The sequence below is a fragment of the Falco peregrinus genome, chromosome 12 (assembly GCF_023634155.1).
Source record: "Falco peregrinus isolate bFalPer1 chromosome 12, bFalPer1.pri, whole genome shotgun sequence".
Classification (NCBI taxonomy): Eukaryota; Metazoa; Chordata; class Aves; order Falconiformes; family Falconidae; genus Falco; species Falco peregrinus.
Genome location: NC_073732.1, coordinates 28,716,282 through 28,860,460, shown reverse-complemented (window position 1 = coordinate 28,860,460; position 144,179 = coordinate 28,716,282). Strand labels below are relative to the sequence as shown.

The 144,179-nt window shown below is 40.9% G+C and overlaps 3 protein-coding genes across 5 annotated transcripts; 1 reads left to right on the top strand and 2 right to left on the bottom strand.

Annotated features, from left to right (window-relative positions):
- The first annotated feature begins 24,227 nt into the window (after positions 1 to 24,227).
- Positions 24,228 to 82,824, top strand: ARHGEF26 (Rho guanine nucleotide exchange factor 26). The gene is made up of 14 exons (XM_005228905.4): positions 24,228 to 25,443; positions 26,936 to 26,975; positions 28,937 to 29,082; positions 35,292 to 35,348; positions 39,061 to 39,221; positions 55,595 to 55,747; positions 56,245 to 56,374; positions 58,227 to 58,301; positions 59,426 to 59,515; positions 65,827 to 65,981; positions 74,088 to 74,297; positions 79,297 to 79,364; positions 79,626 to 79,730; positions 80,554 to 82,824. Exons 1-14 carry the CDS (start codon positions 24,475 to 24,477, stop codon positions 80,694 to 80,696), a joined length of 2,502 nt encoding a protein of 833 aa, XP_005228962.3. The 5' UTR covers positions 24,228 to 24,474; the 3' UTR covers positions 80,697 to 82,824.
- Positions 82,825 to 89,286: 6,462 nt separating this feature from the next.
- Positions 89,287 to 109,791, bottom strand: DHX36 (DEAH-box helicase 36). The gene is made up of 25 exons (XM_055816820.1): positions 109,525 to 109,791; positions 109,268 to 109,389; positions 108,265 to 108,466; positions 107,515 to 107,553; positions 106,076 to 106,246; positions 105,044 to 105,123; positions 103,978 to 104,052; positions 103,674 to 103,840; positions 103,008 to 103,089; positions 102,377 to 102,517; positions 100,970 to 101,072; positions 99,320 to 99,407; positions 98,383 to 98,438; positions 98,217 to 98,281; positions 97,588 to 97,731; positions 96,808 to 96,925; positions 96,062 to 96,160; positions 95,150 to 95,323; positions 94,762 to 94,848; positions 94,030 to 94,113; positions 93,827 to 93,926; positions 93,650 to 93,740; positions 91,968 to 92,088; positions 91,239 to 91,391; positions 89,287 to 90,240 (listed from the first exon to the last, which is right to left on the bottom strand). The coding sequence occupies exons 1-25, from the start codon at positions 109,750 to 109,752 to the stop codon at positions 90,055 to 90,057; spliced, it is 2,976 nt and encodes a 991-aa protein (XP_055672795.1). The 5' UTR covers positions 109,753 to 109,791; the 3' UTR covers positions 89,287 to 90,054.
- Positions 109,792 to 109,900: 109 nt separating this feature from the next.
- On the bottom strand, positions 109,901 to 143,433 carry GPR149 (G protein-coupled receptor 149). Of its 3 annotated transcripts, none has more exons than XR_008749330.1 (5): positions 141,965 to 143,433; positions 140,729 to 140,921; positions 138,316 to 138,779; positions 111,562 to 116,428; positions 109,901 to 110,138 (listed from the first exon to the last, which is right to left on the bottom strand). XR_008749330.1 is itself a non-coding variant. In XM_005228885.3 (4 exons), the coding sequence occupies exons 1-4, from the start codon at positions 142,931 to 142,933 to the stop codon at positions 115,856 to 115,858; spliced, it is 2,199 nt and encodes a 732-aa protein (XP_005228942.3). In that variant the 5' UTR covers positions 142,934 to 143,433; the 3' UTR covers positions 109,901 to 115,855. The 3 variants fall into 3 exon arrangements, 1 of the variants encoding a protein (XP_005228942.3); XR_008749331.1 differs by having other exon boundaries at positions 109,901 to 111,729; positions 112,046 to 116,428; XM_005228885.3 differs by having other exon boundaries at positions 109,901 to 116,428.
- Positions 143,434 to 144,179: the final 746 nt, after the last annotated feature.

The following is a 144,179-nucleotide window of genomic DNA, read 5'->3' as shown; positions in this document are numbered from 1 at the left end:
ATTATTCTGGACCCAGCCAGAAACTGGGGGTGGGAGATCCCCCACTTGACCAGTGTTAAGCCTGGAAAGGTCCTGTTTCACACCACTTCTGAACAACTCATGTTGGGTTGTCTGTGCACTCACCTAATGCAGAAAGCTTAAGTATTTTTTAGTGATATTAAAATACTGTCACTCTGTTCTCTGTGTGCCATAAGGTCAGGAGGTAAGGCAGCTCTGCTGTTGGGATGTAAGGTCACCTGGTGGGTGGGAGTGCTCCACTGGACCCACCTGCAGCATCTTCAGCTGGTGCCATCTTCTCCCAGTGCAGCAGCAGGCTCAGGGCGACTGGCACCAAGGGGATGCAGGAGTGTGATGGGGAGAGGGTTGCCTTCAGCTCCCTGTGGGTATTGGGGGCAAAAACCCCTCAGATACAAACAGGACATTAATATGCCCCTCTCGGTGGAGATATCTTAGCTAAGAGCACGTATGTTCAGAGATTGTGGCCAAAGAGTAAATAATCTCTGAGCTGTTTGTTTTATATAGTAATACCCATATCTAATGATACTGTGTACTCTTCACGATAGGCCTCTGGATAGCTTGCTACAAGCTGAAGGAAATTCTAAAACACTATAAAAATTCTAAATCACATCTTCTCCAAGATGTTACAAAAAGATGGGTTTTTCCCCTGAAATATCAAAATTCTTTATAAAAATGCTCTTCAAAGAATTCAATTTAACCTCACGATTCTACTACCGTAAAATGTATTATATGGTGTATGGAATGGGAACAAACCCATACAAATCGTCCGGTGGCTATTCTGTTAACATCTATCTCAAAGGATGCTTCCATAAAGTCATAACAAGCTACTGAGACACATCCATAGATACTATTGCTTGTCATCTGTGCTAAATCGCTGTTCTGTTTAAGAACACGGGTCTTATGTGGAAAAAAAAGGCTAAGTGCAAGCAAGTTCAGTTGAACCTTTGCAGAGACATTTGAAGCTGCCAGAGAACTAAGATCATGCCTGTGGCAACTTCAAATGCTAAGAAAAGCAAAAATTCTTTTTCTACAGCTTGCTTATAGAGTATTCTCAGGTTTTCTGTAGCGTGCAAGGCCACCCTTTCTACAGTGCTGATTTAGATTGTGCCTGTGTCTCAATTTTCAACAGATTTAGACCATGCCTCAATTTTCACAGTGGTACATTGTAATAAAACACTTTCAGAGCCCTGCAAGCTTTAGAGAAAAGGTATGTTAATGAATAAAGTCTTACATACAAGTTAGGAAAACAATGATCTTTCTTTGAACAGATCATCTCTGCTAAATGTGAGGTGATTTTTTTCTTCTTGTAGTGATCCATTCCTTCACATGGATGAAATTATGCTGGTATAAATGGGCCTAGACAAACAGAACTTATTCCTCAGTTGGAAGTAATTCAACTGATACAAGCACTTTCATGCCATTAGGTTACAGAAATTGTCCCTGAGCTTTATACTGCATAAAATATTTCAACATAGTCGAAGCAGAGAAACCTTTGAGTGTGGGCATCTGAAAGGTAGCCTCTTCCACTTTGTGCCTCTGGTTTTCTGTGTCGAGGATTTTACCTGAGGTGCTACGATGTGTGGTCATCTTCTCTGGCAACCTGTTAATAACGAGGCTGATTCCAGCACTGTTAGATAACACCTAGGTGATAGCCACAAGGCAGGATGATGGTGATAGCCCACTCTTTCGGTTCAGAGTTTGCACCTCCGGTTTTGTTGAGGCTGGCATAAAGGCAAGTGGCTGGTGTTCCACTTGACAGAAGATGACAGGGGACAGCAGATGCTTACTTTATTTGCAGATGACCTGGAGATCTCAAGTCTTTGTATGCACACACTATTAGCTTGAGTATCTTGAGGTTCAGTTAAAGAAATGTGCTGGACCCAACAGCCGGTTAAAACCCATCTGTGCTGTAATAGAGATGATGTGGACTGTGGCATTTAGCAGTCAGCATAAGTGCTACCTCTGGTGTGGAGTGTATTGTGCAGATACTCCTTGTGCATGGCCCTTAGCAGTTCCCAGGTGCTAAGGTGTTATCTCTGGTCTGTTAAGTTTTAGCAGCCTGACAACCACCTACCCAGTCTTGCTTTTCTTGCTCTGTTATACGGAGCTGTGTGCTCATCAAGATGAGAGGGTTTGGAAACCCAAAGCCACCTGCCCACCTCCACACCCACCCACTCCTTATCTACTTTAATTGATTCTTTGAGAATGACTCAAAGCATACTTGTACTCAAGATGTTGATGGTAAAAAAATACCTTTCTATCAAAAGGGAAAATGGGTGTGAAGGGAGAAGTCAGTGAAATTGCTGGAATTATGAGTTGTATATTTCTGTCGTATATGCTGCCTAGATCTGAGACTACAGCTGCCTGTATTAATTGTGGTAAATCAAAATAAGTGAGCACAAATAATAGAGTGCATAAAGCATTTCAGTGTAAAGATTCAGAATGCTGTCCTGGTCTAATGACTTCAGTGTACAGGACGATCAAAGGTCAGAGCCTAAAAGATGCAAGATGTGCTCACTGGAAGTTGCTCAAGATTTCAGACAAAATGCATAGCCAGCAATGGGGCAGACAACATGTCTCTGCTGCAGTAAGAGATTGAAGCTAAAAAGCAGATGCTGTATAGATTGGACCACAAGTGGCACAATCCTTTTATATTTAAAACTCTCTTGAAACAAGGACTCTGCTTTTTCTAGGCAGGCAAGGCTTTATTTCTTAATCATGACAAGCAGGTAGAGACAGAATTAAAGCTGTGATGAGAATCATGTGCAGCAGAACTTTAGTATGAAGTCTAAACTTACACATTTGTCTGAAATCTCCACTGAAGCCAACAGAATTTTATACAAGGAATGCATTCTTTTAAACGTCTCCTCCCTTGCAACACCTCCACTCAGCAACATAGCCTGCAGCCTTGACTTACTTTTTGTATAAGCAAAGACTGAAGATAAGGAGAGAGAAACAATAATAGAAACCTGCAGTTTGCAAATTGCCCTGCCCGGAAAGAATTCCAGACTTTAATTCTATTGCTTTCTCTAAGTTCTCTGCAAGTGCTTTTACTGTGCCCCATCACTTTGGGTCGTTGCCTTTCTCTGTCATACACCAGATTGGTTCTGGCAACTTAGGTTTTTCTGTTATTTTTGTCCAACATTTTAAAGCTGCAAGTCCTGGATCATGTCTCCTTTTTCTCATTCTCCCCTTGTGCTCGGTTTTCTTTCTTATACCTCCTTTTATAAGTTCTGACTCATTTCACTCTCTCTGTGTGCTCTCATTTGGCATCTCCCATGATGTCTGCCTGCCAATGCCTTGCAATCCCATGTCGTCTTCTGCACTCAGTATGTTTCTTGGCTGCCTGCCAATTCTCAGACTTTAAACTTTATTATTTCTAGAAGCTGCTCTCTTGAGATGTTTTTCCTTTTTTATTTCCTCTCTTTTTTGATACTTCTAATCATTTCTCCTTTGGCCCTGCATTGAACTCTCTCCAGGCACAAGGAAAATAAGAATGTTCTTTCACAACCTGACTTGGAGCATAATGAATTCAGAAGGGTGGTATAGAGATTTGTTTAAATATGCTCCTGGAGGCTTTACTCAAAGTGCAAAGGACTCTCAGCTACCTCTTTACAGAGCAAAGTCTGTAGACAAACCAAAATTCAAAGTTTTAATAGGCTCCAATGATCTATATATGCTAAACAATTAAATTTGTTGATAAACTTGGGGAAGGCAAGAGATGACAGACAGCATTATTCTGGCAGGTTTATTTTACTCTTCCTATTTGCTATAAAGAGTGTTTCCCCCAAACAATCATGTACAACTGAATGTGAGAGGCTCGCTAATTTACAGAGAAGAAATTCTGGGATTTTTTTCCAGGCCAACACTTAGATAAGTACTACAAATTTGAAATGAGTATGTCAATAAAAATGTTCACGTCTGTATCTTTTTACTACTGGCTCTTCTCTTCTCTTTACAAACACATTTCTAAGCCTTCCTTTAAGCTCACTGCTGTTTTGAAATTGTGTTGCTGTTCTAGTGGTTTCAGGTTGTATCAAATGGCCATTTTCCTGCTTTTTTATGTAACAAAAAGTGTGTACGTCAATAACATATAAACCAAAATTGCCTATTTTAACATTAAGTGGTCACAGTCACTCTCATACTTCTCTTTTCCTTTGTCTTTATTTCACCTCTGTGGCAAACAGGGACACAGAAAGATTAAGTCTGTGGGTCTAGAAATACATACTTTTGCTTACAGAGGCGTTTGCCAGTCTGTAAGTGAGAGGTCTGTATCAGACTTAGTAGCTGGAGGAACATTTGTTGCAGGCTTGGTGTTCAACCTGTAATATCAAGGCAGTAATTTCTCATGTCATCTTTGCCAATTATAACTAACATAATAATTGCATACTGGCATATACAAATAGAGAAGGAAACTCTTGTCTCATCCTGAGGCTAGAATATTGTGTTATTCATTAATCTGTTTATACGTTTGTATGAATAGGCCATATGGTCATTAATTAATGAATGTTCTTTGCAAATGTAACCCCTTCTTTCTCCATGTCAGCCTTGACTTCTGCAAAGTATTTGCATGATTGGAATAAATTTATGTGCTGGACTAAAAAAAATTATAAGTCAATGAGAAGCTATAAGTCTTTCCACTAAGTTGAACTAAGTTGTATTCATATACAATATACAATTATAACCAGATCTTTCTGCCTTTGGGGGTTTTGCATAATATTTTTGATCATACTGATCACTCGCAATATATGACTGATCACATAAGGCAACCACCTTTTTTTTACTTCGTTAGCTATTATAACCTCTTTTGTAGTAATGTTACCCTCATCAAATTCCCTGGGTAAGGATGTCTGCTTATAAATATATGCACATACATGTGCGTATGTATATATTTAAAAACACAAATCCCATTCTACACACACTGTTTCTGTGTAGGCAGAAAAGTACAATTCACAGACATTGCTCCCAGAGCTGCTGTTTTTGGAACAGGCAGAAATAGTCTGGTGGTTAGTTGTCCCACACTTAGTGCCTTCAGTAGCTAGTGCACACTGCATTTTAAGCAACCCTTCAGCCATTCTCACTGGAACAGACACCCTTCACGCAGCAGTCGGTGTCCTTCGCTGAGCTGAAACCTGTCCGGTAGCTCAAGTCCCTGCTGGGCAAATGATGGCCCAGTAAGCTGTGCCCACAGCGTGAGCCCACGGCGCAGGCAGAGTAGTTACACTGCCCTGGCTGGTACACGCTCTGTGCATGTGTGATGTGCCACGATTCATACAGGTCATCCAGTTAATAGCAGCTAAGAGGTTTGGTTATCTTTGCCTTAGGGTTCATATAAACTAGACGCATAATGATAAACTGTGCAGATTTCTCTGTTACAGACTCCTGAATACTCTTTTTATGATTTGGTGTTTTTATAAATGTTTTCTATTTACTTTCATGAGTTGCAATTGATAGCAGTGGGACTCTTGTTAAAGTATGTTATGTTTCTTATTAATGCCAGATGTGTTCATCACAGCTGAAATACTGCAGTGAATGCCAAAGGCATTATGCCTTAAGTGGAGTCTGAAATGCAAATCTCAGGGTACTGCTCTCCAGTGATTCATGTAAACTGTCTTTCATTTGCTCCTTAAATTCTTGTATTGAAGATACCCTAATCTGTAAGTATAACTGTCACTTAACAATGCTTATATTTAAAGCACTCTGCTAAGGATCACTGCTCTTCACAGCAGCCAGAGTAAATGGAGAAGCAGAAAGGTCCTAGAACCAAACACTGAATCTTGCTGAAGGGAGAAATCTGAAGACACAGTAGATTTTGTATGAGGGTTTGCCTGCGTATGTTTTTCAAGAGCAGTCAGTAGCAGGGCACCAGAACATGCAGTGAATGGTTGATAATTGCTGCAGTATGCAAAATGAAAATCAGTAAAATCACCATTCCTTCATGTCTGCTCAGTGGTAGGCATTAACCCAGAGAATATCAAGCAGCCATGCAGTATGGAAGGCTGTAACAGATAAGGACAGTGTGCAGTTGGAGGCATCTCAGCAGTCAAAGGCAATGTGAGAAAAAACAGTGTCTGGAACTCACGGTCAGTTGATATGTTTGCAAATAATACATGTGCTGCTTGTTGGATCTGTTTAAATTAGTTTATCTCTTACAGACCACTTTTTTGCAAGTGATTCAATTGCTGGTTGGGTGAATGCTTGTAACTGAATATCAATCACTGTTTAAAGCATTTTTTGCATTTTTCTGCCTCAAATATGTAGCATTAATTCTGGAGTAATATGATTAGTAAGCTAACATGTATATATGAAATGAAAATAACTATTAATTAATGTCCAATAGTGACTATCACACTAGATGTCTTAGCTGCAACTCTATTTTATGTGTGCAGAATTTAAATGGAATTGGGTCAGCAGTAATTTAGCCTGATTAGGAACTGGACTCTTGGATGGACTCTTATTGCTGAGTTGTATGCAGATTTGTGAAGAACAGTGTCAGGGGACTTGTGTGAATGGAAATGAGAACAAAGCTTAATCTGTAACGTTAAGCATCTGCTTCTTTTACGTATGCAAGGGAAAGGGACAGGAAAAGAAATATAAATGCATAATTGTGTGTTCTGTGAATTAATTGCATTGATAGATTTATAACCTCACCCTATGGAGAGAAGTGAACAGAAATGTGTACTGGATAAGTTGCTATGTGGACAAATTTCATAATGCTGTGTGTTATTTTTTTTAGGGAAGGATTTTCTCAAAAACTCAAATTGCTGGCTTAGCTCAATTCTCAGGCAAGGAAGGATACAAATCTTGCCACTCACCTAATGAGAACAAAGGCTAATGATGACAATTGTAGAAAGTTCTAGACCTAATGTGGGTTTTACATAACAGAAAATAATGAGTTGTCTTCCTTTCGTAAAAGCAATTGTGTAGATAATTTTGCATGCAGTAGAATTCACTATATCCTGGCCCTTCACCTGTGTTGCCAAATGGCAGCAGATGCAGGTTTGCCTGGGTGTTACCTTGAGGACTTTTCCTTACTTCCTGCAAAACACGGACCTTCACAGCATTTTGCCAAAACAGCCTGGAGAGGTGGCACAGATGCATTGGCCCTTGTATGGAAACCCCTCTCTGGAAAAGTCTCACAGGAGGGTGACCTACCTCAGCTCGGGCTCTTCTGGATTTACATCAAGCTATAATACTTGGGAGTTGTGAATAATTAGGATGGGGATTGTGCTTCTCGAAGAAATTGGCAAAGAAGAGCAGTAGATTCCTCTCAAATTTTCCTGTACCTTTAATCTTTTACTTTATCATCTGTCTCTAGGTGAGATCAGTCAGTTGTAGAAAAACCTCCATGAGTTCAGCTTCGGCAGTTTTTGGAAGTAGGTGAAAAATGCTGGTAGGAATGAGTCTTAATTTTCAAGGGAGGCTTGGGGAGAAAGGTTCATCAATTTATCAACCAACAATTTAACCAGGGTAACTTTTTTTTTTTTTAATGAATTTTACCTCCTCAAGGACAGGGAAATCTAGCATTTGCCTTTCACATTTCTACTGCTGCTAGGCTCTTTTTTGGACTAAAGGTGAACAAAGAGTGAATCTAGTTCTTCTGTTGCTACTAGGTGAAACAATGGCTGGGGTCAAACACTTCCACATTTTTTCCATCTTCACAGTTTTAGTCATACTACGTTTTCAGCTAGAGGCTTCTAAAGGTTAGTTGGAAGCAAGCTTATCAGTCTAGGAATGCAAGTCATGAACTTCATTAGCTCTTTATCTAACATAAGAATTTGAATGCAGAAGAAACAAAGGGTTAATAGGTCTTGGATTTTTATGTCACAGACGTTATAATGTCTGTTACTGTAGCATACAGTAGAGTGGATCCTCGAGCAGACAGCTAACTGTAAGCCTACGGTTTCTTTGTACATTAAAACTAAACTGGAGTTGTGTATGGTTAGGCACTAACAGGATGGGTGCTGATGAGGGACAGGCGCTGCTGGCTGGACACTGGGCGAGTGAGAGTGTCCTAAAGCAAAGAGAGAATGTTTTTCCTTTTTCCTTTCTAGCAAGGAAAGGGCAATGGTTAAACCATTCTCTGAAGCTTCTCCAGTGAGATTTCAGATGTAGCTTCATAAGCCTTTCTGCACCTGCTCATTTTTCCATGAAGTGAAGGAGCTGCCAGGTACATTAGCCTGTGCTCAGCTCTTCTGCTGTCCACCTGTGTGTTTAGACAACAAACCAGCTCTCTGCAGAGCAGATGTGGACAATGGCTTGGCCGCATCTCCCCAGCAAAAAAGGGCTGTTGGCAGTGTTCAGTTACACCTTTGCCTGCAGATCGGTGAGCCACTGTCTACCAGCAGAAAGCAGATAAGAGGACATTTGTTTCTTAATGGTTCCTGGCTAAAGAGTCTTGTATTCTAGCTTAGGTCCTGGATGGGACTCAGAAGACTTGCTCTAAACACAACTTAGACTTGATTTATGCATGAGCAGCACTTCTTGTAGACTGGGGACAACACTCCCCGGCCCTGGGACCACCATGAGGTTCATGTTACACACAACAGAGAGAAATACATGGTAGCTGCGCTGGGGAGGTGATGGACCATCACAATTCCTTGTAACTGCTGATGGACCTCGTAACTGCTGCCCTAGCAAAGTCCTGTACTGCAGCGAGGCATGGCAGAAGGGAAGAAGCCTGACAGAAATGCTCTCAAACCACAGAAATTAAAACAGAGGCCTTATTTACTAAAGTAAGTCATGTATTCATTTTCACTGACGAGGTTTTTGGCCTGTGGATACAGAATTTGGAACTGTCTGTTCTTCACTTGTTTTTCCACATCTTGGACATTCTCACTCCAGTCATGTTTTGTCCCAGCTACATCTTTTTCCCCATAAGAACACAGTGTCTGCTGATCTGCGGCTTTATAAAAGAAATTGTCCAAGGCAGGACGCTTGTGCTTTTTGCCTTACTTTTAATAGGTGTTGAAATGTATGAAATAATTCATAAGGTTTTTAAGAATCATATCAACAATCCCTCCTTTACCTGTTATTACCCTTTTTAAAAGGACTCCTTTACTAATCTTACTCTTCGTTAAGTGAACGCTCTTTAACAGTGTTTAACACAAATGCACATTTAAATCTATTCTGTTCCATTCTGGGTTTCAGAATAGTCTTTTCACTTTTCCTTCTCCAAAGAAAACAAGAATGGACAAAATATGAAGTGTGTGTAAGTGAAATGATGGTGTACAGCCTGGTGAAGAAAGTGGATCTTTCAAAAAATAAAAATCTTGAAGTTTTCTTCTTAATGGATTTGGAAGTTGCCTGCTTCCTTGCTTGTTAATGTGGGTCTATTATAACTGCTAGCTCAGCTGCCTCTGTTTAGCTTTGTGAAGAGCTTTTCATACTGTATTTTTTAAATACAGAACTAAAACCATGCTGAGCTTTTCTTTTGCCCTGACAAGAGCTTTTCTGTGTGTGCAGTGGCTGTCGCCCATTTGCTATCTTGTTCTTTAGTCCTGGGCAAAGCTCTGTGCATTTTAGAAATAGATAGCCCTACCATCCTGGCATCACCTCTGGTTACTAGGAGCTTCTGAAGGGAGCAACCCATTTTTTGATTCGTTATTTACCTGTCCCCCCTTTACATGAATGAGGGAAATATTTGTTCCCTTTGGGAGGGATAGGGACAATGGAAAACAGTCCCCTTCTTGATAAAGAGACCTCAGACTCTTTGTCAGTGACAAGTCAGCTGTGAATATTTGTGTTTCCCCAAACAAACATGTACTGTACATATATGCTGATAGTCTATGGAATAACCTTAACCTCAGCTGCTCTGCCTAGCAGGTTTGGAGGTATGCAAGGCATGCAGAATACTCTTCTGGCAGGTACTAGTGATGATGGATTGAGAAAAATAATCTATGATTATTTGATTGATTTCTAAGTGAGCTATTTTTTAAAGAAAGGCATATGTCAGTATATGAATATATATAGGTACAAGATTAATGAAAATAAGCATGCTACAAGAACTTGAAAAGTACTTGCTTTAACTATAACTTGCTAAGAAACATGCCTGACATTGTTTTGTACATCTCTCAACAGTCTGAGTAAAGAAATCAAGAGCTGAATGGGCAAAAAGCCAGAGCTCCCCTTTCAGCTCTATTTCCTTTTGGGGCTGCTGTATCATGCAACAGGGGACTTTTCACATGCTTTTATAGCCCTGCCAAGGGCCTCTCGAATCCTTTCTGTATGACTTGCTCACAGCTTCTCCAGCAGTCCCATCCTTGGTATATGGGATGTGGCCATTTGGTCTGCCCTTTCAGCTAAGGGTGCATTTCAGTGAGTGTCAGGAGTGGTGGAGTGGTACCTGTCCTCACCCTGCTCCTGTCTGCGTGCCTTTCTCTGAGCCAGGTCTGTGCTATTTCTGAGCAGCCCTTCACATGAAAGCAAGTCTGGGAAAGACAGGCAGCTGTGGGTGCATTTGGCAGTTGTAGACAGAAGGAAAATAAATCACTGGGTGGGGCACGGAGTACATTTATAGATATAGAATATCTATATAGATGTAGAATCATAGATTCATAGAATGGTTTGGGTTGGACAGGACCTTAAAGATCATCTAGTTCCAACCCTCCTGCCATGGGCAGGGACACCTTCCACTATAATATATATGTATAAAAATACATATACATACATATTTAATAATGTGTCTAAAATGCCCGAATAATTCATTAACAGATGTATGCAGAATAAAAGCAGTGTTTAAGTGTTCATCCCAAAATAATGCATACCTCTTTCCTGTTTCTGTGATGAATGGCAGTGTATAGCACCCTTGGTATGGACTGTGGCCATGTTTCCATTGCACGCTGATAGAATAAGGATAGGAGATCTACCATGTCGCTTGGCTCCTGCCGCCTCTCTTCAGCATGATGAGGGCTGCCAGGAAGATCTCAGAGGCATGTATTACCACATGAATGATATTCCCATTATGAGAATGGAGCCAAAAGCCCGTAATTTAAAAATCTGACTTAGTGTTTTTAATGGATTAAGGCCACACATCTATTGCGCTTTCCTCCAAGGAAAAAAAGAACTACAATTATACTTTATCAGAAAAAGGTGAATGATAAGATTTGAGATAGCTCAGGCTGATCTTTTTAAATAGACATCACCTACTGTAAGGAGCAGAGCAGCTGCTATCTTTTGCCTTATTTTTTTAAAGACTGCGTTATTAATTGAAACATTGTGGGAAAAAAATATTTGTATGGGGTTTATAGAAGCAAGGACTTGCAGGTTTAAGATGCATGAAACTAGAAAGAAAGATTTTCGTTATCGTTACCTTCTCCCTTTCTGTATCAATTTCCTATCTGTATAGAACTTCATGTAACAAACTCAGTTTTTTAAACTAAAGACTTGATTTCCCTGCTGTGCTTGAACAGTGTGTATGGCGACATAAAACAGTGGAGAACTGAGAAACCCTTTTTAAATTTTTTTTTCCCCAGAAAACTTTTTGGTTCAAAATACAAACTGTGTATAATGATAAATATATATGCATTTAAAATCCCTCCCAGTGAAATAATGTAAGGATTTTATTAAAACAGGTATGGACTGTTGTTAAAATACACTTTTCTTTCTGAAATCATAACCATGAATTAAATCAGTTGGGTAATTAAGAATCAGAATTTGACTCTGCAAAGTGCAAAGAAAGGTTTCTAATTACATTGTAATTTAAATAAATCTTTCACTCAAAGTAGGATGCTGTGAGAAAGGCTATTTTTAGACTTAAATTTTAGAGCAGACTTCTTTTGTTGTAATACAATGTACTTCTAATAAATCTCCTGTGTTTCAAAGATAGCTTTCAAAGCTTTTGTGTCATAGAAGCTTGCTCTTTTTTCCCCCCTATTGGAAGCGTCTCCATTTTTATAGCTTTAGTTTTGGATGGCTAGTTACAGTTAGGTAGTTTAGTCCAAGAATATTAGTGTGGTTTTTATCATTGTGATTGGACTGTTCTGTTAATGGTTTACTTAAAACAAAGATATATATTTGCTGTGGCATTTGCTGGCCAGTCATAACTATCTGGAGTATTTCAAGTATTTCTAGGTTTTCACTCACAAGGATAAGAACATCTGTAGCTGCCTGTCCTTTCTAATGTCTCTCACTGCTGGATTAAATATTTCTCTTGGAATTCTCAGGAGATTTGGGAATAGCTTTTTAAACTTTGAGTTACTGATTAGTTGTAGCTCAACACCTAGCAGGCCGTTCTGATGGATATCGTGCAACAAGACTCCATTGCAAAGCCTGTTAACATGAGTGAGGAGGCTGCCGATGCCTGGACTAATCCGTCATCTAAGTGTTCCACCCAGCTCAAGGATGGCAGAGAACAACTTATTTCAACTCCTTGCAAAAGATTTTGCTTATTATTACTAATGTGGCCAAGTTAGAAAAGGACATATACACTTTTTCCCTATACATTTTCATGGACTATTGATACCACTGTCATAAATATCATGAGTACGGCTGACGTTTGCCAAAGGTCTCTTACCGGAGCATGGCTGGATTCTGCCCTCAGTGGGAGCCAGGTACTTGCTGCTGGTGACTGAAGAATTTATGATACAGGGCAGTGGTTAATAACCTACACAGCAGTGATTAGTATTGTGTAGCTGGTCAAATGTTACTGCCTTGTCCTTGCACAGGATCTGAGTATTTCCAGTTCTTGTGACTTCTTCGTGCTGAGGGCTTATAGTAATGCAAAAGATGGCTATTTCAGAATCAGTTTCCTCATGATCTGGGGCACTACAGTGAATATTATCATTAATAGAAATCAAGCTAAACATCATCAGCAAAGAAAAGACAATCAGGGTACAAGAGGAAGGATTATGTGTCTGTTTTGTAAAGGCATATGCATGTCTTTATGTTCGGCAAAAAACTTTCATACATTTATTTAGTGTTTCAATTGTTCCTCGAATCATTAGTTCCTCTGAGAAGTTAGTTTTATACCACTAAAAAAATGAAGTTGAAAAGAAAAAGCTGTCATACTGTTTATAGTGGATGATAGTTGATTTGCACTTTGCTATTTCTCTAGATGGTGTAAATTCAGCATCGAAGCTACTGCAGGACTTCCTCCATATCCCAGTTGTGCATGTTGAGCTATGATCTTTATTGTATTGCCATTGGATGCACTTAGATCTGTTTAAACCTTGCATATATAAACTGAGCTTAAAAATTAATTCTAAATCAGTAAACTCATTTAGGAGTATTTACAAAGGAGTTTGGACAGGCTTAACCGAATGGGTCATAAAGAATTATTAGTTACACAGCTTGAGAGGTGTGGATTGTGCCATGGCTCAGACTGTAATGTAAGACCAAATTCCTTTCCTGTGAGCTTTACTGCATCGTTGTTGCCAAGTCACAAGAGTCCATAAAGGCACACACAAACTAGAGTACACTAAAATCCATAGAAAGTGTCTGGAGGGGAAAAAAAATCTTGCTTTACAAAAATGAACATTCTCTCCCATTCAGCACATGAGAGTTCAACTCTTGCAAGCGTTTGCACCTGATATTTAACATCCCTGAGATAGGTCTTAAAAATAATTGTTCCTATCAAAGAGCCTATGTAGCTCAAAGTGAGATGACCAAGATAATTTATTTTGCTTATTTTTCTACTTGAAGAATGGATTAATTGTGATACAGAGCAAGTAGGTATCAAGCTAAGTAAACTGGTTTGTAATGCACGTTCTTCTTGTTTGTCTTAGAGAGAAAAACGTGTTTTCTGTTTCCTTCTAGCTTCTGGCTTTTATCACTTAAGAAAACAAGAACATAAACCACATCATAACATTGCCTAGGAATGTTACCCATTGCTTCAGTAACCTCTCGTTCAGCCAGTGAACACACTGACACTGCAGTTGGGTAGTTCCAAATGTTGGCCTGACAAATACCAGCTTAATTCAGTACCATTGGACAGAGGATGCTAGCAATTTAGTAACTCTTTTCTTATTAGTCTAATTTTTTTAAGACAGAAGGAACATGCAGGAACAAGAACAGGAAGCACTTCACAGTATCATAGACAAACTGTGGCTTGCAGTTCTTTTTAGGTTTTCCAAGTAATGACACAAAGGTTAATTTTTTTTCTTTCTTTCAGACTGCAGTTTAGAATATTTTCAGCCACTTTGTCTTTCATCTCCTGAGAAACTTTGAATAAAACTGTAAATGAAACACAAGCACTTTGACACTACACACAAATCCAGATGTGTATTTAACAGCACAGAGCTCACTAGGAAAAAGTCAGGCAAAATTTCTGAGAGCTGCAAAGAAACATTCTTGCTGTATGCGTGCGTACCTTCATCCACTCTTACCCTTTCTTCTTCTATACCCCAGAGGAGCATAATTCAACATTAAAAAAAACCCTCCATACAAAATACATATCATCCTGTAAAAATAGAAACCCAAAGCACAGTAAGACCATGCACAAATATGAGCAATGTTGTATCAGTAACCACAACGCACGGAGATCCTTCTAATCATTCAGAAGGCCACAGAGCATTGTCACCTGTGCTGTAAAACCACTGAGAAGTTGCAGTCCGTGTACTAGCTCAAATGACTTTTTTCAGCTCCCTAAAGCTGGCTGAAAGCCAGCACTGCTAGTTGTTGCTGCTCAGCTTAATGGATCATGAAAACATTTGAGGTGATGCCCCAGCACATTCAGGGCAGCTCATGTTTTGTTTCCACAGCCACCAGGCGAGTGCCATGTTCACTTCCAGTTTCAGGTACTTGTAAGGCCTTTACCAAGTCAGTGGAACTCAGCTAAGTGCTCATCCTTTGAAAAAGGCTCTTGCCTACCAAAGCTCTTCCCAACTAGGTAAGGTATGTGGACTTGAAATTGCCCGAGCAGTCTGCTCTTTGTTAGTCCCACGCTCGTGCACACTGGCCAGCTGACCTGCTGGCATAAATAAGTTTGCATGGCTCTCATGCTAAGATTTTTCAGAGTAACTTGGAAGTATTTAAACTCTGTTAACATTTCTAAGACAGCCTATTCTCCACAGCAGCTATGCTGGGCAAGGTTTCTGCTTATTTTGGGTCCAGTATTGCCTCTCTGGAAGAATGCCTTTTTCAAGGTCTTGATCACCTTCAGTTTGAGTTAAGGGATAAAATCAGTCTGTGACTAATTTTGAAACCAACTGAAAAGCAATAAAAATGTTTTGTCTATGAGGACTTGCTTCACAGATAAAATTAATAATTTACTGCTCAGGCAGAGTGCACTAGCTGTTCTCCTTCAGACAGAGGCCTTTGGCAAAACGGTACTTGTGTCTATTCACTTCTTTTTGTTTTTTCTTCCTTTTGAATCCCGAGTTCTTTCTTCTGGGATTCTGTTGTGTTCTTGGCTCAGTAAGTGTCTTTACCCCCATCTTCTCTCTCTTTAGTCTTGTTAAAAGTGTTGTATGAATTCTCAGACTTCTCATTCTGCTTCTAACTGGTTGTTGTTTCAGCTGAAGGTCTTTTCTTTCTTTTCCTGCAATATTCTGTTATACATACCCCCTCTCCTTTTTGTCTTCCCCATAACTGCACCTATCGTTCTAGAATTTCAATTGCCAGAACTACTACTTACAAACCACAAAATAAATGTGCTTTGTAAATTATGCTTCTGTAACACTTTGTGGTACTGAGACCTGTGCAAGCACATCACCATCTCAGTCTGTTGAGACATGCACCCGTGCTTTGCTCCTGCAGGAGGAAGTACTTCCCGAAATCTCTTACAATGGGAGGTGTAGTGCTGGCCAAGCTGTGTTTGAAAATAAACCCAGGTTCTCTGCTATTGCTTTTACTAGCCTGCACCCAGCACAGGCCATTGGAAAGTAGATCCAAAAGGACAGCTGGAGATCTCCTTTGTACAGGAGAGACACTGAGCTATAGAAAGCTCTGGTGTCACCAGTTTTATGTTTCTTACTGCAGCAGAAGTGGGGCTGAAGCACATGACTCTCTGACCAATCCTTCTTTATGTAATGACTCCTGGCTGTCCATGGGCATGTCATTTATGTCTTCATGGCTAGACAATGAACTGGGGAGAACGGTCCTTACCAGCAGAGCCAAGTGCAACAACAGCTCTTAAGCTGACCAGGTACTAAGACAAGTATTTGTAAGAGATGCTTGAGTTGATTGGTTAATGCTTGTGCTTTCAAGAGAGAAGTGCTACATCAAAAGTGCTGAGATGTGCTTTGGAGTTTTCTGTACTTTTTTTATAGAGACATACATACACACATAAAAACATGTATAATTTAAGTATGAGAATTATTTTGTTAGAGCTCTACAGGTTCTTGTGCATTGCATATCTAATTGTGTTCGTTATTAATAGTCTCCTATCTTAATTAACATGAAGTTGAGAGAAGTGAATGATGAAAATTATTTCAGACGGGCTTATTGTCTGAAGAAGAAAGATAATCCATTCTGAAAATGGTGGTGTAGTGGATGAGAAAATGGAAGGTTCAGTATGGGATGTGTCTTTTCGTTCTTAAGAATCTTTTGAGAAGCAGAGAAGTAAATTAACCTTGCAGTTTTGTATGGTAGGCTAGGAAATAAGTGACAACCAAGGTGAAGGATGAAAAAAAGACTTAGATAATATGATATAAATTATTTCCAAATGAGGAGAACACTGAAGTGACTGCTAGAAAAGAAGAGCATGAATCTGACTGGGAGGGAGACAAATTTAGAAAACTTGAGCTTAGAGAAACTATATAGCTGAATTTTGGCACGTACAACAACAGAATATATCCCACTAATTAAAATGTATTTGAGCTAATTAGTGGGTTCAGAGCTGAATTAGGAACAATTCTAAAAGCCTGAAGAGGAAAGATAATAAAAGAAGTGCCAATTTTTCAGAATGTTTAGGAAAGGAACAACCTTACATATACTGCTATTGATGCATTAGTTGCACAATATATTGGGAATTGCACAATGTGGGAATGGCCTCTCACTAAGTAGATCAGGGAATTCTGTCAAACTCATGGTTATTCAGGTCCAATTAGCCCTACTGCAGCCAAAATTATGGTCTTGTTGAAGTCAATAATAAAACTCCCACAGCCTTTCGCAGAACCAGGATCTCACCCGTTACTCACGCATTGATGCATAGTTTCCACTGAAGGAACTTCAGCCAAGAAGCTAAGTGAAGCGTGGAATCTGAATGTAGAGAGTACAAATGGGAAACTTGAACTTAGGGAGGAAATGCACACTTCAGAGTTTCAGCTCATTAGAGAAAAAGAGAGAAGCTTCCATGCCTCACACTCCACATCTCCTAATTTTCTGATTCTGTTGCTATGGCATTCATAAAATTCCAGCATTTTAATGCATCAAAGGGAAATCTGGGATTAACTCTGGGTTAATCAGTTGTCCAGTTTTTTGAAACTAAACCAGGTTCAGTGTTTCTGAAAATCATCCACATTTAGGTAAGCCATTAAATAGGGTTTAGGTATCTACCCTGAGAGATTCAGGTTTGAAAATCTCAGCCTCGATTTACAACAGCTACCCCATCTGTGCAGGCAGCAGCACTGAGTTGCGAGTGGTCCACTGGAGTTATGTGGTATGGAGGTTCAGCAATCTGCAAGTGGAACCACGTCTCACTTGACACTGCAGGGTGGACTGGCCAAGTCCAGTGACACAGAGAGGCTGGATGGTCACAGCCTGAAAGGAGCTACAGAACAGGTGACTCCTGCTCTGACTGCTGAAAATGACAGCAGTGATTCAAACCTATAAATTATTATCTGTCACTAAGGAGGCAGATCAAAAACATAGTGGTTCTCCAATATTTTTTATTTCATTTCTGTATAAGCAGAATGTTCATTCCTTTAAAAAAAACAAACAAAACAAAAAAACAAAAAACAAACCACCACAAAAAAGCTCAACTGAAAAATGAACTTACAGGATAAGAAGCAGCTCTTTGGAGACATACCGACAGTAATGATCCTCTCTTCCTCCTGTCATTTGTTCAGGCATTTTCTGTGCAACATGCAGACAAAGAAAGAATAAAGAAAGAGCAGACACAGAGAAAAGCATCCTTTAGTTGCAAAGACATGTTTTTGCAGGCTCCCAAGCTTTCTTTAGTTTCTAATAGCAACCACAAAATGTCTTCAGCTATGGCAAGCAATGCTTCAATCCTTTTGTTAGGAAATGTTTGAGGTACCTTATCTTCCTACTAAACTGTTTAAATAGCAACATCTTATGAACTACAGTAATCGGTTAAAAGAGTTTATATCCACATTTTTCAGAGACTTTTCCTTAACTGTTCTCCTATAGAAGGGATGTTCTTACAATTATTGAGATGAAGTTCACTGTCAGCATTTCAAACATTGTAAATGGAAACCTAAAACTGGAAAAACAGTGTATATACATAAACTGAAGATGAAGGGACCCAGTTTTCAGTTTCACAACTCTCCTTTAAAATCCAGATTCGTTGCACATTCACTGAACAAAAAACAGAAATAGATGTAACTTTTGGAAAGTTTGATAACCTTTTACAGAAGTTACCTACTTTAACAATAGACAGGCCTAATCCTGCTGGACCTAACTATCTACATTGAAGTCCATGGGAGCTTCACTAGTAAAAGTATTGTAGATACCAACTTTGTATGTCAGCAAAGAAGGACATATAATTCAAGCAAGGCAGGAAATGCTTTTCTCATCAAAATTTGAAATACCACATACACACACAAAATTTGGTTAAGATACTGAAACCTCAGATACTTCCTGTTGGAAAATTCCCAAGTGCCTCCCAAATGATGCAGTTGCCAGGTAGCTTCCTTCTCTCACAGTAGGACATGATCGGTGGACCCACTTCTGATGCAGTAAATGAAAAGACATTATCAGGAAATGTTGCCGTTGAAGTACCTGGGTAACAAGTAATATCATTTTAAGACTTAGTAAACATGAGGTTATTTTTATGATCATGTAGATAAGAAATTTGTAACTTCCATTACTAGAATCAGAGGTAGCAGTACCTCAGTCATTTGTCATGTTTCTCAGGATCCTCATTCTTTCTTACTCTTTTTCTGCTGTTCTATTCCAAGCTACATCCCAGTCTAACAGTAAAAATAGCATCTTATTCCAACATTGATACTCCATGAGCATTAACAGGTCCTTTATTACTGCAGTACAATGGGATTTGGTTTTCCCCTAAAAGCTTTTAGTTAATGCTGGAAGGCTTTATACTATTGCTGATTATTTTAACAGCAAAAACAATTAAGGGGAAAATAGAAATAATGAAACTGTCTTCTGCTGGTTTTGACTTACAGTTAAAATTTAGCTGAGCGTAATTCAGAGTAAAACCTCTCACAGCGTACAGTTGTATAGAAAAGACAGAGGGAGGAAGAGGCTAAGAAGGCTCTGCCCTCTCTACATGGCATGGCTCTGAGCGCGCTGGGATTGCCTGTGTTGCTGAAGTAACAAGTGTCCTTCTCGGTAAAATCCTGCTACTTTCCCTGGCAAGCTCCACTCCCTTGCAGTTCATGGCCCTGCCAGAGCGGAGCAGTGACAGAAATATTTCAGCAGTGGCCTGGCTCCATCACACTTACATCTCATCTTTTTTTCAGTTTGGGGTGACCTCTGTCACTCCTGTTGTTGTGGTCAGGATTTTGTGAGACAGTAAGAGTCTTATTCCTTCATGCATGCTAATTATGAGATAGAGACTTGCACTAATCTTCTGAGAACAGTTGGTTCTTTTTCAGCTGACTGTAAACAGACCAAAGTAATGAAAAGAGAAGAGTTTTAAAATAATGTTATTTATACTAGTATTTCATAGCTGCCAGTTAACACAGGTGGGACATACAGGCGATTTCACTGCAGATTACACAGCAGCTAGTCCCTTCACCTCTGCTTGCAGGCACACAAGAGGACAGGTGTCACTGAAAATGCCGACAGCACGAGGTTGGCTGCAGTGAAAGAGTTGCAGACCCCAAACAGCAGTGAAGATCATCTGCACTATTCTGAAGTTTTAGGGGCATGGCTAGTCTGGGACCTGATTTGCGGAAGGGACAGTTTCCAAAGTAAATGCAACTCACAGCACCTGCATGGGAATTGTTTCTGCTACGGTCCACTGGCACTGGGTCTCGCTTCACACCTCCTTACACCCTAAAACTGCCTGGGAGATAGAGAGGACTGATACAAGGATGGATTAAGAAGCACTCCGTACAGCAAACAAAGTCAGTCAGTTTATTTAAAAACAATGAATTACAGGTGTTTCCTGAACATGTCTAGGTATGTGCAAGGCTGAAGAGCTATAGCCCAGCGCACCCCTGAGAGACAGCCGTGAGCTTGATGATACATTCTAAATGGTTTTGAAATTGAACGTACAAAGTGTTCAAGTATTTTTCTTCCTCTTCTGTTGTTAACCAGAAAGCATAGTCACAACTCTTGAGTTTTTACACATCTCCTGTAAGTTCCTGCATGAACATTTTAATTTGATTACATTAAGATTTTACAAAAATATATATATTGAAACTTGCAACCTTTCCAAAGTTATGTTTAATCTTACCATTACTTGTTGGCTTGTGAACTTGAGAGAATCTCTCGTTCGCATCTGAGTGACAAGATATAATTCTGCTGTACGGAACTGGAGAAGAGAAAATGGTGTATTTAACATACATATACTTATATATGTATATATAATAATATACATACATTAATATAATCTAAAATATGTAGAGTACGATACTGATTACACTGCCATCTATTAAAATTTATCCTACAGGACCCATATAATAAGCACTGCATTTGGGACTGAAGCACAGCCATTCATTTAATAAATGAAGGCAGAGTCTCAGCAATGCTTTCTCTCTTGGATTTCAGAGAGAGGATAAGTATGCTCTTAATTTGGATGTGGGGAAAAGATGAATAATCCTCCATTTCCCTTGGTAGATTTTCAGGGAATAACCGTATTCACCACTGAAAATATCTGCACATGTCTGCTAATCTCTGTCTCATACTGGTTATGATAAACATAGTCTTCTGGCTATCAAGGAATGTTTAGTGGCAAGCAGGTATAGAAACGCTTTCTGGTTTGGTATAGATTTATAACACTAGCTTTTAGGTATGTTGTACTTGCTAGCAAATGGTGGGTTTGCTTAAAATTTTCCCTAGAAAATGTTCAAGGTCACTAACTGGATTAACCCGATGGCTGTGAAGACACGGCTGAGAGCTTTGCTGGCAGATGTCTGCTCTCGACATGACGGGGTGTACAGCGTTCCAGGTTTTACCCTTGGCAAGCAACCGCTCTGTCTGTAACGGGCCCTGTAGAAAGGCACGCTCTCCCTGCCGGTACTTAGCTAATTTAAGGTTTTTTCTTTTCTAAAAAAGTACCTCAGTGATTTTATACTGAGACCTTGCTTTGTATGAGGTGTTAATAACTACATTTAAATTTCTTTTTCTCTCTTAAGTGATATAGTTGATTTTACTTTTCTTATGATGGCAATCTTATTGTAAGGGGTTTATTTCTTTTTTACCGTGTCTGAAATTGAACACTGAGGTGGCTGTCCAGAAACCAAAATTATTTTTGCAATTGCATCATAGTTAATAAGTATGTGTAAGAGAATAATCTTGTAAAAGCTGATTACCTCAGTTATTAATAATTAGGATTTACAAGTTAAGTAATAGGCTGCAACTATATCCAATTCCTTGGCAATTTCATGTGGAAAGCTGAGAGATAATTTTAGGAATAATCCTCTGTGTGAATTTTATTTATAATTAATGCACAAGGCTGTGAAATCCTAAGTGTCAACTGAACTAGCATTTTAGGTTACACCTGTGGCTTCTCCTTCTGTGCTTGTAGTATTTTTACATATATGCAAAATTTAAATAGTATGGTATAATATCTTTAAAAAGGTAATAGAGCACTTATAATCTATTTTTTTCTGATTCAGTGATACATGAACTCTTCCAAGTTTGGAGAGAACAATTAAAAATCTAATAATATTTTTTCCAGCCCTTCTCCTTTCAAGTTTAGCCAGGAGTTTAAGCAGATACCCATCTTTCAATCAGCAAGTTATTTTGTTGAACTCAAGTCAGAACATTAGCACTCTTGAAGTTAGGCATGTGCTGATGCACCAGAGCACATTATAGCCCATGTGAGGCTACCTGGCCCTTTCTCCTCTGCTTCCGTACTCATGGGTATGTTTGGGGGGGGGGGGGGGGGGGGGGGGGGCGGGGCAGGAATCACTTAGCCTTTGCAATAGTTTGCCATCAAGCCTGATGATAGCCCTTCTCTTTGTTACAGTTCTCTTTTCTAATTTAATTCCTTTCTTGTAACAAACATGATCATCACCTTGGCTTTCAAACTTCCTAAGTAGCAGTCCAAGATTTGGCATCTGCCAAGTAGAAACCTGGTGGGGTTTTTGGTTAAACACACGCTCAGGGGGGCGACATCCCTCCCTGCCCCCCTCTTTCTGCCAACCATAGCGACTGGACCAGTTTTCTAAACCTGTGTTTCTAATACCCAGAGGACAGAGCTCTCATCATTCATTCAGGAACACCTGTGTCACAGATGCATAGAGCAGGGCCAGCTCTGCACCCCCCTAGAACCCCCTGACAAACCCCCTAGCTGGTGTCTACAGCCCTGAAGAAAGCCCCTGGAGCGGTTAGTAGCTGGCAGGGCTTCCCCAGCCAGGCACCTGCCATTGCCGGGGTGTTGCTGGCCCAGTCTCTACATCAAAGCTTTTTGTATTACTCTTTTTCAGTTGAAATCTGTGGAGAAATCAAGTTTGCATCTTGCAGGTAATGAAAGCAAAGTGCCCTCTCAGCCAGGTGTGAGGAAACCAGTTCCGCCTAACAAAGCTTTCGCAGCTCCTAGCTGCTTGGCCATTTCCTGATGGTCACTTAGGTGTAAATGACCTGCGTGTTTCAACCACTGATTTCAGTGGCAGAAAACCTGAGAGTGAAGGCCAAGATTAAGGGAAATAGGTATGTGCTTTATCGTCCCATCTCCAAACCTCTGGATTGCAGAGTGCCCCAAGCTGTGAAAGCAGGGCCTGGACTCTTCAACTGTTCCAGGTGTTTCTGTCCTGCCATCTGGACTGGGTACATTGCACAGGAACAGAAACCATACCTAGATTTGATCTTTCATGCATTTGAAGGAAGCCTGACAAATAATGCAGGTTTGCAATTTGATACTAGGGAAGCATTCTAAATTATATTTTACATTCGTATCCAATGTGACATTTAGTAGCAGAGCTAAATAATTACTCATGCTAAATGTTCTACATACTGTCACAAGGTAGCTTTTAAAACATAGGGATCCTTATTTTTTCCCCAACAGAAGCAGAGACAATTTTAACTGCAGAGAAGCAGATAGTGAAGTAAGGGCACGCTGGAATTATTACTAAACGTAATAGAAAAATTATCTGTGCTATTTATGCCGGGGACTCTGCCGCTGAGGCTCTCAGCGCCGGGCCCTGTGGTGTGGGTGGCAGCAGCCTTGGCTAGGCTGCAGGGCTGGCAGCAGGGTGGCACCATGCGCAGGGACCCGTGCAAAAGCATGAAGCATGCTCTTGGCTTTACTTTACTTTTCAAAACCTAGTTGGTTCTCCTTTAATTATGTTCTATGATGTACCAAAGTTACAGTTAAGTTTCTATGTTTTTACCGACACCATTTTTTCAGGGTGGTGTAACCTGTTGGAGTTCCGAGCAGGTTCACGGTTTATGTCCTGTTTTCTTAACAAAAAGCTGCTCCTTTTTCCAGCTTTCTCCCACCACTTGTTTGTTAGGTGCTCCAACGCCTTCTCTAAGGCCGGAGCAGCGCACGGGCCGCGGGCTCGCGCCAGGCCCTGCCCGGGTGGGCGCCGTGGGGGTGGCACAGGGGCATGGCCTGGGGGGGGCACGGCACCGGGGGGGCGTTGGGGCTGCACGGCTCCTGGCGCAGATGCAGCATTTTCCTGGTGTGCCGGCACCACTGCGTCCCCGCAGCCACGGCCCGGGGCTGTCGCTGCTGGGCTGGCCCCAGGCGCCCGCGCACGGCTGTACGCCCCGCGCGCCGCTGTACGCCCCGCGCGCGGCCCGCCCGCCTTGGGCAGCGCTAAGTGAGGTCGGCCGGCGGCGCCCGCTGCTCCCGACCCGCCGCCCGCCACCTGCGTGGCGCTGGCCCGCGCTCGGCCTGGGGAGCAGGGGGGGCAGGGCAAGGCAGGCCCGGGGAGGGGCCCGGCGGCGGGGCCGGGCGCGGCGGGGCCGCGGGGGCTGGCGGAAGGCAGTGGGGGAAGGCGCGCCGCCCTCCGCCGCAGCCGGGCCGCAGGTGGGGCGGGGAGGCGGCCGTGTCCCCCCGCCCCCGGCGGGCGCTGCCGTGAGGTGAGGGCCGGGCCGCTGCCGAGAGCGGGAACGGGCTCGGGCCCCGCGCTCCCCGCGGCCGGGCGGCCCAGGGCGGGCTCCTGGCAGGGGGGAGCAGCCTCTCCCCGAGGGCATTCGCGTCCCTTCTGGCTGGCGGCGGGCAGGGGGAGCTGGCGGCGCCCCGCGGAGCGGGCGATGGATGGGGCGGGCGAGGCGGATCTCTGCGGCGACGAGGCGGCGCCGCGCTGGAGGAGGAGGGCGACCCCCCGGCCGCAGCCCCGCGCCTGGAGCAAAGCCCGGCTGCAGTCGTACCAGAGCCCCAGCGGGGTGCTCTACACCGACTTCCCCGTAGGGGACAGGTGCAGCTGCTTCACCGTGACTCAGCCGGCCGGTACCGTCAGCACCTGCCCGGGCGGCGGAGCGCCGCGGAGGGGCCCCGCCATGGGCTCCGTGTCCAACGGGAAGGTGCGGCCTCCAGCCCGCGAAGCGGTCTCCCCTGAGCCGCCCGCTCCGGCCTCTGACGCTCCGGTCGGCGTTAGCGCCAACGGCGCCGTCACCTCGCCGGGCAGCCCGCCGGGCCATCATCCCCTGAGGGTCCCCGGGCAGCCGGCACTGTCCCCGCAGCGGGAGCAGACCGCTCTCGCGGGCAGCCCGCAGCTCTCGCCCGCTGGCAGCGCAACCTCGCAGTGCAACCGGCTCCCCCGAGCGCCGGGCCGGCCGCCGCCGGGATCCCCCGCGACCTCCCCGCCGCCCGGCGCGGCCGCCGCGGGCCCGCCCGCCGTCCTGAGCACCGACAGTCCGGCCGCCCGCAGGGTGGGCACGCAGCAGATCATCCCCAGGAGCCTGGCCTCCGAGATAAAGGTGACGAGCAAGCACAGCGGCCAGAGCGCGGAGGCAAGCAGGAGGGTGCTGAAGGTGCGCAGCATGGTGGAGAGCCTCAGCGCGCCGTTGGCGGCCGATGCGGAGGAAGAAGCCGAGGGAGACCTGGACAGCCCGGGGACCCTGAGGCGCGGCCTGCGCTCGACGTCCTACCGCAGAGCCGTGGTGAGCGGCGTGGACTTCGACGGCTCTTCCAATTTTAAGAAAAAAAACCGAATGTCCCAGCCCATACTTAAAGCGGTTGTTGAGGATAAAGAGAAATTTTCAAGCCTGGGCAGGATGAAGGTAAGTGGTGATGAACGGAGACACGTTGATTTTGAGTGGTGTAGGCGACACTGGCGGCGATTTGCAGTCTCTAGGTTTTCCATAGATGCTGGAGTCCTTCCAGTCTGCTTCTTGCTACCACAGAACTTCTCATAGTTATTGGTGAGTCTCGCAGATCACTTACAAATGTTGTTTTCAAAGTGAAGTGGTGGAGGCTTCAGGGACAGGGCTCTGTTGAAATCCAGGCAGCTCAAAAATGTGTGATGGCAGCCTCCTGCTTGCGTTTCCTGCAGGATTCCCCAACACATAGAGGTTCTCTTCCACAATCAAGTGATGTTCTAAAACTTTTCCCCAGAAAGTAGTAAACATGGAAAAAAAAGACTTTGACCTAGTAAAGGCTACCTGCGAAGGTAGGCAGACGGACAGAAAAAATGAACTTTCACCCTTGCTCCTCTGGGACGTTAGTATTTTTAAAAATCGGAATGTGTTTTTTAAACTGATAGCAGCCACTTCAGGTATGTTTATTTGTAGCTTGATTTTAATGACTGCAAGTAAAAGCAGAATGCCCGTTTTTAATTCTTGGTTGTAATCTCTTAGGAGTAGTAGATTTATATTGAATGTTAATGTATTAAATTATAAAGACTTACTGAAAATACTTTTACTTGAACATATCTTATTGTAATATTGTATTTCTTTTTTAATATAATCTGGTACTTTTTGAAAAATATATTGGTAGATTTCTGCAGAGTTTGGAATTGTGTAATAAAGTACTCAAGGCTAAGGGTAATGCTCTAGCTATTAGAATAATTATCAGTTTTCAACCAAATTAAAAATCATGGTTATGGCAGCTTTTGTGAAAACGCTATAAGTGGCGAAATAGTAATCAATCAAATTGTAGACTGCTGCAGAGTAGGGAGGTGGTGATGTGATTTGGTTTTGGTAGTAGTCTTTAACAGTATGTTTTGTTTAAAATAGGAGCATGTGATGTTGTCCTGGCTTTACACACAACCCCCTTTTTGCTAGTAGCATTTTTTTAAAACAGACTTCTTAGACCGTATGACCTGTTGCACCAAAACATCTGTTTTGCCTCAAAGTTTTGTTTTGGTCTCAAAACATTAGTTTATAAAATACTTAATGTGGTTGCTCTTTGCAAAGTGTGTGAAAAGAGCCGCTCAGTTGTGTACCTTCTGTCCTCATAGGAAAGTCCAGTGACAGTGGAATGAGTTGCAGATTCACAGAACTCTTGTAAAGCTAGTGTACTACGCTTTTGAAACATAAGAGAAGCATTGGGGACAAGTATGTATAAACAGCATGTGAGAGAAGGAAAGCTAGAGTAGCTTTTCACTTTCTGTGGTGAAACCATTGTTTTCATGAATACTTGTCCAACACCAGAAGTTTATAGATTAGGGCCTGCTAATGTGGTGCCTAAGTATCAAAACAGAAGTTCTTGTTACCATTGATTGTTTTGCATTCTTTTAATGTGTATATATCTCTTTCTTGTTAAAATTATCAGAAGAAAATGCTGAAAGGACAAGGGACATTTGATGGGGAAGGTAAGCCCTTTTCTGTACAGACTTGATAATCTGCTCAATCACAAGAGAGATGAACTCCAAGATTATTTTGCACGCTTCTTTCATATGTAGTCAAAGACTTAAGTGCCTTGTTTTTCAGTACACTGTCTAAACCATGGAACCATAGTTTTGGCACTAGACATACTTCAGGGAATGTTTTAAAGAATACAAAATGGCAGGCTAAAAATGGGGTTTTGTTTGAAGGGCTTCTTTCCAATTTAAATTCCATTCCTTCCTAAAAGATTAATTGATCAATGTTTCTGTCTTGGCCCTAACAGTTCTGTAGAATTACATAATGAGGCTTCTTCCTCCTGTTGGGACTGCCTTCCTGCATATTCCCTGTGACTCCCTAGGTGCAAGATGTAACTTTTGTGGATCAGTTTATGGGTTTGGGGTCATCGCTTGCAAGCAGATGCCCAGGTTGCTGTTCTCAGAGTTTATGGTTCATGTGTTTCTCCCTTTTCCTCATAAGGCAGGGGTGCTGGGGTGTGTTCTGTGAATTCGTAATCCTTTTCTTGCTACCTAGGCTTCAAGTTTTAAGTGTCAGAAAAACACTGTTAATGTTACTCGTTAATTCTGGGCTTTGCCAAGTTTGCTGCTATTTGCAATATTTCAACAAGAAAAAAAATCTTTCCTGGCTATGACTCCATTATTAGTCCATGGAAGTTTAATTCTAGCAACTGCTACTCTCTTGGCTTTTCTCTGCTTAATGCCTCCTTAAGGTCGTATCAGCTGCTGTGTTACCTTCCTTTTCCTCTTACTTCTATTGTCAAGACTTTTCTACTTTGCTCCATTTGCATTGCTCTCTATCTTACTTTCATCTTCTCTCACACTATCTCCTGATGACGTTTTCTAGATTCTCTTTCAATGTCTCCTTTCTATCTTGAACTGATCCCAGCTAGTACCTTTCTCTGTAATGCCTCTCAGAATTCAGTTGCTGTACATATTTCTGGCCTTAAAAGCATATATGCTGTGTAGACCTGTTCCAGAGGGCAAATACAAAAGGCCAGATGTTGTATAATACTCAGGTGAGGGCTGTGTGGTCTGAGAGGTGGAACATACCTACCCAGTCCAGCATCAGACCTCAGGAGTTGCACCTGTGTGTGGAGCATCCAGACTGTTCACTTCTTTCCCTTTTATCTGGTAGGGGAGGACTGGATATTGTCCAAAGCCTGGCCCATCTCTAAAGTACCTTTTAGAGCTTGCTTTCTTAACAGCTTGATCTGCCTGTTAGGTTGTTCTGGTCTTGAATTTCTCTGTCCTTTTCTGGCTGCTTTTGAGAAGAGTGTGTGGTCAAGGAGATTGGGAAATGGAAAGGGTGTGCTCCACACCTGCATTTCGTTGCCATCGATGATACTGAATGAATGCTGGCACTACTGATACAACGAGTGTATTTTGTCTTAAGGTTCATAGGCCTCATGTTTACTCAAGCAACCTTTGAAGTTTCTATTTGGAATAGTTCTGACCTCAAAATTTTGAAATTTGTTTCATTTCCTTAGTGAAGTGCAAAGATGGTACTTAAAGCTGATGGAATGAAAGTTGGCATGGGTAGTGGACTTGTAGATTAAAATAGCTAGACCTCCAGGTTAGTGACTCTGCTCAACATGCTTGTTCAGTTTTTAAATTGCTGGCTAATTTTGAAACATTGTGCAGCAAACCAAGGAAGAAAAAACTGTTTTCTGGTTGTTGTTTTTTTTTTTTTACAAAGAACACATCTGTTATTTAATTCAGTCAGTGTGGATCTTTTGGTAGTGGTACAGTGATCCATTGTTACTGTACTGCACCATTGTCCATCCTAAATAAGATACTATCTTTGTCTCGGAGTTTGTGAACAGCACATTGACATTTGGGGTTTTTGCATTGTTTAAGTGTTACTTACAATTTTATGAAAGCAGCTAAACAAACTTTCTAGCAATTACTGACATACTATTGTTGTTTTATAGAAAATGCTGTATTATATCAGAACTATAAAGAAAAAGCTCTGGACATAGATTCCGATGAAGAGTCTGAGCCCCGAGAGCAGAAGTTGGATGAAAAGATTGTTTTTCACTGTAAGCCCCTGAGATCAACATGGAGTCAGCTGTCTGTTGTGAGTATTTGATCATCATATAGCCAGACAAAGACAGAGTATCTAAGAATGTATTGAAGCAGGTCTTTTTATTTGCTACTGGAATTTTTGGCTGAAGTTTGTCATCTCCTTTTTCCCTTCCAAAATAAAAGATGTCTCAATTTTTTTTTTTACAAGTTTGCAACTATTCAAATATTAATAATACAAATCCAGAGGTCTCAATTTAGCTTTTGTTCAGGTTTCATGTAAAGTAACTCATAACAGCTTAAAGAAAGCATAAATCATGTCTTCTCAGTCAATTTTAGTAGGTATAGACTGATGCTCCTGCCAGAATCCCTGGTTATACCGACACCTTCCTTTTTCTAGTGCAAGTGTGTTTGTAGGCTCGTGTGGCCACACAACAGAGTATGTGATTTGAAATCACCAAAATAATAATAATAATAAAAAAATCAGTGTAGTTTAAGGTGAAATCAAATGCAACTTTGAAATGCAAAGGAATTAATATTTCACAATTTTATGCTTTAAGATACTTTTTTTTCTTTTCTTTTTCAACTATGCTGGAAAAAAAAATAATCAAGCATGTCTCTTTTGTATGTGCATTGAATTTAAGACCCTAACTTTGTGCTTTCCACAATCACTGGAGGTGGTTGCTTAGGCCTTACCTGCACAGGGTGCTGGCAGCTGTGCTGATGGAGGTCCTCAGAAGAGTTACGGTTTACGCCAATGCATGTTACTGTATCTGGCTGTTCTGAATGAGGTAATGCCAGCCTGAAAAGACAGGTTGAAATCCTAACAGTGTGTAAACTCAGAGCGAAAACTGTGCTTTGTGGTACCATTCAATAAATTTGTGTGGACTAAACCTTGAACAGGATTTAGTCCTGTTTGGCTAGTTTGTTTGTTTGCGTTTGGTTGGTTGGGTTTTGCTGTTTTTGCTAAACATTGTTTTTCATTTCATGAGAGGGACATGGAAGTCCTGATCAATTACTGGTCTTTGTTTTGCATAACAATCAATACAATTGAGAAGGTCCAGTTTAGGGTCCTTTATTTGGCAAAGACGGAACTTTACCTTACTCCTTACCTTACTCCTTACCTTACTCCTTACCTTACTCCTTACCTTACTCCTTACCTTACTCCTTACCTTACTCCTTACCTTACTCCTTACCTTACTCCTTACCTTACTCCTTACCTTACTCCTTACCTTACTCCTTACCTTACTCCTTACCTTACTCCTTACCTTACTCCTTACCTTACTCCTTACCTTACTCCTTACCTTACTCCTTACCTTACTCCTTACCTTACTCCTTACCTTACTCCTTACCTTACTCCTTACCTTACTCCTTACCTTACTCCTTACCTTACTCCTTACCTTACTCCTTACCTTACTCCTTACCTTACTCCTTACCTTACTCCTTACCTTACTCCTTACCTTACTCCTTACCTTACTCCTTACCTTACTCCTTACCTTACTCCTTACCTTACTCCTTACCTTACTCCTTACCTTACTCCTTACCTTACTCCTTACCTTACTCCTTACCTTACTCCTTACCTTACTCCTTACCTTACTCCTTACCTTACTCCTTACCTTACTCCTTACCTTACTCCTTACCTTACTCCTTACCTTACTCCTTACCTTACTCCTTACCTTACTCCTTACCTTACTCCTTACCTTACTCCTTACCTTACTCCTTACCTTACTCCTTACCTTACTCCTTACCTTACTCCTTACCTTACTCCTTACCTTACTCCTTACCTTACTCCTTACCTACCTTACTACTCTAGGTTGATTTGACTGCATGTATTAATGGAAACCATTTTTAAAAAGCTGAGTATTCAGATAGTGGTATTCTGCTACCCATAGCACAGTCCGTGAAGCATCCGCAGTGGCTTTTTCTTAGTAGCGTTGTTAAACAAAGTAGAATTCAGCTGTTTTAATCAGTAATGTAATCTTGCTAGCTTCCCTGCTAGTAAATTAATGATACTGGTTGATATTTCAACAGGCTTTCATCATGTGCATGATTTTGAGACTAAAGGAACTGTAAATAAATCTGTGGTTAATTTTGTTATCCTTTGATCATTTCTGTGGCTTCTAGAGGGATATCCCTAAAATGAAGGGTTTGGGGTTTTGTTGGTTTTTGTTTATGTAACTTGCAGAATGTTGCAGAACTTCATCTCTGTATGCAGCATTGGAATGTTACGTGACATCAGCACTGGGTTAATGGTTGGACTCGGATCATCTTAAAGGTCTTTTTCAACCTGAATGATTCAGTGATTCTACGATCACCTAGAATATTCAACAGTTGGGGCCATTGTCTTTGTATATCCTGTATAGATTAGTTATTAAGCCTCAGCAATATCTTCTAAGGCTATTTATGTTGTCTGTTTAGAAGAGCTGTCTTACAGGTGTTGATGACCTTTTGCTGTTTAAGGTATGGAAATAGGAATCCCTCTTTGATTCAATAATTATGAAGCAGGCAAGACAATGTGGTTTTGAAAAGATTAGCTTTAATTTTTTTTTTTCAACAAAGAAAGTACATTAAATGTAGTTTATTTGCTCAATGCTGCAAAAAAAATTGTTTATAATGAAGTCAGGTTTTTTTCTGCCTTTAGGCAAACCAGCAGTTAAATGTTCAACAGCTGAGGTATTTTGGGAGGAATGCTATTCAGTAATAATAATAATTTCAAAAACATTGATTTGTTGCAAGACCAAAATAGTACAAAGATCATTTCAGTAAGAGAGCCATGCCTATGCCATGCTTACAGTTATACAAACCAGCTTGTTCTTCACGATTTCCAGCACAGCAGACTTGGTCAGTGTCTTTACTTGATTTACAAGGATGGAGGTGGGGAGTATATGGGAAAAGGTAGTGGACTGTGAAAACAAAATATGGGAATCTGAATCTTGTAGTGTCTCTGTTTATAACTCCCTGGAAAAATTACATGCTGTCAGTGTGTATTAAAAAGCGAGTGTGGAATTGTAACAGGAGGTCAGCTGGAAAATGTCAAAGTATTGGGTTTCAACATATGTTAGGAAAGAAGGAGAATAATACATTTATGGTATTTGTTAGGAGTGACTATGCTAGGAAATAGAGGGGGGAGGCAGCAGAATGAATCTGCTCTTTCTGCAGGATGTTTCTTTGGCCATACAGGCTTGATGGCTGATGCAGTCAGTTCTGACCAGACTTGCCATTTGAGGGGAGTAGTGAAACCTTCATGTATAGAGTTGTTGAATCCTTTATGATAATAATAAAAACATGTTTCTCTCTTCCTGCAGTGTATGCACCCATGTGAAAGTAAGATTGAGCTTTTCAGAGAACATATACAGACTCTGAAATGGGGTGCTGTTTAAGTCCAGTTCCTTTCAAATTCTTCTCTTGAACCTTCTTCCTGTTGCAGATTAGACAGCTAGCAGTAGTGAAGCAGGTGACTAGGTAAAGAGCTACCTTATCTACTATCTCTGTTCCTTGCAACCTTCATCTGTTAATTTAAAAGTTTAATTTAGGGAGAATAACCAATATTTCCAAATATATTTGAAAAGTATCTTTCGATAATTGTGAAGATTTCCAGCAAATCATAGGCAGTGATACTAACTTGTGCACTATATTAAATGTATTTACTTTCCAACAAATGCAGCATTCAGTTGGTATGGTATGGATAATGACAATGTGTGTTACTGTGCATTCGAAGAATCACAGCATCAGTTAGGTTGGAAGGGTCCCCTTGAGATCTTGTCCAGACCCCTGCTTCAGGAGAGTTGGCTGGAGCAAGTTGTCCGACTGTGTCCAGGTTGTTAACATTTCCATGGGTGGAGACCTCGCCACCTCCCTGGGAAACATGCTGCAGGGTTTGACCACTGTGTCTGACTGGTGGACTTTGAACTTAAATGTGTGTTTTTCGAGGTCCTTACCATACAGCCTGGAGATACGAAGCATGTTTACTTTTCATTACTACTGTCAATGCTGCTATGATTCTTACAAATATTCTTGAGATCTACACTGGAAACAATGTCCCATAGCATGGGTAATTCTTAGAATTATTGATGTATTTGATCTCATACCCAGTAGGTTCAATGTGTTTGTGTAGCGCTGCATCAAGATTTTGCATGTTCTCTCAACTGCTGTTTCTCTAACCTGAAACTCTTTCCAAGCTTTGGTCATCTTGTGTTTCATTTTTCTGATCATCTCTTTCTCTGGCTTGGGAAAAGTGCAGCTGTGGTTTTTCTTATTCATTTAAAAAGCTGCTCTAAGTTGCTTTACCAAGCCACTCGCACTGTCACCTTTCCATGACTGCCTCTTCCCTGTGGTATCATACAAAAGCTGCCTGGTTTTATTGTTGAGGATCTTCAGGGCTAATCTTTGCTTTAGCTCCCATTTCTCTCCCATTATCAGAGGGCTTATGTTAAAATTGTTTATGGTGCAGCTGCTTCCTATATTTGTCAGAGAAATATTTCTGGTGAGTTACCCCCATCCAGCACCTCTGTATTTGGAGGAATGTCTTGTACTTAACCACAGAGTTAACCTGTTGTTCTTTTCATCTTTTCCTCCTCATCTCTGCGGCTGAATCGGTCATAAGTGAGTTGGAAAAAGTCCAGTGGGACAGTAAGTCAGCGGTAGTAGCTGTAGTGTTGGGCCTCTTCTTTCTGGTTATGTTCTTAAGCTTATATTAACTTTTTGTTTGCATAGTATGATAAATATAATTTTTAGGCTATTTCAGCTAAAACATTTTGGAATAGGAATTGAATTTTCTTTCACTGTGCGCCAAAAATAGTCTCCATATTTGGGCCTCTTTGGAAGCGTTGCCATTGATTAAGAATATAAGGTTGAGCCATTTGCTTATGCAATTAATTTATATGTATACTTTTATGTACACATCCATATATGACAGAATAATGATCACAAAACACAGCTACACTTTTTGAACATTAATACAGTGGTTGCCGCAGTGACCTCACTGGAAATTTGCAGTTGCTCTGTTAACAGGAAGCATTGAAATCTCTTGGATATGTTCATAGGTATTTCCTGTGTTGGCATATTTTTAGAAACGTCTTCCACTGCACCCAGAAAAAAGTGACATTGTGCTTCCTAGTGAGTGCTTTAAAGCTTTCAGGTTGTTGATTGAAAGGTACTTTAATTCTTGCTTGGTATTCAGAAGTGTATGTTTGTGGTGAGGGATCTGTAGCTTAAGTTCACAAGTTCAATTAAGTTCACAAGAACAATTGCTCGCGCACTGGAATATTTGTTATTTTTGCAAGTATATACGTGCATGTGTATACTTTGGTGTGCATGCAAACCAAAGTGTGGCACTTGTTAACCTTGTGCCATCTTGACTGTTGAGCCTCTTGTGCCATCTTGACTGTTGAGCCTCCTATTCAGATTTGTGGTGCCTGGTAGGCAGGCATAAAATGAGGAATAATACATCCTCTAAAATTCCAGGGAACAAGTGGAGTAAGAAGAGAAAGCTGATGATGATAGTGCATTGGGAGCTTTTGGGGAAGACTGAAAGAGAAATGGGAGCATGAAAGTGCATCTGTTAGGTTTCGTGGAAAATGGCTACAGCTGGAGTTCATGATGGTTGCATACGGAGGGCTGGGGCAAACTTGTCTTGGCTGATTTGGCTGTAGGGTGCTGGGTGGGGGGAGGTGTCATCGTAGGGTTGAGGATAGAAATACTGGGGTATTTACTCAGGACTTTGCCATGTTGTTTATATTAAAGCTGGAGCTCCTCCAGAATAATTTTTTGGCCAACAATCTACCTGTCTACATAGTTTGTCTATGCCTTTAGGTGTTTAACAAATGAAGGCACTAAGATTATCCAGGGCAAGTCGGAAAACAAACCTTGTGATGTACATGTGTCAGTCAAGAAACCTAACTTAAAAAGAGAAAGTAGTTTTCATGCTTCTGTGTGTGTGTGAAATCCAAGGAGGTTGTACAGGGTCACCATGATTCAGCTGTGCGTGCTTTTGCTGCAGTAGTTCTGTGTTTGTGTCTTGGGATAGTTTTTAATGAAATAAATTTACTTCTTTTGGTAAGTCAAATGACAGATGTTATTAACTTTTTAAAATTATTTCATTTCTGCTAGTTCACTGCTGTCTTTCTGAAATGAATAGATTCTTCAGCTGCATTCTTAGGGCAATATTTTGATAGTCCTGCATATATATATATATATATATATATATATATATAAAAATCACATTTTTCTACAAAACATGTTAAAAAAACCTGATTTATTTTTTAGGTGAAGAAGAATGGATTATCTGAAGTGATCAGCCAGGAAGAAAGAAAAAGACAGGAGGTACTCCTTTAAAGTAACATTCTTTTTCATTGCTTGTTTAGGGGCGCACTGCATGCCTGATTAAATACTCTATTTGTTGATAAGAAGGCAAGTTCATTGGGCTGTTTTCTGTCCTAGAGTGAAGTGCCGTCTTTCCTCAGGGAGAATAAATAAACAAAACCTGTCTATTGCTGATGTGCATGACCCCCTGCCACAGGTCTCCTACCAACCCGCTGCAGCTCTTGCCTAGGTACGCTCACTCCAGCAGATGTAGCATGGTTGGTGGCTACTCAGTAGCAGCAGGCAGGCACTGCTGCATGCTGTGCTGGGGAAGGTGTAAAATTAACCTTGTATTCACAGAGGGTAGGAGGTGGCACATTTTTAAAGGCAGTGAGGAAAAATTAACAGCTTTTTACAGTGCCTCTTAGTTGTAACTAATCCTATGAACAAATTTGAACCTGCGAGCACTGTGTAGCTGGCGTAACTAACCTTTTTCCTTTCATTCTGCAATGGAGTAGGTGCATCCATGCTGTCAACAGTACAGACAACAGCAGCAATTACTGATGTAGTTACCTTTTCTCTCTCTGTCTCTTTCCCCTTTGTTCCTTTTGTCCTCTTTATCCACTTTCCTCTTCCTCTTTGCTCCTTTTGTCCCCTTTATCTGCTTTACCCTCCTTCCTTACTTACAGGGTCTATTTCAAATGAATGAGAGGTGTTGAAAAGAATAGCCTGACCTAGCCAACTGTATACCTGCAGTTCTTGAGGTATGTCCTTCAATAGGGAAAAAACCCCAAGTTTTTTTCAGTAGAAACACTGTAGCATTACCTGCCATGGTTGTTTCATTATCTTCAGGACATACCTCAGTGAGTGTAGCCGAGTGAGACCTGACTGGGGTTTTCTGTGAAGTCCACAGATGTGTATAGCAAGCCTCAAATATTAATTTAGCTGCATGACCTACAGCTATTGTGTTCATATGTGAAATACAGAAACATCTTGTATTGCATATGTGGGATTTGTACAATGGTTTGGGGGGTCTTTTATCATGTTCCAGTTCTTTGCTTATCTTTTGGGGCTGTGCAGCAGTTCAGGCCATGTGTTCTGCTTTTCTGTTTCCTCCTGCTGGGAAGCTTTAAGACACAAAAGCATTTCTTTCAGTCATATCCTTTAGGAGCCTTAAGTCTATGTTTCTGGGAGTCATATTTACATCCTGTCAAAGAGAACAAGTTCTTTAGATGCCTTTTAAATGAAAAGTTTTTAATGTTACCAAAAAAATGTTTTCAAGCCTGAGGGTTTTTTATTTGAATGTTAGAGGCCTGTTCCTGCAGAGAGAGCCTAAATAAATATTCCTAGCTGTATTGCCAACTCGTGCTTTTGTTGTATTTCTTTTAAATTGCCTTTTATCAATTATTCATTATCTATTCTTTAAATTGCTTTTTATACCCTATTAGATTATTTTTGCCATTGTAATATAGTCACTGTAGAAAAATAATTTGTTTGCTTTCTACCTTGATTAAATGTCAATGTCATACAGTCATGCACATCCCATCTTTCAGAACACATTAGTGAGATGGATGGATGTGCATCTTTGTCTAAATATATATTGGACTGAAGACTGGAAACTTAACTGCTGGGCAGAGGCCAGAATGCCCATTTTAGGTACCTTTCTGCACTCTGTTAGCCAAGCAGGATGTAGATTTGCCACCAGAGTTTGGCTGATTTATGTATATGTGCTCTAGATTCTTGAGGCTGATGGGAGTTGGCAAGCAGGCAATGTAATGTCATTTTAAGCATCACGTTTGTGCATCTTCTTGCACAGCAGTACTCACTCCTGCAAATAACATGTTGTAGCTGTAACCTATCTGCTGCTGTGTCTCTTACCAAGATCCCTTCAGCTTTTTAGGTAGGTAATAAGACAGAGGCTACTGATAAGTACATTAGACTTCCTTTCCTTGTACATATAACGGTCCTGTAGGCTTTCTGTGGAGTGCAGTTGTCTTTGGACTGCATAAATCTTGAAGGCTTCAGCTAAAGCAGGTTCTAAGAAATCCAGAACTTATTATTTCATTATTAAAATCTCAGTTCTTTGAAGAAGACTTTTTTAGAAGAGCAAGAGTAATTTTGAAAGCAGAGTCTGGGAACACTGAGTCTCAGGATACCCAAGAGAAATTGTATTTAATGAAAAACTTACCTTAACACCACCAGAATTCACTAGGCTTGAAGTGTTTTAAGAAATCTTAGGAGCAAATACTCCCAGCAGAATATTTTGCTCTCCCCCCACCCCACTCCCGGTACAGTTTGTCGCAGCTGGCAATATCCAGGGAGACCACCTTCAACCTGCCTGTAGTCGCCCTTGACTTTATACCTGTCCCTGGAGGAGCAGGGTTCCTCTGAAGCACATACATCAGCCCATCTCAGTGAACTCTTCCTGCAGCCTGTCAGCTGCAAGACACTCTCTCTGTTTCTCTCTGTATATGCAGAGCCATGGGCATCAGCCTTTCCAAATACTTAACTTGTGCACTGCAGCATTTAAAGTATCTATTTCTCCTTTGGTTTGAGAATGCTTAGGGAAGTTAGTTGCAAGTAGCTAATGAAACTATATGCACAAGTATTGCCATTAGCTATATTGAGAAGAAAGCTGTATTACTTCTGCTGGTGGTATTATTCTGTGCTAGTAATGCCTGGAATGTGGCACTGATGACAAATGTGACTTGGTGTGGAGCTTGTGACAGAAGGGTTCACGAAAACTATTTACTTTTTTCCATGTATATACATACAAGAACTCTGTTAGATTAACAACAAATAAAGCCTAGGGAGGCAAAAGGTGTCTAAAAGCTGAAATGGTTTCTATTTGAGAGATGAAAATTTCCAATGGAACAAAGATGTGGATTTCAAAGTCCAAAATCCATTAAAAGTTTGCTTTGTATGTCAGCCTGCTGATGGAAGTTACAGTGGCTACTTAGAAAGTGGTAGGGTGATAAAGCAGAAGTTGTTTGTGGAAGGTGAGGGAATGTACTGGAGGGCTGCCTGGCTGGTGTCTGGTCGCTAATCACTAAAGGGGATTGTGGCTGTTACCCCCTCCTGTCTGCTCTGCCTCTAGGCTCCTGCCCCTGTTGCAGATAGCTCAGCTTCTCATCTGCCTGCTCCTAACTTGATGTTTTGAAAGTAACCAAGATATCGCTGCTGATACAAGACTAAAACCTGAATTTTGCAAAGGGTTTTGCTTTTTGGCAGATGCTTGAGTAAGCAGAGTTCTGTTACCCAGGAACACTTTCAAGTAAATAATGCAGCAGCTTCTGCTTAAAAAGAGCAAAAGCAAATACTGGCTGGTGAACAGTAGTATGACTGATACAAAGCTTCCAACTGGACCACAGAAAAACCGACATGTTTGGGGTTTTTTCAGCTAAAAAAACCAAACGCAAACCCCACCTTTCAGGAGTATGAATGGGGAGTGATCACAGTTGGTTTTTTGTTTTCAAACTCTCTGTTTGTGCTTGCATTGAAAAGTCTAATATAGACACTTAAATTTTTTTTGTTGTATTAAATAACTTATTTCTAAGTAAATGATGCAGCTATCATAGAAATGAATATTTACGGTATAATCTCTAGCTTATATCCAATAACTTTTCTTTGCACACCACCTCCACGTTTTCCTTTTTTTTTTTTTTTTTTTTTTTAAAACAAAAAAGAAAGTGTAGTCAATAGTAAGTCTTTTCTTTCCCCCTCTGCTTTGCAGGCAATATTTGAAGTGATATCTTCTGAGCATTCTTATTTGCTGAGCTTGGAGATTCTCATCCGGATGTTTAAAAATTCCAGGGAACTGAGCCTTACGATGACCAAAACAGAGAGCCATCACCTTTTCTCCAATATCACGGATGTTTATGAAGCAAGCAAAAAGTAAGTGTAGCAATGCATTTCTACATTTAAAAAAAGTACGCATTTTAGATTAGAAATAAAATCTAAAATTTAGATTTAAATTGTTTACTTTTTAAAATTATATCTGATTACTGCTAGTCAAAAAACATTTCAAACAAGTAATGAAATGTAGCGTACAGAATAATGTCTTTAGTGTTACCACACATCAGAGGAACAGCTGCAAAGTAGCAAATTCAGCATAAATTTAGGCCTGACAATTTAAGAAGAGAAATCAAATGCTGCACATATTAATATGCAGTGTCTTAGTTTTTTATAAGCTGTAAATAAATCAGAATGGAAATTGATTCTCTGTTCTTTGAGAGCACCAAGTATGTGCTCTGCAGTGCTAAAGAATCATATATTACAAACAGCTAAGGTTTTATTTTGCTGACCATAGATTCTGTCGTAATACGAGTAAGCCCCTGTTTATTTGGATTATATTTTCCTTACATACCTCACAGACAGCTCCTTAAATAGTAGAACTTTGGTTAGTGCTGGCTAAGATATATGGTAGTATTTGCAGACTCAAGCTGTGCCTTACCTACACTCTTGTTCTCTGAAGCATCTTGCTGTTATTTGGAAAAATCTTAGCTTTTCTTGCTAGAACACTGCATTTTTAAAGTTGTTTATTTTTCTGCGTGTATGATTTAGTAAGGAGAGCTTGCAGGTAGGCTGAACTGGAGATGTCAGGTTATTTTAATACCTGTTTGAACATGAAAGCAAGTTTTTTATTGGAATCTCAAGTAACCGTTTTAGTGGTAACCATTTCTTCCAAAACTGTTGTGCTAGTTTGAAGATGGAGAGTACGACCAACAGTGGACATGCCGCATGAGTTTGACAGACTCACCCTGCCACTATGTTGGAGCCCCATTTAATGGGGTAGGCTTGGTATTAGTTTCTCTGAAAATTGGTAAGAAGGAAAGAACATAGTGTATTTTAGTGGAAATAAGCGTCCTTCAAATCTAAACAGCTCCAAAGCTCAGTGTTGATACATTAAGCGTTTGTACCTAGTCTTTACAGTCTGTTGAATTAAACTTGGTCTGCCCTTACTGAACTGCTAAGGATTGAGCAAGAGTTTCATACTTGCCCTTAAGAACTGACTCTTGCCAGTGTTTTCCTTAATCAGTTGAATCACTGTTTACTTTCTACTGAGGACTCAATGTGCAGCATACTGTGTGGCTGTGGTATCTTTTATGTAAACAGCGTAGGCATTTTGCTGTTTATGAACAGCGCTGTGCACACCATAGCACCTGACACCAGAGACATGTATTTCTGTTAAAAAGAAGATGATCTGCTGTGCTCTTTTTATTGTTTTTATTATATAAGTTCCTTTGGTACAAAGTCAATAACAAGAAAAACGGGCACACTACAAAAAGGAAATGTCAGATCTTACATGATACAAACGCTGAAAAGTCTGTTGTATGATTGTTGGTAATTACTGCCAGGATTATTTAATACAGGACATGCATATGTATGTGCACTCACGGTGTACTGCAGGGTATGAATACTTCAAACAGTTGTTTAATGAGGCTTTGCTTTGTTTCAATTTGTACATTATTTAGCCTGGTTAATAGTAGTAACAGCAGGTGAATTACTGGGGTCTACATAACTAAAAAATAAAAATGTCAATGCTTCTTTTCATAGACCTTATTTCCAGTTTGAATTCAAGCACAATGGCTAAAGGATGCAGATGGCCTAGTTAAGATACTGATTGATCATAACTATAGCACTGTACAGCTTTAAATGTCTCTCTCTTTACCTGTGGAACAGAAAAATACGAGCATCGTTTCAGAAATGGGGCTAATGGTTGGATAAGGAATCTTTCAGGCTGGGAATGTTTCTGGAGCCAGACCTTCCTACCTTTTCAGCTTTTTTTTTTTTTGTTTGGTTTTTTTTTTGTTTCCTTCTTGTAGAAATTGTGATGTTCTGAATTCTTTAGTGTTAAACCTGTATTTAACTTTGTGGAACTTTTCAAGTTTTATGTTCACAGTCATGGTAATGGCCTTTCTTGCTTCTATTGCTCTGAAACCCCGTGAAGTCTGTGGAATTTTACCTCTTTGTGCAGCACTTTGACTTTGTCTTCTGAAGTTTATGCAGTAATAAGATTTAGTTTCATGGAGCATACATGTGAGAGTGTCTAATGTATGGTGTCAAGTGCATACCTAATTTAGGAGATACAGAACAGGTGTATATTTGGACTTATTGGGTGTACAATCATTTCTCCATCTCCCTGTTCCCTTTTGTTTCTCTCATAGTTGAGGTCTTTTGCCAGAAGTTGGATATTGTCTGAATCCACAGCTACTGCAGGAATGAGAGTGGTGTGACAGTAGTGTTCTCAGTGAGTGCAGGTTAACAAAGACCTTATTTTCAAGGAATAGTCTTTTTTACAGTCTTCTCCTTAGACAAAATGTGAACTGTAAAAGTGTCATGAGCCTGTTTTTTGTTAGACAAACATTGATGTCACAGGACCGTCATATATTAGAGGGTGATTGCCATCTTTTTTAGATGGCTTAATAGAAATCAAAGGTTTAATTGGTGTGCAGACGTTGCCTTTCCTTTGGATTGTTTCTCTAAGATACAGCTGACCATACTAGTAATAGCTGTGTGAACAGATGTGTGTTTGGTTTTTTCCCTCTGTTGAATAAGCCTTCCAAGTCACTTAAATCCACTTTTAAATTTCTTACTTAAAATAATTAAAGCAGAGATGGAGGTGGGGGAAGCAATATTTTTAGGGGAATTCTTACAACCCTTTTGATTAACAGTCTTCAGAGGAAGTGGGATGGGGGCGTGGTGGGAGAATGGAAAAATACTACACTATCCTAAAATTATAATCTTAATTCTTTCTTGTTTGGGAAGTCTTAAGGGTTTAAGAACTTGGGGGTTTTATAGCTTGGAGTAAAACCAGAATTTGTAACTCCTTTTTAAGCTTAAATGAAAACATACTTTATTTCCCGAGTTATGCAATACTGTTAAACTATAACAAAACTTTGTGCTGCTTTTCACAACCTCATTTGTGTAAATAACGAAAGTGATTTTAAAACAGAAGCCTTTTTCTTGGTATCTCCAAACTATTGCTTCCCATTTTCAAGCTTTTGTTATAAATTTGCAATAAAGTTGAAGATCTGTTCCGTTATGCTGTATTTTAGGCAACCTTTCCTTTACTTAACCACACTTGTACTCAAACATATTTTTATCAGTGGTTTTGGTTGCTCAGACAAAGGTTTGGTGAGCTGAGGAACATGAACTGATAAAAATACTATCTTTAGTCAAAATTGCTTAAAGCTTATATCTAGGAACTTTGACTTGGAACATGTTTAATGGAAACTCTCTAGAAATGCCAAGATATGCTTCTGATGCATGACAAGGCCATTTCTGATGGAACAAAGCTGCCTTTGTGAGAAGCAGAGTACAGACAGCAAAGACAGCCTCTGCTTTTGGGAGCTTATTGGAATGTCTGTAACACAGAAGAGTTGATCTGAATAATTTTGCAGCATACAATGTGTTTGTTTATGAAAATGTCTTGTAAGGTGGCTTCAGAAAGCTTAAGGTTTTTATTGCGGATTTGCCTGTATGTGTAATAGGGGAATTCATAACTGATCGAACACAAAATCCCACAAATTGCAACCTGAGTCAGTGCAAGCTGTTAGAGATGTGATGGAGGATGCCATAGGCCAGCTTATTCAGCAGTAAAAGTTGTGTGCTGTGCTTGTGTAGTCTGAGAATACTGTGCAATCTATCTTACTAGTGAGAAAAACTCTCCAGTTTCAGTATGCAGTGCAAAAGAGGTCAGTTTCCCAAGAGCTTGGCTTGGGAAAGGGGAGTTACAGGGAAATTAGTGAAATGCCTTGAAGAACAATTGGTCTGACGGGTCAAATCAGCAAATTTATAGGAGAAAGGAAAGCTTTAGCATTGTTTCTGTCTGCCATTAGGTCAGCGAAAGGCAAAAAGCTTACAGAGTATCACAAGATTAGCAGGGAAAGGCAGGAACAAAAAATGTTTTGACAGGTCTGACTTTTTAAACTCTGTCTTGACTTTGGTAGTGAAGCTTGTGTGGGTTTGTGAGGTAGGTTAACGTCTTATCTGAGTATCTTCAATTTAATTTTGTATGTGTGAATATAAGTTAGGAGCCAGGTAAGCTTTCTCCTAGGACTGTTTTGTAAATCAGGTTCATGTTTCACCTCTTCCCAGCATACCTTAAATGATCCAGCTTCATCTTTTTCCATAGGAAAATACAGTCGTAGTGTTTATTTAAGGAGTGTGTGTATTGAATCAGTTAACTAGACATTAAATAGATTACTTTTAGAGAATGCAGAGTTCTGTTGCTCACTTTCTTTAGAAGATTGCAAACGCCACCACCACCCAACCCCAAACCCACATAAAACAAAAAAAGTAAAAATAAAAACTTAAATACAGTGAGTAGACCCTGGGTGATTCAGGTGAACTACAATGATAGAGAATTATTCCTAAGTTACAGATCACCAATTTGATCTCCAGGTGACAGTGGTATAAATCATTAACATCCTTTTTTCCTGTTTGGTCTAGACTGATAAACTTAGTCTGTGTTCGGTGTTTTATCCCAGTTGTGGCCATTAGCAGTTTTTGAAGAAAGCTGAGTAATGTCTTGAGGGCACCCAGCTGCGTGTGGTTACTGTGTTGGTGAAGTGGCACTGAGGTATATTCTGGGGGAGAATTTCTCTGCCCTTTCAAAGATGTTCATACTGGGACATTGTGACACGGATAAGCAGCTTCCTTATCAGTAAGTCTGAGTGATGTTGGTTATGTTGGACAGAGTAATGGGAACAAATGGGGGGGAAAATCCTCCCAAATGATGTGGAAGCAGGATGTGGGGTGTCTGTGGCTCTGTGCAGAAGCTGATGCTGGTGAGCACTGGTACCCATGGCAGATGTTGGTGAGCACTTGACCACAGGTGATGCTTGGGTTCTTGAGGTGTTGCAGAGCATGGCTACGTTTATCATTTGTGGTTTTTGCTTTTCTCCCTCATTTGTGGTTTTTGCTTTTCTCCCAGCCTAGCTGAATAATCTGCTTTTACTACTGATGGGGCCTTTTTTGATTGTCAGGAGATTCCAGGGATTCTGGAGGAAGTATTGTAGAGCAGTGAGTGCAAAATACTGTATTTTTTCTTTAAATTTATGTGCCCATAGAACACGTTTGTGGATTTGCATCATATTGATGACTTGAGACAGTGCATTTATCCTTGTGTTTCCTCAGATTGCTTCCTTCATGGTTCATTCTGGCATCAGCACTCATTGCTGAACTCTTTGGCTTGAATATCTAGGAGGTACTTGTTCAGAGGGTTCTTCTGGCAGCTGAAATAACTCTGAGTTGACTTGCACTGTGTCTTTGCAAATGACTAGCAGTGTTGGTAGACCGCAGCTTTAAAATAATACGCAGCTGGTACTTGCATTCCTGACCCAGTGATTGTTCTTTTATAGTTTAGCTTCCTTATTGGAGACAAGATTAGATATGACTTCAACACTCAGGAACAACAAATCTGAACAGAATCATACTTCCCTCCATGCATTTCCTTGTGTGAACAGAACTTAAGAGAAAGAATGGTTTCTTTTTTTTGAACAAGTTTAGAATTTTTTGTACATATACATATATGCATTGTGTAATACTTAATTTAGTAAATACCTGGCAATTACCTATACAAAAAGTGCCCTTGAAGAAAATATAGTTTCCCAGAAAATAGAGTAAGCTTATTCACTTAAACATACTGAAAAGAATACCCTGAACTCAGAGATCTGCATGCATCACCTTCATGTGTATTTTCGTGCTGTACAAATAGACTGAACTGTTGCCAGCTGTTGCTACGTGTAGGAGGAGGATGCAACAGGAACATATTTGGACAGTGACTCTGCCACAGTGACTGGAGAATGATGACACTGTTTGTGAGCCTGTTCTTCCCTCTGCTGCTGCGCTGCCCTTCCTGGTAACCCAGACTTTGATCCCAGAGCTTTCCTTTCCTGTAGCTCTGATGTGTCACCTGCAGCCACAGTGGTGACCAAAGCAGGGAAGTGGTTTTTTGGCTAGCACCTATGGAAGAGTTTCTCAGCCCAAGATACTGCTGATAGTGAGCTGTGGGGGGTTGCCAATAGGGATGGGTTTAACTCTGAAAAGATTTTCTGAAACAGTTAGTGTTATATTAAAACACTGGTTTAGAGTAGTGGACAGAAGTGTTTTTCTGTACGTTCCCCTCTGTCCTGTGTAGAGTCCTGCTCAAGCTGTCAGGCTGTCAGTGTTTTCCATTTCAGGTGCCCCTCTGTAGGAATGCCAGCTAATCGCAAAGAAAACTGAATCTATTCACGGTTTGCTTGTCTCAGACTTGTGTGACCCTCCGTGAAATTAAATATAGCGTGTGTTAGATTTCACAGTCTCTGCTCAGGCATCTTTATCTTTGCCTTCACGCCTGCTCAGAGGTGTTGTAAAAAATGACTTTTGGAGAGGCTGTCTGAGAGTCTTCAGTAACGCTGTGTGTGGCGCAGAAAGTGTTGGTGGAGGGCATTTGCAGTTGTGTCTCTGTTACCAATGGGTTTAGCTTCAGCCTGAAGCCAGCTATTAAAGCTAGATGGGACTAGAAGCTAGAATAAACTTGCTTTACTTTGTCACGTGGACTGTACAGTATCTTCAAGAAACACCAACATAAACATAAACCTTAAACTGCATTTATGCAGTTATATCCCCCCTGCCGGATATATGAAGTGTAAACATTAGTTGCATAAAACTTGTATTTCTTCAGAAAATCTTCTGTGTCCCAGGAGTCATTTACATGCTGACTGTGTAACCATGGTTTTGTTTCTCTCTAGCACCTTGCCTCCATGGTGTTCTACCCAGCAGATCTTGAAAAGTTGTGTCAAGCTTTGTATAGTCACGGTTTAATCCATTTAAAATTGTACTAGCTGGTGTGATCTTTTTAAGGAGAACTTCAGATCATGTTGATGATTGTCTTAACTTACTTTGCTAATTAAAATAGACACTATGTAGCTGGATTACGTTTAAAAGAAAAAAAAAACCAACCAACCGAATTGCCAGTGTTTTCCAGATCCCTGGAGCTGCCATCTCCTGCTTTGCTCTGAGTAGACCCTTCAGGGCATTGTTTCTGAAAGAGATTACATGATGAAGTATTAGATTAAGTATCTTGTTTGGATTTTAGGATTTTCTTACTTGGCAGTGTAGATGTATCCTGTATTGATCAGCTCTTTTTGCCGCGTAATCAAAACCTAAATGACTACTGTTTGCCCAGATCACAAGCAACAGATGAAGGTCCTCTCATCACAAACTGCAGTACTGCCTGAAGGGTAGGGGGAACCCATTCTTCTGATGAGTTTTACTCAAGAATTTTCTGCAGTAAATCAAGGTCGTTTTTCAATGCATTCTTTTTTCCCCTTAACTTCTCTGAAATAATATGATGACAATATTCTCAAGCATTTGCATGCCAGGTGAGGAAAGAACTAAGAACAGTCCTGCTCAACCCTCGTCTGTGGTAGGGGTTGATTTAAACTGTTGTGGTGGGGTTGAGCTCACCTGAAAAGGCACAGGATACTGGCTGCACTGTGAACCACTTGGCTGTTCTCTGTGCTACTCTGGTTTTCTCTTGAGGCCTTGGCAGCCTGTGCTGTGTAATGCTGTCTCTGGTTCCTTTTTTTCCTGCAAAACATGATTCTGTTTCCTTCTCGCCTGAACTGGACTGACAGCAAATGTTGCGGAATAGTGTATATTTCAGGGGGAAAGGGTTCAGTAAAAGAAACTGCAAAGCACCCGAGGCTGTGAGATGCTGGTTACAGTGGTACAGTTGCTGTGCCATCTCAGCTGCATGATGGTGGGTGTGCATTTTTACTGGATTTTAATTGTGGTTGCTGGATGACATCAATGGTGTTTGTCAGCTGAAAGGTAACTCAATTTCTATTTTAAATTTACAGAAACAGTATTATTGAATAGTGGCCATTAGAATCGTACTTGTTTTACTAGAATTCTCTAGAAAGAGGTGATGTTTTTTCTAGCCTATCTATACTTGTATTCAAAACTTAATCTGCATGCTGTCCTCTCTGTATTCTTCATGTGTTGCATTACTGCCAAAATTATGTTGACAAATTAATTGTCTTTGTGTCCTTTCTGAAAAAAATATGACTGAAGCGCTGTACTGTCAATTTATCTTCCTGTGGAAATGCAGCACAGATGGTATGTAACTCAGTGTCCCAGATTCTTCCAAGGAGAGACTCACCGTCAGGTCCCCTTAGAACCTTTCCTCTTCTGATTAGATTACTTTTCAGAACTCTTATGCCGGTCGTTAGGATTTCGTGGTCAGTTTTTCCTTTACTTCTGTCTCAAGTACTTTTGGAGATTCTTCTTTCTCTAGCTGAGGTCCTCAGCCTAAGAACTGATACTTCTCTACCTAATTGTCTTCTAAATGACTGTTTTTAACGTTAACCACCCAACCCCCCTGCCTTCCTTCACCAGTGACTTAAGATGGTTTGTGTTATCCAGCAACAGATAGTTTTGGCATCAAATAAAAATAACTCATTTTGAGATTAAATACTGTTTGAAACAAGGATTGAAACCATATTCTAGATGAATGGCCTTAAAACTGTGAGTTTAACCCAAAGAGTTGTAACAGCCCCCTCTGTTGTAGAGGGCTGCTGTAGGACCAGCGTAGTAGAGTTTATTTGTATCCTTTTATTTTTTGCACTCTGATGTAAAAGGGGTAGTTTTGGTGCTGGTGGTGCCTGGAGTTTTCCCGCCTCCTCCATTACTCCCTCAGGTCAGCCAACTACCAGCCAGATGAGATACAGCTGAAAAATAACTTGCAAAGCAAACCTGGTCAGAGGTTTTTTTCTCTTGCCTCCTTTGCATCCCCATCAGAGCAGCTTCCAGATCTCATCAGCTCTCAGCCCATGAGCAGCTGTGCTGATGTACCTGAAAGAGCATGGTAGGAAAAGGAATGAGTAAGTTGGACAGGAGCTGTCGAAGCTGGCATTGCCGTAACTATGGATGAAGCTGCCATCTGCCACAGTACTTACTTGTACTGCAACCCCTTCCTATATTCTGTAAAAACATATTCTCTGTTAAAAAAACTAATTGCACAGCAGCATTTGTAATGCACTTCGTGGAACCTCTGGCTCTTCTTCTGTGGCCGAACCTCTGCATAGGGAGTTCTTTATGAGAATATTTGTGCTTAAGGACAGTAGAACAAAAATACTTAAAGCCTTCCAGCTGTAACCCAAAAACTATTTATCCAGTAGGTGTTTACGCATCCTTTCCTGCAGAGCATCACTGTCGTGAGCATCTGAAACTTAGTGCTCACACAGATCCCATCAAGCAGTTGTGCTTTGTGGTTGGTCTTGCAGGGCTTGTTCTAGCAGCAGCTTACGAATCTTTCACCAGTTTCCAGAGACACTGTTGCTGCAGGAAGAGGGAAGCTATTTATCTGCATATTTCTCTGGTAGTAAAGTGGATGGATGTCCAACAGTTCCCGACCTTGCATCTCTGCTTTCCTTGTGCAGAGACCGATAAGGAGTGACAAAGCAGCCTTTCTTGGTTGAGACTGAGAAGTCTTCAAGATGTCAGTCTTGTTTCAGAGAACTGCTGTTGCCCTCCATGCGTAAAAGGCACAGAGTTGTTAAGTCTAGAAGTGCTGTCATGGTGGTAGAGATACAGGTGTTCCCTTGGCTCCTCTCATGTATTGTTGGTTGGTGTGCTTTGTTTAGATGAGATTTTCAACTTGAAATTTGTGAGGAGAAAGCTCTCATTGCAGGTAATGAGTTAGGTTATGTTGTTCCACATTACTTTGCCAACAGCAAGGCAGGTCTGTGCAGTGTTTACACCTAGGAAATGTTGCCTCCTGCGTGTTGTGCTGTAACTTCTGCTATAGGTGTGGCTGTATCAACATGAACATTGTGTATACAGGTGTTTATTTATACATTTTATAGGAAAAGCAGCTTTATGTGCAGCAGTATCAAAACCTGCAACTTTCTCCCTACCTTCTAGCATGTGTGATAGTTTGCTGCCCCAGGTAACTGCTACCAATGTGTAGGAAAGAGGCTGAAGTGCCTGTGATGGCACAAGGAGGAATCCAGCAGCATTTGAAGGTGTGCAGTGTCGCATGTCCTGCCCCTTGGCCTTGCTGGTGACGGGCATTGCTGCTCTCCTTCAGACGGCGCTGGCGCAGGGCGCGGAGCACACTTGCACTTCGAACCCGTGTGCCCTCAGCTGCCGAAGCCAGGCAGCTGCCAGCCTGACAGGGCTGCCCCGGGGCAGAGATGAACCCGGAGCTGCTGTGGGGCTGTGCCCATTGGGCTCTGGGGAGGTGGGGCAGGAGCCTGGCGGAGCGGGTGGGGGGTTGTAGTTGGAAACAAGATGACAAATGCCAGACTTTCTCTGAAGAGTTTCCTGAGCGCTCTGTAAATCACCATTATTTCTAGACTGTGCTGGAGAGTTCCCTGGCTGATTTCGCTTCCCTCAAGACTCAGCAGTGCTTAGTTTGTATTTGTGTATGGTTCAGTTTTTATATTAACAGAAATTTCTTCCCAGATAGCAGGACTGATTAGCTCTCCTGCATGCAGCAGCGTCGGTATTTGCCCACAGGTGGCTGTTCGGAGCTAGGGGTTAGAGGTGACAGCCCAGGGCTGAGGGGTGGGACGTGTCCAGTCCTTCTCTGAGGTCTTTGCTTGCTGTGTGTGTTGGTGTGGCCGTTCTAGTGGGTATATACATGGGGAAAGTCTTCATCCTTGTTGCTAGAAACCTTCACAAAATGGCTTAAAAATTGTGACATGCAAGAGATCTTTTTGTTCTGTGACAGGTGAGTATGTAGGTAACTTTTCAGACTCGTGGAGACAGGCAGAAGTACCCTGTAGAGGAATTTTTAAAGGACCGAGGACATGTCCTTGATCCTTTAAAAATTCCTCTACAGTACCCTGCTGCTTCTCGGTAGTGTAAAAAGCGTTACTTTGTTTGGCATGGGAAAGGTTTTTAAAATGAAGACTCCTGTTGCGATGTCCTCATTGATCAGAAAGATTTACATTTCTGGTGCCACAGAGCGTTCTTTGTGTGTTCATTCGTCAGTGGGTATTAATCAGCTGAATCAAGATCTGTTTTTCTGAAATGCATCCATTGAGCTAGATGCTGTGAGCACTTACCTGCTATCTCAAGAATCTCACTGTAACAAAATATATTGGCAGGGTTGCCACGGCCGTTTTGTTGTTCTGGATTTCTGCCGGAATGCTGTGCAGAGTTGAAAAGGCAGGCAGCTTACCGTTGGGGCAGTGACATGGGGGGGAGGCTCCCTGACAGTTGTGCCACTTTGTTGAAGAGTGAATGAATATGCTGTCAGGGTCTTCCCCACCCCCTTCCCCCCACCCCCCACCCCCCTTGTTTGGCTTTGTAATCGCTCAGTGGATATTGCCTAACAAAAGGTATTTTTATGGGCTATTAGCTTTGTGGTGTTAGGCATTATAAATAGATGTGTGTGCATGTATTATTGTGTGTATTGTGTGTATGTATTATTGTTTTCCATTACTTAAGGTTAACCCCTGTAACAAACAAATTATTTCAAAGGCCTGTGGATGCAGTCCCTCACTTTAAATGCCCTCTTTGCAGCCATTGTTTTGCTAAGAGCTCTGATTCTGATTCAGCATAAAATTTTTTGTGGAAAGCCTTATTTTACCACCCCCCCTCCCCAAACAAAAACACCAAACCAAACCCCAACAAACCAAACAAAAAACAATCAAAAGCAAACAAAACCAACCCAGATCTGTAATGCAGATGTTAAGCTTTTGTTCCTGATGAGAAGATACAGATTTGGAGAGGCTGATCAGAAATTTTTATTACTTTGATGTGAAGTTATCAGAAATTAGCAGTCGTTTTGTCAGCTCCCTTCTTGCTAAGAGGAGGCAGCTAAATTGTACTTGCTTCCATTCCAGCAGCAGCTTTTTGTGTTAGTGGGCAGTAATGTTGTCAGCAGCAACACCACTATGAAGCTAAATCCGCATTATAATCTTTTTTATGCCAGACATACAGGTCATTATGACTTAAAAACATTAAGCAAGAACAGTAATAATAATGAACTTTGAAATAAGCGAGCTGCAAGCCAGACTGCAGTTGGCTTCCATATACTGAACAGCTTTGGTCATGGACTGATGCTTTCAGTGAGTGTGGGGTTGGCCAGAGGAGCAACAGCACTGTCCAGCATGGCAGGCAACAGAGAGCTGCATGAACCCGCTGGCAGTAGAAAAAGTCAGATAAATGTTTGAGAACCTGCATTCGATCGCTACGTAATGACCCGTGTTCAAACCCACAAGGATGCCGTGCCATCTGTCCCTCTCGCCAGCCTAGTAGTGCTGTTGCATGTATTCTGTCGTTTTGCAAACAGAATAAAATGACCTCATAAATCTTATTGCTCTCAGGTGCTGATCACCTCATTCTGGGGGCTTTTGGTGTTCCCCAGTTACTTTGGTTTCTGACAGATCTTCTACCACACTTGCTCTTTCCTAGTCTCACTCACCGCAAAGGCTTTGCTGTCACTTGTCTTCTGTAGTGACCCTTGACGTAAATAAACTGTTAATTTTTTTGCAGTAGCTCTGACCCTTCTGTATATTCCTTTTACGTGCTGTCATTTGGTTCTACATGCTACTTGCTCCCAGATAATAATTGATTCTGTAAGATAATTGTTTTTTGACTGCTGATTTAAAAATCTCTTTTATCTGCCTAATTGGAATTATTTTTAATTCAGTACAATTTAGTTCTGGAATATTCAGATAGCAAGATGTAGTATTCATGTGAATGTAAGCCTTGCCCAGCTAATACCTTTATTTAGGGGTGATGGGAGAGTAAATGTTGAGAAGAAATGTTGCCCAGAATGGTTCATGGCACCTGTTTAAGTAGAACTCTGTTGATGGGAGTTTTGCAGTTGGGAATGAGACATTGTTGAGGCCTTATAAAGGGGAATTGTAGGAATTGTTTGTAACTGTGCATGTACCACTGCACGTTTGTGTTTGTACAGCTGAATTAACTTGAGTTTTTGAGAAAGTTGTGGGTATTGGTCATTGATTAAAGCAGTGCTAATGAGTAGAAAAAAACAGGTTAAGAAAATTGCCCGAGTAAGCCTGTCAGGATGTTGTTCCTGGTGGCAATTACCAGCTTGTTAACAATCTACCTAAGGACATGGGAACACCCTTAACAGGACCCACCAAAACTTTGAGGAAACTCTTGTCTTAGAGATGGGCAAAGTCCAGTACTGGTGAGATCTCTGGTGTTTCTAGATCCTGTGCTATAAAAAGAAACAAGCAGGATATGAGTTAAACCTGTATTTCTAAATTTGACACGTAGCCTTTAGGGGAGGGGGAGTCTGAGTATTACAAATTGGATGTTTCTTTTAAACAACATAAGGGCAAGATGAGTGAGATCAAATACTGTCTTGTGATGCTGTTTGACTTTCACTGAATTGGATCTAACTTTAACCAGGGAAGTTTTGGATTTACCAGAAACAGATGCTTTAAATAAATCTTTTTGATATTAAGCAAAAAAAGCCAGTTACACAGTGCAACCGATTTGTAGTTGGTTATATTGAATATAATCACTCAGTCACTCAGTACTGATCTTTGAGAGATTCTGTCATAAAATTTTAAGAAAAAGGTTTTTATGATGCGTCTATCACTGATTGATATCATAATTAGCAGATGGATGCAAAAAAAGACAACCTTTTAATCAAACTTTGATGCATGGTTTCCAGAGGTAATAGTACGTTCTGTGGAGGGTGGTACTTGGGAATGCTGCTTCTCTCTGTCCCTCTCTTTTTATTGTCTTAAAAAAAAAAAAAATTACTATCCAAGATTTCTACTGTTCCTTACAGTGACTGTGACTGGATAGATTCTAAAAGCGGAAGTTGTAACCCAGCATGGTCACACACCCTGTCAGCGTGCCATAACATATACAGCAGGAAGAAATGTTGTATTTCCTAATTTCCTGAGCAGAGTAAATTGGCAGCGCACCGACGAGTTCTCCCAACTATAAACATGTCTGAGTAGAGTAGAAATGAATTGCAGTTGTCTGCAGCCAATGGTGGTCAGCGGTTGATATCTGGTTCGTGAGAAATTGTAGACTGTGTAACTTGGAAACTTTTTAATTTTTTTTTTTTATTTCCTTCTTGGATGCCAGTGCCAGTGAAATTTCAGGCAACTGTTAACTGTAGTACTTGTCCATGATCGTATGAGATCTTATAGCAACTTTGTGTGCTTTGCCAGTTAGTGCTGCTCTTGACACTAAAAAACCAAGTATGTAGCATAATGCAAGCCAGCGACAACTTGAAATATTTTGTGCTTTGAAATAAGATGGGTGGAGGACAGAAGGCTGCTGGAGGGCTGCCTGCACGAAGCAGCCAGGCTATTGGAAAATTTTGTGGCACCGCTTAAAGGGGAAGAGTGAGGAGAGAACTGTGCACTGTAGTAGACAGCATTAGGTGTGTCTGTAGGCAGTGTCCTGTTTTTCATTAAATGATAATACTGATAAACATTGCAGTGCAATCTGCAGTTAGTGTCAGACCTTTAAAAAACAAAACTAAACAAAAAAATCCCAAACAAAACACCCCACCCCTTGATTATTCTGTGTGATAGAGACAGACTCTGGCAACCACTCAATTTAGGCAGCTGCTTCTAAGCACCCCTGAAAAAATGTCTTCGTTTTGGTTTACCCGTGTTGTTAAACACTTGCATGGCAAGTCTCTGTTCATCCTGTTGTCCTCCTCTTACATGTTTGAGGTTTGTTTGTAAAACAAACTATGGAGAACACTGGTGGTGCACTTTAAAAAAAGAAAAAAAAGAAGGAAATGCTGCAAGAAGAAGGATTTTGAAGAGCCAGTGTTAGTAATTAGATAATGTAATAAAGGGCTGAAATAAAACATTTCAAAATACTTTAGCTTTTTTTTCTTTTTTTTCCCCTGTGCTATAAGAGAACTTTTTTGTTAGCTGGTTTACTCTAGGGAGTTCAGGATTCTTTGAGGGACTCATCCTGTATTGATTTGAAGAATCAGTCAGCAATATGCAGGCGAGCAGAGGTTATCTTTATTCTGGAGCGCTGGGTGCATGGGGGATCGCTCCACCAAAGTCATGCACACTGAGGGGACTTTTCAGTCCCCCCTTTATACAAGCTACTCAGACCTATTCATTAGTTTTCCAAGAAATTGTTTATATATTCATTACAATTCTGAGAATTCATTTACATATCTCGTGCCTGCGCAATGTCCTTGAGGAGTTGTCTCTGCACAGACTCTTATTCCTTAGCGGTCACGTTTAAAGTCTCCATCTTCACCACGTTGCATGTACAACAGGAATCTAAGACCAAATGTCCCTTCTAAAGATAACCAACACAAGGACTTAGCAGTCTGTGCATCCATCATGTGGCAATAAGGGTCCTTGGACACTTCCCGACTTTTAACTCAACATAGGTGCGTCATCCTTTAAGTGGTACAGCATTCGCTATTCAGTATAGAGGCTGAAGGCAAGATCAGTGTATGGGTTGCAGCAGCTTCTGCGTTTTTAAGGATTGCACTGACGTTGGCGTGCCAGTGTAGGTAATTCTAATGACCTGCAATAGCTGATCTGCATGAGCTCTTATACCCCAAACTGTAAAGTACTTCTAATGAGCATTGTGGAAGTAAATGATTTTGTTTTCTGGTAAAATTCAAAATGCAGGGAGGATTGGAAAGCTTTCAGAGGCCAAAGAGACTTGCATATATGGACCAGAGGGCAAATGATAGGGCAGTTCTTAGAGCAGGCATGTTTAGGGTAAGAAGTCAGCACAGGGTTTCGGTTTCTGTTCCCATTTTCCCTGTTTCCAATCTGTGTTTGGTGTCGGTGGCAGACTGGAGCATATGGCACATGAGCACCGTGTCCAGCTCAGCCTGCTGTGTATTGGTTTTGTTCATCGTTTAGCAGTCACACAGAGCTTTATTTCATTGAACATTTCTGGTATCATACTGCCTTTGTTACAAGAGGAAATGTATTAATGTGTGCTTGAAGTGGTTTGTTTCTAGAAATTCTAGTCTAACCAGATCAGCAGTGCTGTTTCTTGGGTTTGGCAGCTGCAGCTAGAGAATGGGAAGTCGCTTTGCCAGCATCGCTTACACTGAGCTCTGCCAGGTGACATCGCCACCCTTTGACTTGTATCGCCTGAAGGTTTCCCGTACTCCTCTGCCAAAGGAGAGCTGATCTCGCCCTTCCACAAACCATTTAAGTTGTCCTTAGCTTATGAAAGTCAGGGGTTGTGTCAGGTGAAGTGTAAAATGTGAGAGAAAGTCCAATTTTTTTGTAAGAACAAGTAATTTATTTTATTTTATTTTTTCACAGGTTCTTTAAAGAACTTGAAGCAAGACATCAAAACAACATCTTTATTGATGATATCAGTGATATAGTTGAAAAGCATACCTCCTCAACGTTTGATCCATATGTAAAATACTGCACCAATGAAGTCTATCAGCAGCGAACGCTTCAGAAATTACTGTAAGAACTGATTTTAAAATACGATTGCAAAATCACTCCCTTTGTAGGACGAGTGGGTAGTAGGCTGTGGTGTTTGGTGCAAAACCTATGGCTTCCAGCTGAGCATGTACTTACATGCTCAGCGTTCCTCAATGTACAGGTTCCTTTGAAGTAATTGAGAGTGAAAGTACACCTGGCTGTGCGGGCCGGTCTGTTTGTGGTCATGTGTTACGTTCCCTCTCCACTGACAAGTATGGTTTAGTCAGTGTCAGACACACATGCCGTGTTTGTCCCACGGGAGGCTGCTGCACTCACGTTTGTCTACAGGAGAACTTGAGGTTTCTAAATGGCAATACTGGTCTGGCGTTGTAAGTAAATAAAGCTGAAGGCTTAGTCAGTATGACTCCTGCAGATCACACTTTCCTATTAATAGAATAACGATTTATTTAAAATCTAGCAACTTTCACAATTCTTCGGTAAAACATACTGTTTAGTTCTCTTCCCATTTTCCCCAACAGAGCCACAAATCCAGCATTTAAAGAGGTGTTATCACGGATCGAGTCCCATGAAGATTGCCGGAATTTACCAATGATCTCTTTCCTCATTCTTCCCATGCAGAGAGTTACTCGTCTCCCCTTACTGATGGATGTGAGAACAGAGTTATTTTTCTGTTTTTCCTTGATGCATATTCTTTTAATGTTACATTGTTCCTTACAAAATTCCTGGTTCTCTTCATATCTTCTTACTTACACCAAGTCCGGGGCTGTAGATACTGCTCTGTTGATTGTGAAGTGCTGTTGTGGTTTTTTGCTTACTGTGCCTGGTATCTCCTTTTCCTGATCCTCCATTCAAAAATTAAATATTTGACATTCTGATAGAAAAATGGTGTAGGAAAGGGTCAAAACAATGATGAAACCAAGGAGGAACCTAGCACAAAACCTGTATATAGTATTTGGGTTAAAATTAAACCCTACAGTTTAAGAAACAGGACTTCCTGTCATATACGTTAGGTGAGGGTCCTTTAACAGTAAATACTTCCAGGAACAGGGTCGTTAAGACCCTCAGGTAAAAGGGTCCTGGTGTAACCCCGAAGAACGAACTCCGCTCTCGAGCGCATGGTGGCTGTTGGCGAGCGGGACAGTATTGATGCACTTGCTGTCCCCACAGTGTGCTACACTGGGATGTTCCCTTCCTCCGCAGGTTACTGCGTGACTTAGGAAGCCTGATGATGTGCCAGTGAGCGTTTGTGAAGCGAAGTTCACAACGCTAGAACTAAATTTATGAGCTTGACCACCAGCAACAGTGCAGATGAAAATCCAGGCTCTGATTCTAGCATTGGCAGGATCCAGAAGCAGGACTAACAGTTTTGTTTTATATATTTGCAAACTGTGCGCTGATTAATTTGATCATGTAGATAGTTACTTAGTTCATTCATGGACACTGAAAACTGTCTTCTCTGCAGTACGTTTCTAGGTGAAAAATGGAATAATAACCCACTAGGTGTGCCTTCCCTTCTTCAGTTTTTTCTTTTCTTTGCATCCTTCCCCTTGCATCCTTCCCCTCTTTGGCTAAAAGAATCTAAACAAGCAAACCAAGCATTTTACTTTCCACTGTTACAGTTTTGTTTTGTTTGTTTTTCTTGGAGATGGTTGTGTAAACCTTATATCGAGACTTCAAAGTGAATTTGATTTTTAAGGCTTCAGTACCAGAAATATGGCTCCAACTACATTAAAACAAATGAAAAAAAGTGATTTAACTGGTCTGTCATCGATTTAGATGCCTGTTTCTGACAGCACTTCATCTCCACCTCGAACTCATAAGAAAAACTCTGTCAATAGTTAAAACTGTCATGTGTAAGTCATAGAATTTATTTCTCATTACTTTCCAGTACTTGCTCTGTCTGGATGCTGCAGCTGCCTTCTCTCCCATGTGCTTGTTTGTTTTAATAAAATAATAGTTATGTATATTTTTCTACGGTACACATAACAGCATAGCCTTACGAGCTGTTTCTGTGAATCCTTTGGGAATACCTACCTTCCACAAAAGGGTCAGACAGAGTAACCCGGCGCAGTTTTCTTATTGCACTTACGGTTGTACTTCAGTGGGCAGTTCAGCTTCCAGGAAAACCGTAATGCTGCAGCAGGAATGACCTGTTCCTGTGCGGCTGCAGGGGATCCCATTGTGGTTTGGGAAGAAGGAAGAGGCAGGGCAGCAGCAACTCCCCTCGCCGGGAGGGCACAGCCCAGCTCTGCCGCAGCGTGCCTGCGGGTGGAGGTTGGCCCAGAGGGGCAAAACATCATTTACATCACTTGGCTCTAGAAAGCTTTCATGGGAGGCATTCCTTCGTGTGACCGCGCACTCTGAAGGAGTGATCTGGTGTTCCCTCGTTTACCCCAGTCCACAGCTGTCACTGGGTTTCCAATTAATATGTACATAAAATTCTGTATTTGTTACGGTCTGTGCTTCTTAGTTTTCTGAAGTAACTGACATTTTATTTCAGACTATTTGTCAGAAAACTCCTAAGGATTCATCAAAATACGAGAACTGCAAGCAAGCTCTGAAAGAAGTGAGCAAGGTATGTTCCTAGAAGTTTAATCTGGATGCAGAATTCTTTCTGCTTTGTTTTCCCGTCTAAATTGCACTGCATGCTTTTGTTATTTCAAAAATCCACTTGGAGAAGTGGCTGCTTTTGCTTTTTGTTAGTCACTAGAGAATTAATTTTCATGTTTATTACCCATTTTGTTCACTGCTTTCATTGTGTAGCTGGACAAATTGATCCTGTTTGCTACCACTCCTTCCAACAGAAAGCCATATGGTGGGCCACAGATACAAAAAAAGCCAAAATGCTGTCCTGACAGTGAAAGTCTGAATTTTCTGAGCAAACTTCAGCTTTTGTTGTAAATTAATCAGATTATCTTCTGTCAGTTGTTCAAAACTGTTCTCCTGTAGTCATGCTCTTCTGCCAAGAACGGATGGCAGAAGAGCACAAGTCCATTTTCCATGAGTGAATTGCAAATTTCAACAGCACTTGTATAATAAATTCCAGTTCCTTCCATTTGAATCCGAGCAATCAGATTACCTTTTTTAAAAAAAAAAACAGTGGGAAATTACAGTCCATCTGTTTAATATTTATGTTCTGGAACTAGACAGTTCTTTAAAACAGAACATGGTGGTACAAAAACTTAAGGATCTAAGGGCTAGCTATTTTTTGCTTCCAAGATCTGGGAATTTCCAAAACTACAGTGCATTGTAGGCTGTTTGGAGCTGCGAAGTACTGGGCATTCTTTATTAAAACCAAAGCTTTCTCTGCATGTGTAGTGGGTTTGCGTGGCCTGGTTGGGTAGCGGGGGGCTACAGGAGAGCTGTAACCCTTCTCAGTCAGAACTTTGGGCTGAACCTTTGTACCATGTAGACTCCCCTGAAGAACAACTGATTCTCATGGCTTTGTAGGGTAACTCAGGTTGCGGGGATCTCAGGAGATCAGCCAGTGCAGCCTCTGGGTGGAATCGGCTGTGGGGTCAGACCTGCTTACTGGGGGCCACCTTCAGCCTGGTCTTGAAAACTTTGTGATCCAGTGTGAAAATGTCAGTTCCTTCATAAATTTTATGCGTCCCTGGAAGTGTGTTTTATAAAGGAACAAGAGTTTGTCTTACAAGTCTTGAGTACATTAAACCTGTTAAATAAATGTCTTGGTTTTAGCTGGTGCGTTTATGCAACGAAGGTGCTCGGAAAATGGAAAGGACGGAAATGATGTACACGATCAACTCCCAACTGGAATTTAAAATCAAGGTATGATGATACTTCTGACCATAAGTCATGTAGCTTAGAAATAGCTTTGACTGCGTGTTAAGTTTTGATGGGTTTATTGCCAGCATAAGCGAAGTAAATTAGCATGGGCTGTAAATACTGATGTGACTTTTCAGTCAAGGAAGACAGGTTCATGTTCTGGAGTAGCTGAAGCCCTGGAAGCCTGGAGGGTAACCACCAAGGACTGTTGCATCTAACCAAGCAGATTAAGCTTCCAGATGAGGCTTTTCAGGGAAAGGGAGTATCTGGATATATATTTTTAAAAAGAGTAATTTAGCATTAATTACTGAAGAATGAGGTATGCCCAGACTCTGGGTTTACCTTTGTGGATTAAACCCTGTCCCCACTGGGGGGACAGCACCTGTGCCACCAGTCACGGTACGGTTTTCTGCTGTTTGACGTAATTTGTAACAATGTGTGTGATGGTCTCGTCACCACTCACACACAGTCATATGCTGCGGTGCCTCTGTGTCCGTCCCGTCATCCATTCCCTCACGGCTTGCCAGGGTATTAACTGCTTTTTTGTCTCTTTCTCCTCATGTGAAACAAAAGCGGAAGAATGCACAGTAGCCCTTCCGCGCAAAGGGAGGCTGTGTTGCTGCGCAGCGCACCTGGCCAGCTGCCTGTGCTGTGGAAGGCTCTCATAGGATGGGAACTTGCTGGGTGGATTAAGAACTGTTTTTTGGGGAGGTGCTGCAGCGAGCTGTGGAACAGTTCTGTCTGCTGTGCTGGCACGGCTGGCGGTGCACGAGCAAGGGGTGGTAAATTCCATCATCCCTGAACTGACTGGTCTGCAAGGTGTGGGGAGGTTTGACGTTCTGCTTAGGCTTCTGGCTGCAGCTGAAGGACAAATGGTGCATTTGTAGGGAGTGGATTAGTGTGTGTAATTGGAGCTGTAAACAGTGGGACTCGAACAGCACTTTCCTATCGCACAGAAATTCTTGCATTGAAATGATCTGTGATGGCAGGATAACAAAACTTTTGTCAAGTATTTTCACTTTAAGTAGAAAGGTTGTGTTTTAGCAAAATGGTTTTAAAATATATATTGAATTAAGTATTCTTTGCTGTAAAGACAAAGTTAAGTTGCTGTGAAGATTTTGCTGTTAGGAGAGGCCAACTGCTGCTGCTTGGCACAGAGATGCTCTCCCATACGTGACAGGAGTACGCTCAGGTAAATGCCTTTAGGCCAGGGAAGGATCCCAGTAGTATTTGACTGTCTGAAAACTGGTATTGGACTACCCAGATCTACAGCAGCATGAATTAACAACCCAGGCCTGTTTCTACTTGGAATTACGGTCTGTTTGTACAGGAGTCTGATGGCCTGCTGTAAAAAAATGGCCTGTGTGAGGTGTCATCCTCTTTGTGGGAGATGCTGGAGAACAGGGTGGTGTCCACAGAGGCAGCGCTGCAACCCCCCGGCCTGGCTGGCTCCCCCAGGAGCTGGCTCTGGCTGTGCCTGAGGGCAGAAGCTGCTGCCCCGGCCTGCGACAGCACATCTGGCAGCAGCGTGGCTGCGCAGCTGAGATCCTGCGACGCCTGCCTGGGACTGCACGCTCTGCAGCAGCAGGCTCCAGGGTGGGGAAATAATCCCAGCTAAACGACACCTTTATTAATGCAGTTCACTTTGGTAATCCCACAGCTCTGTCTTGCTAGTGCAGGTGCTGCTAACCCTCAAGTAATTTTAAAAACTCCTAGGCTACTGCAGTATTAAAATTTTTGTTTTTCTAGCAGGAAAAAATAGCAGACACTATAGTCATAGTTAGTAGCCGTTTTATTGTACTTTCAAGGTATTTCTTCCAAGTACAGTTACTTTTTTTCTTTTCAGTGTTTGTTAAAATACCATTTCTATAACCAATGTCTCATGGTTACGTAATGAGTGTCCCTTTGTGAGAAGACTTCGTTACTACTACACATGTAGTAAGTAGAGGTCCATGTTTTTAAAACAGTTCTTTAAAGGATCTTGGTCGGCCTTTGAGGAAGTGCTGTGTCCCCAGAAGATGATTTTCAACTTGTCTCAAGTATTTTGCTTTTCAGGCTTGGACTAAAAACTGTAAGCAATTACAGTATTTACTTGTAACAAACACTTCTTACCGAGTGACATGGCTACATTTGCTAAGTGTGGTGATAATAGCCTAAAATAGTTTGGATCTTCTGAAGTCCTTGGGTGATTCACCTTGCAGTTTGATTCAGTTTTCAAATGCACAGAAGTACCGAACAGTGCGTTACGTGCGTATAGTTTATAGCCCCTCACTTTCCCCACAGGAAGAGGACGCACGCTATTGCTCCCGACTTCACAGAAGCCAGAGGCCCTGCACAATTCGCTGCACACGCTCTAACTGGCAGTTCTTGCTGTTTTCATGGGAGTAACAACAACTTCATCCATTTTGCTTTTCTGTGTTTTTTAATGCAAAATTCTTTGTGCATCTTAAATATAACATATTTGTGTTTAGACCTTATCAGTGGCTTGAGAGCTTGCCAGCTGGCATATGAAAGACTGCCTTGGCCACATTTCAATACATTTTTAAGTTCTGACAGCTTTTTCATACAGAAAAGAGATGGTATACACGATGTACTCTTTTGGCAATTAAGGAAAGATTTAATATTACAGTAAAAACAAGCTGCCTCTGGAATATAGTCCAAGAATATAGGACAATGTGGTGAACTTGCTTGGAGGACAGATGAATTTTTAGTTCATCCTGAAATAGAAATCTTCAAAGTACATTTTGTCTGTAAAACAAGCATCATGGTGCTGTAACTCTGTTTTGTAACCACTATAAATTAGGTAAACTATTTCTATTCTCGCTTCAGCATCCCTGTGTTCTGGGATTTTTGTTTATTGTTTTGTTAGATGTAACTGTAGAGCATTTTATGGGGAGACAAGGGAAGCTACTCAAATATTGTCACCTTTGTATGTAGCTAATCTGTAAATTCAGTTTTTCATGAAGATTCAGAAGTTTTTATTCCTGAGTTTCTCAAATTCAGCCCCAGAAAAACTGTGGTGTGTTTTTCTTTTGTGACTTCTGTGTTCAAGGACCATGTAGCCCAAAGTCTTTCAGTTTTGTAGTGTCACAGAAAACGCAGTGGGATGTAACTGTTAGGGGGTGGGCTGGTGGTGTCACGTGGAGCCATGACTGCATTTCAGTAAATGTAAAAGCTGTATTTTTAAACAATGCATTTTGATGTTACTTGAAGGTATGGAACCAGCCAAGTTTTGATTGGAAGTATGCCAAATTTTTTAAAGCCAAACGATGATAAAACTTTGCTTGATTTCAATGACTGAGCTTGGGAGTTCTCTGTGAGTGTTGTATCTGAGTACTGAGCGAAACTAGCCTGTCATTAACACCCTGTGGGCTTTAACGGGGTCTTTAAAAAAATGACCTTCCGTAAGAAAAATTGCGTGATACAGTCCTAAGAGAAAGTAATAAAGTTGACTTGGTAGAAGTCTGTTAGCCACTGCTCCAAAACAAATCGCAGTATCAATTAATGAACTTGAAGTTACAGGGACTTATAACCAGGCTGATATACTCCGATACACTAACAGACTTCGATAAAAATCTGTTTATGAAACACAGATTTGAAACTAAATTCTGCATTTCCAAATTGGAGAATACAGTAGGAAATGCATTTAAAAAACAAATGGGTAATACAAAACTAGAGATGTGAAAAAAAAAAAAAAAAAAAAAAAAAGTTACACCAATAAAACCAGCATATGTGAGATTAGGTTGATTTGGAGGAAATGTCCAAAGGGAATTTCACCAGGATTCAATCCATTAATACTATCTTGGTAGTGTGAATGCAAAAATACTAGGAATCACAGCAGGTAAATTAAATATGTTGGTATTTATTTGTAGTCACTGTGGAAGGATGCAAGTGTTGAGAGGTCCTGAAAGTGCAGCAAAGGTTTTGTTCTAGTGGATGCCTGTGTGCAAGTGCCAGGTGACGCTGAATGGTCATTGCCACCTGTTCTGGGTATGTGGGGACATACATCACTCTAGGGCAAGGTAACAAAGCTCAAGGCTTCTTCAACCTGTAACAATTTGCAGTATCAATTGCAATCAACAAAACTGCAGTAGCTCCCGAGGGTTGCTGCGCCATGAGCAGCCTTCACCTGCTGTTGGTACACACTAGCTGCCTCCCAAGGGAAAGCGCAAGGAAGAGAGTTCCCTGCCTGCGTGGTGGTAGAAAAAGCATCTCCGTGAAAAATTCCATTGTGTGCCGTTTCAGTCAATGTAAAATCATACCTCAAAATTCAAAACCACGGGCGTGTCTGCACATCAATTTAGAGTTATTATTTTATTCTTCCAGCAGCAAGATCCCAGTCAAAGCACTGTTTTGGTTTTGGCGTAGGATGTGGGGCAAGTATTGACATGTTGAAGTTAGCTTAGAAAGGCAGCTAAAGCGATTAAAAGATGCAGAAAGACAACCCAGGCCCAATGAAGATGACAGCTGACAAACTGAATGAAGAAATACTTCTTTACAAGCATGTGAAAGGTGCTTTAAATGAGGGGTAAAAAGCAGTTGTCTTCATTAGTCTTAATCATGTGAGACCAACAGTGAATTTGAACAGCAGCAAAGGAAGCAGGCACATTTAATAAGCAGCAAGCCAGTTACATTGAAAGTAGAAACAACAATTTGATTATTTTGCTTGGGGATGAAGAAAAATATATAAGCTCCAAAAAATATAGCAGTAAGCACTTACTTACTGTGTCAGGTCTTGGGTACAAATGTTCAGCAGTGTGGGCAAAGCAGCTGCCTCTCCTGTTCCTGTGGCGTTGTGTACCCGCTGAACCAGCTGTAAGGTCAGGCTGTGCAGCTCGGGCTTTGCTTGCAGAAGTTCCCCAGAGCCTCATCCTTTTTTGTGCCTGGGAGAAGGTTCCAGACATCTGATGCTCTGCCCAGCATGTGGTCAATACCTGCAGGTGCACCAGCATCTTCGGTATTCAAGTTAGGCCCCAAGCAGGTCAACAGCAAGTACATGGAAAACTTCCCTTGCCGCTATCAAGGGGGAGAACTTAACTGGTTTACTGTGGTGGTTACCCTGGAAGAGCGATGCTGCCTACACCTCGCAAACGGAGGGGCGAAGGTTTATGCAAACCTGACTGACGTTTCTGGGCAGCAGTGACGTGCGCACAGCAAGTTGCTGCCTCTGTCCCGAGAGGGTGCTCCGATGGCCTCAAGCCCTCAGCCTGGCTTGCCTGTCCCCGTCAGCTGCAGGAGCAAATCACAAAGCAATTACGGTCAAATGCAACAGTCACCATTTTCGGACACAGCGGAAGATGGGGCAAAAAGCTTAAGTTCATTCTGAGAGAGAACAGTTACTTGTTAATACAGCCTTTCCTAAGTGGTATCTTGAGATGTTCTCTAAAAGCTTTCAGATATGCCTTTGAAACCACCAGTGAATTTATGATAGGAGCAAACCATTAGCGTTTCGGCATTAAAGCGGGCAGCTATTTCAAGCCCTACGTATCACATACTGCTTTACCCATTCCTTTGTGTAGCTGTGTTGGACAGAGTAGAAAATGATGCTACCACATTTGACTGCTAAGCTTTCTGGCATCTTTCACTTTCCTTACTTTTTAATGGAAAAAAAGGTCTGCACACCCTGAACATGTCAAGTTACAGTTCAGTACTGCATTAGGACCTATCTAATTGTGGATGCAATCTCCATAAGCCGTTTGTAAAGTGGAATGTACAGTGTGTTTATGTGTTAAAAGGATTTTAAGTTTCTTTCATTTCTGTGTGTGGTACAGAACACACATCAGAAAGAAGGTACAGCGCCGTTTTAACTGGCCTTAGGGGTGTGATGAAATGCAGAGTACAGGACCCCTCAAGTCTGAGGTAAGAAGCTGAAGCTCTTCTGACTGTGCAGGCAGAAAAGCTGTGAGGTACCTAGAGGAAAATCTAGGTTCTGAATGTGCTTAAAGAATGATTACTTACTGTACAAAAATTTACATGTTCCTCCTGGAAGAGTGTCTCTTCATTTTTTATCTCTTTAGGAAGATCTCACATAGCTGTTCCATCCCAAGTACGACCAGTCAAGTCTGTTCATTTTTACCTTAGATGAGCCATAGTGTCAGGTGCCTGAGTGGTGGTGAAGTATTTGCAGGCTGTTAACTTGGGTACCGTATGAATTGATGAAGACACCTTAAACCTCAATTATCTCTTTTATGATTGTACTCATCACCTTTGAAGTTTATTCAAGCATTTTTCCCCCAAAATACATAGTATTCTAGTTACCTGACTTCTAAAAATCTGTTTTTTGAGGATTAAAATGTTACTTTCTTGCTTTGTAGCCATTTCCACTGGTTTCCTCTTCACGATGGTTAGTGAAAAGGGGTGAGTTAACAGCATATGTAGAAGACACCGGAATTTTTTCTAAAAGGACTTCTAAACAGCAGTTGTACTTCTTCCTCTTTAATGACGTCCTCATTATCACCAAGAAGAAAAGGTAAGAGCTTCACTGATACAGAATCACCTTTGTGTTACCCCTCGAATCGGAGAGAACCGTTTAGTTATCGTTGTCTTTTAAAATTACTGCAACTGTTGTGTGTGAGGGGAAATGAAAACTGAAGCTTTCTGGCTTTGGAATGGCAAACTTGATTGCATCCACAGCATCTTTACAGAATTTTCTAGCCACTTGGTTGTTTCAAAGAATGAAGGAGACTCAGAGAGAAGCAAGTGGGCCTGATTCTTCTGGTTTATACTGCAGATGTAATATGGACTAAACATGTTTTAAGTCCAGTAAATATCTGTAAAACCATTTAGATGTTTTAATCTGCTGTGTCAGAGTAAATAAAGAAGTTATTTGAGTTTCTAATACTGCTCTATCAGACTGCATTTAGAAATGGAAGTGACTACCTGTTAAACAGGATTTATTTTTGGGAAACCCAATTGAAATTCCAAATTGTCAAACAAATTAAAGTTCATACTTGACGCCTTAGCAAAGGGAGAAGTTTTGGAGGGATCAAGTAGTAGTTTTCATTCCCTTCCGTGGTTTCCACAGTTGGGCTGTTTTTGAGAATGATATGAGGGATACAACTTCTAGCAGACTCCATGTTTAAATTCTTATCACTAGATTTGAGCAGAGGTTTAGAATAATTGAATGGAATTTACATCCTCTGTCGTGGTGGTTAAATAAATAATTAATGGATAAACCTAACTATTTTGAAGAACAATTATTTTGCATCTGGGTTGACCAGTTAACCCAAATCGAGTTATTTTTACACAACACCCTTCTGTGAAATCCAATGTAAATTTTGAGAAGCAGGATAAAATCTGTGAAGAAAATGCTAATATTTAAGCAAAGAAAAAACTAAATGTAAAAGAGGGGGGGAATATTTAAAGTAAAGCTTGGGTTTTTTATAAAGATGAGAAGAAAAGTGAGTAATTTCTCCCCACTATCTTCCTGATGTAAACGTTGTTTATGAGTGTCAGCGTTTATCAAAGCTTATGCTGAGATGTTTCTACGAGAATCGCTTGGTAAATCACTGGCTCACTGGAAGCACAGAGTTGTATCACACTTTTTTTAAACAGTGCATTTCTTTTCTCATGGGACTGCTGTTAATATATTGTTGCGTTGGTAGCGAACTAAATGTTTGAGTTGGGAAAACTGAAAAATCTATTATGTGTTGTTACGTTGTTTATCGGTTTCCTATGTGATGGCTTGTTGTCCAGATCATAAAGCAGATTTTTATAAATTCTCATCCAAACTTTGAGGCTTCTGATCTACGATAGTTTCCAGCTGCTGGAATTGAAATGAAGCCAAAGTTAACAAACTCATATTAATGATGGGATTCACACAGTCACTCTCCCAAGACCTCCTAAACAAATGGGTGTAATTGAAAAAGACCAATTTCTACGAGCCTGCCAGATAACTCTGAGCAGGTTTCATACACTTTGCCCAAGCGAATAAGCTTATTGGTAATTTTAGAGCTTTTGGTGAACCGTTCTCTCAGCCAGTGTTACCATGGTCACCTCAGCAGTGGACAGAAGTATTTGTTGCTGGTTGAGTTTCAATGTTCGTATTTCTGCTTGAGCAGTTGCGTTTCAGAAGATTCTTAACATGGCACAAAAATATCACTCCTCACTACTGCACTAAAAATACTAATTACTTAAGTGCTCCAATCATTCAGTTTAATCTTCACCCAAAAGTTAATCTGCAGCTATCCTGTCTGAGCAGTTTGCCATATATGTAGAACCTCGCGCCTGCAGCTGGCAGTGGCTCAGTCCCGACTTCTTGAAAGGCCAGGCTTGATGGTACCCATCAAAGACGTCATCTTGGTGACGGCTAAATAATTTTAGTCCTAGCAGATGCGGCATATATCACTGCTCATGCCCTTGTTTTGGGGACACTTTTCCAATGTCAGAATCATCGTTGGAAGAACCGTGATTTTAGTATGGAGTGAGGAAGCATCCCACACTCCTCCTCATAATGAGAACTGTTAAGTTTTAGCTGTGGAAAAGGTAAAGGGCAGTCTTGTGTTGGTGTGTATATTCTAATTGTAATGGTACTTCATCCATCATAATCTTGCTCAGCTACAGTTTCACCTCCTGACGGCAAGGTTTCACTGCCTTCCCTCATCCATGAAGCCAGCTAAATGGAATTCAGCTATCAAATTTTTAACGGACGCTGTATGGCTGGATCTCATGCCTCTATGAAATATTTCAGAGGCTTAATGCTTTCCCTGTTAGCTACTGGGCAGTCCATTTTTATGTGTGTTACAGATACCTTGGTTATCATTTAGGCTCTGATTTGTGTGCTGTAAAGTTGGTTGCCTTATCATGCTTGCCCTTCGGAGAAGTAAGGCAAATGGCTGCTGAGTAATACTCAAGACCAGGCACTGGGATTAGGCCAAAAAGGTACATGTGAACTTGTGATGTCATTCTACGCAAGATTTTTGAAAATTAAAAAAATCTGCATATCCCTGCTGCTCAGCTTTTAGCTTATTTGGAACTTTTTCCCTGTTCAGTAGTCATTTCTTGTAGCCCCTTCTGTGTAGACACAATCTGAATTCTTAAAATTTTACAAAATTAAAATACTCCCTCTGAATACTTGTGAAGTTTTAGTGTGTTACTTTGAAAAGAACAGGCAGTGCCAGCATGTGTAGTCCTGGTGGAAAGGCCAACTTTTGTATGGCTGGTGCACAGGAAGATGTGAACAGGGAAGTCAGCCAGGTTTTGGCAGGCAGTAAAGAGCTGGGTGGTGTTTGGACAGCTCAGTGTCCTCTGCCAGGGCTACCTGTGCTGTGGGTGGAGGAGGCAGGTCCCTTTGGAGAGCAGTTCTAAGCAGCAACCTAGCTCAGCTGGACCAGATTGCCCTCTAGAAGAGCATCTCTCTCGCTCTGACTGTCTAGGTATTTCTGGGAAGTTACATTTAGATATTCGTGAAGTTTAACACTGTGAATACTCTGCAAAGATAAGTGTAGACTGACTTTAAGTAACCTAAATATTTAATGTATTGTTCTTTCAGCTTTGTGGCAGTTTTACTCTTCTGTTTCATTCTCTCAATTCCATTCTCCTTTGTTCCTTCTCTGGCTTCTGTCCTTTTTCTATCAATCTCCTTGCTGTGGTGTGAATTGCCACCATTTTGGCCATGACATCCACTACAGGGACCAGTAAACCAATAGCTTCCGCTATCACTACATTTTGAAGGTAGTATTCTGACATAAGGAGTAACATGCAACATAATTAACCCTGTGTGCACTACAGTATAATGGTTGTTACTTATGTCACGAGTGGGAGATTTGCTTTCTCTTGGGCTAGTGAAGAAACGATTCTAGGTTCTACAAAGCATCATGAAATTACTTTAAATACACATACTTCTAGGTTTGTATGTATTTCCTTCATGAGTTTTCACTTTTCAGTTTTTTCCCCTTTCTAAACCACAGGTATGGGTGTCAGTCTCATCCATACCTCTCCTGCACCGCTGATGAGTGTAACTGCTGGGTTTAGATACACACTGGGCCGTTGCTGGGCATGGTAGATTTGGAGAGGACCAGGCTACAGAGGAGGTAATTTCTGCAACACCTTTTGTATGCTGTAACAAGTGTTCTGCTAAAATTACAGCTAGCTTTGAACTCCACCAAAGTCAGATGCCTCCCATTTATGCCACATGCCCTCCTGGGACCATGGAGATCTGGTTACATATATTTTAGTTACAATGCTCAGAGGAGCCTGTGAGCTAGCTCCGCGTCCTGCAGAGCTCGGGAGAACTCCAGAATAAATACAGTTTTGTTACATACAATTAAACATCTGCCTTATCCAGCTGTTCAAAAAATCCAACAGTTACATCCCAAGTGCTTTTAGAGGACTTCAGGTGAACTCCAGAGGGGCTTATGTTTTTGAATGAGCATACATTTATTGAATGTTCAGTTTTCCGTAACAGCCTACGGATATCACTAGAATCCTGTCTGTCTTAACAGTTCTATGGCTCGTCAGCTCCTGAGACACCTTCACAGTGGAATGCAGCTGGACTTCACCCAAAGGCTCACTGCTGCTTGGGAATGTTACCTGTTCACAGCTTCTGGCAAAGCCAAGTTTTTTCTCAGGATGCCACGGGTGATTTTTTGATTAAATGCAAAGTAGCTTCTATTGGAATGCCAAGGATTTCTGAGTGGTGCAGCTGGAAAGAGTAAAGGCAATGGGCAGACTGACCATGTGGCTCCTGTTACAGTATAGGTGGCCTAGAACAGATGGTATTACCTCAATAGATACTAGTCTTCATAGAAGTGCCTCTAAAATTTGCACACATTCCCTGCAAAGTGATATAAAATAGTCCTCTTCTTCCATGTTCTGACTCTAAACAGAAAGTGAATGTTCAGCATTATTGTATTATCTGATTACAGTAATTTTAAGGAATGTGTTCTATGTCCTGCCTGTTACTCCACTGCCTGGCTAAGCAGATTAAGTTTCCGTTTATGTACATCTGCTCACTCCAGCGCCGTCAGCCTTATCAGCAGATTTCATTATCCGTTTGGAAGGAGTGTGTGCGGGTCTCCCAGAGGACTCAGGAGGTAAAAAGAGATGAGGACTGCCTAGAGGTTCCAAATCAGACTATTTTGTTGAATGGAGATAATAAGAAAGAGGAAGGATTCATAGAGCGCATTTACAAGTTGTATAGAGTACCTGATTTTTTTCAGATAATATAACTACAGCAGCATCCCCCTAGGTGTTTTTGCTAGTTCCACCCTTGTCTAAGCAGAGGTTGCCCAGAATAAAATACTGAACTTAAGAAAACCCAAACTTAGCAAACACCAGCAAAACAAAACCCACCAGAAAAACCCAGACCAAAAAAAACCTACCTACCTTTCCCTGTTTATACTAATGAAGTATGTATTTTAAGAAAAAAGAAAGGGAGACTAATGAACATAAAGAGGTTTTTTCCTTTTCCAGTAGGACCCCTCATACTATGGACGGCACTTGAAACATCTATCCTCAAGTGATAATGAGTATAATCTTTTTGTAGATAAATGATTTGAATTTAGAGCTGGATTTAGGGGAATGTGAAACCTGAATCTACAGTCTCTACTCCCTCCCCTCTCACAGCCTCTCTTAGAACACTTATGCTTTTCTACAGTAAAACCATCACAGTAACTTTACATTTCTTCTTTCAGGGAAGAGCTGTGTGCACACCTTTCCCAGAAGGGCATACTGAATAATTAAAGATTCCTTTTAGCACCCCTGGGTTGTATGTCAGAAATTGAAATTTAGCTTCCCACATGCTGAAATATTGAAGATTCTTCCAGCGTCTCAGGTGCTTGTGTTAAATTCCTTTAATCAGACCAAAACCTATTTGTATTCTTTCTACTTTGGGACCCAAGAAGTAATGTGTAATAGCATAATTAACCTGGCTTCATTTTTAGAGAACTCTTGAGTTTGCTGCATTCATTTTTCTAGGTGACTGGCTTTTTAGAAGTTTTTTACTCTAAGGAACATGGAAACAATAGTCTGATCAAAAGCTAGGTTAATCAAAACTGTGGGCAGTTTTAAAAGCTATTTGATTTTTAAATGTTTAATAATGTATTTCAAAGCTAAGTTCTTGCAGCCGTGCTCCCTGAAGTTTTGGTATGTGTGCATTGGTCAGCAGCATCTGAATGGGGAGTTGCAGTTGCAGCCCACAGAAGTGGGAACGCCAGCAGGCTGGGGGGACTTGGTGGTAGTGTTTTAGACTTGGAGAAGAAGAAACAGGGAACCATTCATCACCTTATGAGCCACAGTGATTTCAGTCATCCTATATGGTAAATCTTACTAAGTTTGTCTGTTGTTGCTTCTGCTTCCTTTTGTAAAGCCCCCGAAACTCCTCAACAAATACTTGTGAGAAGGATTAGTTCCATTAGTATCATGTTCTCGTGAATCATGTGAGAAGGTACAAAGCTGCACTGCAAAAAAAACCATTTCAAGTATTGAATTCACAGAAAAAAAGTAAAAACATACCCCACATTGCTGAAATAACTTTTACACTAGACATTAGCAGAAACTATTAATCCATAAATACAATGTGATCTGTAGACCCATCATCACTTGAAAGATAAATTCTTCTATCGCTGTACAAGTCACTGAAATCAGCAGTCACTTCTGTTCTGAGTTGTACCGTTGCTCAGTTGGGTTTTCGCAATTCTTTTTCTGAAGAATTTAAAGTAAGAATTACAAAGACCATTGCATCAACTACCAAGGTATTCGCAGGGGTTTTTTTGACAGTTGGCAAAACAGGTATAATATATCCCCACAGACAGTGTCATCATCTCTGTTCTCTTACAGTATCTGAGCAACCACGAAGTAAGAATACACTTCATTTGTGCCTGTCAGAATGTTGTGTGTCACCACCAGCATTTCAGAGGGCTTTAGTTTCAGGTGTTTGGGATTTGTAGGAGTTCAGTGCTAAGGTTTCCATATATCCCTGGCAGCAAAATTAATCTTCAAGTATTTTTTCAATTTAAATTCTTTTAACAAACACTTGGTAATCTGAGGCTTTAACATAGCTTTTCATCACTTGAGGTCTAAACACATTTTACTTTAAAGGTGGAATATGTGTAGTTGCACTTTAAAATTTGATGTAATTTACTACAAATTTGATGAACACGGCAACATACGGGCTAGGAGGGGGAACTGGCTTTATGCCCATGTAAAAGGTTTTTTTCTATCTTTTCTTGTTCCACCTGTGTAGGACAGTAAATCTGGAAAAGTTTACAAGCTTATGTGAAATCATGAGGTAATTAGTTTATCAGTGTTCTGAGTTCATGGTATACCCTGGCAAACTTTCAGTGGAATCCTGAAAGCCTTTTTCAGCTGGTTTCTATTCTTGTGATCAAATGCTATTTCTTGAAGTGATGTAGATTCTATTAACTATTTATTTAACTTAATGTTTCATGACTTTATAAACGTTTAGAAATGCACAGTTGTTTTCCACTTGGAAGAAGAAATACATTTCCAGTATTGCCTTAAGTAGCAAAAGCAATAGTTAAGAAAACTAGTTTAACTTGCATAGGAGTGCTGAAGAACGCTGCTTAAGGTATCTGGGTAGCCTGGAGCTGAAGCATGTGTCATAAATACAGTCATGGATTGAAGAACAGGGGGGTTGAAGGAACTGTTCCCTGCATTGTCCAGACATGCTTCTTCCTGTCTTCACCTGTCAAGAAGACCTTGATTAGCTGAAGTGATTCTCACATTTAGAAATGAAAGGCTGCTGTTCAGGGAAGAGCACGTATTTTCAGTCACACTTTTATGTTCCGATTTGCAGCATCTAATGTTTTGTCCACCTCTTAGCTCACATTTTGCATAAGGAAAGCAAAGCTTCTAACTCACGTATCTTCTGGAATTCTTTTTAGTCACTTTTGGAAAGTTACTAACCACACACAGCAATCTATTCATATCCCTTAGAGTTGTCCCATTTATTTGCAAAGTACTTTCTAAAAGGTAAATTGCACAGTGCGTTCTGCAAGACCAGTAATGTGTGACAAGCCTTTCCCCATTTTTATAATTAGCAATTCATCAAGGTTATGTTCCAGAGTATCATAGAATAGTTTTTGAACTAGACCTTCTACATGCAGATTGGACAAGGAGTGCAAGATGACTGTCCTTTTTTTAAAATGAAGATCAGTAGTGTTTATCTGGAAGCAATGTATGTACCCACAGTTGTACAAGCACAGGAAAAGGGAAATTTTACTTTTTTTTCCTGTAACATTCTAAAATTAAAGTCTGCTGTTCATTTGATGCTACAGAAGAAAAAAGTAAAATTCTATGTAATTGTTGTATTTGTTTTTTCGAATTCAGTGAAGCTGAGATTACACCCTCTCAAGAATGCCAAAGTCATATTTAACTGTGTCACTAAATGAAATTCCACAGGGTTTAAAAAACCTGATCTGCTTTGTATCTTGCAAAATTGGCAATTTCAAAACAAAGTAAGAAAGATGAAGATCTGAGGTGTGAGAACTGTGCCATACTATGTAGCTAAAAGTGGATTCCATGACTGAGTCCGCTTCCAGATATACTTTATGGAAAATGAAAAAAAAAAAAAAATCCCACAAGTTTAACATTTATTCCCTTCTTGGTTCTGCAGCGAAGAGAGTTACAATGTCACAGATTACTCTCTAAGGGACCGGCTGGTGGTCCAACAGTGCGACAGTGAGGACCTGACTTCTTCCCCTGTAAAGAACACCTCGACTGTGCTCTACTCACGGCAGAGTTCTGCAACTCACCTCTTCAGACTAGCCGTCCTCAGTAACCACGCAGGAGAGAGGGTGGAGATGCTCCTGGGAGCAGAGACCCAGTAAGTAACTGATTGCTTCTGTAATTTTTCACCTGTTCAGCACAACAGGCTGCCCCTCCCACCCCAGCCAAGGTAGTATGAAATGCCCAGCTTCTGTCTGGCAACTTAAAATTGAAATGAAATTAAACAAGTTCCCAAGCAGGCACTTTGCAATGTCTGCGCAGCAGTGACCGCAGGAGCACTGCTGCCGGAACGACCCTGTGTGTGTGTCGTCAAGTGTGCTGGTGCCCTGCTTGGGGACACCAAAGCCCTCCTCGTGATGCCTGTACGCTGCTGCAATGTGCACTGTGTTGCAATCGGGTAGTTTCAAAGCAGGACAAGGTAGCCTCGACAAGCTTTTCTGATTCTTAATGCGTGGCAAGAGCAGGAGAATATGCAGTTATGCCAATATCCAGCAGGACACTAACGTAAGTATTTACTGATATGAAGTATAAAGCCTCTGCAAACCTAGCTCAGTTTCTCTAATCTTGTCACAAGACGACTCCGGTTGTTAGTGTTATTCGCTTTCTTTGAGGTTACAGTGTAGGAACCATGAAAAATTGTATGCACATGTAGAAATTCTGTTAATTGAAGTATCAGTTATTACGTGCTACTGTTTTGGGGCTTCAGGTCAAGAATTAACTATGCCTCTGTCTTGGAAACTGCCAGCTCCCTAGCCAGTAAATAATGGTGCGGCTGCACTTGCAGCATGTCGTTACTGAGAGGGGTAACTTAAGACTCTGTTGGAGGGTAGAACAGAACAGAGAAATCACAAGCAAAGCTTCACATGTACGTGAAACCAGTGTGGCCTGAAACAAGAGTTCTCCACAAAGGCACTGCTATGCATCCTGTGAACAGCTGAGTGTCTCTCCCAGACCCACAGCTGAATGCAGAAGTAGATTTGGTGGCGGTGTGTTTTCCCCAAGTAGTTCAGTACGGAAGAAAGGAGCAGAAATGATGCTGAGGTAATGCAAAGGGAGCAGTGATGAAAGGTACAGTACATTCTAGTCATACGTTGCTTCAAGGCATTTTATCAGTGATAGCTTTGCATACAGATGCTTATAAAATAAGCCAGGAACTGAAGATCTTGAACACATTTTTGTGAAAGAGTTGGGCATTGATGTAAGACCATTCATAAACAGCACAGAGTTCTGTCACTTTCTGGGCAGTGGGAGTTTATGATCAGAGGGAAAGCACAGAATATACATAGAAAGTCAGCGTAACGTCACTGAAATCAGCACAGGATCAAAGTTTAACACATAGGGCTGAAGATCTGACCTAAAAGAGGTCTGGAGAGAGCAAGACCGAAGTTTGTGGCATCAAGTGAGATACAGAGCAGACATAGTTCTTGGGTCTAGTATGTATAGAAAAGGGAAAGTTTCTGTACATCACACTGTGAAGTTCAGACAAGATCCTGGCTACCTCTTCCGCTGGCGAGGCAAACAAATGAGGACCGACAGTACAGATTTAAGCAGTCTGGATTTCTTGGGGGTTGCAGAAGGAATTTTCACTGAATTGAAGTTAAGAAGAAATCAAAAGTTTTGCCACATAACTGTGTAGTACACTACACAATGATATGTTCACATATTAAACAGTAAGAAATTTCTGTATTGCAATTTGACCTACAAACATTACTTAAGTATCTGATTTGTCACTGAGTTGTTCTAGCATAATTACAGAGTGTTCAAATACTTACTCTTAACAAACCTTCCAAGAACTGCAAGTCTGTGCTTACCTTACCTGTTAACATAGCGCTTTTATCTAATAATCATTATGTCCAGAGGGTGAGTGCCTAAAGTAAACCAGAACAGCAAATGGTGTACTGTACTTGAAAGCACTGTATGTACACATTCTACAGCTTAATATATAGTTATTCTATGAATGGTTCAGACTACTACAGACCTCAAAGAGCAGAACTTGTGCCAAGGGCCTGCGGGTTCTTAAATTTCTAATGAAAGGTCCATTAAACTGATCGAGGCACTGTGGAGTCAGAGCTACAGGCTCTGTGTAGGAGTGTTCCCATCTCATCCTATGGCACATGTGCTGCTGTACATGCCCTGTAATCGAGCGTGTGGATCTGAGTGTAATGCAGGTTACTACAGGGGAAGTGTTGCTTTTGCTGCTGTAGTTAAGGGATGTGTTCTTGATACTTATCAAGGTAAGATGACTTTTGAGTAATCTGATGGCAGATACTCATTTAGGCTTGCTCTGCATCTCATACTTTTCAGTGCTCATTTGTTTTTTATTGTTTTAAGGTATCTTACCTCAATTAAAAGTCGTTTTGGCGATGTGGCATTTATACCATGTTTTCTGTATGTAGAACACTGTATTACCAGGAAGAAACAAGCACAGCTGTATCCTGAGGCATAACCGTGGTGGCAGACAAACGTTAGGGTATGAGTGCAGAATACTTTTGTCCCAGAGCAGTGATTTGTGAATTATTTATTATATTAGCTGTGTGGTGCAGAAGTGGAAACTGTACTGGGTTAAATGGAAGGAGTTTGACATTTCCCTGGGGAAGCCACGGAGCTGCCTGTGCTGGGATAGAGGCGGTCCTTGTTCTCCTGTCATGGTTTTGAAGAGCGTCTGCTTTAGAAACGAGCAACAAGAAGTGTCTTGTTCTTTTGGGTGCAAATATCCAAAAGGCTGTCATTTCTCTATGGTGCCATTAACTTCCACACAACTGTTCACAAAAATGAAAGATTTTATCTGTTTTAGTGGAAGCTGGAGGCGGGATAGAGGACATGAAACAGACTGCTCCAGACATATCCCAGCCTGGAAAAATTTACAGTTTTAGGTTTGCTTTCAAAGCTTAGAATAACTCTGAAAGAAACCGTAGATCATGAATGATTTCTATTAAAGATCTCATTATAAAGTAATCAGATGATTCAGACTTGTTTGGGAAGAAAATGCCGTACATTTTTAGTTGTCTGGGCTTTTTATGAAAAGACATTTTGTCCTGCAGATTTATTATTGATTTGCTATAAACTGTAATATAAATAGCAGTCTTAGCAGATTGTTATTCAGAGGTAAAGATTCTGAAAAGAATTAAATTTGAAGATTTCTTATTTTTATAGGGTAATTATCATGTACACAGAAGGTACAGAAAAACTTTCTGCAATAGGGAAGCCCAAGCTGGATGGTTTTAGCATGCTTACTGAATACTGTTGCGTATGTAAACCGAAATGTTCTGTGACGCAAAAATTTCTAGCATAGTTTTAATCACGTTTTGTCACTTCATGTGGATTGTGGTTTCCAAGTACAAAAGTACCAGGGTTAGGTCAGGAACTTTATATGGCCCTGTGAATAAAGGCACAAAATGTATGGTGCACAGAGATTATGCAGAAATATATACTTAAACTGGGAGTCTGGCATTACCCAATTTTTCTTAAGAGTTGTCTGAAAGGAAATGTAGTTTTCCTGTTACAAATGGTTACAGGGGAAGGAAAAATAGTCCAACACCTGTTACCTACTTTTAATGACTGAAATGTCTGAAGCGGCATGAAGTTGTAGTTTTGGCCACCTGTATAAGGCGCAACAGGTAGCAAATGTTAGTACGACACATGCCCAAGTTCCATCTTTGAGGAAGAATTTGTGTTAGGATTAAAAAAAAAAACCCTAACACCAGTTTCTAACTATAAATGCCAAAGAAACAGTAAAAATATGTCCATTCAAAATGATCTGCAGGGTATTTTTTTCATTCTGAAAGAAGCGTGGTCAGAACAACTTCATCCCCTGGAAGTTTTGCTAGTCTGTGAGCAGAGACTTCTAGAGCTAGCTGGAAGAAAGGCTACAAAAGACAGTGTCGGCATTCTTAGAAGAGACTGATAAACTTTATCATGGAATGATGTGTAGTAGAATGGTGGAGACTGGGCTTCACAGTCAAACTGCAACACGTGCTGAGCAACAGTATGTCTTGGGAGATGTACTCTAGATCTAGAGAAGTCTCTTACAGTCTGTGTAAAATGTCCCATCTTCTGACACTTTGGAAACAGCACTAGTTTCAAGATGTTTCAGATTTTTGACAAAATAACAAGTCTCAGCAGAAGGCACGTGTTATTATTTTTAGTTAAAAACTGCAGTTATCCAAAGATAGCAATGCTTTTTTTTTAGGGGAGGGGAAATAGGAAAAATTCAAGCCTGAAACTCCCTTGAGTTATTCTAATCTGTACTGATAGCAGAACCCAACAAATATGAAAAAAAATCTAATTTCACTGAAATTTTGGCTTGGGAATGAAGTTTCAATTGCCAAGATTTGAAGTTATAATGATTTAAGTTGTTATAGCTCATCTTAGGTTAACAGAGGTGATGTAGGATTAGTTTTCCTTTACCGTCTGACATCACTTTAATCTGTTCCACTCCCTTCAAAATCAGTTGTCAGTAATCCGTGCTTCTGTGCTTTGTTGTGTAACACTTGGGACCTAGGTAAAGCCTTTCTGCTTTCCTCAGAAGTACTGACACACGTCATCAGAGATTGCTTATATTTTTCCTGGGTTAAACAAGGCGAGATTCAAGTGACTAATAATTTAGGCCTTTGTTGGGCCCTTGCTTATTGGTGCAAGTTCCCAAACCAACACTTCTGGAAACATGAACGTGTCCTTCTGAGAGCACAGAGACTCTTTTGGTTTGTATTGCCTTTATTAGATGTCTTGTATGTTTGATGGGTTGTTTTTAAAAAAATAAGATTACAAAGATGCATCAGTCACAGATACTTGTGGAGACGTTCACCTGTATTACTTAAAAATAAATACAACAAAGGCATGCAGGACATGATGCCCGTAGGTCCCATGTTTATAGGCCTTTTTCCTAATCAAATCTGCTTAAAATAGTTAAAATATGTTTGAATAACGTATTACTAGAAGTACTAGCACACCTTTTCTTGCCGTATTTTGAGGGGAAAAGTAGTTTTGTTTTCTTCACCCAGTAATCAAGAGGAAACACGTAAATATAGATTCTTGGAAGTGGTAGTAGGCTTGACCATTATTAAGAGCTGGAAACTGAGTTTTGCCTTTGTTTACAGGAGTGACAGAGCTCGCTGGATTACAGTGCTTGGACAGGACAGAGACAGGCAGAAAACTGACAGGACAAGTAAGTTACAACTAACAAGATTTCTGAGAGCTTTGGCAGGGAATGGAAATGCACTGCCCCTTAGTAGGGATGTGAGCAAGCATAACCATAGAAATCTCCTAGGCTCTGTTGCTTTATGCTTCACATGTGTGAAGCTGCCATCTCTTCCTGCACACAGGAGCTTCTTTGAGGAGTTCCGTTTAAGGCAGTGTTTCTATTTGCATGCATCACCTTTCTTTTACGCGAAGTGTTTAATTCAGCCTTTACTTATTTCTTCCACAGCTTTAACTCAGGTGGAGATCATCAGAACTTACACAGCAAAGCAGTCAGATGAACTGTCTCTTCAAGTTGCCGACGTTGTTCTAGTTTATCAAAAAGTAAACGATGGTGAGTGAGAATTTTGCTGGCAGTAACCATCTGTCACCACGGCAGGTGAATCGAGCTAGGAAAAAAGTATTTTTCCTCATAGCACTGGGCCATACAATGAATAAAGGTTTAGCTTCCAAGAAAAACGTGAGCCTTTTGGTTCAGGTTTCTAAATGACAGCCTCTGCTTAGGCAACAGCTGTTCAAGGTGTAACTCATCACCCATCATAATTTTTATAGATAAATAGCTGCAGAAAGTATGTGCTGGCTGGTTTTGACGCATGAAATGTCCATAAATTGAATTCTACCTAAAATCACAGGGCTCAGCCATTTTTGTGAGTGAGCACCAGGTCTGTCTGAAAGAAACATACATATTAGTGTGCTACATGCTGTGCTTCCCTGCCTGTTAGGTAGAGGGGTCTAGCACAGTGAAGAGTGATTCTTACCCAGACATGGAAGCAATTATAGTAGTATCTCACTATGTGCTGACTCAGTGATGCTTGAAGCACCAAATCCTAACTTTTAATGATGTTATTTAATATTACATGTGAAATCAAATATCCCATCAATTGTGCTGCACTGTTGAATTACAATACAAAATTACTTTTTTCACATTATTTTTCTTGTTGTTCCTAGTCTGCCTGCATTAAAAAAAAATTTAAAAACAATCTGCCAAAACTATCTTAATTTGGTACTATATTCACTAAAAAGGTAACCGTGCAACACTATGACCGTGTCTACTCCAGTGCAACACATGGAGTTCTGACAAAAGTATGTTTAACATTACTTGCAAAGGTTTGTTACTCCTTGTGTCATCTGTTCCACACCCCCCCCCCCCCCCCCAGGTTGGTACGAAGGGGAACGACTGCGGGATGGTGAGAGAGGCTGGTTTCCCGTGGAGTGCGCTAAAGAAATCACATGCCGCACCACAATTGACAAGAACATGGAACGGATGGGCCGCTTACTTGGACTTGAAACCAACGTGTAGTCTGTTTTGCTTCTTTATACTATACCACAGGATTTGCACTAATTGTGCTGCTGTACCCCATGGACAGCACGCTACAGCTCTCACACAGAAGGTGTGAGTCACCAATGCAAAAAATCTACTTATTAAGAGCACTGATGGTTCAGATACTCATCCCTTCTTGTTATGCATTTTGAGCGGTGTACTGAAACCTGGCTTGACCAGTAACAGATTTCAACTAGAAGTAGTTTCTTAGGCACTAGAGATCAGCCATACATCTTCCTGACTCAAATATCAGTTTCACCATATTTAGTCCCTCCATCTGGTTTTGAGCATTTTGGCTTTCTTTCAGAAGCAGAGCTCTTGTGCAGGAGACTAAAAACACCAGGAACTCCCCCCCCACCCATAGAGCTAGAGGAGGACAGCAGTACTGAGGGTTTCCTGGTCCTCAAACTGCAGCATTACATTCCTCTGTAAGAAGCAAGCAGATCCCTAATCAGCCTTAGCAAACCTGACACAAGCTCCAGGGAGGAATTCAGAGAGAAGTACCTCCCCATACTTGTTCAGACAGCTCAGACATTTTCTCCTTCTAGTGTTGCAGTGGTGAAAAGCTTTCTGAAAGCAAGAGGTAGGAACTCTGGACAATAGATGATGTTGATGATCTCCTCCTCAGATCCATTTTAACAGAGGTGTTTTAAAGGAGTAGAACTGGAAACGCGTCCATTTTGTTTCTGTTTTCCTTGTGTATTAATATGAAGATTTAGTTCAAGTTAACGCTTTTAAAGCAAGGGTTTTGATGAGGACTAGAGAAAACATGAAATACTTTGTTATGGGGTGGGGTGGGTGTTTTGGTAGGGATTTTTTGTTTTGTTTCTTAGTCTTTCTGTACTTCCATTCTGTGGAGGGAGAAGAACTAACTGAACTTCAGTTTACCTACATCTTTAGTATTTGCTAGCATCACGTCGAACCTGCAGGCAAAAATAAGGGAGAATGAAGAGGTGTAGAGTTTTCTTAAGGTGCCAGGTCTTCTCATGCTATTATATGTATGAAGAGTAGGACCACCACTGAGGAAAGACATGGAAGGAGAAGGCTTAGCACTACGATTTAACTTGGTATTTTGTTACCTTTGCCTTCCCTGATTGGCAGTGCCACTTGACGTCATGAGGTGCTTCAGGCAAGAGCTGGGAGCCAAAATACTACTCCAACCTTGCTCTCAGAGGAGCTCACATTGGTGCTGCTTCACACATACTCTTCTCTGCTTTAGAGAAGACTGCTCACAATTGCACTACACAACACCTGCTAAAATTTTTTGCATCTGCAGTTTAGCTTTGGAGTTTCACAGAAGAGACATCACTTGATGTTGTGTGAACAAAATGCACTCTAAGTAAATTTCAGTGCATCTTTTCTGTATATAAGCATGACAGTTTGTACTATTAAAAATCTTCACCTTTTTAAGGACCAGCTGGTAACTCAACAGCATAGAATACACATTCAACAAAACCATGGGGAGAACATGTAGTACAAAGGCTTTCTTATTGTTGTATTCCCCATGTTTTTCAAGGGGTTGTAAGTTGTTTTATATACTGTAATATGTTGGTTCAATTTGTGAATGAATTGTATGTTTATAGAAATATATCTCTGTAACAATTTTTAAAATACATTAGGAGGGCAATAATTTTGTACAAAAATACTTACCTTGACAGTCTGACAGTGGTTATACAGCCTTGTGAATTAATTTATAAGTGGACTGATAAATAGTAGTGAGAAACTGTAAATTGAACAAAGACTTATTTAATAAAGCAAAAATACTGCTAATATTGTAACAAATATTATTGTACACAGGCAGATGTTTAACACAACTGGATGTATAAATCCAGACATTAATTTTATTCGGATTTTTTAATACCATTGTATGTATTTTTCATACCTACTTTTTCCAAAAATAATGTAATGGTTTATTTAAAGGCATATTTTTCCTGTTGCTGGACACAGTTCTTCAGGAATTAGACATCCATGATTTTACAGGACAACAATCAATAAAATGTTTTTAAGTCCTTACTAAAAAAAGCTTCAGGTTTTTTTCAAGAAACACCATTATACTGCAAGTTGTTAACATTCTTGTCAAAAGACATTAAATCTGTTCTGTAACCTGTGGCATTTAAAGTTTTCCGTTCTGTAAAGAGAAACGGCACCATCGTGTGCCCTACTTTGTCAGTCATAGAACCAATTTACACATATGCCCACAAACTTGGAGCAATGCGTAAAATGCAGGCCAGGACAGCATCTCATGTCTCAGATTGTACTGGTAGAGAGGGAGTCAGGAATAGAGAGTGCTTCAACGATTGTAGCTTTCTATAAGCATAGCCTAGTTCCAGTCAGAAGGGACCTACAACAATCACCCAGTTCCACCACTTCAGGGCTGACCAAAACTTGAACCATGGCATTAAGGTTATTGCCTGAATGCCTCTGACACACAAATAAGGCACGGGGCATCAATCACCTCTCCTGGAAGCCCGTTCCAGGGTTTGACCACCCTCTCAGTAAAGAAACGCTTCCTCATGTCCAGTCGGAACCTCCTCTGACAGACACAGCTTTGAACCATTGCCAGGGGTCCAGGGAGAAGAGCTCAGCAGCTCCCTTCCCTCCATCAAGAACCTGCAGAGCACAGTGAGCGCAGCCCTCAGCCTCTCTTCCCTCAGAACTACACAGACCCAGAGCACGCAGCTGCTCCTCACTGGACATGCCTTCCTGCCCCTTCACCAGCCATGGGAGCCCAAGTATTCTGCATGCAATAAATGCTGGAATATTGTACTGCAATTATTTATAATATACTGTAACTTCTGTAGGGGTTAGTATACAAAAGAAGATCGTTACTTGTGTTAGTGCTGACAGCTTGGGACTGGCTGATGTCTGCTGGCCACAACAGCGGTCTGGGGACCTTCTCAGCAGCAGCAGCAACCTCACCCTTAGCCAAGCGGCTGTTGCAACCTCCCTGTGCACATCTGCACATTTGTTCCACTCGTCTGTTCACATATAGCTTGTTTGATGCTAAACAAAGGATCAAAATAGAAAAAAGTGGCCTTTTTGGCAAGCTACTGAGGCAGTACTTCCTGGAGAATTTTCGAGGGAAGCAGCTGATGCCATCAGTGTTTTCTAAACTACACAGCTCTACATAATTCCCCCATCCACAGAAAAAAACTACACTGCATCGCATTCTGTTTAGGGTAGCATCAGCACATGCCTGAGGCAGGCACAACACCGGTAAATGGTATGACCTCTTAAAATGGAAGTTAACATTCCATGGTAGCTCAAAGAGGTCTGAGAAACTTAAGACAGCATGACAAGCTATTTATTTAAAAGCAGGTTTTTAAAAACTAATTTTTTTGTGGTGTGTCCCCCCCTTAGCAACTCCGTGATATTTTCATCAGCAAAACTGCCCAAGGAAGAGATTACACTAGTTTGTCCTTTTTACAGCAATAGACCACAGGAGTTTGTGGCTGTAAAATTAACTTTCATTTTTGCAGGGCCTGGAATCTGTACTACCCCTTCCATACGTGACTTCTCTAATCAGATTTTAAGCAAATTGACCAACTCCCCCCCCCCCCAAAAGAAAAAAACAAACCACCAAAACCAAAAAAACCCACACACAAACAAAACAAAACAGGCTCTCATTTCCCTGAATCAAAGTTTCATTTTACATGATGCAATTAAGTAGACCTTATGTATGGTCAACCACGTGAAGCCAACATGTACAACTGGCACGGTGATTAGGTACCTGCACAGATCAGAACAAAGTCTCAGGTTTATGTTTACCCCTCTAAAGCTGAGGCTGTACCCAACTGAAGGAACCTGCTTCAGTCCTGGTAAGCCTGGATGCCCCCACAGGGCCTTCAAGTACCCTTTCAGAAAACCAGTACTCTTCTGACTTCAACCTGTCCTGGCAATTTCTAAATACTCATAACTGAAGAACAGTTTAGTTATAAAAGAGAGATTATATAAAGAACAGTCAGTCTCTTCTTTGTATCATCCCTACAGCATAGTAAATACATTTTTTTCTACTGAACTTTAAAAAAAAATGCTACAATGTTGTATTGTTCCCGACTTTCATACCAAGGAATAACCTCTTTCTACATTATGCAAAGCTAATTTGCTGAAAATAAAGTTATACCACTTTAGTCAACCTACACAACCTCATGAAACAGTGTCTTTGCGCAGCAGCACATTCACATGCACACACCTTAAAACACTGCATCTCTAGAATATATTCATACAAGCTTCATTTTTTCCCTCGTATTTCCTGTTTCTAAAGTAACGTACTTAGATCAAACAAGTAGACACAAGTAGTAGAAACAAACCTAGAGTAAATTTTGATTCGAAGATTGAGGAACTCTGAGATCTTTTTTCCTGAGAATTAACACAGGGAGTGTTAAGTCTTGGCTCCATTGTAATCTGCAAATGATATTCAACACTGTGTTGTAACAACTACATCATTTAGGCAAACTGGAGAGAACACAAACATTAGGAAAAATTAATTGCCATCACTGAATTGTTTCCTTCTATAACCTGGAGTTCCAGAAGGTACTAGAAACTCTTTAACACACAGGCAGACACAGCCTTCATTAAATGCAGTAGGAACTGGGAAGCAAAACATTCATGGTCGCTAGCTAGCCATATGAAAAAAGGTTAAAAACCTTACATCAAGCATTCACAGATATTCAGAGATAGTTGTGGTTTAACCCTGGTATGCAGCTAAACGCCACCCAGCCACTTGCTCCTTCCCTGGGGGCGAGATGAGCAAGAGACTCACAGAAGGGTAGAAGTATCAGAACTCATGGGTTGAGATCAAGACAGTTCAATAGGTAAAGCAAAAACCGCACACACAAAGCTAAACAAGGAATTAATTTCAACGTTTCCATGGACGGGCAGGTAACTCAGCCATCCCCAGGAAATCTGGGCTCCAGCACGTTAAACTGTAACTCAGGAAGACAAACATCCCAACTCTGAACATCTCCCCTCCTTCCTTCCCCAGCTTTTACTGCCGAGCAGTATGAGCCACACACCTAGTGTGGGCCATCCCTTGGGTCAGCTGTCCTGGCTGAGCTGCCTCACAGCTCCCTGTGCCCCACAACCCCCTCACTGGTGAGGCAGCCCAAGAAACAAGAAAGGCCCAGAGACTGTGCTAGGAACATCATACCATCACAAATCCAAAACACAGCACCATACACACTACTGTGAGGAAAATTAACTCCATCCCAGCCAAAACCAGCACACCTGACATCTGGAAAAGGCCAATTTTCAAACTCCAAAGAACACAGAGGTTTACTGATACTCAACATATGTTTTAAAGCAGAAAAGCTTTAAGCACAGTTGGGAAAGTACAGCCAATGATTACTCACACAGTAGTAGTAAATATCTGGCCATACCAAGCCACAACCCCTCAGCACACATTTCTTCCTAGCAGCAGCCTTTATACCACGCTCTGATCCTCCACAATTTGGGATGGTCGTTTGATTTGTTTAGTCAACACCGTCACAAACAAGTGCTTTATGTAGAGGTGCTTAAAGAATCACCATTAAAAGTATTGAACAAAAGTTTTAATAGGAATTTGTGGGAGTGAGACTTCATAAAGGTCAAGGTTCACTTGCTTGCTACATAGATAAATCACACAAAGAATAAAATCAAAATTAAACTGGAATAATTTATACAGAAATTAAAAATGCAGAAAGGTAGGGGAGAGCCTCCCGCTGAGTCACGAGGTTCAGAATGGACCCCCTTGCTTTCTAAACTCTATTACTAACAGAGCTTAGGTGCGGCTAGATCCAATCCTAGTCTCAGACTTGGTCAACGGTTTATATCTAAAGAAACTTAAGGAGTAAGAGAGTAGTGGAAAACCTCCCGTTGAGTCACGAGGTTCAGATTGGACCCCCTTGCTTTCTAAACTCTATTACTAATAGAGCTTAGGTGCGGCTAGATCCAATCCTAGTCTCAGACTTGGTCAACGGTTTATATCTAAAGATTTTAAGAAATAAAGAGAATAAGGGAAAAGCGTCCCGCTGAGTCACGAGGTTCAGAATGGACCCCCTTGCTTTCTAAACTCTATTACTAATAGAGCTTAGGTGCGGCTAGATCCAATCCTAGTCTCAGACTTGGTCAACTGTTTATATCTAAAGAAACTTAAGGAGTAAGAGAGTAGTGGAAAACCTCCCGTTGAGTCACGAGGTTCAGAATGGACCCCCTTGCTTTCTAAACTCTATTACTAATAGAGCTTAGGTGCGGCTAGATCCAATCCTAGTCTCAGACTTGGTCAACGGTTTATATCTAAAGATTTTAAGAAATAAAGAGAATAAGGGAAAAGCGTCCCGCTGAGTCACGAGGTTCAGAATGGACCCCCTTGCTTTCTAAACTCTATTACTAATAGAGCTTAGGTGCGGCTAGATCCAATCCTAGTCTCAGACTTGGTCAACTGTTTATATCTAAAGAAACTTAAGGAGTAAGAGAGTAGTGGAAAACCTCCCGTTGAGTCACGAGGTTCAGAATGGACCCCCTTGCTTTCTAAACTCTATTACTAATAGAGCTTAGGTGCGGCTAGATCCAATCCTAGTCTCAGACTTGGTCAACGGTTTATATCTAAAGAAATACAAAGAGAACAAAGGGAAAATCTCCCACTGAGTCACAACATTCAGAGTGGACCCCCTTGCTTTCTAACCTCTGTTATTAATAAAGTTTAGGTGTAGCTAGGTCCGATCCTAGTCTCAGACTTGGTCAAGAGCTAGACACCAGCACAAACACTGATATTGTTACCCAAGTTCTGCTGTTGCTGTATTTCTGTTTGCCCTTTGTTTTATTAGGCAAAATATTAGCCATCATCTAAAGCACTGCAAAAACCAAGAACAACAGGAATAAAACCACTCACCATCCTTTATCTTCTTCCCAGATTTTAATCCAACCCTGCCATAAACAGCCCTACTGCAGGTGCTTCATCATGAACCTCAACTGTGTCAGTGCAGCAGCAGGCCCCACACACCCCCTTGCTCCACCCTCATCTCTAACCGCCATTTTGAGTCCTCCTGCATCGGCCCCCCTCTCCCTGCACAACACCCCTTTTCCAAACCCAGAGGCCCGAGCTGAAGAACTAGTAATTTCACTATCATTTTCACACAAATTACAAGTAAATTTCTTGTGTTTGTTCTGGATTATTCTTTCGTCTTTCCACTTCAGGCGTTTACTTTACACCGGTGTCCCCCTGCCTTCCCGCCTCCTCAGACGCGAGGCCCTCACAGCAACTCGCCGTCCTGAGGTAAACACACCCTCCACCTCCCGCGTTTACCTGCGTCCCGATCTCCAGGCAGGTCCCGGCCGTCTCCGGTAGGGTCCGGAGACCCCCAAAGCTCCGATCTTCGAGATCCCAACCGCGGGGGGGCTCCAGGGAAGTGGGCTTGCGGGCATTGCCGCCCGCCGGGACGGTCCGCTCCCACCCAGCAGCAAATGCCCGCCAAACCCCCTATTCGCTGGAGCCGCCGTGGCGTTTCCGTCTGCCCCTTAAATCACCTCCTGCAACCGCCACCCCCCAGGCCAGGGCAGGATATTCCTCCTCCCTCCTATTTAAAGCACAACCATCAGCACCTGGGGGTAAAATAATCGACCTCCCCAATCAGTGTAACTGCGCGTCAGGGGTTTTTTTGCAGCTGTGTTGCAGAAATAACGAGCTTGTTAACCACTCCCTGTTAGACACAGTCTAGGCGCTAGGTTAGACCTATTTGTGTCTAAAAAAATAATAAGCTTCACCTGACCCATTCTGTTTTTTTCAGGATAAGGTTCTTGTTCACCACTGTCTAGTCCCTAAGTTAGATCTACTTCTGTATAAAAAAAATAATTTTTCTAGTTCTGTTTTCTTCAGGATAAGGCTCTTGTCAGCCATGGTCTAGGCACTAAGCTATATCTACTTCTGTATTTAAAAAAAAAGTTTGACTCAACCAATTCTGTTTTCTTCAGGATAAGGCTCTTGTTCACCAGTCTAGTCACTATGTTAGATCTACTTAAAAAAAGGTTTCACTTGACCAATTCTATTTTCTTCAGGATAAGGCTCCTGTTAGGCACAGTACAGTCACTAAGTTAAGACTTATTTCTGTATTTAAAAAAAAAAAAAAAAAAAAAGCTTCACCTGACCAGTTGTTTTCTTCAAGATAAGGCTCATAAATCCTCAAGATCATTTTGCAAAGCACAAGAAACAAAACTGAACTAAACCCCAAGAAGGGAGAGGGGTTACATCTCCAGGTGACCAAAAATGAGATGCAGGAGCTGTGTTCCCCTGGAAATAACTGCAGCTATGGCTGCAAAGTGCAGGTACGAGGCTGCCAAGTGAAGTGCCAGCACTTTTCAGTGCCTAGTTGAACACCAGCCCTCCATTTTAGCTCCCCAGGCAGTGGGGGAACAGAGCCTGGCCCCAAATCCAGCCCCCCACATTGAAAGGCCCCAGCAGTCTGCCACCCCTGCATGAGCCGGATCACAACAGTATATCTCAAGTCACTCTACTCAAAATCCCAAACAACCATTGTTTCTCAGATGCTCTTACACAGGTGGAAGCATTTGAAACATTCACCACTAAGAGCAGATGTAATAACACTTTAAAGAAAAGACTTTTAATGTAATACTGTAACCCGTACATGGACTGTTTTTAAAAAAGAAAACATCAGAATGCAATGAAACCTTAAAGCGTATTCCATCATGACTTTTATCTAACCGTGCTTCCTGTAATCTGAAGTTATAGTCAGCAGCGATGATGGATGGAGACAGAAAGTGGAGAAAGATTGACTGAATGGGATAAAAGGCAGAAGAAGGGAATATTTCTGAAGATTGTTTCTTCCCACAGTACAAATTTAATAAGTGTTTTTGAGTTTAGTTTAATTAAGCTATAATTAGCTTCTGTGGAAGTGTTGGTGAGAAGACTGCTGCACAGCTGGAATAACACATTAAGTATAATTACTCACCACCCCCAATAAAAAAAAAAAAAAAAAAAAAAGTCTTCTGAGATGTTTCTACCAGTAGGAAGAACAGTTTTAAGTATTGAGCAGTATTTTAGCAGTTTTTTTTAATATCTGTTACCTGATGGGTTAAAAAAAAAAAAAAATAATGCTACAGCAGGTCAAGAACCATACATACATCAACTAACATTGCTAGCATTGCATTTCTCTTACTTAAAAGGCTACACTGAACACAGAATACCATGCATATACAGATATTACGAACTATTTTGAAGTAACTGCTCTTCAGCATGAGGGAAATACCAGCTTACCCTAAAAAAAGTTTTTCCTCTAGCTAAATAAATGCTATAAAAAACAAGACAGGTGAATACATTGGCTTTATCAATACAGATGAAAGTGTGTCAACTATAGCATTCACTCTGGAATCGTGGAGCATAGTTTCTGGCACTTTCATTCTCCTGTGTTGTGATTAAGTCTATAATAGCTGTCAGAACTGCCGTATCCCTGGATTTAATATCATTCCAGTCCACAGGATGAGGGTTTTCTATTTTTTCTTGTAGAAGATCATCGAGCTCTTGTCTTAAATTCTGGAAAGAGTTTGTTGGAATGAAGAGGGGGGAAGGGAAAAAGAAAAGTGGCAATTAGGGCTACACACATTAGTACAGTAAGTTAAAATCCCTTGGGCTCCTCTGTTCTCTGTTTACATCTGCTGTTCTCTGATCAATGCATTTTAATATTACTACTTTCCAAATCAAAAGCTGTTTCTCAACTGTTTTAGCAGTTTTACCTTTTATGACAGATGACCATCTCTGGATGTGATGGCCTTTAACAGCCTATACATCCCCTAGCTGACTATCTCAGGATTAAAAATATCTGAGTTTAAAAAAACCAAGTCAGCTGCAATTTCTAAGGTCTAATATTAAACAGAGCTCTATTCAGCTCCTCTTTCCACTGGAACTTGTTACTGTTAGCTGAAGAGCCCCATCCTCACGTTTCCATATCTACATAGACATTTCATGGGCTGATAAAAGTAATCTTACAGCCTGTGCTACAAAAAACGACAGCTCTCCAAATTTCTCACTGTAGCACATGTTTGTCAATCCTTCCAGTTCACCCTGTAACTCTTCTTCTCTAAAGCTTCTACAGTTTTTCAATACCCCATGAAATTTTCGGTAGAGGCTGCACTGGCTGAACATCACCACCACCACATTCCTGAAGCCTCAACAGGCATACAGCCTCATTCTCATTGGCCAAGCTATTACACTGGAAACAAACAAAAAAATTAATGTGAATGCCTTTAAGGCCAAACATAAGGGAGTACATTGCTGTTTACTTCTGCCCAGTTTACTTTTCAGAATGTTATTTTTACTGCTGCATTTTATCTTACATTCATCTACACACCTTCAGTAGATCTCTTTTGTTTACTTTGTGTACTTGAACTGCTTACTGGGAATACACTGAAAACATTATCATCACTCTTTCGTAATAAATCAGTAGCTACGCTGTAATATCAAATATAGAAATCTCTAAGAAGAATCAGTGTTATACTAAATCTTCCACAGACATTATTATTAAACATACTCACCTTAACTAAGTGCGCTATTCTTGCTGGAGACTGGAAAACAATCCACTCATCCACAGCAATGGTATCCTGATCTTTATCCTTCTGAATGGATATATCTCCTCCAAAGAACAAGAGACAATATGGAGAGACCTCTGTACAGTCATACAAATAAATCTGAAAGAACATAAGAAAAAATTGTCCAGTCACCCTTCAAAATATCTTAAGCAACAACAGTAACACTTAACGAAACTCAGAATTCCAGAATCATTCACAAATTAGCAAGATATATTGGAAAAATATCTGAAGCAACTCAGTTGGATAAAAGTTAACTGAAATCAGATTGAACAGGAGCAAAAATGGTCCCAAATATAGTCCTTCACACTAAGTGGTGAAATTAAAGCAACTATGCTGTAAGAATCAAGGGGGGGGGTGGGGGTGGAGAAGGAAGTCAAGAAATGTTACACTGATTTGAAATCAAGGAAAAGACTTAACACCTGTTATTGCCAGAACTTTAAAAAAAAACCCCAAAACCAAACAACCCCTCCAAAAAACCCAGAAAACCACAGTAGGTAGTTACTTGTGGAACAATACCACCAGTATCACAAAGAACATCATCTGATGGCATGCAAAAGGAATGACCCAAGACAGGAAGGCCTCAAAACAAAGGCATGTTCACATCCCCTTTGAACCTTGATCCAACCTTATTAAAGAGCTAGAAAAATAAATTATAAATGTAAACCCTTCACATACACTGCTAGTTCTCATCTTCAAATGGTACACAAGCCAGTTATAATGGAACTCCGTTTCTTCCACATTAACTGATTTCGGATGAATATTCACTGTTCCATCCGTCTTGGTGCAAACTTTCACCCTTAAAAAAAAGAAAATTATTTTAGGATTGAAATAAGATCTTGAAAGTTTAGCACAATTGAATCCCAAGTTAAAAAAACCCTCCAATTCTCTACTAGAATACTAAAGTCTGAAAGTACAAGGATGTTTGAAGAAACTTTAACTCCCTTCCCAAAAAATTAAAACTGAATCTTCAGTATGAATTTTTAGACATCCCTCTGCATTTAAAAAGTTTGATTTCTTTGTCAAATTTATCCCCTTAAAAAACCCTCTCATTCTCTCAAGTAGAAAAAACAATTAGTATTCTTTCTCCAAATGAAGGACTCCATGAATTACTGAATTTGGTTACATAAACCAAGTTTGAAGCAGCTTTCTGGAAAAACCACATATGAGCCTGCATATCCAAATTCTTTGCTTGGCATGGAACAAGGGATCAGTTACACTACTGTCGACCGACCAGCCTAGAGTGGTGTACCTCTGTTTGTACCGTGCGCCTTTGATCTGACTCAAGGGGTAACTGTCACCTGCTTTGGTTATACTTACTACCTGAAATCACATTTCCTTTCTAACATAATAATGCCATCAGACAATAAAAAGCAGAAACCAACCACAATACATATGAAGCACTACTGTTCTCCGTCTTCCCATATTCCAGAGATGTAATTCTTTTGAGTGTGTACCACTGAGCTCTCTACTCCCTCCCTGTGTGCAGAAGTATTTTGTAAAACATAGAATTCTGTGTTTGAAACTGAAACAGCGCTGTTAAGTGTAACAATTCCTCTTGCTTATAGGATCACAGAGCCTTCCTGGGCAGCTAGCTTACACCTAGCCCCACCGTGCAGCAGAGAGAGACACACATTAATTTCCATCAGGTTTGCAAAATTACTGCATCCACTAGGTGACTCGAACACACCGGACTTTGTTTAAAAGGGAATACCAGCTGCCTAGCGGTGTCAGCTACAGACGGGTCTAAATTATGCAATCTGAAGTATAATATTGACTACCTGTTCTTACTCCTTTCATAGAAATAATCACTCGGGTTTGTTTGGGGGTTTCTTTGTAATTACAGGCACAACGATTGCTCTTGTCTTGCTGTTTCAACATTACACACCCAGAAATCTGATCCAAATGTTCAACCCTTCATTCTGCCTTAATATCATGTCCATGAAGAAGGATATCTATATTCTGATGAATGTACTGTTACTGGAGTAACAATTAATAAAACAGCCTGATAATACAAAAAGTATTAAATCAACAGCAGAATTTCTGGGCTCTATCTTGGCAAATAAGAAGAAAGGATAGCGTAGGACTCCTTTGGCAACAGCATTATTGACACGTCGTAACATTAGCCATGGGATGATAAAGGTCACGCAAATTTTTTCACAGACTAGCGGGTATCCAAATGTTAAACAAAGATCAACAATCCCATGCTCTCATCTACCCTTCTCTAATGAAGTAACCCACAACCATGACTTGAGCTGTAAAGAGATTCATTCATACATTCAAGCCACTGCCTCACCTTGCTAAACTACCTAATGTAGAAAACACCTCAAATACAAACCAGCATCGAACCAAATCCTTACATTTTTCTCTTTTTGCTGAAGCTTGGCCGGATCTTTGCAACTTTTGGATATAAGCCAGCACAGATGACTGCTTTGAGCAACTTCTCATTATCTGTAGAAGACAGCAAAGTGAATAACGCAGTTCTGCAAACTAAGATCTCAGCCATCAGAAATTTTCCATCTCCTTCCACTGTTTACCTGAGTTGGTATTAGATTTGGGATCCTTGGGGTCTCTGCTACTCACAAATCCAGCTGCAAGGAGATGCTCAGCAAACTGTCCTTTCATGTTATGCAGCATCTAGGAAGCCACAAAAATTATCCCAGATTGATGCTGTGCCAAAAGGCTCCTCCCCTCTTCCCCACAGACATGATCCTCTTTTTTTAAACTGTCAGGACGTTACCTGCAGTGTATTTGAAGACAAGAAGTACTCCCAGCAATAGTCTTTCTCAGTTCTGAAACCACGACGCCGAGTCTCTTCCCAGCCCTAAAAATGAAAACCATAGTTCAAAGGTGTTTCATAAGTAAACATATACTAACAAATTAAGGACACCAAAAACTGGTGGTTGGCAAACAATACAGTTATATTTTTCTCTACAAGAGAGAAAGTAAATCCTTTGATCTCTTTGTTTATGTACATGCTGCACAGAGCGGAGACCCATACCTTTACTTCGAATCAAAAACTTCCTTTTTCCATGGCAAGGAGGTAAAATCTAGCTAAGTTTGCCAGAACTTCATCTGCTGTTATTAACAGTCCTGGGTAGAAACTGCATTCCAGGCCATTTCTTTCCTCTTCCTCTTGCCCCAACTCTACACAGCTACATCCCCTGCACTTTTAAAGTCAGCTTCAGTTGTTTGTAGAGGCCAGAAGGACAAGATTTTATGACTTCAGCAAGGTAACTATAACATTAAGTTTTCTTTGTCTTTCCCAGGCTTATCCACAAGAAATCAGGTTACTGAACCTGAAGACAAGATGCCTCAACACTAGAAGGCTGAAAATTAATTTAGTTTTATGTTTCTGTAGGAGTCAAGAAAGAAACACTACAGAGCACAAAGTAATCAGGTTTATTCCTTTGAACAAACCATATTACTCAAATTAAAACTCTAGAAGAAAACAACATTAAAACATGCCTACCGTGAAAGCATTCACCACAGTTAGATGATCACTTTTAGTGTTCTTTGACAGTTCCTTTCTTCTTGCATCTGCTACTTTCTCTTTGCCCTAAGAAAAAGTAGAACCTATAAAATATTCATGACTGACACGACAGTTCTTTTTTGCAAATTAAAGTACATATATAAAGCAATACTTTGTATGCAACATACATGAAAATTAAAACTCTTTCCAACATTCCATAGGCAAAGACAATACTTCATAGTATGTGAAGGCACTCTTTTACTAATAAAAATGTAATTAACATGAAAGTAAGATTAAAGTGCTTTTGAACTACAACATCTCCGTAAGTCCCAATACCCTTCTGAGATTCTTAAAATCTTAGGTGTAATTCTCCTCTCAGAAACTTTACCAAAGGAATGACAAAAGGGTCTTTGAAGCTGAGGCTAGCTGCAATTGTAAGCACTGGATCCAAACAGCAGAATAAAGCTCCAAAGAGGATCATTTTTCCAATATGTGGTTCAACTGGTAATCGCGCTAAATGGACACCTAGTGGAGTCAGTTCTTCCTGTCTGTCCAAAGCATTCTGTCAGAAGAAAAAAAGAAAAAAAAAAAAAAGATTAAACACCGTATTTGAAATGGGGAGGATTTCCTTGAAATAGCCACTAGTATATCTAGAGAACAAAGGAAAGCCTAATAGCTGGAGGACACAGCTAGCTGTGGTAAGGTAAGCTAGGAAAGTGATTAAGCAAATTATGGAGATATTGAAATGTTCAGAATTGCTATCAGTCTAAACACTGCCCTTCACCTAAATCCAATGTTTTAATTTATTGCTACAACATTATTTGTACAAATAATATCAGAGCAGGAAGTTGGTAGTACGTATGTGTCATTAACTTCTCCTTCCCCAGCATCCAAAGGGGCAATGACATACAAGACCCTTCTCCATATACCTTATCGCCTACAGAAAAGTATCTCAAACACTTCACTAGTCTGACTGGGATAGGAAGGCTTGGTGGATGCATGCAGCTGTCAGCAGGGTGGTACAGAAGTAGTGAGTTAAATAAGTATCTGTAGGGACTTTAAATGCAAAGTGCATGCATCCATTTTGAGTAATTTACAGAGTTCCTCAGGAACCCTATGTGGCCCATAAGCATAATGTGAAATGTCCTCTGTTCAGTCAAGAAATATAAAGGGTCTACACATTACAGTAAGGGGTTGCAAACATCCAGACCTGTAGAATCAGAACTGCCTGATAACAAACAATGCAGTAACATGGTTCTAAACAGATATTTCCTTGCATGTGCATTAAGTGATACTTTACCAGCTCCATTAGATGATTTATGGCCAACATTACAGCATCGTGAGATGGTGGATCCATTAGCTTGCTCAGAAAATAAGCAATTCCACCAAGCTTTAGAATCTGAAAAAAACCCAATAAAACACCAAAAACCTACAGCAACTGGAGAAAGACGGTTACCTAAAATTAGTAAGCAATGGCCACACTAATTAAAAAAGCGTGAATAATTCACAGCTTGAGTTACAATTTCACTAATTCAGAACTAAGGACAAAACTAAAAATGTATTATTGATAAAATTTAAAACATAAGGATCTACTCTTCATTCAGCATATATACACACATGGTATTCCTTATGCATACGTAAGGAATTCAATACAAACTGCCAAAAAGGAAAACTCGCATCAGTTCTAAACTACTTTTTAGTAAAATTAAGACTTCATATCCCCCAACTTAATGGCATTTTCACTGAAGCTTCTCTGATTGAATTATATTTGAAGGGAGAGGGAGTGGACGCACAGTCCAGATTTTTGTTAGTACACTTAAGCTTTTATTCATACTAGACAATCCTGTTTGTCATGGGTTTGATGCATTAAGATACAAGCATGCATTTTGCAAAAGTTAACTGCAATTACTAGCTAAATAGATTGTACTTCTGCTGTAACAGAATTTTGACTTTAAGACAACCCTGGGCTCACAGCTGCATTAACTTAATCTCTCAACCTCTGACTCTAATGGAAAGTAATAAACATGTTTGAAGATTCATGTTTACCTTGATTTGTAAACAGAGTTCTTCCAAAGGTGTCCTCAAGATCTCTGGCAACTGATAATCATCTAGAAGGCTAGCTCGTAGTCCATTGTATAGATGGTAACAGTGGCCTGGCTGAACTCTGGAATTATTTAAATAAACAGGTTTTGGGTTTGTTTTTTTCCTATGACACTGCCACATTATGATTATGTTTGTTTATAAACAGCTTTCCAAAACACCTCAAGGAATTAGAACTAAAGCGTATTCAATTGTAAAAGCCATTCCAGCATTCTGAAACATAGGCCTATCAACAGTAAAAAGGCACGCAGAACACAGAAGCCTCCCATCAACCACTCAAAACCAGCAATGAAGGGACCAGAGAAGAACTGTAAGCTTGAACAAGAGAGAAAAATACTCCACAAGGTATTTTGAGAGATATTTTTTTTTTTAAAAAAAAAAAAGGTATATAGCTAAGTGGTACTAATTGGTAGGCAATTTTCACTCCAACGTATCATAGCCTCAAAAATCAGGTGTGCAGGCAAACATTAGCAACAAAAATGACAGAATAAAAGAAAAAAAAAAAAGCAGGACTTATAAAGGAAACTCATGAGCTAAATACAACACAACTTAAGTCAGTTGCCTAGAAAGACAAAGAAACCATTCTCTCTGTAAGAACAAGAGACAGTTGTGCTAGCATCTGCTACTGAAAGTATGAATAATGAAGTAGTATCTTCAGCATACACATGCTCCAAGACTGATGGGAACTTATCACAAGACTTTTCTAACTGTCCCAGTTATCCTTACCTTCCTGCTCGACCTTTCCTCTGCTTGGCATTAGCTTTACTAACCCACTCTGCTGCCATTGTGCTAATGTTGTTCTGCGTGTCGAAGTGAGTCTCCTTTATTTTCCCACCATCTATAACAAACACGACGTCATCTATTGTAATGCTGTTTAAAAAAGAGAGAGAGAAAAAAAATGCAACTCTTCATCTTTGCAAGCTGGACCTACGATTTGAAAGGGGTTTAGCCTCTCTTTATCCCCTCCCAAACAGTGAGCCAACAATAAAAACCCGTGTTTGGAATTTCATTAAGTATTATGTTACTAAGCAATTCAAGAAAGAGCCTGATTTATGCTCCTAGGCCTGGCAAAAGTCATCACATGGGGTTATGAAGTCTGCAGATTGGCAGCTCAGATTTACCATGTACAACAAAGCCAAGTCATTATAGTCACATCCACATTTTAGTTGTTTAAAACAATTCAAGGAAAACTGCTTAGTCTATAAACATTTCTAAAGATGAAGTGTTATAAACAAATGCTACAAACACAAAAATGTGTTCTTGGAAAGATTAAACAGGTTTATACTTTAAATTATCACTTTTGTTTCTTTTGTGAAATGTATAGCTTTGTTTGGTTTGTATAGCTAGCTATTTACCTAGTCTCTGCAATGTTGGTAGCAATCACGATTTTCCTTACTCCTGGCGGGGTCTTCTTAAAAACCTGTAATTATCCATGGCCCATTTATATGTTTGCCAAAATCAACATATGCTTAATTAATTGTTTTTGTAGTTGTGAAATATTACGATAAAAGAAAAGCATACCTGAGTCTGGTTAACAGTAGGCATCAATGAATGTAAAGGTATAATAATAAACCTATCTGAAAATTAAAAACCAATAAAAGATACAGTGTGAGCAAAGAAACTTTAATTACAGGAAAATCAACTACGCAGAATAAGAAAATATGCTGCAGGTAAGCCTGTTTCTTATTCTGAATTCACAGATATACGTATCACAATAGCAAATTCTAAAAGTAAAAATGTATAAAGGATTTTTTTTTTACTATGCTACAATGACCTGACAAAGAAAATATATGAAGTTATGTACAGCAATTTATTTTTCATTTTTAAATTCTCAAGTTATTCAATAATTGCTCAAGTTTAGTAAGTAAACTAACAGTCTTTCATCAAATTGAAACTCTTTATGGAATGTATGCAACACGAACCGTAAGATAACTATATGAATATTCAAGAGCACAGTTAGATAAGTTAGATGAAGATGTTAAGTTATGCAAACGGGACAAATTAAAGTGTATCAGGCATACAGTCTTTTAGTGTCTTATTGAAAAAAGCTTCTAGGAATAAATAGGAGTTAAAACAACTATCAGTAAAGCAGCAGACAAGCTGCTGAAGAACGAAGAAAAGAAGAAATGAACACAAAATGAAGAGAGAGAGTTTAGTTTTGGATGGCAGTTATAGCTACAAGAAAGGATAAAAGGAAAAAGATGCAGGTCTGAGATTGTTGTTCCTACTGTTCACCCCCACACCGAGGAAAAATTAGTTATTATCATTAACAGATTAAAAATACCACAGAAATGCAAGAAATGCTGAACACACTGCAATCATTTTGAGAGAAGAGGAAAAAAAAAAAAAAAAGAAAAAAAAAAAAAGAGAAATCCAGTGCAATACCAGGAATCACATGCAAAAATTAGTTTGCCACTAACACTACTGCTAGAATTCCCATGTAAAATTTTGTTTTTACCTGACTTAAACATGACTTGTGACATCAAGAGATCATGCAGAGTGCTAATGTTGTCCCAGCCTGGAAGAAACACTAGAATTGCACCATCCTATATATAAGTGAGGGAGTGAAGGGAAAAGGGGTTAGAGTTAATTATGCTATGCAAAGAACCAGCTACTTGCACCGTAACACATACATGTTGGATAGGTGATATTTGGAACAACGTTTGTAAGATGGTTTTCTATAAAAGTTAGCTGCATCTATCCATCAAAATGTTACAAATAAAAATAGGATTTTAAAAATTTTCCCCTGCGGTGTTTTAAATACAGCCATGTCAACACTAGAAGAATTTGAGCTGCAAATAAAAGAGAGAAACTAGTGTGTAATTTTCAACACAGGAAGAACAATACACAAAAAGCAACTTATGCTCATTATCCACAGCTTAAATGGTCTATCAAGTGAAATATTAAATTATTTGCTGTTTTTAATAATCAAAATTCTCTTTAAGGAATCAGCCAAGGCATCAGCTCTTCGGCAGATGTTTTTGAACACAGAAACAAATATGTAACTTCAGGTTATGACATCCTACATACATGTTACCTACGGTAACTCACTTCATGTTTGTCACTGCTTCAGGCACAGGATCCTTCTGATAATTGATAATCTGATAATATTAATGCACATTTGGGGAAAACTACTAACACAGTTGTATTAACTACTGATTTTGACAAGCTGAAAGCTGGAAGAGTCTCCTAGTGCTAGACTGTATAAAAATTCAGTCTTCATAGCATCTTAAGTCATAATTAGATTACTCAGGCAGAAAAACCATTAAAGCCAACTGCACAGTGTAGATATGAGGCAGTGAACATCAACACTTAGGTACTGCTCTTGCCCTCTCCCTCCCATCGCTGAAGAATTAAGACTGGAGATTTAGTTGTACACTTGTACACTAAAAAGGTTTTCAGACAGTTTTCTACAGCTATTTCACAAAACATTAACTTTTACTACAGATTACAATGAATACTATCTTTGACAAACATGTACACAGTCACAGAAACTACTAAACGTTAAAATTTCATTTGTAATTATACTACTTTCCATCAAATAACTAAGATGTATAATTAATTTGAAGGCTTATTTAAAAGCTTAGTCAAAAGAAAAAAAAAAAGCAGCAGAAATCTAAAGCAAAATGGCACCCAAACCTTCACGTATCCACCCCATTTTAGTTACAGGACAATCTCTACTGTCAGTGCAAAAAGTCAGGCTCTTCCTTTTCCCCCCAACCCCACACCCCCCCCCCATTCAGAAGGGACCACAAATGAGCACATCGAATGCACTGGTAAATTCTCCACGTTTCTTATGTACCTAGCCCTTATTAGTATCCACAACCCCTATTCAAGAAAATGCTTAGATGTGTGCTCCCCTTCAAACGTGGGTTCTGTCCCATCATTTCAACAAAATGCTGTAATTAACTACATTCTGAACTCAGGGCTTAAATAGTAAGTAGATATTTAAAGCTGTTAAGATGACTTCTCTGAAGAGCAAAACAATTTTTTTTTCCTTCTTTCTATCTGTACGATAAGCCAAACTATCAGCTCTGACATTCTCAACCGCCACCAATCACAATTCAGTCACATCATTGAAATGTGACGATAGGAGACAGCAGTGTACCTCTTCTTCCAGAACGATGTGTCTGATAAGCGCTGCTATAAGGTCCAGGTCGACCTTGTCATCATCCATCATTTCCAAGGCATCTATAGTGCTTGCCGAATACCTACAGGTGTTGATAGCATACATGTTGGGAACTTAGGAACATATGAAGTCATGCACTCATGTTTCTCTTGCAGGGCTCTGCAATCACGCATCTGTGTAACTCGTTACTGATCACTGTATTTCTTTGCCTGTACTCTTGAGATTTAGTTTAGTGCAATTATTGCCGGTTTAGAACAGTAAATTTAAGAATTACCACATTATGACTGAACTGCGTTTGAAGCATTCACTGGATCTCTCTCCTCCTCGTGGATTAGCTAGGACCTAACAATCAGAGTTCACCCTTCAATCTACTTCTCGTTCACAGTGAGTACTGGAGGCATCTCATCTGTCCTACGCTTTGATCTCATGAAAGCTAACACTATGAAAAGAATTGCTAATTGCTTCTAAAGACATGGTGGGAAAGGGAAGGAGGAGTAGAAATGGGATGAGCAGAGCACGGGATAAGCCAGACAGATATAGCACTGAGGACACTTCCCTTAGAAAAGAGAAATTAAATAATGAATATAGGTGGCTTGGTTGTTACCAAGCTGGATACATAGACAGTCCATATATAGACAGTCCCAAAACACAGAGGACAAATAAGACAGGAGAAAACCAGGAAGACTCTGTTCCTGAAATAAATCAGCCAGGCTATACAATTAATCAACGTATCCAGATTACCAAAGTAGTCAAATACTGGTAATCAAAAGAATGTTTCAAGTGGGCAATCTCTACTAGGTGCTCAAAACACAAAATTATTTAGCTTGGGTTTAAACCACTCTAGAGGAGTATTAGGATATTCTGAGGAAAAGGTGGTGACGGGCTTTTTTGTTTTGTTGGGTTTGGAGGGTTTTTAATTTTGTTTGTATGTTTGGGTTTTTTGTTGTTTTATTATTATTATTATTTAAACCAGCTCATTTTGTATTATGTTAATTATGAGACTAAAATACTGCGAGCTCTCTCTCAAAGAAAAAAAAAAAATAATGAAGGGGAGAATTCAGAGGAGAACTACTGACCAAAGCTCACGAAGCCTGGTATTAATGCTGCAGACTGTAACGGACACCACCAACACCAACAGCAAGCAACTCTACACCTGTAAGTTCTCTTATGGTTTGCACATGCAAAGGAAGCTAATTCTCTGCAATAACTCTGAAGTACTTCAACAGTTGCCAGCCAACTGTACTGGCAATTTCATCGTTACTGTTTTCCACAGTGGCAACTATCACATCGTTAATAAAAGCACAGTAATAGAATACAGCATTCATTTATGTCTCTCAGTCAAGAAGCATCTAAAAACTTAATGCAAAAGAGTAACTTGAGGACAACCTGCCCCGCAGCTGCCTTAAGTAGTCTGGCCATCGTTCCCTGTAAATCTCCTCTTTTTCTTCTTTTTCTGGTCTGCTTATGTGTCCTTGCATGAAGCCTTTCTTCCACCGTGGCCGACGGTCTGTATTTTCTGGAGTATACCTTTAAATTTAAATAACAAACATAATTCAGTTTTGGAACTACAGTAATTTAAGGCTAGCTGCATAGTAGTTTTACAACTATGGGCAACATGCCGTGCTTTAGCTATATCATGTAAATAAGATTCTTAAAATTTCTTTTCTGAAAGAAATCTTACTTACGATGACAGGTACCAACTCTAGTAAGCATGAGAACATGTAGAAAAAAAGACTGAACAAACAGGAAGAGTAGCTTGATTTAGCAGTCTGAAAATTCACCACACTGAAAAGACAGACAAGTGGGTTTTTTTCTCCTCAGGCCCCCATCTCCAGGTAGCTATGTATCATTTTTAATTACAGTAAAAGCTACTAAACTTCCCATTAAAATTTTTGCTGTTGAAGAAGCACAGCTAATTTTTCCACTGGTTAACTACACAAAGATAATCTTTCAGAAGACATACTGAGCAAAAAACCCTAAAACATTATCTATAATGGTGTTCAGAAAACACACTTACCTCAACTTCTCAATTACATCTTCAAGAAGATACTCCACCACAGGGAAAGTGAACCCAGGTATGTGAATCATTGGACAATTATCTGTTGAGGAAGGCACAATTCAGTTTTAAAACAGCAGATAAAATACTGTACTGAAATAACGGAGGCAATAAACATTCTTCACTATTTTTGCTATATAGTTGCCAAGTCTAAAGGGGTTTTCTGTTTATTTTTAAATTCTCAAAGAAGGTACAAAATTCAATTCCAAATAACGTTGCTGAATAAAAAAACCCCACAGGCAGCAAACAGTATATTGCTCTCCACCATGTTCATCTGGTGCCAGCTGCTGCACAAAGCTGTTAGACTGAGCAACTGAAGGCTTCAGTCTGGTTGCCCACTCACACCCAGACTTCTAAAGTATGGTAAACATTAGTAATTTATTTTAATATGAAAATACTCTGCAGAGTCCGCTTCCATAATACGTCTGAAAAGCAAATACAGAAGCAATATATGCCCAGGATGCGCTAAAACGAAGGGAATAAGCATGTCCAACAGTTGGCAATTATTTGTAAAACTCAAGCCATTACCTCTTTTGATAAAAAGCAAACCTAAAATTTGAGAACTACATTATAACACAGAAGCCTAAATTACTTAAGAGGAACTTTGACAGGAAGCATTTCACCTACCAAAATACTCCGAAAACTTCTCCGCATTTAAAGTAGCACTCATTAGTATTACTTTCAGATCCAAACGAATATTCAAAAGATCTTTAATAATGCTCATTAAAACATCTGACTGAAGATTTCTTTCATGGATTTCATCAAGGACTACATGACTAATGCTGGACAAATGCCTAAAACAGAAGAGGAGGAAGTTAAAACATTTGTTTTTAGCAAAATTAAAAAAACAGAGCTGAGACTGTAAGAAGCAGCTCAGTAGTCAAGTCGTATCATAATTGTATTCAGTTTCTTATTAAATAGGATAACTTACTTATCTGACTGGAGCCACTGTAGGACAATCCCTGTGGTACAGTATAAAATTGAACCTTGTTTCCTTGGTAACCGACTGAAAGAGATACATTAAGAATGCCTCAGTTCTCTTCTGTATTTTATAAAGTACTTTAAAAGCTTAAAACCAAAATGCAGGTAGTCATTATAGACGCTATGAATTACGCCTCTAACTTGCTCACTTACAGTTCAATTGGAGGAGCAAGGCACCGGGCCACAGCAGCAGCATTTTTGACGACGGAGAATGAACTACTTGTAATCTGCCAGAAGCCCTGACTTCCCAGATATCTTTTGTCATCATCTGCACATTGATCTGCTGACCCCAAATTCCTGCAGCTATCTAAGCTCAGCGCAGACAACAGCTTAATTTACAGCAGCATAACATGCTTGATTAAACAGTAAAGAAAAATAGGAGGTTCTATAAACTCAAAATAGAATGTTGAAGACTAAGCAACTGTCACCTCTCACAGCAGTTTTTCTTCAACAGTAATTGAGATTCCATTATTTGCTAGTAAGAATTTCAGATATTTTTTTTTTTAAATTACAGATGACTCCAAATATAATAGCTTCTGCTCTACAGCACTAGGTCTACAATCTCCTGTCAATGCACCTAACTTTTATTACCTGATCCCAGTGGGATTACTCAACAGGCAAGTGTAGCAAATAGATAGCTTTCCACAGCAATATGGCTTATAACATTCTCTTCTTTAGCATTTCCATTTTTCCTTGAAATTCAAGGATTAGGGACATCAGTTTCATTGCTATCTATAGCTGAACCTTTTAGCTGAACTGGTAAAAGGACTTACTAGACAACGTACAACTTGGTGCTACCCATTGTTACATGCAACATAAATTACAGTGATCACACTCAAACATTTTGCTACATTTCAAAAACCTTATTCCTCACACCAGCTATTTTCAGAGGAATCCCTTTTGGAGAAGATACCAGAATGAAAGCAGTCATCTATGTTAAGAACTTCAAGTTTTCTTGCTTGAATAGATGCCACTATACACGAATGCGTAAAAACTGCCAAGGGAGCCTCTCTTACCTCTGCAGACGAATTTGGTATCCTGTACTCTTGCCATTACCACATGCTTCTGCCCTTTCAGCAGCAACTCTCTCAGCAACCTTAAAAAAATAAGTAAAATCAAAATAGTGCATTAAATAAAATTAAAATAAAATCCCACCAGGCAAACTATGATTTAGCTACCTATTAGGAGGAAATATCTAGAACCAAAATGTTATGTAAAGAACAAAAAAACACCCTGAAAACCACTTTTGCTCCTCCACTGAGAACAGCATTTCCTATCAGCAACCCAAGAACAGGTTTGCAACCCATGATGTATTTTAAAGGAACACAACCATTATTAAGCATTAGCAATACAATCACCCTTTTGACAGGGTGAACTTTTCGTCAGAGCAAGTAATGTTCTGTAATTTTCTGACACTTAACTACCAGGAAGGGTAATTACTGTGCACTTAAAGGCCAAACTCTTTCTTGCTCATTATTACACCTCCAAAGGGCCCGACACAACATTAGTTTTTACCTTTACTCACACCTGCACTGCCCAAATATATTAAAATCACAAACAGAAAGTGATTAAATTCAGGGAAGAATAAGCTTGCCATGCCAGTACTCTGCTAATGACCAAAATTTATGAAGTATCAAATTAGTGTATATTAACAAAGTTGTCATATGCAATAGAATCTAAGGTGACTGAAAATGAACACACTAAAAGCCCCCTTCAATGTCCACTACAGACGGAATGTTTATCTTGAGTTTTAAATTTAGTATGAGTACATGCGATGGCAGAGCAGTTTCTTTGAGAGGTGTACAGCACCTGTCTGGTCATTTGGAATTTTTTCAGATCTTAACTTCAAATAATCTAGCAGACTGTACACCCAGTTCATAAGCTAGCCCATGGATCCTAGGTCCAGTGAGAAATGTATTTTCATGTAATGAGTCTGAGTAAGGCAGCAATTTCTCCTCAGATTTATTGGGGGGGGGGGCGGGGGGGGGGGGGGGGAGGCGGGGGGGCAAATCACGAGAAGTTACTCAGTTTGTCAAAACGGCACTTACCGAGATAGCGCTGATCCTCCTAGGCTGAGTACAAACAATCCTGCATGTAGACCCTTTCCCTCGCTCTATGTAATCATCCAAGATGAACTGTGTAACTTGGGTTGTCTTTCCACAACCAGTTTCACCACTTATCACAGTTACTCGATTATTGTTTATAAGGTTTACAAGTTCCTGTTTCCAAAAAGAAAGTATTTATTGTACTACTGTTCAAAACAGATTTCAGAAGGATTTGGCAATTCTCTACTACTGCGCAGTGAACTTAGGAGAAACTGTCATAGCAACTAAAGAAACAGATACTCATCTGTTTCTCATAATACTAAAAAAGTTTAGTTTAAACCACACAGGTAATTTCTGCACATTTGCGCTTCACATGTGTTAAGGTTTAAAGCATATCAAATCTGAATACTAGCTTCAAATACTTAAGATCCTGTATGAAAACAACATAAAATCACTAAAACGAAAGCCTGAAACACATTTTTAAACTTTTCTTGCTCCTACTTGCCTTCTGTGTCTCTTTGGTGACTCAAAACAAGTATTTTCCCTGTTGGACTCTAAGACTGTACTAACTGAAGATTTTCAGCGTGGTATTTTAACATTTCTTATACCAACAGGAACAGATTTCTTACACTCCCAGCCTCTATCTCTCTATCCAAAGGATTGTAAAGGGGAGTACAACTATTAGAAACACACACCAACAGGAAGGACCACATTATGCCAAATATGTTAAATTTAGAAAGGAAGGTCACTAATCATTCATTGAACCTACAAAAGAAGATATAACTGAATACTCAATTTCTATTTCATACAGGTGACAACAAATGAAGAATTAACATCAATTAATAATAACCCATACTATCACGGATGTTGTACTCTTGACTAGGAAACTAATGGCAGCAAGAGTCAGCAGTACAGCCATTAAGTCTGTGATCAAAAAAGGGTTAGTCAGCATTTTATTAAATTCTAAATTGGGCAAGTGTTCAACAAAAGGCCAAAATTGTATATTATGTAAGAAAAATAAAGCGTGACAATTTATGTAGTGGCCAATTACTCTACAAAAAAATCCAAGTAACTAGGAACATTCCCTAGAAGTTTAACTGACAGAGAAAGAAAAGATCTATACTTTAAGGAAAAAAAAAAAAAAAAGAAAAAAAAAAAAGGTACTTCAAGGTATCTAGTAGTCAATACCATTTCCATGAATGCTGCTGCCCCTACCGATAGAACTGTATATAGCCCCACAGCACTTCACCCACTTCATGAAGCAGTGAACCTGAGCTACTTTCTGGAAAGAAGTCAAACCCAGTGTCAGAATTTGGGAGGCTTCAGCACCTTCATAAAAGGCAACAAAGGTTTCCTGTTAGTCCAAGTCACAGAATCGTTTTCTCCTATTTTATAACAGAGAAACAGAAACCCATATTCTTTCAAATGAAACACATGTTTACCTGTCTCATCCCATATGAAGGGAGCTTCTCTCGGAATCTCTGAAAGAAAACAGCAGTACATATCTTTAAACACCTTTTCAACACTGAACTAATACAACAGATTTCATCTACAATCTAGGCTAAGCTGTGAAATAACATGACAAACTGTTCAGCTAAAACTTATATAAGCATAGGCCCACTAAAAGTAACTTTCATTCTATGCATGTTTTCGGTTTCATTAAAATCATTTAAAACCAACTGGTCAGTACATGAAGAGGTATGTATATACAGTTGCAAGACTAGGGCCTTGTATCGAAGGGAGCACTGTCTGTTCATGGTAAGACTGCTTTATTTGACAACCTTATATATGGCTATTAGAACAACATAAACTATGTTTTTAAGAGGCAATTCCTTGAGAGCTCATTTTTGTGCTTTCAGATTTAGACATAAATGTGGCGATACAATCTATTAAAAAAAAAAAAACCAAACCCAAAACCTCCATCCAACTAAACAATGCGAAACTTCAGACTTTAGATGCTATGCAATCAAAAACTGCAACTGAAAGTCTGTTTTTAAATTGCTGTCCTATTGATAGGCATGCATTTTATAAATGCTGAAGGCAATTTTTAGCAAAAGTAACATCATTACAACTTCCTAGTAAATAAACTGCAAGAATTTATGTTTTCAGGTTAATTTTTTTTAAAAAAAAAGAAAACAAAAACACAAACCCAAAACCCAGTTAAAAGGTTTCTACTTAACATGGAAAAGTACCTGCATTTCAATGTATCTAGGATCAGATTTCTTCTTTCTTAAGTCTTCTTTAAGCTGCTCATCTAAATCAGTATCTTGTCCACTTTTTTCAAAAAGATATTCCACATCCCGATCAAGAAACGTTTTTTGCAAAGCTGGTCTCTGTCTTACAGGAGCTTTTTCAGCATCTGGTTTCACTTTTGCAGGCTGTTCTGGAGTAGGTCTGAAATAAGTGCAGAGAAGAGACACTTCAAAGATTACCCAGGATGTGCTGGGCCACTGCGAAGAGTCCATTCAAGGCAAACCACAAATCCGTTTTTGAGACATTACATCCACAAGTTACTTGACCATCAGGCCATAAGAATATAATGTATATCATTAGAACAAGTAAAGTCTGAAAATCACCAGCCGTCAAAAATACTACATCAGTATCCAGAATTGTAATGTGTTCTTTTATATGAAATGAAGCTAACAAAGCAACAAAACATCTCCAGAGAATTACTGCTTAACCTGCTGTCAGAACCACTGCCCTGTAACTGGATCATTCAGCCAAAAAGGCCCAAACACCTCGTTTTAGTGGACTGTGAGTAACACACGTTATTATTTAAAATCCTTTACGTGCAAAAAACAGACCCTGGTTCAGAGAGACCGAGAAAACATTCTGAGACTTCACAGTAACTGAAAAATGAAGTTGAATGCCTGCTCTGGAAGAGCAATTCCAGAGGGCAGGGGAACTTAAAAATTCCATACATCTACTCTAGTAGGCCTGGAAATCAATTACAGGATTTTATGATTTAAAGTAAAAACGTAACACCCCCAACTCAGCAATGATCTGGAAGAGTTTTATGGCCATGGTTACAGCTGACTCTTTCAGCATGACAATATGCGCGGAAAGAACCCAGAACCCTCGCTAATGTAATTCACTGACTAAATGCAAATAACTTCTGATACATCTTCTTGCAAGTTCGTGGGAAATCTGTTTGTTGCAAAGTAAATAAAACCATTAGTACTGGTTTCTCTTTACCCTTCTTCGTCCCCAGACCACCACGACATGGCCTCTTGCTCCTTCTCATTTCTCGTTTGGACAGTGCTCAACAGCTGCACGATCTGCTCCTCCCGGCGCTCATCCATGCGCACCACAGCTCTCTGGTGAAGAGGGGAACACAACTGTCACCGGCCAGATGTTACACATCAACCACCAGCGACTCGGCAAGCTCTTCCCCAGGCGTAATGTCACCGCGCGGACACCGGCCTCCCCGCGCCGCCGCCGCCGCCCCCCACCTGCTGCCGGTCCGTCTCCTTGCTCTTCTGGCCCTGCTTCCGCGCGTACCACAGCCCGATCTCGCGGCCCTTGAGGTGGCTGGGATGGCGGCCCCTGCCGCCGCCGCGGCCCCCGTGGCCCCCCGCGGAGGAGGAGGAGGAGGAGGAGGAGGAAGGGGCCGAGGCAGACCCGCCATCGCCGCCGCGGCCCCGGCCCCGGCCCCAGTCCCGGCGGTGCTCGTAGCTCATGGCCGCCCGGCAGCCGGCTCGCCCCACGGCCGCCCCCCGCCCCATCCGCCGCCTCACTTCCGCCTGCCCCGCACCGCCCCGCCCCGCCCCCGGTTCGAGCCCCGCGTCCTGCGGGTGCCGGACGTGCTGCGCACCGCCTACCGGGACGGCAGCGCAGCGCACCCGGGGGCGATGCGCAGTCGCGATTAAATATATTCACAGCAATATGCCCCTGCAGCTCACCTTGCACGCCGGCCTCCTCTCGTGTCAACGTACAGACCCTGAAGCTTTGAGGTCCCTTTCTGAGGCCTCCGAGAGGATTTTAAGGACGCGTTCCGTGTCGGTCCCCATCATTACATGTGGCGTTGCCACCCTTTCTCTGTACCGGGTCGGTATTCCTGTTGTTTCTTTTTAAAATAAAACAGACGTATTTCAGTAGCTACCAGTTCTGGGTCTGCCGGCTGATTGCTGCTTTATGTGGCATACCTTGTCCACGTTCTCCAGGCTTAAATTAAACTTTTTAAATCAGATGAAATTACTCAGCTTTATTACTCTTTCAACAGTTAATTAATGTTCTTTTTGTTTCCTTGAGTACCGCTGTGAAGCTATAAATGCTTCTTCAATCTCATCTTTTTACGTGTTGTTTCACCATTTCTCCTTTGTTGGTATAATTTACATTTGTTTAAAAATTACTAGCATTCACATCTCTGCAATACAATGTTACACACTGATTTGCAAACTTGGTCCAGGTAAAGGACTCCCTTTCAAAGGAAACCATTTTCTCTCTTTTTTTTTTTTTTTCCCTCTGCCTACAGTTTACCTACAGATAGTCCAGCAACTCCCAGCAGTTGGCTATGAAAAGAAAGAAGAACTAAGTGATTGAGTTAAAGATCTGTTTGGTTTTTTTTTTCCTTTCCCCTCACAAAATGCTTTAAGCACCCAAGTAGCCGGCTGACTGGCTGCTAGGTTTATTCTTTTCCATGCTTAAATGCTTATCTCTATGGCCTTAAAACACGAAACCAAAGTCACAATGCTTTGTCGCAGCATACATCTGTAGCCTTTTACTCAAAGACACCTCCGGTGACGGAGGTGACAAGGCAGCCACCGGAACCCTTCTCAGGGACCATGGCAGTAGGTGGCAGATGGCTGAAGAGGGACTGTTCCTCCAAGGATGAAATGGCACTGCGCTGGGGATGAGACCCCCGGTGACCTGTACAGATCTACCAATTCCCCAGCGCGCATCTGTACATCTACAAAACGGCACGGCACCATGCCACGGCCCTGCACAGGAGGGCTAGTGCAAGAAACATCATGTGGGTCTTTTTTTAGCTATACCCAGTTTCAGGTACAAGGAAATCTCAAGAAAAGCTCAGATTTTCACTTTAATAGAGACAAGTAAGGGGTAGAGAGCAAGATCTGTGAACCATCAGCACCAGGAGTAGCTGCACTCAGGGTGAGGTTACCTGGAGACAAGAGGGAAAAGGAGGGGCCAGGGGCGAGTACAAGAGCTAGAAGATACTGAGGAAGATCATCTGAAAGGCAGATTACAGGAAGGAGCATGGGGAAGAAATGAGAAATCTAGGAGGAAATATACTCCTCCTCTTCTCACTCTGCATCTGGGGCTTAACACAGCCCAGGGAAGCACACTCCACGACTTCCCCGCGTTCGTCACTACACGGACCAACACAAATTTCACGGCATTCTTCGAAAGTCTCACAGTGACAACCGATTGTGGAGTAAAAAAGAGCCAAAGAAAATCAGCACAAAGTAAGTTCTCAGAAATCTAAGAAATGTTAAAAGACCCCCTGTTGAAATACGTCACTGGCATACCTATACAGGCCAAACGAGGGAGGATGGCCCACGTCCTTCCGAAAGCGTGGAGGGGGCAGGATACCTGGTGGTGGGAAAACGCATCCCGCTGCTCAGGTATGAGCTTTCCTGTCCATGGCACAACATTGCCCAGACACAAATGGGCTTGCCTTCTGGGCCTTCTTTAGCCTGTAGGTGAATATAAATTCAGGTAGTTATTATCTTTAGTTGTGTTATTTAGATATACCAGGACAGGAGATGTGTCTGATGCTAATCTGAAACCTGTGAGGCCAGGAAGGAAATGGCTCCTGGTGACCACCCATGTACGACACACCAGCAGCCAGGGCTGATAGTATGTCCTGTCAGCAGTGCATGTGGCCGCACTCTCAGATGCCAGCTTAGTCGTGGGTCATGTTAGGCTCTGCATGCCTAAGGAAGCTGTCAGAAAGCTGGTTTTGTCTGTTTTATCTCCTTAAAATCATTGAAGAACATGTTCTCGGGTTACCTTGAATCACTCAGGTGACTTGAACAGATGTACTCTGTTTGATCCTGGATCCCTCCATGATAGTGTATCTGGGCACCTAAGCAGTGCACACATTGGAAATAAATAGGATTTCAGTGTGAGAGGAAATTTCCATATGCATGCATGTAGCTACTGCATTTCAGCCGTGCCTTTTTGTCTCCTGTTTAACCAGCACTGCAAAAAACCCCACACATTCTAAAGAAAACATTACAAATCCAGAATTTTTAGTAAGTTTGTAGATTTAGATGTTGGAAAGATAGTAAATGTGCATCAATTCATGTAAAGATTATTTTCTAATACATATGAAAAGATACATTTCTTGAAATGGTCTCAGTGGTTTGCATATTACTGGGCCTTTTCAACTCCTTTTAACCGTTGTTCACATTCAGTTCTCATCATTTTCACCATCGTGAGGTGAAGTAATGCATCTGTACATAAGGGTGTCTACACAGCAGCATGCCCTCAGAGGACAGAAGATAGTGTTCTCCTTTCAGTACTTTGAAGTGAGACTCCTCAAAATCACATTCCTAATGAGGAAACACGTTAGGTAGATACTGAGAAGGGGGAGACACAACAGAAGAGGATCCCACGTAACAGCTCTCTGTCCAGGGAGAGTATCTTGCTACTGCACACCAGCAGTACTGCAGCCAACAGGACTGCCTCCAGCAGTGAAGATTGTGCGTGCAAGGACAGAAAGGCTTTAAAATTCAGTTTGTTTTATAAAATATACAGTGTACAATGTACAGGAGCAGATACAGATATTGTAATTCTTATAGGAGCTGTTGCTGGAGTCCAGAAAAGCAGAATTTACTATGCTCTGAGACACCTAAATCTGCCAAATTCATTAAAAGAGAGGAACATAATGTTCAAACACTCATCTTGGAAATCACTACAGTGATACATACCAGGAAGTGAAATCATGTTCCAGAAACTATGCACTAGCCCCAAATCTATAAAGGTAAAAAAAACATATAGGTAACATTTATTACTTTCTATGAAATTATTGTCTTTTGAAATAGTATGATGCTGTAAAATATATTTTCTATCAAGATTAATATAGCAAATCTGCATTCCAGTACCTGGCTATATCTTTTTCTTCAAGAAGCACAATCCTTTGAGGCACTTGGGATTCTGGGGGCTGGCCTTGCATATTACAGATTTATTTTTCTTGTACCTCTGTTAACATAATGTTATTCTCAGCATACATGAGTGCCACTGAAAAGAAACTCTGATGCACTGGATATACTGCTTACCAAAGATTATCTCAAAAAGTATTTCCTTGCTTCTTGTTTTCTATCCTTTGCATTATTCAACAACCCACACCCTAAGAGGAGGGGAAACGTGGGCACTGTTTCACGTCACATTTTCCAAGGGACTTTTTTCAGTCAGTTGCTGTGGTGTCTGAACAGAGATGAGGCCTCTTTCAAGTCACCTTCAAACGGTCATTGACAGACACTTTGCCCTCAAATGGCAAGCTGTCACTGAAATACGTTAAAAGGTCAGACAAGGGAAAAACAACAGAGGAGGAAGATTTTTTTTTCCTTAAAAACACTTACAAAATAATTGTTATAAAAAGTAAGTCCAAAGGATAAATGAAGACACCTTAGCACTTACGTGAATAAACAAACCAGGAGCAAATTTTCTCAAACAGCAAGTTTTCCAGTGCATTGTGCAAGAAGCTGGTATCTACTCAGTAATTACAACTTGGGTTTACAGACACTTTAAATTGTTTAATGATATGCACCATTTAGAGAAAAAAAAAAAAAAATCAGACATTTGTACATTATCAAATTTACAGATTCATCAAATAAAATCTATGTTTCATTACAGCAGCAAGACAACACTCTACAATAAGGTCAAGCTCTAGGTCATAGCTATGCAGAATTTTAATGCCTCCAAATTTGAACCCTTTGTAAATACATTCATCAGAGATTTAACACACCAGCCTGTAATCTCATTAACATAGTCCAAATCACCTCCAGAGAACACAGAACACCTGACCAAACCGAAGTTGCAATGGATGCATTCTCCATCACAACTTTGCTACCTTTATCTGGATCGAGCACGTTTGTTGCTATAAAGATACTTTCTGCGTTCCTTCTACAGAACACGGAAAAGCAACATACTCAGAGACAGCAGAATGTTTCTCTGCTCTACATGTATGGATACAATTTTATTCAATAGACTCACCACTTGTTCTTCCTTCTACTGTAGATTCTTTCTGGTAGAAACTTCTACTGTAGTTTCTTGCTAAATATAACATGGCATCCTAGTGGAACTAAAAGCCTTGAGGCAATCTTAACGAGAGCCCTTGTTTTCACCTTGGAAAGGCAGCATACGGAAAGCAGAACTTGTAGAGCAATCCCTCTCTATCACAGCAACCTGCAGTCTTTGACCCTGATTTTCTTCAGTGCTACATCACTGTCACTCCAGTGCAGCCCCACTGATTGTGATGGCAGGCCTGATTTATGTTGAAGTGAGAAGACAAGTCGCCTGCTTGTTTTTATGCCTCTGTTTCAAATGCTGAGTCCAAACAGACACAGTATTTGGCTCTTTTGCTCTGTCCATTCATATCCCATTAAGGAATCCTGAATACGGTTGTGCTTATATTCCCTTGCATCGTCCCCACTGAGTGGAAAACAGGGTGACTGCAGACCCCTACATGATTATGTCAGCACACTTACCACTTGAAATGAAACCTATTCCTTAAAGAAGCAGTGTAATTTTTAATCAAACTGCTGAAAGTCCTGAGAGTGTATTTACTTCTGTTTAACTGAAATGAATGACACACCCTCAGAAAAAGAGCTCTCAGTTAAAATGCATTAGCATTTCAAGAAAATGCAGCGTATTTAATGTAAGACTTGAGGACTCCATTCACTGTTTCCACCTTGACTTGTCTGAATTTGACACAAATTACAGAGTATTCACTGGTTTTATTTTGGCTTCACATGGGTCTTGAGGAAGAAAATGACACTGTAAAACTATTCCTTGCTTAGGGACGACTCAGACATGAAGAATTATTCAAATTAATTTTGACATTCTAGCTCTTCAAACATTTCAAATGCTGCCTTTATCTAGATCAAGTTGGAAATATTCTGTAAGATTGGGAAACTTCTTAACTTGGTAAGAGATCACAGAGGCAAAAGAAGGGGACTCTTCAAAGTAACTGGCATAAAATTAACCAACATCTGTCATGTATGATCAGAGAAATGTCAGCCATGAGAACACTCATAAGTTTCACAACGTGGTATTTACAAAATGTGCATGCTTATGTTTCAGCCCATACTTAAAAGATCTACGGTGGCCACTTACAGAGGTATTACATATGAAACATGTCTAGAGCAGTAGAAAATTAAACCATTTACATATCTCTAATCCTCTGCTTCATCAACTAAATGAGCTAGTCTTAGGTTTGGGCTACATTTTGTCTGAGAAATGTTTCAAGTCTGACACATCAGCAAGAGCATAATTGCAAGCCAGCCAGAACTATTATAACTTCACGCTGTGGAGCTGCTCCCTCATTTCCTGCAGATCACCCAGTGCCAACAAGCAACCAAAGCTGTTTTTTCAGACATTTTTTAGGATTCATTTTAGACACACATGTTCCTCAAATAAACAGATAAATAAATAACTTGAAATTCACTATGCAGTTTTAATCAATTTAACATTGTACCCGAATAAAATTAATTTATACATTAGGACAAAACAGTTGATGTTGTACTTGCTAGGGTAACTTGAGTCAAGAGAAGCAACGCCTGTCAGATCAGCTTACAAGTCTCGATTGAATGCCTTTTAATTGCTGTTGCCATCTTCTTCCCGTTTTCTGTATGCTTTATTCAAAATTTGTATTTCTTCCTGATAACCACCTCTTTCCATATGCTGCTTTTTACTATTCTGCCGATGAGCTTCGACAGTGTCTGGAATTGATATGTTAATATCACTGTCAGGATTGCTTGATGGTATGAAGAGAGAGTAGGAGGCAGTTTCCCCTAAATCACAGGAGACAAACCTGTTTTCCTTCCGTGAGTAACGTAAGGATGGAGACCTTACCTGTGTGGAGGACTGGCTGATATTACTGATGATTGACACAGTATCCAGGGCCTCTTCATTGTCACAAATTTCAAGTACCTCTAAATGAATTTTAACGCTTGTGTCAGCAAGCGTATTAGGAGAGTCCTCTGGGTTTGGCTCGTGACCCACACTTTTAGATCGATATACTTCGATTTTCTTTGATGCAGGTGCTATTTTTTGCCCTTTGGTGCTTACCTCATATGTAGATAAAGAGAGCGTTTTTCCCGTGGGTGCCTGAAGAGATACAGTTCCTTGAAATGCACACAGAGGGATAGTTAAGGCCCCACCTGATCGCTGCAAAGAGAAAGAATGACCATTATCTAATGCTAATTTTTGAAGTTAGAATCCACCATAAATAAGCCAATTATGCTTAGTTTGTTGACTTATTTTACTGACTCTTCCTTGCATTATTTTAGAAACCTGATATTACTTTAAGGAGTAGAAAGGTGTTTTCTAATTACACACTTTAGTATAAAAAATGAAGTCCCAGTGATTGTGACTGAACTACAGCTTATGGACACACACACACACTTCATTAGAATAGTCTACACTTAACGTTTCATTGCAACCATTCCACAACAGCACAGCCAGCACTAGCAGGCACCTCTCCAGCTAGTACTCACAGGCACCTCTGAAAGTGCTTTCACCCTGCTTAAATCAGATCAAGACACTGATCTCCTAGAGCTTCTCATGCAGTGACCAAAAGAAAAGAAATGACACCAGAGGACTGTTCAAAACCAGGACCTTATGCTGACAACATCTGTATCCCTTGGGCACCCTCTTTTAATTAGTCTCAATTACATTAAGTGCCTAAAGTCAGACAGCTTAGCGACCAAGCTGAATTTTCCAAAACAACTTGTCAGGTATTAGTTGTCATGGTGTAACCCCGACCGGCAACGCAGCCCCAGGCAGCTGCTCGCTCACTCCCCACTGTGGGGTGGGGGGAGAATCGGGAGGGTGAAAGGGAGAAAACCGGTGGGCTGAGATAAAGGCAGTTCAATAGCTAAAGCAAAAACCACTCGCGCAAGCAAAGCAAAACAAGGAATTCATTCACCACTTCCCATGGGCAGGCAGGTGTCCAGCCACCTCCAGGAAAGCCGGGCTCCATCACATGTAACAGTTACTTGGGAAGACAAACACCATCCCTCTGAATGTCCCCCCATCCTTCTTCTCCCCCCAGCTTTACATGCTGAGCACGATGTCATATGGCATGGAATATCTCTTGGGTCAGCTGGGGTCAGCTGTACTGGCTGGGTCCCCCTACAACTCCTCACGCGCCCCCAGCCTGCTCGCTGTGGGTGGGGTGAGGAGCAGAAAAGCCCTGGCCTCTGTGTAAGCACTGCTTGATGATGCCATCCCTGTATTATCAACACCGTTTTCAGCACAAATCCAAAACATGGCCCCATACCAGCTACTACGAAGAAAATTAAACTCTACCCCAGCCCAAATCAGCACATTATTCAAGGAACTTTTTTGTGCGTTTAATTTTGTAGTGGAAATAATGTTCATGCAACGGTATCAGTTGGACATCTATAACAAGGATTTACAGTGCCACCACCCTGAGGGCCAGAGGGAAGATCCAGAACCTCACTGCCAAACACATTTCACAAGGGTACTAGAAGTCAATATAGGACATCTCTTCTAGAACAAAGCTGAATTTATCAGTAGAGAATTTTTGACACACTTGAAAACAGAGAAAGAAAATTCAGTTATGGCTCTGCAGTACTAAAGGTCATGCTCAAACCAAGTGTTTTTATCAGTTGCAATGAAAATATTGTTTCAGAGGCTGTAAATAAATAAAAGCATTACACAAAGAAATCACTGTGAGCGCCTGTGCGGAGAACAAAGGACATGGCTTGCTCATATTGGACTGTGGTAGCTGACTAAGTGGTAGATTTTTACACATGTTCCCTTCCATAATGCTGCAAGGCAGACCCTGACTCCTCCTCTCATGCTCCAAAGACTGTCATTTTTAACTGTGGAAGTTGTCCATTCAGTGACTCATGCTCAGTGACTCATTGGTGGCAGAAGTAGACACACACAGCAAAGAAACACCAGACTCAGGTTCTGGAGAATCTCACTGAGGGCTAATCCATTGCTCTGTCCTCATCTGTTTGCTACAGCTGGGCTTTGACTTTTTACTGAGAAGGGCAGGGATTACTATTTGAAACCTTGCTCTTACTCACTAGAAAAATACTATTAAAATGAACTGCATCTCTGCCAAAAGCACGCTCCTTGGCAGGCAGTGAAGTGCTGACTTTGGGAGAGGGCAGTTCATAAGGAAGGGCTGCACTGGTTTAGAAGGAAATACAGAACAGAGAAGACTACTGAAAACAGGGGAAGCTGCAGAAGCCAGCTCTGTACCCCCACAGACACATTTGGGAGAAGTGTTCACTGAGGGTACTGAAAAGCTGCCAGGTAGCAAGGTGAATCACCCTGTACAGTCTTCTGTGTTGCTGTTGCTATGCTGCTTTCAGGACCCAGTGATGATCTTTTAACTCTGCTTCAAATACCTCCAGGACACAATATTCACAGGTCAACTGCAACCTTACTGTATTGTGCTGCAGCTCTGTCCCCAGCGAACGTGCCTCCCTACCTGCTGCTGCTGCCTGGCAGGGCACATCACCAGCCCAAACCTCATCCTCCTCATCCTTCCTCTACACTACAGACCCATGCACAGAAGATCCTTCTTAGCAGCATGTAATTTTCTGAATGATTTGTGAATACAAAACAGTTTTACAGCAATCAATGCATGAGGTGAAAAAACGACAGTTGATTTATCAGGATGTTTAAGCCTGAGGCATTTAAGGGATTTGGATAGCGCTCACATTTCTTGCTGTCTGTGTAAGTGAGGGCTAAGATGAGAGAGGGAGACAGCTGTCTAAGAGAGAAGGATATGCTTTTTTATTTGTAAGTGTTGTGATTAATCCACCTGCAAGAACAGACAAATCAAAGAAATCCTGGGTTTTGGAAAGGGGTCTTTCCTGGGCAAGTTACAGGGGGAATGCCCTGAGCTCACCCTCAGAAGCAGAAGCTCCAGCACTGTCCTCCTGGGTACTGATTCATTTTGTGCAAACTGTGAATAGAAAGAGGGGAAGAAGAGGAGTGACAGAAAGACCAGGTCTGATAATAGGCATTATGGAGAAGTGCTAGCATTATTTTAGCACCAAAAGGACCCTTTCCACTTCTATCAGTTCTGTTTAATGTTTCCTTTCTATAGTAAAACTGAGAAAGTGAGTAAAACCAGAGAGTTTTAGGGTATTGGTTGGAAAGGTGAAATTGTTCACAGGGAGCTGGGAAGGGCAATTATTTTGTGATTATTAAAGGAAGCTGTTGTGATGATACTTCTATCGAATTAGGCACATATTTACAAACACACAGGTAAATCGAGTGCCACATTATCTCACCTTCACTAAAGAGCATGAAAAGGAAATTAGTTTTCATTGCATAGAAAAATCTTGCCAGACTGTAACTTAATGTGGTCCTCTGACAAAGGAATTTGCCTGAAAACCCTAGGAGCCGCCTTGCCCTGCTGGAAGAAAATCAAAGTTGTATTAGTCTCCTTAATAGATTTGCCAGAGAAAAATGGTCCTCAAGTGTTCTTCCAACATGCAGTTACAGAGGCAGCTACTGTGCTGTGTCGTCAAGCTGACAAAGGTCCTAGATCGGTGAATGTTAGATGACAGCAGCTCGCTGCCAGTTCCTGTGCAGAGTACAGAGCCATGGTTGGCACATGGGCTCCCTCAAGTGTAGCTCTCCTAAGGGGAAGCACCAGCAGCCTTTGTGTCAAAGTAGTAATGAGGGAGGGTTTTTTGAAAGCGCAGTTAGGTGTGGGCACTTGTATTTTCTGTAGTAATTAGGATCACTCCTCCAAGAAAGGAAAGATGTGAGAATAACTGTTTTCTCAGCCTGAGGAAGCTCTTGTCCACTTGTCTTCCATCTCAGTTGCTTACCAAGGCCACTAGGACACAGAGCAACAAATCCAGCTCTGCATAAGATCAAGTGGGCAAAGCGTACTGTTCTAAAGCAGCACAGACAGAAGCACAAGCTTAGCATCCCGTATATTGCAATGCAATCTGGATACCTAACAGTTTTGGAACACACGTTTAGAATGGTCTTTTTGTCAGATACAAGCCCTACAGCTCTGTTTCCAGCCCCCAGCCTAGTTTCTGCAATCAACACTGAATATCCTTTTTAGTAGGGTCATTTAAGAGTGTCTGCATTTCTGGCTGTTAATCAAGCTCAAAGTCTGAAGAACAGTCTAAACCAGCACAAAATTATAAAGAAAGATGTCTAAAGAGTATGAAAAAAAAGAAGAACTGATTACTTCAGCACAAGGTTACGTTCTACTTAATAAAACACTGGAGATTTGTCAGACTGAACATCGAGGAGATGGAGGATATGCTATGTCTGAGGCACCAGGAAGAAGAATGAGTAGTCCTCACTCACTGGAATGAATACTCCAGTTCTGGAGAATGACAAAATTTCCAGTGACTATGAATGTAGTGGCTCTTTCCGAAAGTCTATTTTCTGTTTAGAAACCATTATTCGCATTTAGAAGTGAAAAGGATATACCAAATCTTCTATGCAACTCCCCAGTCACTGAATAGGAAAGCCAGTAGCGATGTCATTTTCCACTAGAACACCTCCAGTAGAAATATTGTTCAATTACAGACACCTTCACCTGTTTCTGCAAAGTAGAGAATCCATTTGTCTCTTTGCAAACTGTGCATCATCATGCCATGCACCTGTGACTGTGACAGCCTGCCTAGTGACTGCTGCCCTTGCAGGGAGCAGCTTTCAAATCACAGCTTACATTCCCTCAGTGCAGCGATCGATTTGCAAGGAAACGAGACTATTAAGAGCAAGCTTTGACACGTATGTGTGAAATAAACCCATTCATCAGCAACGCAAAATGTTCAAACTTTAAAAAAATCTAAATGATTACTGAAAAAAAGTAAGCGGCATTTACATGACACTACAGAACTTACTAAGCAGAGTTTGTGAAAAATAAAATCAGACCCTGGAATTACACCACAGGGGAAGGCAGGAGTAAAGCCCGAGGAGAGGAGTGAGCCATTGAACTGAAACTTCACCGCTATTTGCTGAGGGGAACGAGCACCGCCTTGGCTGGCCCAAAAGTGCCACAAATCTAGGAAGACTTCTGTGCTCCACACTGGAGGGGACCCACTCCGGCCACCCACGGTGACCGTCCTGCAGCCAGCGTACCTGTAAGGACTCTGTACCGGAGCCAGCAAGGGGCTAGCGGCTGAGAACTGGATCCAGCCCCTCAGCTCCTTGGCAGCGCACAGGGCACACACCACAGGCAGGCTCCCTCCCTTGTGCTTGCTTTGCAAGCTTCGCTCGACAGTCAAGCAGCCCAACAGAAAAATGCTATGAATAAAAACACTGTTAGCATAAAGGAGGGAAGAATGCATTTCTGGCTTTATGTACAGCCAAATTACTATTAATGAGAATAGCATGTGACCCTTATCTTGTCCTTGATATCACTATTAAATATCTATTTTGCTTCTTATGACACATCCATGGCAATAAATAGGAATCTACTAGTAAACCAGACTATACCAGTGCATCCTGTGAGTATTTTATCTTCCACTCCCTTTGTTACCTGCAGTTCAGCTTTCTGATTTTAAGCCTTACAATGCAATTTAATTCTAAAGCAGCAGGAAGAGGAAGTAATCTGAGTAACACTTAACAGTGGCCTTCAGCTCATCCATCCGGGTTCCATCTCTGCATTATTTTAGCACGAACAAGAGCATCCACAGCTGTATAAAGGTTACAATTCATTTTTACTTCAGTGAAAACAGAAAGAAATCCACTTGCTGTTTCTGAACATCTGCCATCTCACTCTCCACAGCCTGGACCCAAAATGCTTTTTGAAAGGATATTGCTACATCGGGCTCTTTCCATGACCTTTCGCCCACATGCTTTGTATTCTTGCATGTAAAAGAAAACCTAGTTTCTAAAAGAAATACACATATTAACTCCTCCCACACAATTTATGTTATGCATTCTCCTTTTAAAGCACTTCTACACAGACCTTTTTAAGAAGGTACAGAAAACTTACAGCCACTTATTTCTTGGAACATCTTTAGAAAGACAATATTTTGATTCTATCTTGAGAGTGCATGCAGGAATCAGGCACCAGCATAAAGCTAAACAGCTTTGTGAAATAACATAAACCCCTGTCTTTTCAACCAAAGTGCCATTTTGCAGCTTTTGTGTCTCAGCAGTTTTGCAGCATATTAGATATACATATATAATTATCATTATTCCTGAACAGAATGTGGATTTTTTTCTACAACTCCAGTATTGTTTTGCTTTATCAGAATTAGTTATACCAGGATTTGTAGTACTATCACAAAGACACCCCACAGCTGAAATGCATTCTTTCTAACCCTCACGCATCCCATACCCATTTGGCATCCATGGCAACTACACAGGACAAGGAAGCCTTGACATCAATGACTCCAATCCTGTGAAGACTCGTCTTTCTGAGACATTGCTCACTCTCAGCTAGGAGAGGTGAAGGAAGGATCAGACACTCATCTGCTTGAACACAGCACATTTAAAATGAAGTCTGTTCTGGTTCTTATATCCACTTATAGACACTTTTCTCTGCATGCACACATGCACAGATACATACAAGTATTTATTTATTTATTCATTGTACACACACATATGTATAAAATACTTACCCTTTTTACAATTAATTTCTTAATTTCTGTTAAGATTGAAAAGTTTCAATTTGGAAATGCTCAAATGTTTCAATTAGAAAAATCATGGCATTACCCAATTAAAACATTCTGTAAGCCAAAATCGCTGTCTTTATGCTGAGGACAGCTTTAACTGAATACCACAAAATATCTGCCAGTTCTCATAAAAGCTGCAGTCTAGCACAAAGTTTGAGCTAGCCCTCTGGAGGACTCTTTTCTGCAGGTCTGCATCACAGGAACAGCAAGTTGGTAATTTTCAAAGCTGCTTAATATCTATCCACACACATCTCACCACTTGGGAACGATGCAGGATCTCCAACGCCATGATGTCTGCCACCAGCTCCTGCCAATGGGAGCTGGCCGTTCCCTTGCCTAGTTCTACTTTTTGCGGAGAGTGTTTACTTCCATCACGTCCCACCACAGGGCATGCCCCCTGTGCAGCTCCTGCCCGAGATGGCTGGAGGCTATTCTGTTAGAATCTGGGACAGGGCTTTCACCGGAGAACTACATGTACCAGCACATCCATTTTTAATAAGCAAAGACAAAAAATTACAATGAAATAAATCACAAATGTACTTGCTCCTTAAGGAGTGGTGATGCATTCTGAACAGAGAAATCATTGCATAATTGATAAAACAAATGCTTTCATTATTAAATTACATTATCCACCTTCTAGTTTTCACAGCAGACAGAAAGCAGTTGTTGCTGTGAGGCAAACCTTCCACGCAGTCATTGCAGTCTAAGACCAGGCCCCCTGCCCTGTTCCGGCTGCCTGGGCAGAGTTTGAGCTGGATTAGCCCGGGAGGATACTGTTGCACAGGGGAGGATCAGCCTCTGCAGAGGACATAACCAAGCCCCACAGCGCTGGGTAACAGGTGCTGGCAAAGAAAGGCTTCAATTTGGAAATGCTCACGCAGTGAGAAAGGGCCCACGAAGAGCTACCTGACTTAGAGTTTCCAAGCAATCCTACTAAGGCCATTTATGCAGCCTAAAAACTCCGCAGCCTTCCCTTCACAGAAAATAAGAAAATAGTTTTTTTAAGGGGGAAGGGAAGGAAAGGGGTAGATAACTTTTACAGAATCTGCTGTTGAATTTCTCCTTGCAGACCAACAAAGATCAAAGAAAAACACCCTTTTCTATTCGGTTTGCTATAAAAGTTATACTTACGTGAAATATTAACAAAGGGGTATTAAGCTGCAAGTACACTCAGAGAAAAATAGCATCAATTGCCAAAGCAGAGCCTCATTCTGCATGCTGGTAAGTGCCTCCCAAGGGTGTGCAGCATTCCCTCTGCATCCCTTTAGTGTCTGCAGGAGCGGATCAGCAATTTGCAGAGCTGGACACTTACAGAAGCCAGGAATGCAGGACTGCAATCAACTTTGATTACTGCTTCTGATGTATTTACGTATGATGTTCACAATAATTTAAAACTCTAGTTTACAACCGATCAAGGATTTATTCTGCTAGAGGAAGCCTAGAAAACTCTTTAAGGCTGACACATTAATATTCCGAGTACCAAACATTTCTACATACTTTTTGCATTTTGTATTAAGTGTAACTGGATTCATCCTGTTACAAGGATCTTAAACTCAGCGGTCCCAGTTCTCCAATGCTTAGCACCTGCAGAGACCATTGTCCACTCTAGATAAGCACACACTTCCCAGGACTTCCTGGTAATTTTTTGTTTCAGACAGCAGATGACTGCACAGCAGGGAAAGAAAAGCATGAACAGCTCCATTCTCCAAACACACATCAATTAATATGTCACCTCCTAAAAACAAAGCTGAGACTGTTCCAGAAGTGGATCCTTACTAGGTAATCCTTGTTAGCAACTGAAATAAAAGATAAACTGTTCAGAGCCACATGACCTGAGTGGTGCCTCATGTAGCTCACAGCTATTTGATTTTAAAGAGAATAAACTGCTCTTGCAGTATGGTCAAGGCCAGTGGAGAGAAAAAAAAGAAGGTTAATTGGGGGAAGAAAGGAAATGCCTAAGAGCCTGGAATCCCTACATGATCAAGGGGAAGAAAAAAATTTGTTTGGAGGATACTCAAGTGCACCCAAGTTAGGAGCTAACCTCCCTGACTATGCAAGAAGGCTGCATACTCAGACATTTAGTTTGAACTTGTTGCCCAGGCATAGGTGTCTAGTGTCATCAGAGATGCCACAGAGGATTTGGGATATCCTCAAAAAACTTTCAAATGTAACAGAGGACTAATAGGTGACCTACAGCCTCCTGAAGCAGCAGCTGGAGGCCAGGTGGGACACCTGAGCGCATCTCAACTGTTTCTACACACCTGTGTCTGGGCAACAGACTCAAGCACAAGGTAGTTTGTAGACTCTCCCTCACGATGCCCAATCTTCGCATCATGAATCACAGGCCCTGGAATAATAATATAGTTGTAACGTCAGTGTTACAGTGAAGTAGAGATCATATTAGAGTGTGTATCTCATCTCTGGAAAAGGTAGGAGAGCTCTGATGTGAGGTCCCAGAATGGACAGTGACTCTCCCAAGCCTGCAGAATGGCACAGTGGTAGAGCCAAGAACAGGCACAGGTTTTGCTGTGTCCCAGTCCAACACCGCTCCAATTGGGCCATGCTGCCTTCCCAAACAGAAATATCAGCAATCTAAAGAAAGTTCTAAATAATTTGCATTCCTAATTACTTTGGTGGAATACAGCTCTAGATGTAAAGTTCTATTTTTAGAATGTTTCCAGTAAGGATCCTGATGTTTCTTTCCAGAGTCAATGTGTTTTCCGTTTATTTTAAAACAGAGACTTACTCTTCCACTCTCCTAAAAATAAGTTAGCTGCAGTAAAATTAATTACTGCAATGATTTGCCCTTTGAGAGGCTGACTGCAGTAAATTTAGGGCTAATAGGATACTGAAAGGAGAGACAAGCTCACCTCAGATAACCTGAAAACCAGTGTTTCTTGTTGGCCTACCTAATGTGGACAGACTTTTATTTGGAGCAAATTAGAAAGTGCAACAGAGGCATCCAAGGTAAGAATACTTGCATCTACATAACCAGAACTTCGGTACTCAGTTGCCTGGTGCTGAAGTGAATGAGCTCAACAGGAAGCCCTTTAATATTCCACAAATAATGCATATGGCACATTTAGTGACCCCCCTGTGGTATGGGTTGCATGGACAGAAGCTCAGAAGGTGCCTGGCTTTAAGGCCATTTGGATGATCTCAGGTCTCTCCTTACTGCTGGACTTGATGGGAGCCATCTGCCATGAGCTTCAGTTTCTCTGTTGTCTGTAACTGCTGATGTCCCACAGAAGTCTAGATGCTTACGGTAAATTTTTTTAATGGTAGAATTATTACAAACAATCTGTATTTTCATGTAAAGATTTTTGTTTCAAGTCTTATTACATTTAAATAGTCTTCTTAACAGACAGAATAGCTGATTTTACAAGAAACAACTCTCTTCAATATGGAAACAGGCCTGCCTGATGGGATTTGGTGATATGTCCAGCTTTCACCAAACTTCTTGCCTTCAGGACACCTGTTTCAAATCCTACACTGATCTTTCAAAAATAACTGGGAAAACACATGTGTCTGTTTTGATGTGTATGCTTGTCAGGTTTAATAAGATTTTCAGAATAATTACAGACTTGGCCTTTATGTAATTCTGTGCATTTGCTCTCACAACACAGTATAAGATATTTATGACAATTTCTGATAGCTTATTTGCACTTTCAGGTAAAAAAGTGTGTGCGGAATTAACAATTCAGTGTTAGTTTTAATTCTTTGCGGGAATATAAATATTTGGAGTGTGTGCAAGAAGCAAATAGTCTTCAAACTCTACGCTAGAGGAACATTTAAATTGTGAAGTCATGCACTTGAAAGCATAAAAATGTCAGCACTGTGGCTACCTGGGCAAATAAATTCTAGCTCTTGGAATTCTACTTTGTGCGGTCTCCTCATGTGGTACAGTGAATGTGGGCAACAACCGACCATGCAACTGAAGCCTAAGATCATGGTTTATGTGTATATCTATGTTCACGCACAGAGGCAAGCGGAGAAGCTACCTGAGGCTGTAGAAGCAGACCAATGAGGCTAGAACTGCACTGAGGCAACCACATCATTCCTAGCTGTAGAGATAGCTCCAGCCCTGCATCTCCACTGCACAGTACTGATGACTCTCAATAAGGGTTCTGTCAACCGGACTCCAATTAAAGCAGTGTCAGTGTCCACAGAACTGAAATTTCCTGCTTTAGAAAGGTGCAACTCTGCAATCTACATACCACACTAAGAAGAACATGACTTTTGCATAGTTCTATCTATCTGTCAAAGCTTTCCAGCCATGAATATCTGAGAATGACTTCTTATGTCTTGACTGACAGGGCTGATTGCATTATCAGCTTCTAAAGAAGGTCAGTATTGCGGAAGAGAGAAGAGGTCTATTGGGCAGCATGTGGTGGGTACAGAAATCAGAGCTTGGGATGTTTGGTCCAGCTCCCTCCATCACCTTGCTACCAGGAAGTGGTGACTCTTTACACAGGAGATGATCTGCTGACAGCCATTCTCTTTTCGGCAACAGCCGCAAAATTGGGCCTTACGCTTTTCACCAGATTTGGTGAAGTTTATTTGATGTGTGTACTGCCAGTCCTGGAAAAAAGTTCTGAGTTCATTTGTCAGCATCATAACAGGCTTTCTGCTCAGCGGCAGGTATTATAAAGTTAAACTGAAATGGTGGTTTTGCTTACTAGGGAAATATAATGAAGAAAAACAGGTTGAAGAACAGTAGAAGCCTTTAAAAGATGGAGAATGTATCAGCCTAGAGTGTAATGGCTTTATTGGGAGCTGTGTAAATTGCAATGCTTTTGAAACTCCTATTCCATTAAGTGGTACTAGTGCAAATGTACAAGGGTCCCTTGGTCAGTCTGATACTGATTTTGTTTGTAGCATTGTCTGTTCTCTCAGAAAAGGAACACTGCTACCAATCAGTGGCAGCTCTTTGCAGGATCAATTCCTTTAAGAGACGCTGATATAACAGTGTCACTGGTCAGCTCCACAAGGCTTATTCACCCTCATTAATTCTGCACAGCCTGGGTTTTTATTTCTTCTCTCTAGTTCTGTGTGTGCATGTATACTTGTGCCTAGCATTCATGAAGACCTGTTTAAGCAACAGATCTGAGAGCTGTTGCTTATTTGTCTGAACCAGACAGAATAAACAGCAGGCATAGGAAGCTAGCTGCTTCACACCAGGGTGCCAGCATGAGGGAAGCGCTATTCCAAATTGTGTATATCCAGCCTTGCCCTCCCGGGCAAATGTTTTTACACCCAGTATTTCTCCCCTTTGTGCAATTCAACAGAGTGCCAACTGCAGTTTAACTGCAAGCAGAGAGTCAGCAAGCACTGCAAGGACCACACCACTTTGTCCCACTTGGAGCAAAGTCAGAAGGTGATGGTAAATTGCTACATTGATTTTCCAGCCAAGGGAACACCACCTGTGGGAAGAGACCAGACAAGAACATCGCAGCAGACCAGCATGGGTACAGTTCTGTAGGCCAGTTGAAAGCAAATACAATCTTCAAGTCCATTCATACCTCAGCTTCTGTGCTGTGCCTGGTGTTCAATGGAATGTTTATACCTTCCTGGATTGAGAAAGATCCTGTGTATTTGTCACTGTTAAAATCCTTCAAACCGCAGACATACAGTGATGCAGCACTGACTCTGCCTCAGTGAAATTACACAGCTTCCCCCTCTTTCTCTTTGCTGGGCACATAAACAGATTCTATACAGACAGTCTCTTGAAAGAGGTTGCTTGAGGCAACCCATAGATGAGATATCAAGTCAAAGAAAAAAAACAAGCAGAAAGCCTGTAACATATTGCAAGCCTGGGAGATTTCTGTTGCCTGAAGGCATTTAAGTATAGGTAAAAAAATACATGACATATTTACACTCAATTTCTTTATGACAGGGAGATACACTGGTATTTTATGAGATGTTAAAGGCATCTTTCACAAATGTGGCTCAGCAAGAGTTAGAAATGACAAGTACCATTTTTTATCTCCCTCTCAATTATAGCTAGCCTATATAGGTATTAAATAAAACCTGCTGTCTCATTCTCCTTTCATGACACTTATATTCCAGAGAAACCACTTTGATGGAGTAACTCTTTACTCCCAGAACAGACAATGAGGAGACAACCAGTTACAGCATCATTACTGTCACTCCAGGGTAGCGCCACCTTCCAGGTAGCACATTGCTTCAACAGAAAATCAGAGGCATCACATGCATAGTCTGGCACCCTGCTCTTCAAAAAGCTAAATCAAGTGATACCTTTCTAACTGCTTTTTTAAGGTCTGAAAATAACAGAATAAAAACTACTGCTTTCACAACACAAATTAAAATGGGCAGCCTTCTGCAAGTATCACTTGTTCCTCAGAGGGTGAAAAAAAGTAATGTAGGGAGAGACTTCTCATCCCTTGTTTCCCTGACTGACTTCAGGCAAATGAGCAGTGCAGGCCAGCTGGCATGCACTATGCCTCTGTAGTCGAGTGGCTCAGTATTAAATCAAACTCGAAATTTAGACAAAGTATGTAAATATCTATAATGAAAACAAGAAAGAATTTGAAAAACAGAGGATGTTACAAATAGTTAGCAAAACATGGCCTTGGGAGAAGAGATAGGCATGGTAAATATGTCAAGCTGGGGCATAACAAGATAAGCTCAAGGAGAACCAAATGGTTAATGAGATCGAACAGAAAATTACTTGAACTATGTGTGAACTATCCTAATTAGCATACTGAAAGATACTTCCTAGAGCAAAGTAAGTCCCTTACTAACAAAGCCCCCCTCCCCACAGAACACGATGGAAAAAATAATGCTGTACCTTTAAATGGAGACGAGGCTCCTGTTACTGAAATCGTGGAATAAAGAATTTATCAACATCAATGTGATGCAGATAAGCAGACACTTCTTTATTAACAGGCAGGTGCGCGAGTGATTGCTCTCACGATCAACGTACACCAAGTTTCAAAATCATACACCTTATATAGGACTTACTTATACATATTCATTAAGTATTCATGCATAAACATAGTATTTCCCAAAAATCATTAACATACTCTCCTCCCATATCCGATTCTGTGCAGTAAAGGTTAGAAAGGTCTAGAAATGGGTCTGGGTATTATTCGGGTAGGTGGTACATGAGTCGGTGGTCGCGATGCCCCCTGCCAGAATTACCTTTTACCTACATTCACTGTTTCTTGGCAGGTAACTACGAGTTGCTTCATTCAGCTCTCCCCAGTTCCCATTAATTCTACATTCTGACATCTCAATACACTCTCCTAGGCTACACATAAACACTGTATCCAATCATGAAACTGTTATCTAAGTTCTAAACATTCCTACTAGGTGATTCTGACCAATCCCTTCGGCCTTGGTACGGAGGATTTCATAGTAGCTGTCGGTTGCTACACAAACACAAATTCCACTAAAATATTTCTTATAACTCTATATTCCTATTAAAATCAAATGTGGTTAATTAATTTAACTAATAGTAGATATGTAACACTCCTAAGAACCCATGAGAATTAGGTTTGACTAAATGCAATTGAAAACAATTATTCAAACTGTATGAAATGTTTTACCCTGTGTGAGTGGTGGGCTAGCTTTGTGGCTTTGCCACCTAGCACCCACCTCTGTGCAGACATGCAATAAATGGTATCTCGGTTCTGTGTGTGAGACTGGCTTTTCACACAGCAGGTAATGAACTCTGAACTCCATTTGTGGAACAGCACCTCCTTTCAGCAGACAGCACAGAAAAATACTCAGTCCTGCCAAGACTTACTTTCCCCTGAGGTACTGGAATGGTTGCTGGCATCAGACACAAAATGTACCAGCAGTTTTTCAAGTGAAAGCTTTATGCCAACTGTGACAAAGCCCCACTAAACAGAATGGAATATTTACCTGACTAAAAGCTGGGATATTTGGACATGAGGTGCTTTGGATGAGACCCACTGTTGACTAACCTCACTATTTACAATCTTTAGTAAAAAGTGCTTGGATTTTTCCCCCATTTTGATAAAGTCTGAGTTGGTAAAGCTAACCAACCCACATCTGCTTCTGATCTTCCAACTTCCAAAGCCAACCCCAGTTTATTACCTGAGCTAAGAGGTTGGTTTATTGGCAAGAGCTGTACTTTTTAACACTAGTCCAATATCACACCTCTGCTTGCTGACATGCAGACAGCAGGTCAGCCTGCAACTCTCACCCTTCATACGGTGTGTGTAGAGGCCATCAATGAGGACCACCTCTACAGTAACTGCAGGGTTGTGTGTTTAACTATGAAATCCTTATGCCTTTATCTCACTATGCGAGTCTGGTAACTTTAAAATCAGCAAAACCAAAGTCATATTCACAAGGATCCAGTTGCAAGTGTTATGGGCAGGGTTTAAATTTCAAACCACAGAGTCTTCAATGCTGGCCAGTTTCCATTCAGCTGAAACTAGTTCTCTTTTGTCAAGGTGTTGACCAGGTTTTACTAAGCACACAGTTTTCACATTTTAATTCTTAATCACAGTGCAGCTGCGTGGTTTGGTCATACCAGAACACCAGACACGATTTCCAACTGTACCTGGCCTAACACTGAGAGGAGACCAGCAGTCCTAGTTCCTTTCTTAGTTCTGCATCAGAGATGCAAGGCCTTTCACTAGATCCTTACCCTTACCAAGCAGTGCAAACCACCTTCAAATGAGATGGAAATCATCACACAAAATTCAGTAAGATTTCAGCAAGTCCTTTGCCTCAGAGGTGGTTGGGGTTTTTTTTTTTACTATTAAGAAGCGGTAAGCACACTGGGCCAAACAGCCCAGTATATACTGTAAGTTTGAGGGTAGCAAAATAGGAAATGTAACCTTTCTAACTGACAGAGTAGTACATATGACCATCAGCATGATGACTATAGCCATTTAACACCTCTGAATACCTCCTGCTACAGAAGCAGAACCAGGAGGAAATGTGCAAGACGGCTTTGTAGGACAGAAACATAAAGGGGCACATTTCCAGAGCACAGCCTGTGGTTCAGCCTCTTGACTTCCATTAGTGTTAATGGGAAAAACACAGCTGTGTCCCTACCCTTAGGATGCAACCCAAGAGGATACTTTTGCCTGTAAACACTGTGATTTAGTACACAGCACTGCACCCAGTATTCCCACCTCTGCCTTCTTTTCATCAGCACAGCCACTGCCATATGCTAGCTTTGCAGCAAGGCAAGATTTATGGAAGCTTTATTTTTGCGTTTATTTTCCCTGTGATGCTACAGTGGGGCAATGTATCAGGCTCTGGCTATGAAAAGAAAAGAAGACTAGAAGAAAGGCCAAACACAAGCCAAGAAAATTGTTGCATTCTTTTAGGACTGTGATATAGCACACATAAAAGCATTTATAAAGGGAGTTCCAAGGATGGGTTTACTGTAGTAACCCAAGAGAACAGCTGTATCCTCCCGCTCCTTCCTAGCACCTCCTCTTGTACATGTCCTCTCTCCCACAGCACAGAAAGGCTATACCAGTCCCCACTGCCCCCACCCCATCCCCATCCCAGCTCTGGCTTCCTCTCAGCTCCAGCACTGAAGTCCTGGCAGGGAAACTCCTGAAGTCTGCCCCAGGCTCAGCCTCATCTGATCAGACATTTCTTCCTACTCCGTGCAATGGACTGCCAGCCCATACAACAAAAAAAGCAACAAGCAAACACTGCATCTCTACTGGCTTTATAGTGGCATTGGTGTTAGGCTCCTTCCAGAAGGCAAAGGCAAACCTGCCTTTAATCAGGCAAGTGGCAGGCAAAGGATGCGCTGTCAGTCAGAGCTGTATCAGCTGCTTTTTTTGCTGGACTAACTGGAGGTTGCAGTCAGCAGCAGCTTGTAGTACCACTGGGCTGTACATGTATTTTGCCCCAGCCTGACTTGGGGGAAGCTCAGCCGAGTTTATCCAGATTATGTCCAGGACAGAGCTAAAATCCACCTTCCCTCTATAACCTCAAGAGGATCCAGTACTGGCAGAGCAAGCAGATTCCCATCTCCAGTTCAGCCTGGGGTTCCTTTCCCTGGACCCTCCCAGCATGACAGCCAGCAGCCTAATGAGCCGAGGAGAACTGGGCACTGCAGAGTGCCTGCAGCTTCACACATCATCTTCCTCCTGGGCAGATGAAACATATTAGAGACATTGCAGTTCCACAGGCCTAGACCTCCAGTTTTTAGTGCCTCACAGTGTTTGTATAACATGCATCTGGGTTTCAGAAGAAACCAGTAGATTGTCAGTAACATAAAGCCACAGGGGTAGAGGAACTGCCTGTGGAATTCAGCCCACAGTATCAACTCCTAATGTAACCCAATTTTTTAAGACTGGAACTAGGATCAGCTCTCAGTGAGAGCAGCAATGTCTACAATTAGGCAAGGGACCATCCCATTTCCATGAGATTAGGTCAATTCTTTTTGATGGCAGCCTGCAAAAAACCGCAGAGAATTTTGAAGTATTGCCAGTACAGACAGAGTTTATAATAGAGTATGGCAAAATAATCCGGGGTTTTGTTGGTAAGTAGAAGGGAAAACAGTCAGCACACATGGATATTTCTGGGAATTAAAAACAGAATGGTTCGTATCGTGCTTTTGCAGTAAGTTATTTGTAGGCTGTTAAAAGCCTGAACAGCAGCCACTGCACAGTCACTAGAACTAGACAACAGCACAAGACAGGGTGAGGAACTGGAATAAATTAGTGAATGCTAAATAAATAAATAAATATTTATTGGTATATAGTAAATTAGACAGTCCTCAAAAAAGAAGGCTAATAAAAGATGGATTTTTCTTGAATTGTATTGCATTTGACCAGCACTACTTCAGTGGCTTTGGAGAGTGATTTATGTCAGAGCAGAAATAAAGCCCTTTCACTCTAAGCTACATTCATGCATATGACTGAATTCTCTCTTTCCTGTCCCGCTTTTCTCTGCTTTTCCCCAGTTCTGAGCAAACAGAAGCAGAAAACCAAGAGCTGCAAGATCTCATCACCAGTTCACTGGTAAGAACAACTTGCAAGGCAATGGAGGGCTGGTGCAATCCCTGCTACCTCTCAGAAGCAATGGGCCAAGCAAGCGCTCCACATGGAATGCAGCTGCACTGCATCTCCTGAGTAGCATCAGCATTTCAGTGTTATCAGATTAATGTATTTCACCCTCCAGATCATTGCAGATGCCTACAAAACCAGCACAACTAATTAACCAGCTTAATATAAATCAACATGCATGCATACACACGCAGCAAATTTCTTTAATCAATGCCAATTTTATAAATTGGTGCCAGTAAAAACCTCTCTTACCGGTATGAACTCTGGAATCTGATATGGCCTTAAGGTGATTTGCAGGAGAAGTATACATCCTAGTTACATTTCCTTACATAAGCAACACTTAATAATGGGGTCTACAGAGAAAGCAGAATTTATTTCAAGTTAACAGTTTACCTTTTAATGATTTCATGGCTTTTAAAAATAATATAGAGTGACAGGCCTGTGCATTCAGACAGGTCCCTCCCTCAAACAGAACATGACCATGGGTGCACTCTTTTTTATGGGAGAAACCCTCTTTGCCTTTCCTTTCCTCATACCCATCCCGCTACCAAAATGGTGAGCAGACCATTCTGCACAGCCAGCTCTGACTCCTGTCACTGCCACTTGTGCCAACAGCTTCCTCAAGCCAGGTTCTGTCCCAGGTAACTTGTGCCACTTGAAGGGCTGAAGTAGTAGGTGACCTTGTAAAGCATAAACCTGGTGCCACAGGCACCCTGAGCAGGATGTGCACTGGGTTTGTTTCTGGACCACCGCATGCTCAGACTGCAGTGTTCTCCAGAATGTCACTGCTTTTCCTCCTGAGCTTTCTCAGAGAAACTTTGGGCAATTACTCTGTGACAAAACAAATCTTGTTCAAGCATGTTTTTATTTGCATGCTACATCTTGTCACCCTTTTCTCTGTCCTCTCCTGTTCAATCTGCAGAGTGGCTACGAGAAGGATTAATAAAAAAGCAGAACAGAAGGCCCTGAGAAAGCTGGTGACACCCAGCTCATTTCTGCTGACCTGTGCTGTACAGGAAGATGCTGTGGCCAGCACCAGGTGAAGACTGAGACAGTTATGTTGTGCTTCACCTTCATGGCAAAATCAGTGCTGATGCACTGATGGAAGCAGTAGGATTATACTATAAAGGGTTTACTTGTCCTGCTGGTAAGAAATACTTGTCCCCTGTGAAAAATCTGCATGCCTGGCTATCTGCTGTTTGGAGATCAGGGTGAGACTATTATACCTTTCTGGCCCTGTCCAAAATGTTCTGGTTTATTGCACTTGGCAAAGCAGGTTTTATTCAAAATGGGACACCTGTCAGCTACAGCAATGCACACTGTATCACCCATTCAGCAGCAGCAACTCTCACAATGATTTCTTTAATACCTGGCTGAAGTTGGCCATAGTTCTATCAACTGTAACTTCCATTAGCATGGTACTTTCTAGATTTGATTACTGCATTGCTCTCCATTTTGCTGCAGAAATGCAAATTATTGGGCTGTATGAGTAAAAGATTCTCTCCATGAACACAAAGGAGCACATAGGCACAACAACAGGAGGGGGAACCCCTGTAACAGCATCAGAGAAATAGAGCACCCCAACCTGGCTGCTCCCAGGGCTATCATGGGTGCTCTTAAATTCAAAAGCTTTCAAACAGGTAGTACAACAGAAATTACAAAATAATTTTAATGTGAGAAAAATGCATTCTAATTTTTTATAAGACAATTCACTGTCTGTTTTGCAACAAGTACATGCAGAAGGACTGATATTACGTTTTTCTCAAGCTCTCATGCCGAGCATCTATGCCCTTTGCTATGTGGAAATTCAGCATGTAAGGACACATTTGTCACACTGCCTAAGCTGAAAATCCACGTGCAATTGCTATTCTTCCCCCTACTGTAAGTTATTACAAGTTCTGCTTATTGAAAAGAAAGCTGGAAGTACTCTAGTAAGAACATATGTATCTACTTCTGTGATCAAGCATGTATAGTCTGAAAGTAGTAACAATGAGGAACTTTTACTGTATTTGGATAATCACCCGTTTCTTTGTAAGCTTTGTTACCTTCTCCCCAGTTGGCTAGCTTAATTGACAAATTAAGCATACGTACATGGCCAATAAATTCTAGGTAAAGGCTCCTTTTTTAACAATGGTGAAAAATGGACAGTAATGAGGATACAGTGACTTTTCTCAGATACTTAGAGACTTCCAGACAGGATAAATAAAAGGGATGGGTTTCAACTTATTTAATGTTTGCCCCAAATTGATCTTTCATCCAGCACACATCTGAGAAACACATTAAAGTTAATTTTACAATGCTTGCTGGAGTTTCATATTCTGCCCTTTTTCAGCAGCAAAGCAAATGTCAGCGCTGTGAAGCTCTGGGAACTCATGCTGAATGTCAGAAACAGTGCAATCTGTTACTCAGAAGCCTTGAACTTCTAGACCACAGAAGCCTTAATGCCTGGCAACTGCACATTGGGTTATAACTTGGGAAATGTCAGAAAAGGATGAATTGGGATTCCTTGTAATGAAAGTAGTGAAGTATGTCCAAATGTGACATATAAAGCCCCAGGGCAAACAAAGCCATCCACATGCAGTTGTTACAGCTGCTTCACAGAGAGGTGCTCACACCTGCTGTAATGGAAGTCACAGGTCTAGCAATTTGAAACAGCAGCCAGAAGAGATGGGAAAAGGGATTTTTTTACTTTTTTAAAACACCACCTGGAAACTACTGCAAGGAGAGCCACAGTTAAGGATGAACCTAGTGATATACTGACTTTATTAAGCAAATGCTACATGGCACACAGGAGGTTAGCACGAACTAGTAGATTAAAACCAGTTTGAGACACCATTTACTTTTGCCCACAAACACAGCAGTTCATCACTGCACACTGCAACAGAGTGAACATTTGCTTTTTCATGAAAGGGATAATCAGTTAAATTTGAAATATCAAACAAATTCCTACTTTGACTCACATGATAAACTTGTGTTTATCAGAAGGAGAGGGATTCCCTTATTTAGATATAAAATACAGCTTATACATCTTACCTATGTATGTGCCAAAGGTAGAGAGCAAGTTGATCTAGCTTTGACATCAGCCCTGCTTGGAGCAGGAGGTTGGATTAGGTGACTTTCAGAGACCCTCTCCAACCTAAAGCTTTCTGCAGCGCCTGTCCCATGGACTTAACACAAACTCTTACCCACTCCTACTGATTGTCATGGTAAATGCCAGCTGAATTCCACACTGCACCTTCCAACACTCAGTTTAGTTAACAGCCAATGTTCAATCTTTGGTTCACAATCCTGAATTTGTAGGAGATAGAAAATCCTCACATTCATTGCCTGCTTAACAGACAGTTGACAAGGAATGGCTAACACTCTTTCCCTTCTTTCATTAAGAGCATTCAACCTGCAACAGTTGAGACACTTTGCCCCTTAAACAAACACTGATTATAGAAATTAAAAGTAAAGTTTTTGAAGTGGCACCTTAGTCCTGCAATCTGATAACTGAAAGCAAACCCCAACTTTTATGGCAACGGTGGCTCATTCAACAGGGCACCCCTTTAGGTGAAAGGTACATAGCAAGATTGCAGCACTCTATTAATTTTAGATCGTTTTGACAGTCCCCTTCTCCCAAAATCTGAAAACCTCTGTGGGATTCAATACAGCACACAGCAAATGTGAGAGAGCAGAATCAGAACCTCTGTGCAAAGGAATACACAAGCTGAGGTTATGGACAGATTTAACAGGTCTTTCGCCCGAAGTGCTGATGTACTAAGACTCCGACTTCACTTTCTCCTAAGAGCTCCTGAAAACTTATCTGTTTATTAGCATTTCTTCTTCCAATAACTGTCCACAATCTAAATGAAAGGGAAGAGCAATATAGTATTGGGAATATTTTTGTCTGAATCTAAAAGGAATCTTTGTGCCCAGACTGAAATGTGCATTTCTCTGTGGACTTACCATTCAGGTTTGATTTTGTAGTTCTCCTTTTTCCTCTACCCAAAAAGTAAGCATGACACAGAAAGTCACCAGATGCTTGGAAATACTCTTGAAAATGTAGTCTTTTGAGAGAAAATCCCTATTTGTTATGATGAATTAACAGAATTCATACTGAATTCTTACCACATACAAATCATGAAGGTGCACACAAAATAGTAATAATAATTACAACCCCATGATTAAGAAGGCAAGTGAGAAATTATTGCAGGATGAGAATCTGCAAATAGGTGTGTGGTTACTAAAATATAGAATACTAAGTATGATTCTTACTAAAAATAACTACACTAACAATAGGACTAATAGTAATTTCAATTTAAGTAAAAATTATTGTTTTGTAAGGTAAATCTTAGTATCAGAAAAAAATAAGGGCAAGTTTGTATTTTACCTGCCGAGGGGTCCTCTCCGATTTACTCCTGCACCATTCCCAATCTGTGAGTTCAGGTTTATGGCTTTCCTCATGAGACAACCTCCTCTCTGGTCCTTCAGAAAAAGTCGACTGATCAAAATTTCTGACCTCCTCTCTTTCCAAGCGCGCCGGTTTGTCCGGGAAGAGGCGGTCGGTGCTGCCCCCCGCGCCGGGCTCCGTCCCGGCCGCGCCCCCGCCACCGCCCCCGCCGCCCCGGGAGCTGTCCGCCCGGGCCGTGGTGCTGAACGCCGCCCGCCCGGCCCGGGGGCGGGCATCGCTGCCTCTGCCAGGTTCTGTCGAGCTATCGCAGTCGTAGCTCACCAGGCTGTGATAGGACATCGACTGACCATCCCCATCGTGGTGGTGATGGTGTTCCTGGGATATTTTGTAGATTCCATAACCTTGCTGGAATGACAGGTTGAATTCGAAGCCCCTACGTTTCGCTAAGCAGAAAGGAAAGAAATGTCGTATTAAAAGAATAAAAATGAGATTGCATACACAATGAAAACGACATTCTAAAACTTGGAATAAATTATTTAACTACTGCTAGAAACAGACAATTTTCTATCCATAAAAAGAATAAATTGTTGAGACAAAAGACCTCTCAGTATGTTATTACACTGCCTTCTTAATAAATTCAGTAATTATGCATTCCAAAGCTAATGCATTCCCAGAAACTGGTAGACCATCTGCCATTTTCAAAACCACACAATATATGATGTTTTATGCCATACACAAAAGAAGAAAATACTTAAATGTTTTAACACTTTTTCACAGCCTGTTTCAGCTATATTCCTAAAAGTAAAAAATCGTACAAAATGATAAAACATTTCTGAAGATCTAACTAACTAACCTTCAATATCAACAGTTAAGCAAGAACAACAGAATTCTACAATAAAAAAATAAATATTTGAAGTATTTACACAGTGAAATTTTTGTGCATTCTCTGTTCTAAACTCATTGCTTCAACTAATCTGACACAGTAACTGAGCAATTAAATATTCTCATTTGTTATTTATACCCCTTCATTATTCCTCCTGACATAAACCACCTGAGATTCTTCATCCTCCTCTTCATCTCACATTATGTAGAAATTAAAGAAGTGTTTTTTATTTAACTAATGAAATCACCTTCCCACCAAAATTTTCATGCTAAATTGTAAAATAAAAGGTATGAGGACACATTTACACAACCTATATTTCTGCTCAACAGTTTGTGTGCTTACTATGGGTGAAATTCTGACCTTAGCAGTCACTGAGTTAAAACTTGAGCATAGTCTTTAGTACGCATATCTAAAAGTCACCGATTTATTTTAAATAATTTTACAATTGCTACTTTTCTATCTGTTGTACATTTATCTCGCTAAATAGCGTCATTAAATACATCTGAAACAAACTGCCTCTTGATGAACTGCAGTCATCCTCTCCAGGAAAGTGGTTACAACAGCATCAGCCACAGCACAAGCCATTTGCACTTGAAGAATGTGTTCAAAGCAAGAGAAAGCCATGAAGGAGAATGGCTTTTCTCGAGGATTCAGGAGCTTGCTTTCTTCCTAAACATGCAGTGAACGACAAGAATTCACCCGATGATGTTAGAGGACTGTCACTCCAGAGAATGTGAAACAACACTCAGATCCTCAGAATCTGGATCGTAATTTAGCTCTTAACTTCCACCACTGGACCAGAGGAGCCTTTTAGGTCCCTTCCATCTGAACTGCTCTATTCCTCCAGCTGGTTTTACATGGAGGCCCTCAGAAAACCAGGGTTTTAGAAGATCCCAAGGTTGCCAGTGAAGGCCTGGCATCCTCTGTTACACTAAGGTAAACTTTATAAACATGCAGGGAAATATTTTTAGGCAAAAACTGCATAGGAGTCCCTCAGCTTTCAACAAGCAGAATGAACACAGTGAGATACAGGCCCCTCCCAGCAATCACATTCTTCTCTATGTGCTTTTTGGTGTCCTTGTGACAGCTGTACAAACAATAGCTTCTCTCCTTCTTATAATTTGCTTGCAATTAGCATGCTTTTTTCCCCCCACAACATGAAACAGGTTTAGCATGTTCCATGTATGTGGTTAGTAGAACTCAGATTTTAGTAAATACATCTTTTCCGGAGTAGGAGAGGAGAGAAAAACTAGGATTCAGAGTCCATTGGGCTCTGCTAAAAGATCTGACAGTAACCTGGGAAAATCAGCCAAGCTTCTGTGCCTCAGCATCCATGATTTCCATCCAGCTGTCTCACATTAATGTTACGAGTCTCACATATTGTTCTGAGTAATGTTTATGCCATTCAGGAAAATTATTTCAAGGAGTACAAAGTACTGTTACTGGCACTGACTTTCTACCTTCTTTATTGCAAGATATATTCCAGCTGCATCACCTTTCCATACTTACTTTTGAGTTCTTCTGAAGACACTGCGTATGAGTTCCTCCTGCAATTAATGATACAGCCACAGGGCAGGTGGATCCAGTGTTCTGACAGGACAAATACTGGGGTGGCTGTGGCAGCCAGCAAAGTCAGCAGGAAGCTAAGGGATTCAAATGGAAAGCTTTGAAAGCCGGTGATGTGCTGGACAACCATTTGTATCTGAAAGGCAAAGCATTTTGAAATTTAAAACTCTTCAGGTACATAAAAGAGATACTTCCAGGAATAAACAGAACATCTCACTATGAATATGACACAACTAAAGGACACAGGTTGTCATTAATATTTGTCAAGCCTAACAGTTTTGTTTCTAACAGAGTGGAGAAAACACACTGACAGAGGCTCTCCTCGTTCTGTATTTCTCAGAAAAATCCTTGCTTAAGCTAAATATAGATGCTTGAGCACTACTAAAACAAGCAACTCAGAGGAGGCTGCTAGTTCAGTCTCTCCTGCATGGTATTGAGGAACTCCAGCTCCTGATGGGGAACAGAAGCAAGAGCTTAGCACCACACCAGGCTGCGCTGCGGATGCTCTGTAATGCTCTCCTTCCTTTGAGAGAATCTCAGGTGCTGAGTCTATACATATCCTGGGAAGGGGCGACAGGGTAACTGTCCCCGACCCATGTTCTGTGTACTCAACACTCCTTTCTAATTAGACACAACTATACCTGTTCTCAAATATACCAGTGCATGGACATGGACAACATTCCCTCCCCACCACGCCTCCTGCCCCAACCAATGCTATAGAGATTACAAAGATGCAAGCAAACCTCATTTTTCTAACAAACTCTTTTTTTTTTTTTTTTTTAACCAGTCTGGCAAAGGACGTGACTCACAGCTGTGAGAAGGGGCAGAAGAGCTAGCTTAGTACAATTCACAGACCCCATAATACTGAACAAATGCTTGCCAGTATAAAAGGGTGGCAGTAAAAAAGGGTGGACTTCAGCCATCCCTGTATTCAGGTGATACAAATGATGTGATGACAGAGTAACATACTGATGAATCAGGCTCTGCCAAACCTGCTGAAAGCCAGTTAAATTCATGTAGTGACACAGACCTGCTTAAAAAGACTTTTGCTGGCACAAACTATACTATAAGGAACAATTGCAATACCTACCGTTCACCTGTTTCAATACACGGCACACCAAGTCACATCCCATTTAAATGTAAGTAAGCATTAGAAAGTAAATCAATCTGATAATTTACCATCATTGGAAGCCAGAGAATTACTTTTGTCAATGCAACAATCAGTGAGAATCGTTTCTGGGCGAAGCCCACTGCGAAGCTCCTGCTCTGTATGCTGTTCATGCAACGGGGCTCGAGTGCACTGCTTTCAGCCACACCTTTCCCCAAAACTGCCTCCGAACTGGGACTTGCATTTTGGAAATGCTTCAGGGTTTTATCCACAGGGTCCACCAGTGACACAGATGGGGTAGTAGTACTGCAGCCTGCAGGTGTCCCAGGGGTGATGTAGCCTCGAGAGATTTCCTGGTAATCAGTATGTAATAGCTGTTGCTCATCTGAGCACAACAGCTGGTAAGTTAGAGGAACAGACAGCACTGTGAGAAGGCAGAAGCACAGCGAGTAGATAGTAAATAAAAACAAGATGTAGGAACTGGCACAGTCAGTGAAGCAACCCCAGGAGGTGGGGATGTACGCGCCCCAACCACAGAGAGGCAAAATGCAGATCAGCAAACTGATGACCCAAATAGTAAGAATGGCCCATACCACACTCACTTGTTGCTTGGAAGTGCTGCAGCATATTGTCTCAGTTTTGTTGATGGTGTAGAAGTTGTAAGAAACTAGAAGACAACCTTTCAGGTTGCTAGAAATGCCCTGGAATAAATACACAAGCGCTGAGGTGGTGCACAGAGGCTGGAGGAAGACATCACTTGACCACTGGGTGAGCATGAAAATAATCACTGGCACAACACTGATCAAATCATCTATTGACAAAGAGGTCACAATCATTGAAACCGTTGTTTTGTTTTGCATTTTCAGCAGGGAAACTAGTGAATAAATGCTGCCTAGAAGTGCTGTGAATGCCATGATAAAAGTCAAGCAGAATAGAAAGACATTCAAAGTTCTCTGCTCACTAGGCTTATCCATAACGCTACGATTTTCCACGAAGAAGCTTGTCCCATTAAGTGACAAATTACTAGGCGTTGCTGACATTGTCCTTGGCAAATTTTTTCTTTACCTTCTCACTGACTCTGCAAGTTTTCACTAGCTGAAACCAGAAGTTAGTTCCACATCACAAGTTTCTTTGTCTTCCTAGACTCTCTTTTGCGGCATCTGATGAAATATTCAGGTGAAAGCACCCTTGATAACCAGAAAAAGTCATGCCCTACAAAAATCAGGCAACAACAAGTATCAAAGGTGCTGAAAAAAATGCAGTTCTTCAAAATCCTTTCAGTACTGGAAGATGGTTAATTTAGGTTCTTAGGTAATAACATGCCATTCACTTTTGACAGATATCAGGCAATGTGCCTTACTCACAAGTTCAGTTGAAAGGAAGGCAGAATATCAGGTATATCCAAGCTCTAGTAGCTCAGGAAGAAACATAGTAGAAAGGAGAGGCTGTTGGATTCACCCTGCACTGTTCTGAGCTGCAGGAGGGAGGAGTCAGATGCAAGCAGGATAGCAGAGAGGAAGGGAGTATCTTCTCAGACAGAGCTGAGCTGCCTCTTAGCTGGATCAGAAGACTGAAGCAGTGTCCCTGTTAAGCCACACCTCCAATGCTGACACTGAAATCCAATGCAAATACTCAGATCTGATGTCAGCTGTAAATGTCATTCCCATAAAGCCCACGGCTGCTCCAGGGCTGTGCATCATGAGCTAGAGTGCTGCTTTTATTTTTTTGCACTTCTGTACTCCAAGCTTAGCAAGGGGAAAAGCCACAGGCACCTTTTATGAAGCTGAAACAGAATGGATGTGTCTGCTCTGCCTGCCTTCTTGTATTCCTGCTCCCACTGCAAGTGTGAGTGTGTACGTGCATACACTGCACACGGATGCTAACTCTTTAGTAACTTAGTGACAACCTTTCATTAATGGCAGGTAAGTGCCATGCACGTTTGCCAGGTGTTGCCTGCCTATGCGACATCTCAAGTCAGTCTGGGGTTTATAAAACTTCCATTCCCTGCATGACTCAAATGTGACCCGCGTCAAATGCTGAGACTGTCTGCTTTAGTTGAATACATGGATAGAATCACAGCCAAGTGCATTTTGACACCTTATGGATGTTTTCTCTTGAGAAAGTGAAACTGGTGAAACTGAGAAACTAACAAAATTTCCAATACTCAGTTCTTAAGAGGACAGATGCAGATTCAATGCAATCTTCTTGAGGGACTCTGCCTTTCTCTTCTTTTTGGCACCACTCTGAGTTCAAATACACGATGGGGATGTAGGACAAGTATTTTCT

Excerpts from the sequence above, each read along its gene's own strand:
- GPR149 (XM_005228885.3), bottom strand. The coding sequence starts at position 142,933 with ATGTCAGCAACGCCTAGTAATTTGTCACTTAATGGGACAAGCTTCTTC. Across the intron at positions 138,780-140,728 it reads GTCTTCAGAAGAACTCAAAA|CGAAACGTAGGGGCTTCGAA; the intron begins GTAAGTATGGAA and ends CTTTCTGCTTAG. Across the intron at positions 116,429-138,315 it reads CGGAGAGGACCCCTCGGCAG|CGATCAGGTGGGGCCTTAAC; the intron begins GTAAAATACAAA and ends TTCTCTTTGCAG.
- DHX36 (XM_055816820.1), bottom strand. The coding sequence starts at position 109,752 with ATGAGCTACGAGCACCGCCGGGACTGGGGCCGGGGCCGGGGCCGCGGC. Across the intron at positions 98,439-99,319 it reads ACAAGTCATGTTTAAGTCAG|ATAGGTTTATTATTATACCT; the intron begins GTAAAAACAAAA and ends TTTAATTTTCAG. Across the intron at positions 95,324-96,061 it reads TAAATCATCTAATGGAGCTG|AATGCTTTGGACAGACAGGA; the intron begins GTAAAGTATCAC and ends TTCTTCTGACAG.
- ARHGEF26 (XM_005228905.4), top strand. The coding sequence starts at position 24,475 with ATGGATGGGGCGGGCGAGGCGGATCTCTGCGGCGACGAGGCGGCGCCG. Across the intron at positions 55,748-56,244 it reads CGAACGCTTCAGAAATTACT|AGCCACAAATCCAGCATTTA; the intron begins GTAAGAACTGAT and ends TTTCCCCAACAG. Across the intron at positions 58,302-59,425 it reads CTCTGAAAGAAGTGAGCAAG|CTGGTGCGTTTATGCAACGA; the intron begins GTATGTTCCTAG and ends TCTTGGTTTTAG.